The sequence below is a fragment of the Stegostoma tigrinum genome, chromosome 44, assembly GCF_030684315.1.
Source record: "Stegostoma tigrinum isolate sSteTig4 chromosome 44, sSteTig4.hap1, whole genome shotgun sequence".
NCBI classification, from domain to species: Eukaryota; Metazoa; Chordata; class Chondrichthyes; order Orectolobiformes; family Stegostomatidae; genus Stegostoma; species Stegostoma tigrinum.
Genome location: NC_081397.1, coordinates 4439332 through 4583510, shown reverse-complemented (window position 1 = coordinate 4583510; position 144179 = coordinate 4439332). Strand labels below are relative to the sequence as shown.

General features: G+C 44.5%; 5 protein-coding genes and 2 long non-coding RNA genes across 9 annotated transcripts; 3 read left to right on the top strand and 4 right to left on the bottom strand.

Annotated features, from left to right (window-relative positions):
- Positions 1-34974: 34974 nt before the first annotated feature.
- Positions 34975-53466, bottom strand: LOC132207099 (uncharacterized). Of its 2 annotated transcripts, none has more exons than XR_009443329.1 (3): positions 53384-53466; positions 46424-46552; positions 34975-35465 (listed from the first exon to the last, which is right to left on the bottom strand). It is a non-coding gene; the product is annotated as an uncharacterized LOC132207099 (long non-coding RNA). The 2 variants fall into 2 exon arrangements; XR_009443330.1 differs by lacking the exon at positions 34975-35465 and adding an exon at positions 39149-39892.
- A 4278-nt stretch (positions 53467-57744) lies between these two features.
- Positions 57745-58056, top strand: LOC132207096 (histone H4). Its single transcript, XM_059642266.1, has one exon. It carries the CDS (start codon positions 57745-57747, stop codon positions 58054-58056), a length of 312 nt encoding a protein of 103 aa, XP_059498249.1.
- Positions 58057-58931: 875 nt separating this feature from the next.
- Positions 58932-59348, top strand: LOC132207098 (histone H3). The gene has a single exon (XM_059642268.1). The coding sequence runs from the start codon at positions 58938-58940 to the stop codon at positions 59346-59348; it is 411 nt and encodes a 136-aa protein (XP_059498251.1). The 5' UTR covers positions 58932-58937.
- An 827-nt stretch (positions 59349-60175) lies between these two features.
- Positions 60176-60582, bottom strand: LOC132206941 (late histone H2A.2.2-like). Its single transcript, XM_059642052.1, has one exon. It carries the CDS (start codon positions 60566-60568, stop codon positions 60176-60178), a length of 393 nt encoding a protein of 130 aa, XP_059498035.1. The 5' UTR covers positions 60569-60582.
- Positions 60583-62400: 1818 nt separating this feature from the next.
- LOC132207116 (late histone H2B.L4-like) lies at positions 62401-63096 on the bottom strand. The gene has a single exon (XM_059642289.1). It carries the CDS (start codon positions 63060-63062, stop codon positions 62682-62684), a length of 381 nt encoding a protein of 126 aa, XP_059498272.1. The 5' UTR covers positions 63063-63096; the 3' UTR covers positions 62401-62681.
- A 9413-nt stretch (positions 63097-72509) lies between these two features.
- LOC132207294 (uncharacterized) lies at positions 72510-80352 on the bottom strand. Its single transcript, XR_009443423.1, has 3 exons — positions 80245-80352; positions 79380-79461; positions 72510-72976 (listed from the first exon to the last, which is right to left on the bottom strand). It is a non-coding gene; the product is annotated as an uncharacterized LOC132207294 (long non-coding RNA).
- Positions 80353-85529: 5177 nt separating this feature from the next.
- Positions 85530-106601, top strand: LOC132206934 (histone H1-like). Of its 2 annotated transcripts, none has more exons than XM_059642045.1 (3): positions 85530-86111; positions 88030-88237; positions 102270-106601. In XM_059642045.1, the coding sequence occupies exons 1-2, from the start codon at positions 85530-85532 to the stop codon at positions 88162-88164; spliced, it is 717 nt and encodes a 238-aa protein (XP_059498028.1). In that variant the 3' UTR covers positions 88165-88237; positions 102270-106601. The 2 variants fall into 2 exon arrangements, with proteins under 2 accessions (XP_059498028.1, XP_059498029.1); XM_059642046.1 differs by lacking the exon at positions 102270-106601 and adding an exon at positions 95470-95686.
- The last annotated feature ends 37578 nt before the right edge of the window (positions 106602-144179 follow it).

Sequence of the window (144179 nt, the reverse complement as noted above, 5' to 3'; positions counted from 1 at the left end):
CTAGCGAGAGACATAAACATGTCTTTTTAAAAGCTTTCCCCTGTATTCCATGATTAGAGCTTGTGGGACTGCTGTTAATGATTAGGACCTAAATTTGTAACAAATGATGAAAGAACTAAAATCTTTGATTTAAATGCAAGCTGTGCAGACACAGAGCACACAGACTGTCCCATTACCAGGAGCAGTGGTGAGGCAACACTTCACTGTCTGGTTGTTCACTTGCCAGATATCAGGTGGCTCTGAGTCAAGTGCACATTGCTGGTGATCTTATGAGGGAAGGATGTTGCAGCGAGTGGAGTGATCAACATAAGAGTGTTCCTTCAGATAACTTGCTTCTCACAATAGCTTCACACGTGAAATCATTTACCGAGTTTTTAAAAACAGCCAGGTTTTTTGAACAGCTGTTGAATTGTTGGATGCCGAGGTAATGTCTCACCTTGAGGAGAGTCTGGAACCAGCCACCAGTGTATTGTCTTCAAATTAGCCCAAAGCAAAGGAACATGCAAATGCAATCAATGTCTTTGTTTTGCACTTTGCATTCTATCCCTGCTGACATAAGAAACAGATGGATGTTCTGTGGTGAAGATCGTCGGCCAAGAGACTGTTTTGCAAGATGTACTAAATTGGAGGAATGCAAATTTTGACAGTGTTAGGCAAGAACTTTCAAAAGTTTGTTTAAATATTCACAGGGAAGGTGACACCTGGAAAATGGGAAGGCTTCAAAAGTGAGATGGTGAGAATCCAGAAACAGTGTTTTCCTGTTCCCGAGAAGGACAAAGCTGGAAGGGAATGTTGGATGATGGCAGAAATTGAGGCTTTTTCTGAAACAAAGAGGGTTGCAGAGGCCAGGAAATGATAGCAGGGATCAAGTGAATCCCGAGGAGAGTAGAGAGTCAGTGTATGTAAGTGTATGTAAGGAGGAAAGCAGGAAGGTGTAAAGGGGAAACAGGATAGCTTTGGCAAATGAGAGTAAGGAGAATCCAAAGGAATTCCACAAATACATGAGGATAAAAACAAGTAACTGGGGAGACAATACGGCTTGTTAAAGATCAACTTATGTGTGGAATAGGCGGAGATGCGGGGAGATACTAAATGAGCAGTTTGCATCAATTTTATTGTGGAGAAGGATATGGAAGTAATATGGTAATATGGTGAAGTAAATAGTGATGTCTTTTTAAAAATGTCCACATTACAGAGGAGGAGATGTTGCATTCCTTAAATTACATAACGGTGGATAAATCCCCGGGACCTGATCAGGTGTCCCCTGGAACTCTGTGGGAAGCTCGGGAAGTGTTTGTTGTGCCTCTAACTGAGGTATTTGTGCCACAGAGTTTGGCTAAAGTGGTCTCACTGTTTCAGAAACATGGTAAAGAAATTCCACGGAGATATAAATGAGTGAGCCTGACATCAGTGGTGGGCACACTGTTGCAGAAAACCCTGAGGGACAGAATTTGGATGTATTTGGAAAGGCCAGGATTGATTCGGGTTGGTCAGTATGGCTTTGTGCGTGGGAAATCAACCCTCACTAACTTGATTGAGTATTTTGAAGAAGTAACAAAGTGGATTGATGAAGGCAGAGCGGTTTGTGTGATCTATATGGAGTTCAGTAAGGCATTCAACAAGGTCCCGCATGGTACACTGGTTAGTGAGGTTAGATGATGTGGAATACTGAGGGAACTAGCCATTTCGATACAGAACTGGCTTGAAGGCAGAAGGCAGAGAGAGGTGGTGGAAGGTTTCATTTCAGATTAGAGGCCTGTGACCAGTGGTGTGCCACAGGGATTGGTGCTGGGTCCGCTCCTTTTCCTTGTTTGGATGTGAGAGTATGACATGAAAATGAGTCGCGCATTGGACATAGAAACATAGAAAATTGGAGCAGGAGGAGACCATTCAGCCCTTCAAGCTGTGGGATGTTTTATTTGTTGAAGAAACAACAGGAAACTGGAGAGGATTGCAGACAGGAGAGAGGGAGAGAAAGGCCTCTCAGATTCACAGTGAATTGAATTAAAGTGGCGAATGACGTGATTCTCAAATTGTATCATCCTGCCCCCACACGTCGCACATTACTCTGACATAATAACAAGTCTTTCAGGAGAGTTTCACATTAAGGGTTTTAATTTCTACCTTTGAGGGAGCCCTGTCTGTCAGGGGCTGACTGGGGGTTCACCTGTTTGTGTTAAATCCCAAGGCCCCAGTAACTTTAACCCCAGCCTTCAAACCTGTTTTAAAGCTACAAGGCCACAATCCAACAGGACCCTGTTAACTAGTGGCCCATTAAAAAAAACCAGGGGCTCACAAAAGAAATCAAACCTTGGGGTAATAACCAGAAACAGCTCACATGGACACCACGGAGTGTTGCCTGTTGTACAGGCCTCAGGCCTCAGAGCTATGGCCCCCTCTTGGAGGATGGTCTTGGACAAAGATCACGCTGTCCCAAAGTCTCTCTCTCTCCCTCTCTCTCTCTTTCGGTCTTCTCAGTGAACAACAATTCCCTGGGAGCAACAAGACAGGATTAGTTAAAGGAGACAGCATGAACAGCAGATGCTGGAGACAGAATCAATACAGGGTGGGGCTGGAGGAACACAGCGGGTCCGGCAGCATCAGAGAAGCAGGAAAGTTGACATTTCAGGTCGACAGCCCCCCCACCAGGACTGGGGAGGGTGAAAGGAGCTGGGAAATAAATAGAGGGAGAAGGGGTTGGGCTGGGGAAGGTATGTGGGATGGTGATTGGTGAATGCAGGTAGGGGGCAGTGGGGATTGTGTCAGTGCAATGGGAGGGCCAGAGAGGTGGGAATGAAGATCGACGGGTTGTGTCAGGACTCGGGGTTGGGGATGACAGGGAGTGTTGGACAGAGGACGAGGCCGGTGGTGGGGAGATTGTAAAACTGGTGAATTCTATGTTGAGGCCATTGGGCTGTCGGCCCCCGAGGTGGAATTTGATGTGTTGTTCCTCCAGTTAGTGTGCGGTGTCACTGTAGTACTGGAGGAGGCCTGAGATGGACATGTCACCAGGAGAGTGGGAGGGGGAGTTAAAATGGTTGGCAACCGGAAGGTGTTGTTGATGATAGCGTTCAGAGCACAGATGCTCTATGAATTAGTCACAGAGTCTGCGCTTGGTCTCGCTGGTGTCGAGGAGGCCACAATGGGAGCAACAGATACAGCAGATCAGTTTGAAGGATCTACGGGTGAACCCCTGTCAAATAAAAGAAAGTTTGCCTGGGGGCTTGGACAGAGGTGGAAGGGGAGGTGTAGGGGCAGGTGAAGCACCTCCCACGGTTACAGGGAAAGGTACTGGGAGTGGTGGGGCTGGTGGAGAGTGTGGAGTGGATGAGGGAATCGCGGAGTGAGTGGTCCCTGTGAAAGGAACGTATGGGTGGGGAGGGAAATATCTCTTTGGTGGTGGGGTCGGATTGCAGATGGTCGAAGTGACGGAGGATGATGTGCTGGTTGCGGAGGTTGGTGGGATGGTACGTGAGGACCAGGGGGTTTCTGTCCTCATGTTTGTTGTGGGGAGGGCATTTGAGGGCATAAGTGTGGAAATGCAAGAGTTGCTGTTGAGGGCATTGTGGGTCACAGGGAGAGATGGCACAGCAAGATCCCAGTGTTTCCAGTCTCAGCAGAACACTGACAATCTCTCAGCAGCATATCAGTTACAGATTGAGTTTATCTGCTGGGCTCCTTTCAAAAACTTCAAAAGCGAATAATTTGCTGTTTTGAACACTCACTGCCTGCCACAATGGTAGTGCAGACGTTGTTGCACAGCAAGATCTCTGTCAAACAATACAGCAACACCCAGCCTGAGCATCTGATTCCTTTATCCTCTGTGACACTGCTTAAATGTTCACTGTTTGCTGCCACTCCAGAAATTACCTCATCTCAAAAGCCTCTCTCTGTCTCTCCCTCCCACTCTCTGCCTTTCTCTCTGTCTCTCTCTGTCTCTCTCTCGCTATCTGTCTCTGTCTGTCTCTCTGTCCCAATCTCTCCCTCTATCTCTGTTCCCAGAAACACTAACACACACACACACATACACAGACACAGACACACAATATCTTGACGAGACAGCGAGAGCTGGTGACTCTCTCGATTGACAGAGGGAATAAAGCATTTAAGAAAGAATCTGATGCAGTCTTCTCCAGATTTCCTCTCAGTGAAGGGTTTATTGTCTCCACCCCTGGAATGTGTTCGTCCCCCCGACCCCCGAGAGCTCTCTGGCACATTGAGATGTTAATGTCAGAACAGGAACCGCGTTGAATCATCCTGAACATTGACGTGTTAGCTCGAGGGCAGCAGACATTGACTGTTCCCTGTTTTAATTTAATTTTTAAAAGAAAGCTTTGTTAATTATATCAGTTCAGCTTGAAATTACTCAACATTGATCCCACACGAGCCTCTCAGAGTCTCTGACGCTAAAACCCCCAACATACACAGCAGTGGCCAGACCATGGGGATATTTGCTGAGGTTCTCTCCCTGGGGATTTTTAAGCTGTCAATGTGATTCCTCAATATGAATCTCTCTCCCTCTCTCTCTCCGTTCCTGTTTCTGTCTTCGTCCATCTCTCTTTCTGTCCTGCACTCATTGCAGCCATTTCAAACTTGACTTTCAAACTTCCCTGGGTAAAGTCACAGGTAATCTGATTGCTCTGTCCTCTGTGATGCTGCACAAGTGTTCATTATCTGCTCGAGCTCCACAAACTAACATTCCTGCTATTTCACTGTCCAAAATATGTCTCCCTGTCTTCCCTTCTGTCTTTCTTTTTTCAGTGTATCTCTTTCTTTCGCTGTTGCCGTTGTATGATCCTGCCCCACACAAATCACATATTACTCTTCATTATGCCAAGTGTTTAAGGAGAATTTCACATTCAGGGTTTTAATGTCCTCTTTGGGGAGTCCTGTCTGTTAGACACTCACTGTGGGACGCGGGGGCTAATATGTTTGTATGAAACCCCAAGGCCCCTGTAACTTCAACCCAAGGATTGAAAATTGTTTGAAAATGGCGGAGCTGAAATCCGACGGGATTCAATGAAACAGAGGCTCCAAAAAAACCAGGGTCCCCCAGAGGACATCAAACCTCAGGGTAATAAACAGTCACAAATCACGTGGACCCTGTGGGGTGCGGCCTGTTGAACAGGCCTCAGGCCAATGTCCGCCCCTCCCCTCTGGGGGAAATTTCTGTCCAAGCGAAGGATTTCTTGTCCTGTTGCAGTTTTGAAATAAAAATTCCTGCGCAGGATGGGTGGTTAGAGTGTGACCGAGATAAGTATTGGAATTGAAATGGGGGGGACACTTTTAAACAAATTACACAGCGAGATGTCATTCCGTCACGCAAAATATCTGCCAGCAAACCCAACAATGATCAAATTGGAGAATAAAATTTGGGGATTGAATAGCGCTAACATCGGGCAGCGGTAAAACTACGAGCTAAACGAAACAGTTGTTGCCACGATCACATTGCTGCAGGCCATCGGAGAACAGCAAAACCTGACAGGCAGCAAAGTACCAGCAGGAAGGTGGGCTCGGTTTTGCTGATGGGTGCTGCTTAAATGTTAAATGCTTGTTGCAACCACAGGCACTGACATGACTGATACTCCATCATCTCAAATGCCCCTTTCTCTTTCTACTGCCCCTCTCACTTTTTCAACCCCCCCTCTGTCTCACTCCCAATGTCAATTTTAATTTTTCACATTCTTATTTGGACAGTATAGAAAATCTATATGAGACAGATTGACATTTAGGGATTTAATTCCCTCTTTGGGAAGTTCTGTCTTTCAGGCGCTCACTGGGGATGGCGGGGCTTCACAAGTTTGTGTCAATTCCCAAGGCCTCAGTGACTTTACCCCAAGGCTTCAAACCTGTTTTAAAATGACAGCGCCACAATCTGACAGAACCTCGTGATCCAGAGGCCCCTTTTAAAAAGCCAGTGTCCAACAGAGGAAATCAAGCTTTGGGGGAATAATGAGGCAGAACTCGTGGGCCCCAGGGAGAACAGCCTGTCGAATAGGCCTCAGGACTCTGTGCCATTCTTGGAGGATGCTCTTGTTCTAAGATGACCTTGCCTGAAACTCTCTCACTGTCTTTGGATCCTCTGAGTGAGTAACAACTTCCTGGGAGAAAAGAAACAGAATTGGAAAATCTTTCGAGAAATGGCACAAGATCCGAGTGGTTTCCTCTCTCAGTAACATTGAAATATTAAACGTGTCAGCAGGAAGTTGATATTTCAGGCCAGATCCTTTTGAAAACTTCACAAAACAGATGAGTTTGTTGATTAGAAGTCTCACTGCTTGCAAAGATGGCATGTTGGCAATTGATGCACAGCCCGATCCCACATGGAACAGGACGATAATCTGACTCCTTTCTCCTGTACAATTCTGGTCAAGTGTTAATTATTAGCCCGAATTTCAGAAACTAACATTGCTGCTGTTTTAAAATCTCAAATACCTCTCCCTCCCTCTCCTCCTGTGAACAGGGTATTCACTCTGTGGAAGGAGTATTCAGCAAACTAATGGAGCGGCAGTTTCTCAGGCTTTGGATCCGAGAACAATGAGAAGAAGAGAACAAAGAACAGTACAGCACAGGAACAGGCCCTTCAGCCCTCCAGGCCTGTGCCACCTCATTTTTCCCTTCCATACAAACACTATCTTCACATACAGGATCCATATCCCTCAATTCTTTCCCTGTTCATGTATTTGTCCAGGTACTTCTGGAATCCTGTGATTGTGTCGGCTTCCATCCTCTCCTCTGGCAGTGAGCTCCAGGCACTCAACACCCTTTGTGTGAAAAACTTGCTGTGCACATCTCTTTCAAACTTCCCCCCACCCCACAAATTGAAACTGTATCCCCCACGAATTGACACCTCCACCTTGGAAAACGCCTCTTACTTTCCAATGTTAGCAATGCCATTCAAAATCTTGTAAAATTCTATGAAGTCGCCCCTCAACCTCCTGCGTTCCAGTGAAGAGAAACCCAGTCTATCTATTCTTTCTACACAGCTAAAAATCCCCATGCCAGGGAACATCCTGGTGAACATATTCAGCACACTTTCCAAAGCATCCTTGTTCCTTCTGGTAGTGTGGTGACCAGAACTGTCCTCACTATTCCAAGTGTGGCCCAATGGAAGTTCTATAAAGCTGCCGCATACCTTCCTGTGCTGACACTCAATGCCCCTTTCCACGAAGGTAAACATGCTGTCAGCCCTTTTTCCACCTTATTTACCTGCGCTGCCACCGTCAGTGACCTGTGGACCGGCACAACCAGATCTGTCTGCATATCAACAACCCTAAGTGTTCTGCAATTCACTGTAGAATTTCCACCTGTAAGTGATCTTCCAAAATGCACCACCTCACATTTGTCCAGATTAACTTCCATCTGGAGTTTTTCTATCATTTCATGCCTCCAACTGATCTATATCCGCCAATTGTTGTATTTTCCTGAAATTTACTAATTAGACCGGCCACATTTTGCTCCAAAGCATTTATATCCCAGCGCTGATCCCTGTGGGGCACCACTATTCACAACCCTCTATTTTGAAAAGCATCCTTCCACTGCTACCTCCTGTCTCCTGTGACTGAGCCGCTACTCTGTCCATATTGCCAGGTCACTGTGTGAATTCACTTTTTGTCCCAGTCTGTCATGAGGGATAATATCATCAGCTTTACTGAAGTCCACGTGGACAACATCAACCGTTTTTCCCTAATCAAGCACCTTTGTCACCTCCTCAAAAAATTCAGTCAAGTTAGTGAGGTGGGACCTCCTTTGCACAAAGCCATGCTGTTTATCACCAAATCATACATTTGCTGTGAAAAATGTACAGGCCTTGTCCCTGAGAATCTTTTTTCACTCATTTCCCGATCACTGATGTAACGCTCACGGGCCTGCAATTTCCCGGATTATCCCTGCTACTCGACTACAATGGGAGAACATTGGCTAATCTCCAAACCTTTGGGCCCTCATGTGAGGCCAAAGATGATACAAAGATGCCTGTCAATGCTCCAGTAATTTGTTCTCTAATATGCTTCAATATTCTGGCACAGATTCCATCAGGACCCAAGGACTCATACTGTTTAATACACACAAAACATCTTCCTTTGTATCAGTAACTTGGCTTAGAAATTTGACCCTCTACTCCTCGAGATCATCCTTCAACAATTTTGTCTCTTTTTTGAATACCAACACAAAGTACATGTTTAGGGTTTCACTGAACCTTTCTGGCTACACTCATAGGTTTGCTCCCTTGTCCTTGCATCGGCCAACCAGTCCAAATTCAATTGGTAAACACGGCTGCAACTGTCTATTGGTAATGTAGAAAGTGAATATTCAACATCGGACCATAGGAACAGGAAGAGGCCATTCAGCCTCTCGAGCCTGCTCTTGCTTATTTGAGCTCATGGTTAATCATCTCTCTCAACACCATATTCCCAAGCTATCCCTGTATCACTGATTTGATTACTGAAAGGAAATCTTATCAGTCTCCATCTTGGAGTTAATCAATGATCAAGTTTCCATCACTGCCTGGGGTAGGGAATTCACTGGGGTCACCGTTGGAGTGAAGAGGCTCCTGTTCTTCCTGATCTGAATTGTTTGTCTTTAATTCTGAGGCTGTGCTCCCGAACATGAAGCCCAACAGCCAGGCAAAACACACTTTCTACATCAATTGTGTCTCTCCGTTGAAGAATGTTGTAACTTTCTGAGAATGTTGCCCATTCTGAAATCTTCTTGTTGAGTACAGATTAAAATCAGCTGATTATTGAAACATTTCTTGATCATTATCCACTTTCAAGTGTTTTCTGATCACAGATTGAATTGCAGGAGATAAATTAACTGAAGCTCTGAACAAAATCTTCAAAAATTTACTCAACAGTAAATACGAAATCATGAACAGTTACTGAGCAATTGTTATGAGAGTACAGCTGAAAAGCCACACTCTGGATACGAGCAGAAAAACTGAAATTGAAAACTATCCTAATAAAGGTAAAGATTTTCCAGCTGGGTGATCGATGCACTGAGTTACTGCTCATCTCGAATGTACGAGGCCAGTCAGTTATACAACATGAACTGCTGGTAAGAGGCTGAGACCATGAAGAGTGGGGAGAGAAACATCTCCAGGGAGTACTGGAAAATATACAATCTGCTCAATTGTTTTTGGTGGAGAAATTCCATACCTGGCAGTACAGTAGCAGTGATTGGTGCCCCAGGGAATGGAAAAACAACAATGGTCCGAAGATTGTTTATGACTGGGAAACTGGAAAAATACACCCACAGTCTGTTTTCAGTTTTAAATTCTGGGATTTGAGCGCTATGAACTATAAAATAAACCTGAGGAGTCTGATCGTGGGTCACGATCCTCATTTTGGGAATATTCTGGGAGGGCGCTGGAAGTATCCAGAGAGGTTGCTGTTTATATTTGACAGTATGATGAGTTGAAGGACTCTGCAGACTTTGCTGAGTCGGAGAAATACAGAACCTGAGTTTGTGTGCACAGATCCCGAATGCTGGGGTGAAGTGTGTGATATTGTTTACGGTTTAATCCAGCACAAGCTGTTCCCAGGATGTTCAGTGCCAGTGACTACTCACTCCACTGCATTACGTTTATTGGAAAAGGCTGACATCCTGGGTTTTTCAGGTGACACATGGAAGGAATGTTCCAACATGTTTTTGGAAGATCAGATGGTGGCAGCAGCTGTTCACAAACACATGGAAGAGAACGAGACCCTCCACGCCACGAGCGATATTCCTTCGTCCTGCTGGGCCCTTGGTCTGTCACTGCATCCCTTCTTCACACAATGTGACAGGGAGGTCCCAAGGCCATCACCCAACTCTATTCCCCATATATTTACAACATTCTGAGACACCATGGCCAAGAGATTTTAGACCCCCACAAAATGTCACTGAAACTTGGTGAGATGGCCTTCACAGCAGTCTTTGAGAAGAAGATTGTGTCTAGTGATGGAGATCGAGCACGATCTGCAACTTTCCCAGTTCCTGCCTGGATTTAAGATGAACCTTTTCAAGAGGGATGGTTCTTTCCACAGTGTGGTTTACACCTTCCCACATCTCACCATCCAAGAGTTTGTAGCTTCTATTGATGTATTCCTGTCACCACATCCTGTGAATACCCAGAGTCTCAGTGAGGAATACGGTTGATTTATGATATTTCTGCAATTTATTGCTTGTCTCTTCTCCTCACGGGCAGCCTGGAGATTTTTCTGGTTGCTACAACCTGTTGAGAGGTTCACTGCGTGAAGGAGAAGATTTGAAAGTCAGATTGGAAACACAGCAAGTCAAAACTGATAAAAGGAACCTTCTGATTATGTAGCACCTTTTGTTTGATGATCAGAAAATAAAAAATGGCTCAGATTGTACTTGGTTCTGCAGAAATCCTTACGTTTTGTGGGTTGGACCTGAAACCAGATGAGTATGCAGGTCCTGTCTCACCTCATATGCTAGGTGATAAAATAAGGGAACATGATTTAGAATCCTGCAGCTTTGAGTGTGAAAGTTTTCAGCAACTGATACCTGCAGTTCACAAATCTCTGGTGTTGAGGTAATTCTTTACTTTCTCTAACTGATAAACAAATTGTAGAACTAGCACAGAAGGAAACAAATTATTCACAAACTTTACTTCTCTCTGATCTCATGCGGCAGGATTTAAGAATTTCTACCAGGACAGAATATTGATACAAAAGTTCCTGAGAAATGGAGTTTACAGCTACGACAGTAAAACACAAGCGGTGGGAAATTAGCCTTTGAACTGAACAGCCTGCAGAAGGAATATGTTCAGCAAACATGACGAGGCTTGTCAGTGTCTGCACAGAGATTAACTCTGATTGCCAGAATGAGACCGGGTGGAGGGACATTTAAGGCTTTAAAGATGGTGATTTATTTCACAAACACATTTGCTCAGTGATCCAAGTGTACGTAGAGTGGGACCTGTCAAAAACCATTATCAATGAAAGAAACTTTAAATATTAATTTACTGTTTATTTTTCAGCATTTCTAGGAACATCCAAGAAGGAGAAAAGACAAGAGCCTGGTTTGATTCAATTTGATTCTCATCCTCTGAATGTTTCTGTTTCGACTTAGGGACAATAAACTGGGAGGTTCAGGAGTAATGCTCGTGTCTCTGGGTCTCAGGAAACCAGATTGTAAAATACAGAAAATACAGTCAGTACTACAATCTGAGTTTATGTCTATAAAGGTGCATATTGAATGGTATATGTCAGTCTCAGTATCAGTGATGTGGAATTAACCCAGACTCTTCTTATTTCTCTCTCTCTGACCCCAGTCAGTGGGCTACTGGTCTCACAGCTTCTTGAGGTGAGGATCTCACCTCTGCCATCAGTGTAAACCAGTCCCTCATTTTTCTCAATCTACGATCAAACTCTTTCACACATCAATCTGTCCCCACTCTCTACCAACCCAGAAAGAACTGCAGGAATCTGAAGCAAATCTGATGATTGTCTGTCTAAAAGACTGATGTAACCAGCAGCATTTTAATGTTTTTGGCAGAGTTATTGATTAAAGTTTTTTTTAATTGTTATTGAAGGAATAAGTTCACTGCCCCTATTCCCAAAATGCTGCTCAATCTGTTTTTTTTTCATCTTCAATGATTTTCGGCAGGTCACCTGGACAACTGAAATCACTGCAGGGTACAGGCCTGGACATGAGCGTGATAGTCTAAACATTTCAATTCATAACCACCAGTCCTCTCATTATAGGGACATTCCTATAGTCACTGTCCCTCCCTTTAAATGCTGCACTCCAGGATGAAATCTCACAGACTGTTTCCCAGTATCCACCTCAGGCTCAGTGAGAGTGTGAGCAAAGATTATGCTCAGTGCCTGTGAAGTAGCTTACCATTGTCCATTGGGTATCGGAAAGGTACAGCTACAATTCAATCAGACACACCAAGATAAACATCTCGGGGCAATTTGAGTTGAAAGTTACAATGATTTTACCAAGAATATCTACAGCCAAGAAATGAGCAGAAAAAATCTTATCATTTTGGCATAAAACTGATGTTTTAGATTATTAAATTAGAAATAGCAAATTTTCTGTGAGGCGACTGATTTATAATGGCCGTTCCTCAGTAGGCGATGTACATTCAGACATCCTTAACATCATGTGTTCTCGCAGGTAGCATCTGCTGTATCCACTTGAGCAAGCAGAACAGCACCATTGAGCAGCTACTCATCAGTGAAAGCAAATTGATAGCCTGAAGATAAAAGGCACGGCCCATTGATTGACTGATTGATCCATTTGTGTCAGCCTGGATGGTGAGTGACTTTAAAGACAGAGTTGTCTCGCAATTTTGGGAATGTGCACAATTAATGGGCGGGTAAATCAGAGAGAATTTACAGCAAATGGATGGCGTCACCTCTCATTCATTGTCTTATTTACCCGCCCATTAATTGTGTGCATTTCCAAAATTGCTGGACAGCTCTGCCTTTGAATATTTTTGCCATTGGTATAGTTGATGTTGAAGATACAATGTTTATGTTAATTAATAAGTTAAACATTGCCAGTGGATGAGTTGCTCACTATTTACAGCAGAAGTAACACAATGAATCTTATAGCAATTCGTAAGACCTAACTTCCTTTTGTATCTCCAGTGATTGGGGCAGTGGGCAATGTAAAACGAGCGCCAGAATTTGATAGGGATTGCAATGAATAAAATGGATAACAGAATCCGAGCAGCCCTTAGAGATAAACAAGTGTGGAAAAGAGTACAACTGTTGGCTTTGGAAAGTGAATTAATGGGATGCATTGTTAGATCCCAAGATCTGATGATTGCAATGCCTGGTGAATGCCATGAGGTCATGGGGAAACTCGGGATGTCCATCATTGATCAGGTGTTTCACAGGATTGGATGTAGATGAAGGGTGAAGGAACAATGACAATGTTGCTATAATTATTGTAACACAAGCTGTCTAAGAGCACTGCTTTCCACTGGGGAAATCTGAGCATCATTGGCCTCTCTGAGCTGTATGTTATGAGAGCGACTGGCTCCAACACAAAGGCCAGTTTCAGGGGGAGCGGTGCCTGTCCTATTCCAATTGTGCGGTAAAGAGTTCGAATAAAACTGAACACAGAACTCCAGGCTGCTCTTTGGCACCTCTCCTCAACTACTGGCACTGGAGCAGCGTACTGCACCTTTCTGCTACCGACTACGTGGGGTCTAATTAGTTGAGTATATTTAATTTTACCACCCTTTAGGGAGAGGGCAAACCCTGCAGCTAATCCTAGCTGTCAGTTGCAGGACAGAAGAACTAAGAGGGACAATGCAGTTGCGCTGTGTTCAGTTGACAATCGAAAGTCCTGGTCCTCACCAGGAAGATTTGAGCCTCACAGCAGGACAGCGATGACAACGAGAGTCCGAACCAGGGAGAATTGAGTCCCACTGCTCGATGTCTCGGATGAAGAATACTTCGTCCTCGCCGTGGAAAATAAGAGCTCCGCAAACAGGACAAGTGAGTCCTCACCGAGAAAAGTTGGATTTTTTTTTGCTGAGAGAAGGTAGGTTAATTACAACAGAAAGATGGAAAGATACATTGGTTGAATGAAAACGCATGCACAGAAGATGGTTCTGCGTGTATCACAGAATGTCATAAATGCTGACACATTGTCACAACTTCGCTGAAGGATGATGGATGTGTGGTGGATAAAACAGTCTGAGAGGGACTGCAGTATTAACTGTTTGCATTCACAGATTTGGTGTGGTATATATTCGAGTATTAATAGCCTGAGGTGAAAGTCTTTGAAAACGGAGCCGTCCTTGTTTGTCGACAGTGTCCTTTTTTTTAAGGGTTGAGGTACGCTGGCACTATGCTTTTTTGAGCATTTTCCTCCACCTTGATCCTCTTGCAGAGACGTGTTGCCAGTGGTGATATAATATCTTCATCCGAAGCTGTGGGCGAACAGCTTTGACTTCCCTGAGATTGTTTTTTATTCCACAAAAGAAGCATGAGAAGCACAGGCCCAGGGTTTCAGTTTGGCTTTCAGTTCATAGATCACAGAACAGAATCCCTACAGTGTGGAAACAGGCCCTTCAGCCCAAAAAGCCAACACTGACACTAAGACCATAAAACACAGACACATCTCCCTATAAAACCAAATAATCTACACATCCATGAACACTACTGGGGCACTTTAGCATTGCCAATCGACCCAGCATGAGCATCTTTTGGACTGTGGGAGGAAACCGGAGAACCTGGAGGAAACCTGCACAGAATCAGAGAGAATGTGTAAGCTGTACACCGACAGTCGCCTCAGGGTGGAATCAAACCCAGGTCCCGGTGCTGTGGGGCAGCTGAGCTAATCACTATGCCACTGTGCCACCATGCTGCCCCATGCCAAAGTGGAGAACAGGGGAATGTTGCGGTTGGGTGTTTTGGTTTGCAGTTGCTAAATACAGCTGTGACTACTTTTGAGTTCTTTCTCTGCCGCTAGACTGTTTCATTTGCTGATTATTTCTCCTCCATTGGAGAAAATCTGCTTTACTGAATTTGCCTTTGCCAAGGATTTTTTTTATGAGATGCTGCTATAATGGAACACTTGATAAGTAGTAGTTAAATACAATTATTTTGTTCAGTATTTCAACCCAGTTAAAGACATGCCAATTCCATTTTTTTTCCAAAAAATATTGTCACTGTGATGTACAAATAAAGTGTGTTTTGCTTAAAGCCGAGTAATTCAATCGTATCTGGAATGCACCACCTTAATTCAGATAAAAGTTAAGGATTGTACGATCTCGTTGGTATACTTTGAGGGGAGTTTTGATCTCGTCCACAAAATTAAACCTATGCCCCTGGCCATTGCTCACTTCATGAAGGGGAAATATTTCTTCCTATCTGCTCTATGTCCCTCTTAATTTAGAACATCTCAATCACATTACCTCAATCTCATCCGGTACAATTAAAAAGAAAAACAGTTTAGTCATTCATTTTTAATGAAGGGCCAGTGTCGTCTGGAGTTCAGAATGAACATCATTGAAATATATGAGATCCTGAGGGAGCCTGACCAGCTGGATGTTGAAAGGACAATCTAAAACTAGGATTAAAAATGAAGGTACATACCTCTCATCCCCACCTCCTTGTCCTGACACATCCTGTCCATCTGCTGTCCCAGCTATCCTACCTTCCCAACTCACTGACCAATCCTCACCAGCCCCGACCTGCACTCAGTGATCACCTTCCCAAAGACCATCCCCAGCACCACCTCTCCTCTCTCTATTATTTCTGAGCACACTTCTCCATCCCCCATTTCTGAAGAAGGGTCCTGACCCGAAATGTTAACTTTCCTGCCCCTCCTATGCTGCCTGGCCTACTGTGTTCCTCCAGATCCAAACTGTGTTATCTCTGACTCCAACATTGGCAGTTTCTACTATCACTGGGAAAACATTTGTTTTGCCCAGCCCTACTGAACCTCCTCTTCCTCAAAAGACATTAGATGTAGAATCTTCAAATGTTTCTAAAGTTGAGGAATATGGATTCTTGTTTCACACAGATTGGTGGGGATTACACAAGGGATGTAGAATTGCTGAAGCAACTCAGCCGGTCTGGCAGGGTGGGTGGAGAGAAGGCATAGGTTAGGTTTTGAGTCCAATGACCCTTCTTCAGATTGGACATGACATGCTTCAGTGTGTTCTCGACTTGTTGAAAACTGACCTTGAATTGTTTCACCCGATTCCTGATCTGCTTCAGACTATTGACAATTGTTTGCTTCAACACGCCGCCTTAGGCTGTCCATGACTTCCTTCAGCCTATTTTTCCCCCAACCAGCATTGTGATTTCACCTTCCCAATTCCTGAGTTCCACACATTGGCTGACTGCACATGTCCCATGATGTATCCTCCCTCAGTACAGGTACGAGATACTCCTTTGACACTAATGCATCTGTCTATCTTGGATCACAGCGTTCTTTCAAGCTGTTCTTTTCAGATTCCAGTAAATATAATTAAGAGAATAATCCACAGCAGCAATTTGCTGAAATGTGAATGCTTATTGCATAATAATATATGATTATAATAGCAATAGTAAATTATTACACAGGCAATAATGAATGAAAAAGAAAAGAGGGGTGAAAAAAATAAAGCAAGAAACCTCATGGCTTTCAAGAAAATATCTACAAGTCTCATGTTCTCAGAGATAGTAAGAACTGGAGCCAGAGAGAACACAGTGTGGAGCTGGAGGAACACTGCAGGCCAGGAAGCATCAGAGGAGCAGGTAAGTTGACATTTTGGGTCAGGTCTCTTCTTCAGAAATGGAAAGAGGGAAGGGACCTCAAAAATAGACAGAGGGGGATGGTTTTGGGAAGGTAGGTTACTTGTTCTGCCCTTCAAGGAGCCCTCGATCGATGGTTAGTCTGGAGGACTAGGTTCATTTATGGCACCGTTCACGATCTCGGTCTGAATTTGAAGTCCAGCAGCAGCTGTAGCAGCCTGGAGAGAAATTCTGTCTCTCACACAGCGTGCCAAACATGCAGCATAGAGAAAGCAGGCAGTAAGGCAAAATTGCTGCCTGGTACAGACAACACAGGATGGGAAAACAAGTGCGGGTGTCGTCTTCGGCTCAGAAAGGAATGTTCGCAGGACTCAGAGGTTCGCAACTGGTTGAGTATTATTCAAAACTCTCCCAGGCTATTTTCTGGTTCTGTGCAATCTATTTTCCCATGCAGCTGTTGAATGTCATCCTGAACTTGTAGCCCCCTTTGGCCATTCCTCTACACTCCCCTTTATATCTCCTTCTGTTGACCTTATACATCTAAATCCTATAATACTCAGCTGCCTGTCCCTCTTTCAAAAAATCTCTGTCATTGCAATAAAGTCATCATTCCAGGTACTAACAAAAATCGAAGGTCATTTCCTTGAATATTCCTCTTCTTGCACTGAAACATTTCTCACCCAACTCCCCTGCTCTTCTCAGTAGCGTTTCCCTGTCTGTTCTTGGTCTTCGTCATGTTTGCCTTGGTTTCTAACTCTCCCTCAACTTCTGCATCTATTGTTCTTCTCCTCTGGTTCCCATGCCCCTGCCACACTAGTTTAACCCCACTCCGCCAAAACCTCTCTGTGTGATGGGTGAGTTTCACTTCCCCTGTGTTGACTGGGACTAACTTTGTGCTGGGGGCTTGGATGGGGCAGAATTTATAAAGACTATTCAGGAGGATTTCTTGACACACTTTATAAACAGTTCAACCAGGGAAGGCGTTATATTGTACTTGATGTTGGGAAATGAGCCCTTCTGGGGGACTGAAGTTTCAGTCGGTGAGCATTTTGGGAATAGTGAGCATAATACCATGAGTTTTAGGATACTCCTGGATAGGAATAACAACAGCCCCTGAGTGAGCATGTTAAATTGAGGCAAGGTGAACTCCAAGAATATCAGGCAGGAACTGGAGAATCATGATAGGAGGCGACTGTTTGTGGGTAAATCCACATCGGACATGTGGGAGTATTTCAAATGCCAGCTGATTTGAAGAGCAGATAATCCCCACGCCCCCAACTGTCCCCAAGATACCAGTTCCAGGTGCAACCCATCCAGATGGCACATGCCCAGATCTAGCCTCAATCCAAATCTGAAACCCTCCCCACTAACCACATTTTTCAGCGATGCGTTCATCACATATATCCTGCAGTTTCTGATCTGACTAGCTCATGGCACTATTCCTGAGGCCCCACATTTCAACTTTCTTCCTAATTCTCCATATTCTGCTCTTAGGACCTCATTCCTTCTATTTATTTTGACCTATATTGTTAGAACCAACATGCACCATGACCAGTGGTTCTCCCATCTTTCCCTCCAGAATCTCCTGCAACCGCACGGAAACACCCAGGACCCGAGCACAAGAGAGGTGACACATCATCCTGGACTCTTGTTTGTGGCCCCAGAAATGTCTGTCTTTTCCCTTTAGCATTGAATCTCCTCAAACTTGAGCATATTGATGGTTGTTCCATCCTCCTTCTGCAGCAGATCTGGTTCCATGAATTTGGCTGCTGCTGTAGTCCCATGAGAGGGCAATCCCCTCAAGCATATCCAGGACAAGAGCATCAGTTTTGCAGGGTGACAGTCGCAGGAGATTTTTGCTCTGCCTGCTTAGCCCTCCTGTTCTGCCTGGTGGCCACCCATTCCCTTTCCTGCCTGTAGAGCGTGTGGTTTGACCACCTCCCACCACACTCTCTGCAATGTCCCCAGATGCTGCTCCAATTCTGAAACCCGAGCTCCCAGGAGCTGCAAGTGGAGACAACTCTTGCACACATGCAGGTCCCAGGCACTGGGAATGTGCTTCCCACATCAAGACAGAGGAGCAGCCTCCGACTTGGAGCTCACCTGCCACGTCTTACCTTTTTTATTTAAATGATCCAGACAGCGTCAAATACTTGTAATACTCGATTGAAGCTGTTGGTGTTTCTCCAAGTTACCAGTTACTCGCCAACAACAGATTCCAGAAGTTGTTGAGCCTCAGGCTCCTTCACCCACTGGAACTCTCACTGCTCACCTTCCTCTCACAATATTCCTCTCTCTTCACCTTTTCCGTCTCCCTCTTTCAGTAGAGGAGGAAAGGATAGGGAAATGAAAGCACTGCAGTGATGTGATCTTTGGGGCGGCTAATCCTTACCATCAAGTACTCCCACCAGACCCTTCACACTCACTCTGACTGCAAAGTGTACATCAAAATGCCATGCCTCAGCGCTCTCTGGTTGGACAATTCACCTTGACTGATTTAGTTTAGATTTTTTTCAAAAAATCCTACGTTGTCATGTTGACATTGCTGCTGTGGGCTGCTCACAATTTCATATTTATTTGAAGTTGCCTTTTACTGCAAATCACTATGGTGCATTGTGAACTTATGTCCTCCCTGTTAAAAGAAAAATAAATTTGCTGTGCAGCTGAATAGACATCACATCCGCAATATTTTTGCTGTTTCCAAATTCAAAAAAAATTCACGAGAAATCAAAAAGGTGAATTCTATCAACAATGGGATTTCCTCGTTGTAAAAAAGATTTCCTCGTAGTTCTGCTTCGAACACAGAAGGATCATCAACAATGTACAATTCGATGCTAGAAATCAGCCAAACTACATTCCAGACTCAGGGTAGATTGGATTTTGAACCCATTGCTGCCTTTATATTTCATTCTGTCCCCGACAAACTAACAATCGCACACATTTTATCTACCCATCGAGTCGATAATGCACTGTAGGCTCCATCGATAATCACACTCACCAGTTAAAGTGGTAAATTCACACTTCTTTCTGGTGCGTATATCCTAATTGTACTTCAAAGTGTTGCTCATGATATCTTCCAAAAAGGTACATTGGATGCTGTGGGAATTTAGGTTGCTGCAAAAAAAAATCTATACAGTGACTGAACATGGGAGCAATTCAAGCATGTGGTGAAATATCTAGATTTATTAATGATTTAATTTAGTAAGTATAATTTCTACATTATATAATTGGTAAAGCCCACAATTAAGAGGGGAAGTGCTAGCTGAGAGACCAGACAAATCAATTCTGGGAGAACAAAACTGTAAAAGGCGGACAAAAACAGAAGACGCGGGGAAAGCCAGCAGGTCTGGACCATCTGTGAAGAAATAGAGAAATCAGAATTAACATTTTGGGCGAACGTTTGGTGAAGGGTCACCGGATCCGAAACATGAACTCTGATTTTTTTTTCTTCACAGAGACTTTCCAGCAAATTCTGCTTTTGTCCCTGATTTATAGTATCCGCAGTTCTTTGGGTTTTTATTTACACAGATCATTATTCTATGCGTTAGTTTTCTGTTGGAAGTATAAGTGGAACGCAGAAGAACATGAGCTAATAGCCTTTTTGGTGCAGCATCACCAATTGACTGTGGATTGAGAAGTGTTAGCAAGGACATCAATCTCTGGGTTCTGTCTGTGTCTGCCTGCATTTGGAGCCTGATACAGATTGATCATCGAGTCCATTAAACCAATTAGAAATTCATCTCACCTGGGCAAGGTCAGTCATCGTTTAATGCTTCAATTGATTAGACTATAGGTGTGTGGCTTTGAAGAATTATTGAGCAGTTTTCAGTGATTCGAATGCCAATGTGAAAGTTTGAAGTTATGCAGCTTGCAAACAGGAGTGGCCTAACCTGGAGGCTTTGGAAAGAGACTGACAATTTGAGTGTTGGTCTGCATCCTGAACGGAAGCAGAAAGCAAAAGCTTAGTATGTCTGCGAGGTTGCGACATGACTTCAATAACAATAATAATGAATTAAAGTTTCTTCAGTTGTTGCAATAGGTTGTTTTCTGTCACCTTGTTGGTTTGTCTCAAATGAACAAACCAATTTCAGAATTTGTGTGTAAGATCCCCTGAAACTTCCACTTGCTGCATCTCTGCCCTTCTCCAGCTCTAATTCCTTCATCTTACTGTGACTCGCACTGGCCTCAGAAACCTCCCTATCTCTGCCTCTTTCTACAGCACTTTGCAGTTTCCACAATCATCTCCAAGCTCACGATCTTCCCTCGATCAGCACCCTTCCTCAATATTTTCTGCACGGTAAAATTAATGGTCTTTTCGTCAATCGAAAAATCAGAGTAGGCTCTTTGTTCGGTAAATTTCAGCTGCTGTAAAAAATCACTCGAAGGATACTTTGTAAGATCACTTTGGTGACTCGCTGCACATAACTTCAAGATCAATATCTACATGTAGACACTGCATCATTTTATCCAAGCGCCCCACTAGGTCTATCAGCTGTAATGATTGTTTGGTATGTTGTACTGTACAAGGTAGATTTAAATATTCTAGTCCAACCCTTTGCTATTTTCACAATTGAACCGTGACACTTCTTATGAATCCCTTTCAGACTGTGTAAATGTTCTGGTGCCACATTGAGCAGAGTAATACAGCTGTTTGCTCAGAGACTAAGCAATGTCAGTCCCCAAGGATTCCACTTGTGTCACTGGGACAGAGAGAGCGTGGTTGTTCTATTTATAGGGCAATCCTTGTCATGGCTTACACAGTATATTTGGACACCAACGAGGATAAGTGAATCCAGACTCAGAAAGAAGAGAAGCTAAGAATCAAGGCTTTGAAATCTTATGGAAATCTGTGGGACTCCACAAGCAGTGATTGAAACTTCACAGCAATGGATCAGAATCTGAGTCCAGCCCAATGGACTGGTACAGCAACACACCAGGTTCTGAGCACAGGAGCTTGGAACGTTTCATCAAGTGTTCAGGATCTCGGTACAAAAAAATGCAATGCGACACCAACCAATAGAGATTTATCCTGGACTATTCACTTTCTTTCTCTGTTTTACAATCGGATATCAGTAGCCTGGCGGATCCAATATATACTTTATATTGTTCAATGCTTCTATTATCCTACCCTTGCAATTGTTGGTGTTCCACGTAAGTAACAACAGCTGTTTATTTTATTTTCTATGAACTAAGTTTAACTGGATTATTATTCATGTCATTCAGTGCAGCATTATTGATGAAATTGGTGTTTCTGAGATGATTCCATAGAGAGTTGTAACTTTAGAATCCACTGCTGTTTTCTTGTTTCTGTTAACTAACTTCCTTTTTTTTGGTTTCGGGTGGTAGGTGTCAGCATTGAATTTGTATGTTTGTAAACCTTACTATTCTCCATTGTTGATCTTCTTATTTTCGTGCTGGGAACACCAAACCATTCTCTCCAGTATTCACCAAAGCCATGGTTTGCCGTCAGGTTCTATCAAATCAGTAAAGAATACTGTTTTACATCTGCATGTCTGTGGCAATGTTTTCGGGCCCACTTTAACAGTCTGTGCCATCCTAATTTCTGTTATTATGTGTTCAGCTTGTTTTTGGCAAATATGTGTTTTTCATCTAATTCCTGGATCTTTCAAGAATGGAAATGATTTCCCTGCAATATAAATGAAAAAAAAATCCAGAAACCTTCTTCGGAACACTTTTTTCAACATGTTACAATTATGCATTTTAATGCTTAATTGGTAAAATAGAATTTCTCCCAGCCACTTTGGCTTCTTTTATCAGTTGTGTTACTGCCCAATCACATTATTATTGATAACCAAAGTAGAGAAACAGTTCTGCATCAAATAAATCATCAAGTATATTAATTCTCCTCTTAATCTTCTCAACTCAAAACTGAACTATCCTATTTTGCGCATTCTCCTCTGTAAATGCATAATATATCCTCAGGGGAAAAAAAAACTTCCTTTGTATGATTTTTCACTCTCTCTGCATTCTTCACATCATCACTCCTGGCACCCCTTCTACAACAGCCAGCCAATGACACTCAGATAAGATCAAGGGTATTCTGTCGAACTTTCAGAGCATCTACCTTGTTGCCTACAGTTCTGTTCACCATACAACCAGCAGGATGTGTTTGATGCTTTGAGAGGATATAGATAAAGGTTTAGCAGGACATTGCTTGGTATGGGTGGATTTTACCTCTGATTAAGAGACTAATTGGAATAGATTAGCTTGTTTTCACTGAAGCAGGAGTTGAGATTCATAAGATTGGAAATCTCATGGATAGAGTGGAAAATGTTAGGCTTTTCCAAAGGTGGGGAGGGGGGCTCCAATACGAGAGGGCACACATTCAAGGCGAGAGGGGCAATTTTAAAAGAGACGTGTGTGGTATGTTTTTCGCACAAAGGGTGGAGAGTACCTGGAGCACACTGCCAGAGGAGGTGGAGGAAGCTGACACAATAGCAGCATTTGAAAATCACCTGGACAAATACATGAATGGGAAGAACATGGGGGAATACAAATCCTGTAAGTGAAGGCACCCTTCGCTGGGAAGGGCAAAATGTGAAGGTACAGGACTGGATGTTCTGCTCCTTTGCTGGATTGTTCTTTGTTCTTTAAGTTTTTCTCATTTCCTACACAAAATATGTGCATGTTTGTTACTCTTACTTCCAGTGAACTTTGTGACAATTCTGATTCTGTCCCGTGGGAAGTGTGATCTATCCAAATGTGTCACTCTCTACCTGGTGGCTATGGCAGTTGCGGACCTACTGGTTATTATCTTTGATCTCATCTTCAGACACATTCCAATTGTTTACCGTGATGAGTTCCATTTCTTGTTTTCTATCCCCATGTGCAATATCCACGCTGTCGTGCTTTATACAGCCACTGACTGTTCTGTTTGGTTCACCGTCAGTTTCACCTTCGATCGCCTTATTGCCATTTGCTGTCAGAAGCTGAAAAGCAAATACTGCACTGAACAAACAGCCGCTATGGCTCTGGGAACGGTGACTGCTTTGAGCTGCATGAAGAACATTTCCTGGTATTTCATGCTGTCGGGTAATTATTATCAGATCAACTTACCCTGGTTTTGTCTCTCAAGGGCAAATGTTTTAGAGTCTGTGTTCTGGGTGACGATTGAATTTTTACATCATATATTAACACCGTGCTGCCCTTTCATCTTGATTTTGTTGTTCAATGCAGTAACTGTGAGAAATATTTTATTGACGAGCAGAGCCCGTAGAAGACTGCATGCTTCTCGTAGTGGCAGAGATCCAGAGATGGAGAATCGGAGGAAATCCATCATTTTACTCTTCATTCTCTCAGCTAATTTCATTATCTTATGGTCAATGTTAATGGTGTTTTCTATTTGGTATCGGATGTTTTCTTTGGGGTATTATTCTATATCATTGCCTCCTTTTGTGCTTGAGTTGGGATTGATGCTTCAGCTCCTGAGTTGCTGTACGAACACTGGTATTTATGCGGTAACTCAGACAAAATTCAGAAAGAATTTGGTGAATGTCGTAAAATTCCCCTTTACTGCAATCATTAAATTAATTGTGAGATAAGGATGGAATGAATGAAAAATTGGTCTTTTTCCCAAATATTTTGCTGAGGTTTGTGGGAATTGAGACAACAACAAATGTGTGTTTCATTTTAAATCTGAATGAAATCAAATAGGGTTCTGTCCCTATCTAAATGATTAAGATAGACAAAAAGTGTAACAGTAAATGCGGCAGCAGGATTAAATCCTACTCTGATGGTGACCATGAGACAATTGGTGACAATGAGGGAAAAAAGATTACCGCCACATCACTCTTCCCTTGGTTATCAGTAAACTGAGGAAATCTGTCATCAACAGAGCAATGAAGGAGCACTTGCTCAGTAACAACCTGCTCACTGGGGCCCTGCTTTGGTTTCTAACCCCTTCTGCCCAGACCTCATCACAGCCTTGACAATGGAGAATACTTGTACAGCTGGTGAACATGACTCCCCATCGCATTGATGCTATTTTTGATGGTTATTGCAGAAATTATGTGGTTTAATTCCAGCGTCAGGTGACTGCGAGTGTGGAAATTGCATGTTCATCTGTCTCCACATGGACACGGAGGTTTCTTCTTGGAGTCCAAGGATGTGCGGGTTAGGGTGGATTGGCTGTGCTACATTGTCCTGTAGTGCCCAGGGATGTGCGGGTTAGGGTAGATTGTCCATGCTAAATTGCCCCGTAGTGCCCAGGATGTGCAGGTTAGGTTGGATTGGCCATGCTAAAAAAAAAGAACTGTGTATGGTACAAATCAGAAACAAAGCCAGAAGTTGCTGGAAAATCAGAGGTCTGGCAGCATCTGTGGCTGGTGATAGTGGTTGGGAAAACATCAGTTTTATATGCAGAAAATAGGGAGGGGTTGGTGTCGGGAGTAAATGATAGGATAGAGCCTAAAGAGAGAGAAAGACTGTTGTACAGACTAAGGAGTCGATAATGATCAGGCGGGGAGGGTGAGTAGCTGTTAATGGGGACTGTTAATGACTAACAACAGGTCGTGTAGCGGCAGGCTCTTTGTAGCAAGGTGTGTGGGGTTGGGGACTGGGACATGGGAGGGTTTAGACCCTAAAAGTATTGAACTCAATATTGAGCCCGGAGGGCTACAGGGTCCCGAAAAGCGGAAAATGAGGAATTGTTCTTCCAGCCTGCATTGAACTTTGCTGGAACACCGCAGCAAGCCAGAGACAAAGATGTTGGTCTGGGAACAGGGTGGTGTGTTAAGCTGGCAGGCAACAGGTACTTCAGGGACTTACTTACAAGCAGAACATAGATGTTCTGCGAAGCCGTCACCCATTAACACATAACCTGCTATTACACTGCATGTTATTGGTCACTAATAATGGCATTTCGCTCTCCCATCGATTTTCAATAGCCTTCTCCCTATTTTCTGCATACAAACTGATATTTTCACAGCCACCATAACTTCTGAGGAAGGGTCACCACACTAGAAATGTTAACGCTGTTTTTAATTCACCAATGTTGCCAGATCTGCTGAACTTTTCCAGCAACTTTGTTTTTGCTCCCACTTACAGAAACCCAATTAGGAAAGTAAATTAAAATTTAGTCCCTCAAAGCCTACATGCCTTTCTTCTGCTGTCCCCAATACATAAATGCCTACCTTCCGCTCACCTGGCTGTCATAGAACATAGAGTATAGAACAGTACAGCACAGTAAGGCCCTTCGGCCCCCGATGTTGTGCCGAACTTTTACCCTGATCCACAGGCTTATCTGTGGAACGCTTCACAAACTCATGGATGCTTTCTTTGTGATGTCTGTTGTGAGGTCTCTTGCTTGCAAGTGCTGTGGTACCTTTTATGGACAGATCGTGCTTTTTGAGAGAGATCAGTGATTTCTTGTGATAGCCTGATTCTTATTTCACAGATGGTGATTCAGTCTCACACCGATTTTCAAAACTCGTCTCCTTATGTATCTTGGCAGATTACATTAGATTCCCTCCAGTGTGGAATCAGGCCCTTCGGCCCAACAAGTCCACACAGCCCCGTGAAGCCACCCAGACCCACACACCCCTGAACACCTCGGTAAATTTAGCATGGCCGATCCACCTCGCCTGTACATCTTTGGACTGTGCGAGGAAACCGGGGCACCCGGAGGAAACCCATGCAGACACAGGGAGAACATACAAACTCTGCACAGACAGTCACCCGAGGCTGGAATCGAACCCAGGTCCCTGACGCTGTGAGACTGATAGCCACTGAGCCACCATGCCGCCCCCCACACCATCATCACCCCGCCCCACTCCGATAGCAATTATCTTACAACATTGAAAAACATCAAAACCATCAGATGTAAATTCAGTTCGTTTTCAATCAATAAGTGCTCAGTGTAAATTAATTGGCTGATTCTGGCGCGTTGCCAAAACATCAAAACAAGTCTAAGCTTCCAATCACACAGCCAATTGACACGTTTCAATTTTAGAACCATCTGTACGTCTTCAGCTGCTGAGATACTTTTTCTGCATAAATCTCGAAGCTGAGAAAAACATTTTACATCTCAATGGAGCCACGCACTCTTATCCCTTATGATTTTTAAACAAACAAATTCCAACATCCTGCCTTCTAATTCACAATTACTCCACACAACTTCGTAATTCCTCCTCCCTTAAGGGAGTAAAAATACACCATTATCAAATGATGCCTTCATTTTAAAAAAAACTTGACACCAATGTCACGAGACAAAGAGGTCAGTAATCTAAAGTTGCATCTTTCATCCTAATTCTCATTTATATGTTACATTGAACCAGAATGGCTCTGCCTGGTCTGCACATTTTCTTTTAAACCAGCGATAATGCAACTACAACGACATTTTAATGACCCATCATGTGATGTAAATTAAAAGCATGTAACTTAAGACTCGAGCAAAATAGTCTTGTATTCTAGTTCTGAAATCTTTCCAGAAAGGTGAGAGGGTTGTGTTCTATGTGCACAGCCATCTCTGAAATATTACTTGTGATATAAACATCAAAATGTTGTTTGGCAATAACCTGCCGTGGTCTTTATTTTCACCTTAAGGTAATTACATTCAGGAATACATTTTGATTCCTTTTCCAAGGAGGTCTTTTATTTTATCCCTGAGGTATTACAACTGTCGATGCTGAACCTCCTGTCACCCACGTTCCTGCAAGAATGCTACCCCCCATTCCCAATTCTTCACCTCCTCTCACCCACCTTCCTGTAAGAATGCTACCCACTGTTCCCAATTCTTCACCTCCTCTCACCCACCTTCCTGTGAGAATGTTATCCCCTTTTCCCAATTACTTCACCTCCTCTCACCTACCCTCATGCCAGAATGTTATCCGCTTTTTCCCAAATCCTTTGCCTCCACTGCCTCTGCTCCCAAGATGAGGCATTCCATCCCAGAAAACCCAGATGTCCTCATTTCCCAAGGGCCGCTCCTCCCCATCCCCACGGTTGTCAAAAATACCCTCAACCGCATCTCTAGCGTTTCCTGCACCTCATCCCTCACATCCCCTCCCTGCAATATCAGCAAAGTCAGAATTGCCTGTGTCCTGACGTATCACCCCATCAACCTCTGGATTCAATGCATCATTCCCTGCCACTTCTGCCACCTGCAATCCGACCCCACTACCAAGGATATATTTCCTCTCCACCCTTATCTGCCTTCCAGACCGAGTGCTCTCTACACGACTCCTTCATCCGCTCCACAGTCCCCACTAGCCCCACTCCCCCTGGCACCTTTCCCTGAAAACATAGGAGGTGTGGCACCTGCCCCTACACCTGCACCCTCACCTCCATCCCAGGCCCAAAGAAAACCTTCCGCATTAAGCAGATGTTCACCTTCACATCGGCTGCTGTGGCCGATTGTGTCCATTGCTCCCAATGTGGAATCCTCTACATCAGGGAAATCAAGCGAGGCTTGGAAACCGATTTGTGGAGCATCTAGCTCGGTTTGTGACAAATGACAATAGCTCCCAGTCGCGAACCACTTCAAACTTCCCTCACACTCCTTGGACGACATGTCCATCCTGGGCCTCCTCCAGTGTCATGATGATGCCACATGAAAACTGGAGGCACAACAAGTTGTGTTCCATCTGGGAACCCTACATCTCAATGGTCTCAATATGGACTTTACAAGGTTCAAAATCTCCCCAACCAACACCCCCGCCCAACTCACCCCAAGACTAGCACCACCTCTCGACCCCGCCTCCTTGACATGTCTGTCTTCCCTCCCACCTGCCCACTCCTTCCACCTCACTGACCAGTGCCCAACCCAACTCCCTAACTGCACGCACTTTTACTGGCTCCATCCCTGTCTCCTTGACCTGTCCGTCTTCCCGCCCACCTACCCGCTACTTCCACCTCACTGACCAATGCCCAACCCAATTCCCTAACTGCACACACTTTTACTGGCTCCATCCCTACCTCCTTGACCTGTTCATCTTCCCTCCACCTATCTGCTCCAGTATCCACCTTCTATCATCGGCTCCCCCCGCCCTTCTATTTATTTCAGAGCCCCCTTCCCCTCCCCCATTTCTGAAGAAAGGTCCAGACCCGAAGCATCAGCTTTCCTATGCTTCTGATGCTGCCTGGCCTGCTGTGTTCATCCATTTCCAGACCAATTTATTCCCTGATGTCCTTTAGGGAAGGAAGCTGCCATTTTCATCTGGTCTGGCGTAATTGTGACTCCTGACCCACAGAAATGTGATTCATCAATTCATAGATTCATGGATTGTACAGCGCAGAAACAGACCCTTTGGTCCAATGTGCCCATGCCGACCAGCTCTGCCAATTTAATCTAGTCCCATTGGACAGCATTTGGCCCACACCACTCTCAATGTTTTGTATTCATGGATAGGCAAGGGAGGATAGATCTTGCAACAGATCCTGTCATAACGGGCACATTGTTTGAAATACATTGAGACAGAAGGCAGGCATTTTGCCAGGACCAGATGGCTTGATGGCTAAAGGATTCCCCTGTCCAAAACAGGCAGAGTTTGAAAATGTGTTTCCTCTAATCAGTTAAATATTAACAAGGGGCATAAGGACAGTGTAAAGGGGCAATCGTTTAAAATGCAGGGTGCTATGAAATCTCTTCTCACATTGTGGTGAATGCCTATAATTACTTGTTTTAAATAGATCCGGAGGTGACAATGCTGAATGTATTTTGATACATGTTTAAACATTCCTAAACTATGAAAACTTGACACTGAACAGAATTCGAGTTCTGAGTCATGTCAGGGAAAGGTGCTGGGGGAGTGGGGCAAGTGGGGACTGTGGAGTGGATGAAGGAGCCTTGTAGAAATTGTAGAAAGTCAGGGCAGGGTGGAAGATAGAACATAGAACATAGAACATTACAGCACAGTACAGGCCCTTCAGCCCTCGATGTTGTGCCGACCTGTCATACCGATCTCACGCCCATCGAACCTACACTATTCCATGTACGTCCATATGCTTGTTCAATGACGACTTAAATGTACCTAAAGTTGGCTAATTTACTCCCGTTGCAGGCAAAGCGTTCCATTCCCTTACTACTCTCAGAGTAAAGAAGCTACCTCTGACATCTGTCCTGTATCTTTCACCCCTCAATTTAAAGCTATGTCGCCTCGTGCTCACCGTCACCATCCAAAGAAAAATGCTCTCCCTATGCAGCTTATCTAACCCTCTGATTATTTTATATGTTTCAATTAAGTCACCTCTCAACCTTCTTCTCTCGAATGAAAACAGCCTCAAGTCCCTCAGCCTTTCCTCATAAGACCTTCCCTCCATTCCAGGCATCCTTCTTCTGATGCAGTGACCAGAACTTTACACAACACTCCAAGTGCGGCCGCACCAGAGTTTTGTACAGCTTCACCATAACCTCTTGGTTCCAGAACTCGATCCTTCTATTCATAAAAGCTAACACATTGTATGCCTTCTTAACAGCCCTGTCAACCTGGGTGGCAACTTTCAAGGATCTGTGTACATGGACACCGAGATCTCTCTGCTCATCTACACTACTAAGAATCTTACCATTAGCCCTGTACTTTGCCTTCTGGTTACGCCTACCAAAGCACATCACCTCACACTTGTCTGCATTAAACTCCATTTGCAACCTCTCAGCCCAGCTCTGCAGCTTATCTCTGTCTCTCTGCAACCTATAGCATCCTTCGTCACTATCCAGAGCTCGACTGACCTTAGTGTTGTCTGCAAATTTACTAACCCATCCTTCTACGCCCTCATCCAGGTCATTTGTAAAAATGACAAACAGCAGTGGACCCAACACCGACCCTTGCGGTACACCACCAGTAACTGGTCTCCAGGATGAACATTTCCCATCAACTACCACCCTCTGTCTTCTTTCAGCAAGCCAATTTCCGATCCAAACTGCTATATCTCCCACAATTCCATTCCTCTGCATTTTGTACAATAGCCTATTGTGGGAACCTTATCGAATGCCTTGCTGAAATCCATATACGACACATCAACCGGTTTACTCTCATCTAGCTGTTTGGTCACCTTCTCAAAAAACTCAATAAGGTTTGTGAGGCACAACCTTCCCTTCACAAAACCGTGCTGGCTATCCCTGGTCAATTTATTCTTTTCTAGATAATTATAAATCCTATCCCTTTCACCTTTTCCAACACTTTGCCAACAACTGAGGTAAGGCTCACTGGTCTATAATTACCAGGGCTGTCTCTACTCCCCTTCGTCAACAGGGGAACCACATTTGCTATCCTTCAGTCATCTGGCACTATTCCTGTAGGCAAAGACGAGTCAAAGAGCAATGCCAAAGGCTCGGCAATCTCATCCCTGGCTTCCCAGAGGATCCGAGGATAAATCTCTTCTGGACCAGGGGACTTATGTATATTCACCCTCTGTAGGATTTCTAATACCTCTTCCTTGTGAACCTCAATCCCACCTTTTCTAGTAGCCTGTACCTCAGTATTCTCCTCGACAACATTGTCATTTTCTAGAGTGAATACTGTTGAAAAATATTCATTTAGCGCTTTCCCTATCTCATCTGACTCCACACACAACTTACCACTACTATCCTTGATTGGGCCTAATCTTAATTTCGTCATTCTTTTATTCCTTAAATACCTATAGAAAGCCTTGGGGTTTACCCTGATCCTATCCACGAACAACTTCTCATGTCTCCTCCTGGCTCTTCTGAGCTCTCTCTTTAGGTCTTTCCTGGCTACCTCGTAGCCCTCAAGTGCCCTAAATGAGCCTTCACATCTCATCCTAACATAAGCCTTCTTCTTCCTCTTGACCAGAGATTCCACCTCCTTCATAAACCACTGCACCTGCACACTACAGCTTCCTCCCTGCCTGACAGGTACATACTTATCAAGCACACACAGGAGGTTTTCCTTTAATTATCTCCATATTTCTAATGTGCCCATCCCCTGCAGTTTCCTTCCCCATCCCATGCTCCCTAAATCTTGCCTATTCTCATTGTAATTGCTTTTCCCCCAGCTATAACTCTTGCCCAGTCGTATGCACCTATCCCTTTCCATCACTAAAGTAAACATAACAGAATTGTGATCGCTATCACCAAAGTGCTCACCTACTTCCAAATCTCACACCTGGCCAGGCTCATTACCCAGTACCAAATCTAACGTGGCTTCGTCCCTTGTTGGCCTATCTACATACTGTGTCAGGAATCCCTCCTGCACACGTTGCACAAAAACTGACCCATCCATAGTACTCCAACTATAGTGTTCCAAGTCAAAATTTGGAAAGTTGAAGTCCCCCACGACAACTACCCTGTCTCTCTTACTCCTATCGAGAATCATCTTTGCTATCCTTTCCTCTACATCTCTGGAAATATTGGGAGGCCTGTAGAAAACTCCCAACAGGGTGACCTCTCCTTTCCTGTTTCTAACCTCAGCCCATACTATCTCAGTTGACGAGTCCCCAAACATCCTTTCTGCAACTGTGATACTGTCCTTGACCGACAGTGCCACACCTCCGCCCCTTTTACCATCTTCTCTGTTCTCACTGAAACATCTAAATCCCGGAGCCTGCAACAACCATTCCTGTCCCTGCTCTACCCGTGTCTCCGAAATGGCCACAACATCGAAGTCCCAGGTGCAAACTCATGCTGCAAGTTCACCCACCTTATTCTGGATGCTCTTGGCATTGAAGTAGACACACTTCAATCCAACTTCTTGCTTGCCGGTGCCATCTTTCATCCCTGAAACTTTATTTCGGACCTCCCTACTCTCAACCTTTTCTGTAGTCGAACTACAATTTTGGTGCCCATCCCCCTGCTGAATTAGTTTAAACCCACCCGAATAGCCTTAGCAAATTCTGCCCCCCTCCCCCGCAGGATATCGGTGCCCCTCTGGTTCAGCTGAAGACCATCTTACTTGTAGAGGTCCCACCTACCCCAGAAAGAGCCCTAATTATCCAAGAATCCAAAACCCTCCCTCCTGCACCATCCCTGTAGCCACGTGTTCAACTCCTCTCTCTCCCTATTCCTCGCCGCACTAGCATGTGGCATGGGCAACAAACCGGAGACAACTCTGTTCACCCTCGCTCTCAGCTTCCATCCTAGATTCCTGAATTTCTGCAGTAAAACCCCGTCTCTCTCCTCCCGATGTCGTTGGTGCCAATGTAGACCACAACTTGGGGCTGCTCCCCCTCCCGCTTAAGTATCCCAAAAACACGATCATAGACATCACGCACCCTGGCACCTGGAAGGCAACACACCAACCGTGAGTCTCTCTCATCCCCACAGAACCTCCTATCTGTCCCTCTAACTATGGAGTCCCCAGTGACTAATACTCTGCTCCTCTTCCCCCTTCCCTTCTGAGCAGCAGGGACAGACTCTGTGCCAGAGACCTGTGCCCCACTGCTTTCCCCTGGTAATTCGACCCCCAAAGAGTATCAAAAACGGTATACTTATTGTTGAGGGTAATGGCCACAGGGGATCCCTGCACTGCCTGCCGGTTCCCTTTCCGTCCCCTGGCCGTAACCCATCTGCCCTTTTCCTGTACTTGAGGAGTGACTACCTCCCTGTAACTCTTCTCAGTAACCCCCTCTGCCTCCCGAATGATCCGAAGTTCATCCAGCTCCAGCTCCAGTTCCCTAACGCAGTTTTCAAGGAGCTGGAGTTGGCTGAACTTCCCGCAGATGTAGTCAGCAGGGACACTAGTGGTGACCCTTATCTCCCACATTCTGCAGGAGGAACATTCAACTTCCCTGACCTCCGTTCCCATTATTCTAAGTTCCCAAGACTGTTAAAAAATAAAGAATAAAAAATAAACTTGTTACCTTACCAATCAGGCACACAGAACCTTTTTTTGGTTCAAGGAGGAGGATGGGTGGGAGACACTACACTGGTAGTGTTTCGGGTAACGCAACCACACAAATATAATACCTCCCTCACTCAACAGTCCCGTGTCGGCTCCTGCTCAGCGTACCTCCGCCTATTCACGAGGTAAGGTTTTTATAGATGCAAAAACAGTGACTCACCGGCTTCCTGACAGGCTCCTGCTCCTAGCTCCCGCTTGCGCTACTGCTGCAACCAGAAATGTGTTCACACAGAGGGTGGTACCTCAATGAAATGAACTGCCAGAGCAAGTGGTGGAGGTGAGTACAAATACAACATTTAAAAGACATTTAGACACAAACGATTTTGAGGATTATGAGCCAAATGCACGCAAATGGGACCAGGTGAGTTTGTGAAACCTGTTCAGCATAGATGAGAAGGGTCAAAGGGCCTGTTTCCATGCTATATGCCTCTATGTGTATAAGTATTGGGAAAATGGATGAAAGAACAGAGAGGTGGTTGCTTTTCACTGGTGCAGATTCAATGTGCCGAAGGGCCTTTCTTTGTGCTGCAGACCTCTCTGATGCTAGAATTCCATGTTAAGCACTCCATCAGAGGAAGTTAGAAGCATGGGCAACAGGAGGAGGAAATTTACGCTATCCCACTTGCTCCATCCATTCAATGGGATCAGGGCAGATCACCCACCTCAGTTGCCTCTTCCCCTCACTTTCTCCCTTTGATCCCTTTAGCCCTGAGAACGATATCAAAATTCTTCTAGAAACCATTTGATATTTTGTGCTGTACGTGCAGAAATCCCCACAGGATCAGCTTCCCAAGACCCTCTGCTCCCCCGCAGGGTGGGAAAGTAATGATCTGGAACAGCTAGATAAAGCACTGAGCTTGGCCTCTTTCCCATTCAATTGATTCAAGCTATCGGCTCAACCAAGGAAATGCACCGAGCCTCAAAGCTGTCCTTTTCTCATGGAGCTAATTTGTCGATAGGACCTGAATATCATTGGCTAGGCGTATCACAGATTGCTCATCATGAATTCCCCTTGATGGTGCCCTGTCTTCCACATGCAGCCCATGAGAATGTAATGTACCTGCAATGTTTGCAGTAAGAGAGATTTTGACCAGTGACGCTGAAGAAACGGCTGATATATTTCAAAGTGAGCACGGTGAGCGGCTCGGGGGGGACTTGCAGGGGCTTCGTCTTCCCACATGCCTGCAGCCCTTGTCCACCCAGATTGAAGTGGACATGTGTTTGGAAGGTGACATTATGCAGTGCATCTTGTAGACAGGGTTGCTGCAGTTGATCATTGTTGGTGGCGGACGAAGTGGATGTTTATGGATGTGGTGCCAACCAAGTGGGCTGCTTTGCCCCTGGATGGTGCTGAGCTTCTCAAGTGCTGTTGGAGCTGCATTCATCCAGACAAGTTGGGGGTACTCCATCACACTCTTGATTAGCACCTTGTTGATGACAAACAAGTTTTGGGGAATCCAGAGGTGAGTTATTTGTACCAGAATTCCCAGCCTCTGACCTGTCTTGTAGTAACTATTTTGATATGGTGAGCCCAGTGCAGTTTCTGGTAAATTGTAACCCCCAGGAGATTAATAATAGGAGATTCAGTGATGGTTATACCATCCAATGTCAAGGGGCAAAGGTTAGATTCTCTCTCAAAGGTAATCCCCAGTATGTTGATACTGGTGGAATTCAGTGATGTTAATGCCATTGAACATCAAGGTGGTGCTGGTGAGATTCTCTCACGATGCTAACCCCCTCAATGTCGATAGTGTGGGGATTGGGGAGGGAAATAGTGACAGTAACATCACTGACTGTTCAGGGGGTGCAGTTGCACGATATTGCATTTGGCTATCAATAGTTCAGACAAATCTTTCAAAGTGTAGATTTTACAACAGCCTGAGACTGTTGACCTTGGCAAAAATGTAAAATCTTGTTCGATTTATTTCTTCTTTCCATCCATTATTATACTGTCACTGAAGATGACATCTGTAAAACAAAATAGACAAATTCAGCACCTGACCTTTTATTTCCTATTTGGCTTTCCTTTGTTCCAGTTCCCGTGGCCGGGGTTTTCCTCATCCTCCGAACCAATACTTCGGAGTTTCAAATTGGGAGTCATCTTGTTCTAGAGTGTGTATTGACCCTACTTTCAGTGGTACTTCCAACAGAAAGCCTTAAACAATGCCAGTGAGAATTACAACTTAAGCTCGGAAAGGAGAGAGCTGGCAATTGATTCCTTCCAGGCCCATCTCCAAGGTCGATACCAGTGTGCCGTGCTCAACAGTGGTCCCGGTGGAATGATATTTAATGTGACCAGTAATTCCATCAACCTCATGGTTCCAGGTTACCCGTTCTTCATCATTGATCTGTGCTTATTCTTCACTGGGCTCTGGCTGAAGACTTGACTTGAACCCTTGCAAAACTGGCTGTAGAAACTCATCTGCTCTGGCAGCATCTGTGGAGACAGCGAGACGTAACAGAGTTAATGTTACTGGTTGTAAATACAGAAAATGCTGGAAAAGAACTCACTGGGTCTCACAGCATCTGTGGAGAGAGTGAGAAACATCCTTCATCGATAAGGGAGAGGTTAAAAGTTCAGGAACAGGGATGTCAGGGTCATCTTGCTGCAATTACACAGCACACCCTGCAGTATTGTATGTGCAGTTTGGGGTCTTGTTCTCTGAGGAAGAATGTTCTCACTACAGAAAGTGTGCAGCGAGGGTTTCCCAGCCTGACTCCTGGGATGGTAGGACTAATGGATGAAGGGAGGCTGGATCACTGAAGCGGGGAGATCTCATAGCAACCTATGAAATCCTAACAGGGCCGACGGGAATGCTGTTCCCAATAACTGGGAGTCTGCAAACAGGGAGTCATAGTCTAATTGAGATTGGGCAGGACTGAGATGAGGAGAAATGTCTTTATCAAGAGAGTGGGAAGCCTGTGAACAGGCTGCCACAGAAAGTGGTTGGGGCCAGAACATGAAATGTTGTGCAGGAGGGAGTTGGATAGACTTTTTAGGGGCGAAAGGGAGAGAATTCAGGGGGACAGGGGATTGAGTTGGATGATCAGCTAAGATCCTATGGAATCGGCACAGCAGGCTGGAAGGCTGACTGGCCGACTCCGAAGCTATTTTTGATGTTTCTCTCTGAATGACCCAGTTGCCACTGAGAGCTTGATATATAGTGGTAGGAAAAATGAGGGACAACAATGTCTAATCGACAATTTCGGGAGACTAGTGCAGAATGATCTTTTGAATTTTGCACCAAATAGTCTGAGTTGGATTGGAGGGATTTTGTGAATGAGACAGGATGCACAGAAACAATGATGTCACTGCGATGCTGAGGGTTTTGAGGGGAATTTTACAGACACGAGAGTTTCACTCCAAATGGATGTGTGCTGGGGGGTGGGGGGGGGGCGTTCAGGGCAACAGGGAACACTGGTGTTGGCATTTGGTGAATGAGTGATGTTATTGACAGAAAATCCCTCTCTGAATCCAGCACAGGCAGACAGCGCTGAGATGGCAGCACACATTGTGCAACTGTTTCTGATCCTTTCTCTCCTCGCATTGCTTCCCATCAAACTCCAGAACAGGAAACAAGGTGGGTGAGATACTCTGGCCGATAATCGGTGATCGTTCTCCAGTCACAGCTCAATGTGGGTTTCAAAGCAACATTGTTCATTTGTATTTGAGGGTGTGTGTGACAGTGAACGTGTGCAAGTGGGAGTATAATTGAAAGTCAGTGTGTATGTGTGTGAGAGAGGCACACTCTTATTGACACACACTTGCTCACAGACAAGATCTCTCTCTCTCTCTCACACTCACCCACACATACTCACAGGCACTACATCTACTGGCATCCAATCCCGCCATCACTGACATTCAGCAGCAGTGTGTACCATCAACAAGACGCACTGGAGAGCTTCACCAGAGATGCGGAGACAGCACTGTCAAAACTCATGGCCATTTTCATCTACACGGCCAAGTGCAGCAGATGCACAGGAACACTACCTGATACAAATCCTGCTCTGAGCCTCTCCCCATCCTGGCTTTAAAATATATCAGTTATTTCTTCAGTGTCTCTGGGTCAGTCAATCCTGGAATTCCCTCCCTCAGGGCATCGTGCATCTACACACAGCAGACAGACCGCAGCGGTTCAAGAAGTCAGCTCCCTCGACCTTCTCAAGGGGTCAGGTAGGGACAGGGGAAATAAATGCTGGGCCCAGCCGGTGATGTCCATGTGCCACAAGTGAATGTACTTTGTGAGGGAGTGAGCAGGCCGAATGAGCAGCAGATGGAATTACAAGGGAAGTCAGACAAAGTAATGTGTTGTGTTTGAAAGATTGGTCGGCACAGATGTAAACTAAATATTAAAATTGGAATTGTTGCTCCCTGCACACCAGTCGGGAAACCAAATTTATTTGCAAACAGGTGAAGCCAAATATTTGCAGTAAAACATTCCCATGTTTTCTCTCTCTCTCTCATTTTCCCCAGCTGATTCTTCCAGCAGATCCCGGCAGCAGAGGTAATTTAGTGAGGTGTTTAGTGACTTGTAACAGCTTTCAAAAACAGGCCAAATGGGGTGAAAATTGCTGTGGGGTGCATACCCAACAATTTTACATGGTGTCAAATATACTTCTGTATCCGACTCATTTGCAAATTGCAAGCAAAACAGATCAAATTGAGGACACCTTCCATCTGACACTGAAATGTGTCTGGATCAGTCACTTCAATAATGGGGTTATCCATTGTAGTTAGAAGAATTGAAAAAGGCAACTTTCCATCTGAGAGAAAATTAATGGGAGAGAAAATTAATAATGTATTAGTGCAGAAGGATCTGAATGTCCTTGTGCATGAATCTCAGAAATCTAGCATGCTGCTCCGGCAAGTAATAAGAAAGTCATTTATTGCTTAGGGCATGGAGTATAAACGTAGGGAAATGTTGCTTCAACCGCACAATGAAGTGAAGGTACTGGTGTTCGACTGGAGTGGACAATGTCAAAGGTCACATGACACCGGGTTAGCGTCCAACAGATTTATTTGGAATCACAAGGTTTAGGAGAAGCTCACAGACACAGGATTTGTAGCAGAGAGATAAATGGCAGAGAGATCAAAATATCATTTAAAGGTTTTGAGTGGAGTGTCGAATAATAAGTCTCTGCAGGTGATCAAAAGTGTTGACAGTATTACTTCTAATATTAATTCAACAACACACCCCGCCTCCCCCCGCCCCCGACCCCATCTTCAGGTAAGCATCCTCCAAGGTGTCCTTCGAGACACACAACAATGCAGAATCGCCGAGCAGAAACTGCCAGCCAAGATCCCTACCCATGAAGACGGCCTCAACCGTGATCTTGGGCTCATGGCAGGTTACGTGTGACCCCACCCGCTGGTCTGTATTTGTAAAACGTTGTTCGCTGTCCTGTTCTGACACCACCAGCATGATAAATTAGTATGATCTCTCTACCTCCATTAGTTTATACAGTTTTAGTTTACTTATTACTTTGGTTAAACCCTTGGTATATGACTCTTGCACCTGTCATGTTATTCCATTCATTTGTTTGCAGCACCACCATATTTTTAAGTTCTTGTAATTATCTCACTGCCTCATTTTATCGGATTTTAGCTCATCCTTTTGTTTGTTATTCAGCTGCTGATGTCCTATGAATACTCTGAAACTATTCATCACCTGAAGAGACTGATTATTTGAGACTCCTACAAATTCTGTGTCTGTGCCTCTCCATTGCTTCACCTGACAAAGGGGCAGTGTGGTAAAATCTTTTGATTTTAAATAAACTAATTCGACTATAACCTGGTGTTGTGTGACTTCTCAAATGTACAAGGCATTGGGATTTCTGCATCCGGAGTATTGTATAGTCCTTTGATACCCTGACATGAGGAGGAAAGCAATTGCATTGGAGAGAGTTCACAGCAGATTCACTGAATTGATGACAAAATGAAATGTGAGCTTTGTGAGGAGAGACTGGTACAATTTTGGTTTCTTTACATGAGGGCGGCTGTAGTTGTATTGGAGGAGATTCACTCGATTCTTTCCAAAAATGACTGGTTTGCCTTAGTAGAGAGATTGAGCAGTTTCTCTGGAGTTTAGAAGAATGAGAAGAGATCAAATTGAGGGATAGAAGATGCTCAAGGGGAGAATTGACAAAATAGATGGAGAGAAGAAGTCTCTTCATGTGGGACAATCGAGAACAAGAGAGTCATTGCTTCAGGAGAAAGTGGTGCAGCAGATCAAAAGCAGAAGTGAGAACAAACGGCTTCTCTCAAAGGGGGAGAAGATTGTGAATCGTTGTCGCAAGGAGAATTGAGACTTGCTTGGGTAACAGTCTGAAAATACTTCCTTCCAAGCGAGGTGATGGGAAATTGAGCTGAGGATGTGAGTGAAGACAGATGCACAAGAAACTTCGATGATGCAGAGATTGGGCGAAGTCGACTGAATAGTGAGAGTGTGAATCTGTGAGCTACCAATTCTACAATATCATGTATTAGTCATTGTTCGCACTGGTATTTATCCAATTGGGAAGACTGACAGAAACGAATCTTTTTTCTTTAAGTGATGGAGAGAGTTTAGGTTGTTTTCTTTACAACAGAGAAGGTTGTTGAGGAAGGCGGAAATGATAGATATGTGTAAAATGGGTAGTTTTGTGGAACAGAGACTGATGGGTTCAGACACATAATTCATTGCAGACAGAGTCACAGGTCGACAGGGTGGCAAGGAATGCATTGAGCACGCTTGCCATCATTGCTCAGACATTGTGTACAGGAGTTCTGACATCATGTTGTGCTTGTACACGATGTTGTTCAGGCCTCTTCTGGAGTACTGTGTCCAGTTCTGGTTGTCCTGCTCCACTAAGGATATCGTTAATCTGGAGAGGGTTCAGAAAAAGATGTATCAGGATGTTGGTGGGAATGGAAGGGGGTGAGTGAAAGAGAATGGTGGCATAGGCTGGGACGATTTTCACCGCAGCACAGGAGATTGAAGGGTGACCTGATCCAGGTTCATAAAATATCAAGGGTATGGATAAGGAGAATGGCAGGTGCATTTTCTCCAGCTTGGGGCAGTTTAAAACTCGGGTTCTTCTTGAAGTGAGAGGACAAAGATTAAAAAAAAAACATAAGAGGCAATTTTTGTTTTACACAGAGAGCATGTAGGGAATGGACTTCCAGAGGAAGTGGTGGATGTGGGTACAGAACAACAAATAAAAGACATTTGGAAAAGTATATGAATTGGAAAGGTTTGGAGGGATATGGGCCAAACACAGGCAGGTGTGACTAGTTTAGTTTGGGTTCATGATCAGCAGGGACAATTTGGACTGAAGGCTTGTTTCAGTGACTCTCTTATGAAGGGCATTGGCGGGGGCAGGGGGAATAGGAAGCAGCTGATCCCCTCAGATGAGGGGTCAATGACAAAGGAAGAGGGGGCAACATTTTAAGGTGAAAAGTAAGAGGCGTAGAAGGGAATTTGAGGACTGTTTGTCCCATAGGGCGGTGAGGATCTGGAGTGCATGAAAATAAAACATCTGGAAGTATTTCAAATCTGTAGTTGCACCAGTGCATGAAAATGACACTTTGTAACTACAGATTCTTCCTGATTTATGAATGTTGAACATTCGTACAAAAGAAGTCAGGAGTAGGCCATTGATTTCCTTGAGGCTGGTCTGCCATATATCTGCCTTTCGCGTTTATTCCCTAAATACATTCGCTGAACAAAAGAATTCTCTCTCTCTCTCTCTCAGATTGAAAATTAACAACCGATCCAGCATCTGCTGTTGATTGTGGGAGCGAGTTCCAAACCTCTCCCACTCTTTGTGTGTGGAAGTGCTTCCTGATATCTTTCCTGAACAGTCTGGCCCTTATTCTCAGGCTACGCTGTCCGTAGGTCCGGAAACCCCAGCCAGTGGAAATAGTTTCTATTTAACCATCCATATCTTTGATCAGCTCACCCTTTAACCTTCTAAATATGACATAACCCCTGAAGTCCAGGTGTCATTCTTGTAAACCTACAATGTTCTCCCTCCAAGGCAAATCTATCCTTCCTGAAGTGTGGTGCCCAGACCTGCTTCAAGTGGGGTCTAACCAGGGTGTTGTACAAGTGCAGCATAACTCTGTGTCCTTGTACTCCAATCCTCTGGATAGCAAGGCCAGCATTCCATTAGCTTTCTTCAGTCGATGAATATCAGATTTAAAAAGATTCACAGAAATGTTTGGGGAAACTCATCAAGGACAGATATTATTTGCCACTTGGGGACTGACTGTTTGCTGTTGATGACAACTCTCTGTCTCTTCTTTTGACCCTTTAGTGATGAGCTGTGCTGGAGCAGAGTACTGTTCAGAAAAGAACACAGGGACACAGGATGGTAAACATTCATTTTGTTCACAAACCTCAATATTCGAGAGCAATGGAGCAAAGCCAGAGAAATATTATTAAACAGTGGAACATCAAAGTCTGTCCATTTGTCTGCGGGAGGTTGCTTGAGATGGATATGGTTCAACTTGTAAATTGTAGGGGAGACGCTGGTGTCCACCGAAAGAAGGCAACACAGTATTGATATTTCATGAAATAGAAGGAACCGCAGATGCTGGCGTATCTGAGATAAAACGGTGTAGGAGCAGGATGAACACAGCAGGCCAAGCAGCATCAGAGGAGCAGGAAAGCTGATGTTTCGGGCCTCAACTCTTCTTCAGAAAAAAGGGTCTGAAGAGGTGTCTGGCCTTGAAATGTCAGCTTTCCTGCTCCTCTGATGCTGCTTGGCCTGCTGTGTTCATCCAGCTCTACACCTTGATATTTCACGATTTCATACCTTTGGAGGTGATATGGTTAGAAGCTGCCCTGATTGAGCCATTCCAAGTATCTCAGTCACAAGTGAGGAGTGTGAAGGAATACTCCCCAATTGCCTGATGGGTGCAGCTCCAGCAATACTTGAGAAGCTTGACACCATCCAAGGACAAAGGAGCCAGCCCCTGCTTATTGTTACCACATCCACAAGCCACCACTCCCTCCACCACTGACGCTCAGTAGCAGCAGTGTGTACCTCCAACAAGATGCACTGCAGAAATTCACCAAAGACCCTGCAGACAGCACTTTCCAGACCCATAACCATATCCATCTAGAGGGGCAGCAGATATATGGGGAACATCGCCCCCTGCAAGTTCCCCTCTGAGCCTCTCACCATCTCGATTTGGGAATATATCAGCCACTGCTTCAGTGTTACTCGGTCAAAATTCTGGAATTCCCTCCTAAAGGGCATTGAGAGGCTACCAACAGCAGGTGGGCTGCAGAGGTTCAATAAGGCAACTCACCACCACCTTCTCAAGGGGGCCATTGTGGACGGGCTGGGTGATAAATGCAGGAAATGCCCATGCCAGATGATTGAATAAAATACTTTAACTTCCCAGGCCTGTACCTTCCATTTCCCTATTGTTAGCTTGTTCTGGGATGGTAGGTGCACACTTTGTCCCAAATGTTGACGCAAAATATCCCTGGAATTCATTGAGCATCTCGTTATTTCTGTTGTAAATTTCTCAGATTCAGTGTTGTTGAGTCACCTGCTCTGTGACCTGCTGTGAGAAATGTCTGTACATTGCCAACAGCTTCAGTTTATATTCCTGCCAGTTGGCTCTCTGACCTTAATTATCTCTCTGTCTTTAATATGAAGGCAGCCTTTGCTGTCATATTGACATTATGTTCTCTAACCCTTCAATATCAATTGCTTATTCTTTGTAATTATAGATGATACCAAGCTGGATGGTGGTTTGGTGTACTTGCCCATCACGATCCCAAAGCCAAGAAACACTGGTAAAGGATACATTATATATATTTTTATGACATTTCTGGCTCATTGAAAGTGGAGATTTTCTCTGGTTCATCTCGACCCTCAGAAAACCCAGCCACTTTTAATATCACTGCTTTCCTCTTGCTTAAAGCGTAGAACAAGGACCTGCCCAAGCTACTCAGATCTTTTTACGTGATTTGAATTTACTAATCACGATAGGTTTGCAATTCACCAAAATCATTGTCAAATTCCATCAATTCCAACTAAATTGACAACAGGGTAACGGGAAATGGAGAGGGCAACGGACACTGATGGCTAACTGCGATATTGTTCATCTTGTTCTGAGGGGACACCTAAAGTTTGGACACTGTTTACTACCCCAATACAACAGCGTAATATCTGAGAGTGGTCCCTTCTGGCCTTAGTCACTGGGGCCATTCGCTCTGGGTCCAGCATCGTTCTCATGGGAAGCTTTGTCATTTCCTGTTTCTTTGATGACAGGAAGTACGGTGGAGGGACAGGTAATGGTGAGGAGGCAGAAAAGGCTGCAGAAGGGCTTGGGCAGGCTCAGAGAGTGGGCAAAGAAATTGCAATGGAATACAATGGGGTAAAGTGTGGGGTTATGCGCTTGGGTAGGAATGGAGGCACTGTCTGTTTTCCAAATGGGGAAGGTTTCGGAAATCTGAAGCATGAAGAACTTGGAGTCCTAGTTCAGGGTTCTATTAAAGTTCACATGCAAGTTCATTTGGCAGTTAATGTAACATTAGCATTCATTTTTAGACAGCTAGAATACAACAGGAGAGACATAGTGCTGAGGTTGTATAAGGCTCTGGTCAGACCGTACTTGGAATACTGTGAGCAGCCTTGGGCCCTGTATATCAGGAAGGATGTGCTGGCCTTGGAGGGGGATCCAGCAGAGATTTCCAAGATCCCAGGACTTGTCTGATGAGGAGTGGTTGAGAGCTGTGTGTCTGTACTCAATGAAAATTCAAAGGATGAGAATGATCTGATTGAAACTTAGGGAATATTGAGAGGGCAGGATAGAGACGAGGACATGAGGGGCACAGCCTCAGAGTGAAGGGATGACCCTTTCGAACTGAGATGAGCAGGAATTTCCTCAGACAGAGGGTGATGAATATGTGGAACTCATTGCCACAGAGGGTTGTGATAAAGGGATTCGTAAAGGGATCAAGTACCAGGGGAAGAAGGTAAGAGAAAATGGTTTAGATACATATCAGCAACAATTAGATGACGAAGCAGACTTGATGGGCCGAATGACCTAATGCTGCTCTGTTATACTATGGTTCTTAGATTCACTCTTACTGAGTGACCTGCAGCGGATCACACACTTTAGAATCTCAGAATAAGAGTGTTCTGTGAAGCACCCACGCTAAAATGCGCTCAGGGAACTGAATGACAAATACAACATAAGGGCTAGCAGGAGGAGACCATTCAGCCTCTAGGGTGCCGGTGGCCCCATTCAATATGGCACGGCTGACCCCATCTTGGCCTCAGATCCAGTTTCTTGCCCCTACTTCCATTCACCCATCATTGATTAAAAATATATCTGTCTCCTCCTTCAATTTATTCAGTTCCCAACATCCCCCACACACTAGGAACAGCAGTGTGTACCCACAGCACAGCAACTGCCCCAGATTCGCATCCCTCTCTCCCTTGGAGAGAAGCCATTCCTCCTTATCTCTGTTTTCAATCTGTCCCACCACCTTCTTCTGAAATGTTGACCTGTTGTTCCAGATTGTCCCACATGAGCAAACATTCTTTTTCCTTCTCCTATCCATCTTATATCCCTCAATTAGATCCCCTCTCATTCTTCTAAACTCCAGAGATTATAAACTGAAACTGCTCAATCTCTCTTCATAAGACCATCCCCTTACCTCAAAAATGAAATAGACAAAATCACCTTATATCTAGATAGTATCTGGATTGTAAAACAAATATCTCAAAGTGAGCTCGTCACAGTGTTGAAGACGTCTACAGCACAAAAAAAATCCCACTGAGTCTGTACCAGTCAAAAACAACCACTTCACTATTCTCTAATACCACTTGCCCAGCACCCAGCCCATTGCCTTGGCATCCCAAGTGCACATCAAAATCCTTCTTCAATGTGATGAGGGTTTCTGCCTCTCCCATCCTCACAGGTAGCGAGTTGCAGGTGCCCCACCAGCCTCTGGATGAAAGTGTTTTCCCTCATTGGTCCCTCCATCAAGGAGGAAAAGTTTCTTCCTGCTTACACAATCTATGGTCACTCATCATTTGATACATCCCTTTCATGTCCAGCCTCTCAATCTCCTCTGCTCTAAAGATAACAACCCTGATCTCTCCAATCTCTCTCCATCACTGACACTCTCCTGCGTCTAAGGCAACATCCTGGTAAGTCTGCCTCTACACCCTCTCCCAGTGCTTTTAGATACATTCTGTCATTAAAGTGTCCTTTATTTACACGTCACTGTGACATTGCATCAGGCGGGAAACACTCAAGTTATTTTGCAGAGAAAAAGCTGGCAGATAATTTTTAATCAGCAAAGTTATGTTTTAGCAGGTGGTTAATGTCGAGTCACTGTTGTCTCATTGCAGAGAAAGAGAGAGAGAGAGAGAGAGAGAGAGAGTGAGAGTGAGAGAGAGAGAGAGAGAGACAGCAACAACAACTGTTTTACTGTTTAACCTGTGGGTCACCACATCTAAGGCAAAGGGGAACAATCATTCACAGCAATCTCAACCAGTGCAGGAACTGAACCCCGCGCTTTCAGCACGACCAGACAATCAAGCCCTACATGGCAAAAACATTGGTGGCTCAGTGCTTAGCACTGCTGCCTCATATTGTCTGTGTGTTTCCGCCAGGTGCTCCAGGCTTCTCCCATTGGTCTAAACGTGTGCAGGTTCGGTGTATTGGTCATGCTAAATTGCTCATAGTGTCCAGGGGTGTGTAGATTAGGGAGATTAATCATGGGAAATGCATGGTTACAGGGACAGGGTAGCAGCGCAGGTCTGGGTGGGATGTTCCTTGTAGTTTAGTAGAGACTTGATGGGCCAATGGCCTACTTCTACACTGTGGGGAATCCACTACTGTCAATGTTTAGCTCAACGGTGTGGGTCAATTTATTCTGATCTGAGCACTGCACTTTGATAGATTCACTTTCAATTTCTAAACTAATGGGGAGGTAATTTTGTCAGATGTCCAAGGGGTACTCTGAGGACTTGAATTTGAACCTTGCTGTGGCAGGTGATGGATTTTGAATTCAACTTTAAACAAAGCAGATCTGGAGTTGAGATTTTAATGATGAACATTGTCAGGAACAAAGAACCATCTGGTTCACTTGTGAAGACTAACATGAGAAGGCATTTCTTCTCTAAGGGAGCTAGGAATCTTTGGAACTTCTTGCCACAGCGAACATGTGTATTTGTTGCGGCAGGGGTGAGGCAGATGTAAGGCTGGGATTGATAGATTCTTGATCAGCCAGGGAATCAAAGGAAAGGGCAGGAAAGTGGACACGAGGAATGGTGGATCAGCCACAGTCCAACAGAATGCAGGCTCGAGGGGCTGAATGGCCTCTTTCCATTCCTGTCTCTGATGGTCCTTTTGGGAGCGAAATCTGCCGTTCTTACCTGGTCCGCTCCGCACTTTACTCTTATCACTTTGCGGACATCTCATTCACTTGCTCAGCATGAAGGCAATCTGTCGGAGGACATTCTGAGATTGGCATCCATTGCCACCTTGGCAGAGCTGGCCACGCCCTGTTCAGAGTACAGAGAAATAACATTCATCATCGTCAGTTTTAGGCTTGTTCCAATGGTGTGCGTTTCTCAGAGGAATTGGTCTGTGTAATAACCCCAGATGTTCACAGCTCATCCTGTACACTCTCACTGTCTTCCAGATAAAGTGTTATTCTCACCACCCAGCCCCTCTGTCCCCCACGCTCACTGTCTGCCCCCTCTGTGCCTGTGCTCTCACCACCCACCTCCTCTGAATATCCAGCTTGTAGACTTGACACAGAAATGGTTCATCCAGTTTAATGTGGTTCAGCGAGAGGTTATCTGCTTTGGGAGCATAACCAGGAAAACAAATTGTTATCCGAAAGGTGACAGATAGGGATGCGGGGGCGCAATTAGACCTGGGAGTACCTCGTACACCAGTCACTGACAGTGAGCATTGCAGCAGCAGCAGACGGTGAAGAAGGCAACAGGACGGTGGCCTTCATAGCGACAGGGTTCGAGTCCAGGAGCAAGGGCTGTCTTGCTGCAATTGTACAGGGAGAGACCACGTCCTGCAGTATTGTGTGTGCAGTTTGGGGTCTCCATCTCTGAGGAAGGATGCCGTGGCTATGGAGGGAATGCAGCCGAGGTTTCCCAGACTGATTCCTGGGATGGCAGGACTGATGGATAAGGAGAGGCTGGATCGATTAGCATTATATTCACTGGGGTTTAGAAGAATGTGGGGTCATCTCACAGAAATCTATAAAATTTTAACAGGACTAAACAGTGGTAAACACAGATGTTGCTGATGGCCAGAGTATAAGGCGAGGGTGCGTGAGTCCAGAATCAGGCAGTCACAGGCTAAAGGAGACAGGGAAGGACTGAGATGGGGACAAATGTCTTCACCCAGCGGACCCTTGATGGCAGGGATTTGAGATTTTGTGCTGTCCATTCCCAGCTTGAGTATCCATTTGATCTCCTGGTCAGTGGGTCAGAACAGATTAGCCAATGAATTGAATCGACTCTGCATTTATTTTTTTAATTGTGGTGAGCTGGAAATAATTCTAGGCAGAATTGTTCTCCAGATCTATCTAAATTAGCGTCTAAGTTCATCATTTTCAAACATATATCCAGCTCTCTTTTCATACCTCATATGGAATCCACCTCCACCACTCTCCCAGGCAGCACATTCCAAATCCGAACAACGTTCCGAGTAAAGATTTTTCTCCTCATCTCACTCCTAGCTGTCTTGGTGACAATCTTGAAATTGTGACCCTTGGTTACTGACATAGTGGAAACAAAGTATTGAACTTCACTCTCTCAAAATTCTTCATAATTGTGAACACGTCCATAAAGTTTCCTTTTAATCTTCTCTGCTCCAAGGGGAATAAGCCTGATTTCATTAGTCTTTCCATGTAAGTAAAATCTTTCATTTCTGCTGTCATTCTAGTAATCTCCTTTGGACCCTCCCCAGAGACTTCTTCCTTAAGTAAGGTGCCCAGAACTGAGAACAAACACAGTCTGAGCAATGTGGTCTTAGCAATGACTTGTAGAGATGTAGCATTACTTCCTTGTTTTGAGACTCAATGTCTCTATTTTTAAACTCAAGGATCCTCTGAAACTGCTTCACAACTGTTTCAACTTGCCTGGCCACCTTCAGAGAATAATGCACATGAACCCCACGATCTCTCTGCTCAATACTCCCCTCAAAGCTGTACCCTTAAGCTTGTATTGTCTCTCTGTGTTTTTATTAGCAAAATGCTCAAGCTCATATTTTTTCTGCATTGAAATTTATCTGCCAGGTCTCTGCCCATTTGGCCAACTTGTCAATGTACCTGTGAAGTCATTCAGTGTCATCCTCACAATTCACTCTTCTCCCTGGCTTAGTATCAACTGCACATTCAGAGATTTTATCCTCAACACCCAACTCCAAATCATTTATATATAATCAATACAGTTATCAATATATACCTGCCAGTTTCACCAAAGTCAATGGGTGAGTATATTTACCAGTCTGTTCTTGTTAGTTTCTGCACTGTGAATTAACAGAGACAATATTACCCTGTATCTGTCAGTTTCTGCTGCGTTAGCATGAGTAAAGTTACCAATGTATGCCTCTCTGTTTCTGTCTTGCAATTTGTAAATGTTCTTATCAAAATATACCTCTCAGTTCCTGCTTAGTGAATGTGAGTGCTGTTACCAATATATGTCTGTGAGATTCTGCTCTGTGAATAGGAGAGTCTAGTTATCAGACTGTACTTATCACTTTATGCTCTGTGAAACTGGGAATGTAGTTATCATTATCACTGTCAGTTTTAGCTTTGTCAGTAAGAATGTAGTTTTTAATCTCTCCCTGATAGTTACTGCAGTGTGAATGCCTGACTGAAATTAGCAGAAACCAAAAGAGACTGATAACGATAGTCACATATTTACATTGTGGTAAATGTGTCATCATCATCGGTTTGTGTGCTTCTTCAATATGAACAAATGGGTTTAGTTATTGATCTGTACATGTCAGTTTCTCCTCGTTTATCAAAATGGCTTAGTTCTCTGAAAGCCAGTATTATTCTCTGTAACTGCATGATTCACTCTGTGATAGTTATTGTTAGGATGTTGAGGCTGCATCTTAATCTCTTCTGCATTGCGTGATTTATGAGTTAAGTGTCAGTCCATGTGGTAGGTGAGGGGATGGAGACGTTGAGGACATGGGGTGATAATAGGAGGGGAACTGCTTTATTCTGAGAACCATTCTGATGAATGGTCACACATTTCTGATATGGTTAGAGAATGTGAGATCTGTGGCATCACTAATATAGAACATAGAACAGTACAGCACAGAACAGGCCCTTCAGCCCACAATGTTGTGCCGACCATTGATCCCCATGTATGCACCCTCAAATTTCTGTGACCATATGCATGTCCAGCAGTCTCTTAAATGACCCCAATGACCTTGCTTCCACAACTGCTGCTGGCAACGTATTCCATGCTCTCACAACTCTCTGTGTAAAGAACCCGCCTCTGACATCCCCTCTATACTTTCCACCAACCAGCTTAAAACTATGACCCCTCATGCTAGCCATTTCTGCCCTGGGAAATAGTCTCTGGCTATCAACTCTATCTATGCCTCTCATTATCTTGTATACCTCAATTAGGTCCCCTCTCCTCCTCCTTTTCTCCAATGAAAAGAGACCGAGCTCAGTCAACCTCTCTTCATAAGATGAGCCCTCCAGTCCAGGCAGCATCCTGGTAAACCTCCTCTGAACCCTCTCCAAAGCATCCACATCTTTCCTATAATACGGCGACCAGAACTGGACGCAGTATTCCAAGTGCGGTCTAACCAAAGTTTTATAGAGCTGCAACAAGATCTCACGACTCTGAAACTCAATTCCCCTGTTAATGAAAGCCAAAACACCATATGCTTTCTTAACAACCCTGTCCACTTGGGTGGCCATTTTAAGGTATCTATGTATCTGCACACCAAGATCCCTCTGTTCCTCAATACTGCCAAGAATCCTATCCTTAATCCTGTACTCAGCTTTCAAATTCGACCTTCCAAAATGCATCACCTCGCATTTATCCAGGTTGAATTCCATCTGCCACCTCTCAGCCCATCTCTGCATCCTGTCAATGTCCCGCTGCAGCCTACAGCAGCCCTCTATACTGTCAACGACACCTCCAACCTTTGTCTCGTCTACAAACTTGCTGACCCATCCTTCAATCCCCTCAAACAAGTCATTAATAAAAATTACAAACAGTAGAGGCCCAAGGACAGAGCCCTGTGGAACCCCACTCACCACTGACTTCCAGGCAGAATATTTTCCTTCTACTACCACTCGCTGTCTTCTGTTGGCCAGCCAATTCTGTATCCAAGCAGCTAAGTTCCCCTGTATCCCATTCCTCCTGACCTTCTGAATGAGCCTACCAATACAACTGCTCGTTTCTCACCGAAATCAGAATTACAGATATGGTACAGCACAGAGGTGTACAAAATGAACAGAGGTAGAGATAGAGGAGTGGAGTTAGCTTTGACGAGGGGACATGGTTTTAAAGTGAAAGGAGGTAGATATCGGGGAGACATCAGAGGTAGGTTCTTTGCTCAATGTGTACCTGTCAGTTATTACTCTGTGAATTTGCATCTAATAATAATATTCTTCATGTCAGTATTTGCAACATAAATGTGTGAGCACATGTCTCCACCACTCCCTGTCAGTTATTAGTTATCAATTATCAACCTGTACCTGTCAGTTTCTGGGTTTTGAATGTGGAAATAAATTTATCATTCTCTCCTAGTCAGTTTATGCTGTGTAAATGGGCAAGAAAAATGATCAGTCCTTGCCTGTCATTTCCTGCTGTTTGAATACGAATGTCATGATAAATCTGTACCCATCAGTTCCTGCCATGTGAATGCGAGTTTCAACATCAGCTTTCTTTTGTCTGTTTCTGGAATGTCAACGAGTCTTCATAGATATCAATCTGTACCTGTCAGTTTTTACTGTTGTGTATCAATGTGTCTTGATTCTCTGGCAACCAGTAATATTCTCTTTGACTGAGAGATACATTCTGACATAGCTATTGAGGTGTCCAGACAGGCTATTAATCTCTTCTGCATTTTGTGACTTCTGCATTTACTGTCAGTTGGCAGGATCTAGGAGGGGTCATAGAAGTGGGGCTGCTTTCCTCTGAGAACCATTCTGAATCAGTAACACGTTTTCTAGTTTGCGTGCTGAGTGTCGGTTTTCTATACCGCACGTCCCGCATGCTGGTTCTGTGTGTCAGTACGGGATCTTTTTTCTGGGTTCTGTAGTATCAATGAGGTATTTAGATTCATTTTCTGTTGGACATTTTTAGTGCTCTTTCAATAAAGAGAGTTATGTTCTGCAACTATCTGTCTATTTCTACGTTATATATTTATACTAATACTCTAAACAACAGAATGTCATTTCCTTCATCACCAGGATCAGAATCAGGATGAGGTGCAGTGCAGAAGTAGACCATTCTGCCCATTGTGCTTGCACTGGGACATTCTATTCCGCATACTAGTTTCCAGTAGTTGGTGAGAATGTGAGCTTCTTCCACTCACTCCTAGTGTCTATCTGGTAGTGCCAACTTGACATTAATTCTGTAGTTATCAGCCTTTGAATAGCTGGAGTGCCAGCTTTGCGATGTCTGCAACAGTCTCAGGTGCTGTATATGGATTTCATTCTCCTTTCCTGTTCATTTGTGGTTTTGTATCTGAATGCAGCATAAACTCTGCAGATATTCACTGACCCTGTATGATTGAGGGATTAATTTTGCACTGACATTTGTCCTTACCAGTGAGGCTTAATTTCGTTGCATTCAATCTCAGTTTTTTTCTTTTAATTTGAGTGCACAGTGGACTTTGTCAATCATAACTAGGCAATGTAACAAATAAACATCGAACACCAAATCTCCTCTCTGTTGTGATTGGCGAGTTTGTGCATCAGTTTACATTTGTCCATATCTGGAAATCTGTGTAGGGATAAATTTCATTATTTTCCTTTCGTCATTCAATGACTGGCTGTGAGCGAGTTTTCTTGCATGCTCCTCGTCAATATATCTTTAAAGACTGTTACTGATTCAAGTCACACTGACTGTTTCTGTATGTCTCCTTGTGTTTCTAGCTCATGTCATGTCATGATCTGATACTCCTCATAAGGTGTGATTCATGTACTGTAAAACAGCTTTTTCATACATTGACTCTCGCAGAAACATGTCCACTCTTTCTCAGTCTCTTGACCAGAATGTCAGCATGGATGAAGTGAGTTTTCATCAGTACTTGATTCAGTCTCTGGTATTATGTGTCAATCTGCTTCTCATTATTTGTCATTGTATTTCACAGTGCATGAGTATCTTTTTAAAATGAACACATCACTTTCAGAAGTTGCAGGAGTGTGTTTGATTTTTCTAATCTCTACTGCTCAACATGAATGAGTCTTCATCTAATCCCCTCAGAGTCAGGGCCTAAAAGTGAAGGCATTTCTCCCTTTGTCAGTCTCTGATTCTGCGTTTATTCTAGATTGGTCAGTCCCTGGTCTGAACGTTTATTCCAAATTTTGCTCATGTGACTGGCATCCAACAGAGAAGAACATGGAAACTAACATGAGTGTACGAGGGAAGGTCGAGAGTAACTTCAAACCCTTTGTAGAAATTTGAAAACAAAATGAAAGGAGATGTACAATGTTTCTTGTTGGACTGAAGGAAAAATTAAAAGCAATGTTAAATCCTGTAAGGTGAAGAAATGGAGAATAATGTTGTGATAAGGGTGGGGACAGCAGTTCCTCTGCAGCCTCGATACATTCGTAGAAATAGAATGCTGACTGATTGGGTTTAGTGTTGTTAGCTGTTTTTCATTGGCGCAGACCCAAAGGGCCAAAGGGCCTTTTTCTGTGCTGCAGACTTCTATAACTTGAGGTTGTTTGGGGAGATCACTTTGAATGTACCATTTTCTATGATTCGCAGCGTATACAGAACGTTTGGTTGTTCCATATTGCAACATGCACCTTTGGACAGTGAGAGTGTGTGTGTGTGTGTGTGTGTGAGTCAGAGGGTTACAATTATTCCACAAAGAATTAATTCTGTCCTTCTCATTTACTGATAAGCTTCATATAAACGTGTTTCATCCATTTTAGTAACTCTTGTCCTCTCAGTGAGCAGTTTCTTCCCATTTCTGCACTGAACTGAGGTCTGGCTGTTGCCACTATGTTACAGCATGATCTATTTGTTTGTCTTGATTGTAAGTTTGAAAATGCCCTTAGTCAGTGCAGATTTAATGCTGTTCCCGAGTGTCTGTTCCAGATGACCGTTCAGTCTATCCATCTTCAAAACCGGTGTCAATGTCAATGGGCTACAGACCTGCTGATTGTTAGAAGCAGCTAGTCACACATGGCTTTCGACCGAGGAAATATGATAACATCCAGGTCCTTCCAGTATTTCCCTGGAGGAAGAGAGAATACACGCTTCCTGTAAAATCCTGAAAATGTGAGATAATAGGAACAGCGGATGCTGGAGAATCCGAGAAAACAAGGCGTAGAGCTGGACGAACATAGCAGGACAAGCAGCTTGGCCTGCTGTCTTCATCCAGTTCTACACCTTGTTATACAGAAAGTCTGGCAATATTTCCACTGTTCACGGCACAGTATCTAAAAACAGCGTGAAACAGAAGTTAATCGATGAATTTCCATCAGTGCTGAGAGGATAAAAAATACCACAAGACTGACCCCCAGCAGCTTCTTGCCGCTGTGTCTCCCTCAGCAGGCCCACACACAGACCGAGAAAGGCCTCTCTCTCCCCGCCCCCAGGCCGCTCTCTCTCTAAGTTCCGGGACCAGTTCCTGCTCCGCTCGGCCTCTTACGAACAGCCCCCGGTTCTCCCTGAACTGAGCCCGAATCAATGCCGGTCTCGGAGCCCCCCTCTGTGTCCCAGACTCACATCTCGATGCGCTGCCGGAAGGAGCCTGCTGCTCCCTCGCTTCCCTGGGCGCTGGTCTCTCCATTGCGGTCTGTTTCAAACAAACCTCTTCCACTCACTGAGTAAATGCCCCTCAATTGCAGCGCAGGGGGAGGGCCTCACGCATGCGCTCCTCTGGGTTGTGTGTGACAAAGGGACAGGGCAGTGCAATGTGTCTGGTGGGGATGCTGTTCAGAGGGTCGGTGTGGGCTTTTAGTTGGTCTGAATTGTCTGTTTCCACACTCTAGGGATTATATGATGATTCTATGAAGTTTGCTGCAAATTAGGTGCATAAATGTGAACTATATGCTGATGTTTTGAACTGCTCATATAAACTACTTTCCTGTTTTCATATAGAATAAACGTTAGACTATAATTTTGAATGCTCCGGTTTCCTCCCACAGTCCAAAGGTGTGCAAACTAGGCGGGTTGGCTGTGCTAAATTGCCCGTGGTGCCCAGGGATGTTTAGGTTAGGTGGGTTATGCACGAGATATAAAGGGTAGGGGAATAGGTCTGGGTCTGCTCTTCAGAGGGGCGATGGGGACTTGTTGGACCAAATGGCCTGGAGGGGTTTTGTGTGTGGCAGCATCTTCAAAGGAAAAAGAAACAAAATTAACATTCTGGATCCCGTGACCTTTACGCAAAACTGATGGTGGCCGGGGAAACGTCAGTTTATATACAGAAGCAAAAGGAGAGTGTGATGGGGTTTGGAATAAATGATAGGATAGAGCCTAACAGAGAGAAGAACATTTGGTCAGAGCTGTTGAGGATCAGGCTGGGAGGTTGAATAGTAGTTAATGGGGACTATTAGTGGCTGACAGTAGGTGGTGGATAATGGCAGGGTATGTGGTAACAAGGCCTTGTAAAGGGTAGAGTTTAGGCACAAAAAATATTCATCTCGATATTAAGTCTGGAGGGCTGCAGGGTCCCCAAGTGGAAGATGAGGTGTTGTTCTTCTAGCTTGTGTTGAGCTTCAATGGAACTCTACAGCAAGACAGAGACAGAGATGTTGGACTGGGAACGAGGTGGTGTATTAAAGTGTCAGGCAACAGGAATTTCAAGGTCTTTTTTGCAAGCAGTACATCGATGCCTTTCAAAATGATGAGCCAGTCTATGCTTTGTTTCACAACTGGATGTTTTAAGACAATTTGGACAGTCTTTGTTACTGGGCAAGAATGATGCAGACTTTTCAAAGAAAAAAAAATCCCGGGTGTGGGCATCACTGACGGGTCTGAGCATTGATTGGCCCTCCTGAAATGCGCGTCAGAAGGTGGTAGTGAACTGCCTTCCTGAACCATTGAATCTCTGAGCTGTAGGTCGACCCACATTGCCGGTCGTCAGGGAATTGCAGGATTTTCACGGATTGACACAGGCTGAATGGCCAATATATGTCCAAGTCAGGATGGTGAGTGGCTTGCAGAAGATCTTGCAGATCATGCTGTTCCCGTGAACCTGCTGCTGTTGTCTTTCAAGATGGAAGTAGTTGTGGGTTTGGAAGGTGCTGTCTAATTTTATGTTTGAGAGAGTGGATGTTTGTGAATGTGGTGCCAATTCAACAGGAGCAGCTTTTTCATGGATAGTATCTCGCTTGCCGTGTGCAGTTGGAGCAGCACTAACACATGACTTAAATGTTGGAGATTTTGGACAGGTTTGAGAAATCAGGAGGTAAGTTACTTGCTGCAGTATCCATAGCCTTAGACCTGCTCTTGTTGCCACTGCATTTATTGGGTGAGTCCAGTACAGTTTGTGGTTCATGGTAGCTTTCAGGATGTTGATAGTGGAGGATACAATGATGCTGAGGCCCAAGTCAAAGGATGCCTTACTGCATGTCTCTGTGATGCAGTTTTACACTCACACACTGATCAGACTTGATATAGCCTCCATCCACCCTAACAGCAAGTTCCATCACAACAATCCCCACTACAATCCCAAATCTCTATGGTATTGTATCGATTAATGTGAGTGATAGTGAACAGAATTGGACATGTTGCACTGACCCTGAGAACAATACTCCTGTATTACAGCAAAGCAGTCAATGTTCCTTCTCCTCTCGGAAAGTCTGCCCAGGCACACACTCACCTTGACTAGAGGTTAGCTACATCTCCCCATGCTGAGAAACTGCACGGTCTGTGTGTCTATGTTTCGTGGAGAACAGCTGATCTCCGCTGGGATTGATTTTGTAATGTTCACGGTCAGAGCAGGAGGAGCAAATACAATTGAAAACATTGGAAAGGTTCACTAAAGTGAAGGCCAAGCCGATAGTGAAAGTGACCAAGAAAGCAGAAAAGAAATGAACCCATAGGTGCAACATGTAACCATCTGAAACCAAAGGCTCCTGTCAGAGACACCGATATCTCTCAGGAAAGAGCTGAGCCCGGCTCAAAGGGTCCCTGTCCTGGTTCCGATTGGAGACATAGACATTAATTAATTTGAATCACTCAAAGCACGCTTTCTTGGCTCCATTTACAACCAGTTCCTCTCGCACATTCTACAATGAATCAGTGTGAGGACACCCCCTCTCATTTTTACTGACCATCAGTTCGGGTGCACTTGCAGTTCAGGAACAAAAACAAAGTTACTGGAAATGCTCAACAGATTTGGCAGCATCTATGGAGGGGAAAAAAGTGAACATTTCAGGTCCGATGACCCTTCCTCAGAACTGGATGCAGAGAGATGAAGCTGAGGCCTTTGCTGAGTACAGAGCGTTCAGCATCAGAGAGCAGAAGGTTAGGAGGGATGGCCAATACCCAACATGATGTGGGGTGTTTGTGGGAGGGGATAGAGTCAGAGGGAAGGGAAGGAGCGGTAGGTTCCAGACAGCCATTGGTATTTTTGAGTTGATGCATCTTGTGGGCCTGATTGCCTGATCAGAAGAGAAAAAAAAATTCCTTGTTAGTCTGACGAATGAGCCGGAGCATGAAGTGGAACTGAGGACTGGTACAGCTCTGAGCCAGTGTGTTACGATGCTGTTGGAGAGAGAGGTTGAGACTATGCATGTGCAGCCGCATCGCATTGAGGGTGGATCTCAGAATGTGGCCAGAGCTGCTGTCCGTGGAACGTTGAACATCATGGTGGTATCTATGATCCTGGGAGTATTCAAAACATGAGGGATGAAACTTGAGTTGGAATCCACGTGGTGTGAGTCTGAGCCGGAGGCAGTCACTGAGGAATGTGATATGGCTGTGGAAAGTGATATTGGCTGGATGAAGAGTCTCGGCCCGAAATATCAGCTTTTGTGCTCCTAAGATGCTGCTTGGCCAGCTGTGTTCATCCAGCCCCACACTTTCTTATCATGGCTGTGGAAAAGTCAGTTTCAGTTCCTGTCCGTTTCTATTTTACACATTTAGGGAGAGAGTAACACTGGCGCAGAAACCCCGCTTCATAACACAGCCCTCAAGAATTGATTTTGTGTGATTCAGCTGGAGCAATGGAAACTGACACTGTCGTATTCTACAGCATCTGCAGTTTCTGCTATCTTTGAAATGGAAGCTGACATGCTGTCTCCTGAAAGAAAGGCCGGCACATGGGCGTTTAATTGTATCACAACTGCTTTTAAAAGTTCCAGGTTTTATTATCTTCGAACATGAAGCTTGAGTCGTAGCTGGAGGCGGAGCTGGACATTTCTCTGTCTGTCACTCAGTTTCCTGCCCGGGCCGCCTCTCACTCTCTGTCAGCTCTTTCTCAGCCAGGTCGGGGCGGGCTGTATAAAGAAGGAAGGTGAGGCAGCTCGGCTCTCACTCGGCAGCGATTGCAGTGAAGAAGCGTGATGTCTGGGCGAGGCAAAGGAGGCAAAGGCCTGGGAAAAGGCGGGGCGAAGCGGCACCGCAAAGTGCTCCGTGATAACATCCAGGGCATCACGAAACCAGCCATCCGGCGCCTGGCTCGTCGTGGCGGGGTCAAGCGCATCTCGGGCTTGATCTACGAGGAGACCCGCGGGGTGCTGAAGGTTTTCCTGGAGAATGTGATCAGGGATGCGGTGACCTACACTGAGCACGCCAAGCGCAAGACGGTCACTGCCATGGACGTGGTGTACGCTCTGAAACGCCAGGGCCGCACTCTCTATGGATTCGGCGGCTGAGCAACTCGTCCCTTTTCCAGCGAACCCAAAGGCTCTTTTCAGAGCCACCCAAACCCTCCGATTGAGAGCGGAGACCTGAGGACGGGGAAAGGCAACACATAGGGCTGGTGCAGCGACTTTTAATTTTGAACCAATCCTTTCAGGAAATATATTAACTTCGTGCCCCGCGTTGCAGGAGAGGGAGCGCGGATTGTGAAATTACACTGTCTGCAGAAAAGTGTTTTATAACCAAGGTATCCCTGCACTACAGATAGAGGTTTCACGCCATTCGAGACGATACTGTTCTGCAGCTGGTTATGCCCTTTCTTGTGAATACCAGTCTATCAGTAATACTACCAGTTGTCCATACCATGAATAATAATTTGCTCTGTCCGTAATTTTGGGCCCAGGCGTTAATTGCATATTGCAGTGTTTGTACTTCATTCACGCTTCCAGGAATGATACTTTGTTCATTTTGATTCTGGTAGCCGTGCCGATGTTTTAGTGGCGAGTTCATTCTAACTGCCTGTCAGAGACACATCAGGAAATGATTCAGAGCCCACTCCGCGCTGACTGCAAGTTAGGTTCACAAGAAAATTTTGTAAAGCATAAGATATAACCTTAGTTGCAGACACATGGGAGTTCTCGTTTTAAAATTACTTCAGCTCTTTCTGAAATCGGCGGGCGATTTGAAATTGACCAACTGTCATTCCAACTTAACCAATCAGCCTCCAACAACTATTTTGCTCCCTTTCCTGTCCTTCAGCGGCTGTTTCTCAGGGGGTTGAGGGACGGGGCTGTATCCAATCCAGGCTCGAGGGCGGGCTCTCCATTCCCTTAAATAGGCAGCGCCGCAGCAGGCTCAGCATTGATAGTAGCGGCCTGTGTGTGTTACAGAGAGAATGGCCAGAACCAAGCAGACAGCGCGCAAATCCACCGGAGGGAAAGCTCCCCGCAAGCAGCTGGCGACCAAAGCGGCCCGCAAGAGCGCTCCGGCCACGGGCGGAGTGAAAAAGCCTCATCGCTACAGGCCCGGCACGGTGGCTCTGCGGGAGATCCGCCGCTACCAGAAATCCACCGAGCTGCTGATCCGCAAACTGCCGTTCCAGCGCCTGGTGCGGGAGATCGCTCAGGACTTCAAGACCGACCTGCGCTTCCAGAGCTCGGCCGTGATGGCCCTGCAGGAGGCCAGCGAGGCTTACCTGGTGGGGCTGTTTGAGGACACCAACCTGTGTGCCATCCACGCGAAGCGGGTCACCATCATGCCCAAAGACATCCAGCTGGCCCGCCGGATCCGCGGGGAGCGCGCCTAAAAGAACAGGGCCCGGCCCTGCACGTTCACCCCGCGAAACAACGGCTCTTTTCAGAGCCACTGCACTATCCAGAGCGCGCAGCAATCGTCAGGCACGATGGACTTCAGTTAATGCTATTGATGTCGTCTCAATGCAACAGCTCTTACAGAAACTTAATGTGTCTGAGATGCACGAATTCATCTTCAAGTCAAGACGCAACTCGGGGCAATCAGATTTATACACTTTCACTAATCGCAACAAATTCAAGTACTGCACTCCACGTTTTATAATTTATACATTTCTAATTGAAACGCCTCTGAGTGCGAATTGCTTCCCTTGGCGTTTCCCCAGCTGTAACTGAACTTGGCGGAGGAGGAGGATGGTGGAAAATAATCGCCAATTTCAAAACCCACCACAACATACAAACTATGTTTATATTTTTGTTCGTGCACTCGAAATTTTGCGCAGCGCAATCTCCCACTAGTGGATTCGTTCGACCAACTGAGGAGGGTCGCGTCAGTCTCGAATGGCCTCTTTGTGGCGCAGAGCTATTCCATGTCTCTATTTCCCTGTCAGCGTATGGGTGGGAATGCCCCTTTGAGTCACTGTTTAAAGTCGCTGTCCCTGTAGCAAAACCTCCAACTTTATTCGTCCCGTCCGGCAGCTGTTCTAGTGTTATCTCTCTTAAGGAGAAAACAAAAGGGATTATTTTTGCTCATTTAAAGGACCGTGTTTGAACATAACATGAAAGTTAATTAGCCAGCAGTGACGGTCCAGCTGCTTTTCAACTGATGTGGTGGGTGGCTCTTAAAAGAGCCTTTGTGTTTGCAAATTCAAGAACGGCCTCTTCACTTTTTAGCGGAGCCCCCTGCAGCGGTTTTCTTGGGCAGCAGCACAGCCTGGATATTAGGCAGCACCCCGCCCTGAGCGATGGTCACCCCTCCCAGCAGCTTGTTGAGCTCCTCGTCGTTGCGCACGGCCAGCTGGAGGTGCCTGGGGATGATGCGGGTCTTCTTGTTGTCCCGGGCCGCGTTACCGGCCAGCTCGAGGATTTCAGCCGTCAGGTACTCGAGCACCGCAGCCAGATAGACCGGCGCTCCGGCACCCACACGCTCAGCATAGTTACCCTTTCTCAGGAGCCTGTGAACACGGCCCACCGGGAACTGCAGGCCAGCCCGGGACGACCGGGACTTGGCCTTCGAGCGAGCTTTCCCTCCACTGCCCTTTCCTCTCCCAGACATTGCCACAACCTCTCAAACACTTTCACAGAGAATGCTGCAATGTGGCCCCATCCCGCCCTCTTCTACCTTCGGGAGGAATGTGGGTGCGGCCATTGCTGATTGGTCACATTGTTCGGTATCTCCTAATGTCGTTTCCATTCCCAATCAGATATCTGCTTCCCTCACCAATCCGGAGAGGGCCCGGGGAGGAGGCGGGAACATCCCGGCGCCAAATCATCAACCGCTTTCTTTCAAACTCGGAAAGCCCGCCAATATGTACAAAACTGGAAGAAGTTTTACAAAGAAGAATGCGTTCATATTTCAGATAATTTACTTTTAAAATACACCTGTATACTTCACACAATCTCTCTCTGATTCCCAGGCCTCAGTGAATCGATGTGTTTCTGATTTTTTTTATACTTAAGAATGAGCAGATGGCAGAAAAAGGAGCCCGCCCGAAGTAAGTCTCTGCACAGATTTATTTTATTTCAGATCAGCATATAATGCTGATAATGGAGATAATGATAACAGTATCACACAACAATTTCTTTCCCGTTGAGCGCATGACTGCTTTAAACAACATTTTACAATCGCGCTCCCTACTGCACGAGATCAACAATATTTCTACTTTTGCGATGCCAGTCCGGCAGCTGTTCTGCTTTCATCTCGGTTCACTTTGAAATGCTCCCAGCGACAGCAGAAAGCCTCATTTATAGCTTTCTGCAAAACTGGATAGAACCCGCGGGGAGATTTGAAAATAAAACAAAATTCCTCTGCGTGGAAACCGTAGGAAAATACCGGCGCCAAATCATCCACCGTTTTCTTTCCGATTTGAAAAGCCCGCCAACATGGGCAATACGAGGAAGACGCTTTACATGAATGTTTACGATTTAATTTTCTTTCAGATTACAAATTGATACTTGACATAACCTCTCGTTCTCACTCAGTGAGGAACTCCGGCCTCGGGAAATTTTGTAATTATTGTGCTAGATCAGACGTCCCTGTTAATCTCGGTTCATTTTGAAAGCCTCTTACCGAGAACGGCAAGCCCCACATCCTGCATTCTGAAAATAAATTCCGAGAACTTCACGTCGAGATTTGGGAATTGAAACAAAACAGAAATCGCACGATACTACCTTCGTGGGTCTCAAATTCGGGGTCATTTGCTTTCGTTCCCACGGGAGAAATTTAGGGCTCATTACCCACAGGGACAAAACCCTCCAACATGTCCGAAATAGGAAAAAGAAGTTTTACAAAGAGGAATGAATAATTTAATTTTTCATCGAATTTAATTCATTTTTCATATTGCAAGTGGACCCTGAAATATTTAGGAAAAACTCACATAATCTTCTTGCCGGAGAGAGCGGTGAAACTTTAGTTTAAAGTGCCGTCCCTATGGTCCTTGATCAGACTTCAACCAGTTTCACACTTGATATGGCAATCCAGCAGTTAATCTGGTTTTATCTCAGTTCAGTTTGAAAGCCCCTTATCGACAGCTGAGAGCCTCATTTGCAGTGCTCTGCAAACATCAGACGAAGTCTCAGTGGCGCTTTGAAAAGTTAATGAAAGAAAAGGACAAGTAAATTTCAAAATCTATTCGTGGGACTAGAACAGTTACTTTTCATTCCGGGTGAAACTCGTGTTTCATACCCCACGGGGCACTGTAGCTTTTGCGCTGATCAAGGGTTACAGAGTAACTGTGAAACATAGAAGGTGCAGAAAAAAATGACTCCGGGACGAAAAGTATGCTCTCTATACAGGCAGGGAAAACAGTCAGGGAACGTCGCAACCGAGAATAAAAGGCAGAGGGTGAGGGATCACACGAATTTTTTTTAACAAAGTTTATTGAAAACGAAACACAAAGCTTAGGGACATGAATTATACAGACCCAGAATAAACCACAAAGTTAAAACCTAATTTCTTAAGAAGGGTCTCGCCCCGAAATGACAACATTCCTGCTCCTCTGACGCTGCTCGGCTTGCTGTGTTCACCCAGGCCCACACCTTGTTGTCTCAGATTCTCTAGCATCGACTATCCAAGTTAAAACGGTTCAGCTGTCTCAGTGCAATTGTGGGTGGCTCTTAAAAGAGCCGTTGGGTTTTGGATTGGTGTCTGCTTTCAGCAGTGAGGTGTCTCACTTGGAGCTGGTGTACTTGGTCACCGCCTTTGTACCCTCCGACACGGCGTGCTTGGCCAGCTCCCCGGGCAGCAGCAGCCGCACGGCGGTCTGGATCTCCCGGGAGCTGATGGTGCTGCGCTTGTTGTAATGGGCCAGGCGGGAAGCCTCCCCTGCGATACGCTCGAAAATATCGTTGACGAACGAGTTCATGATGCTCATGGCCCTGGAGGAGATGCCGGTGTCGGGGTGAACCTGCTTCATCACTTTGTAGATATAGATGGAGTAACTTTCTTTCCTGCGTCGGCTCCTTTTCTTGCCGCTTTTCCCCGGCGCCTTCTTGATGATTTTCTTCGCGCCTTTCTTGGAAGTTGCCTGCGATTTCTTCTCATCTGCCATAGCGACGGTCACAGTCAGACACAGAATAAGGGAAAGTGGGCGCGGGGCTCGCTTTTTATAGGCTGCTGGCGTCAGCAATGCTAATGAGGGATGGGGGAGGTCTCGTTCATGATTGGACAGTTTACAAGAATCTCAGAGGATGTGATTAGCTTTTCTGTGATTGGTTAGTGTGGGATACATCGGGGATCTGTCAGGATATGCAACGAAAAGTGAAACACAAGCCGAAATTTTGTACCCGGATCACTCTACATTTAACTCGTTATTGTCATTTATTGATATTGTGAACACAGTACCTGAGAGTTTTTAATTGCGACAATGTATTTATCTGCTCAAAGCAACCTTTCATGTATAACATATTATTTTGTTTCATCACTCTCTGTAGTTTCTGCATTACACTATAAGCAGTATTGTGTTCAGAGCTTGATGTTTAATGAGGGATAGTTTGTCGAATATCTGTCAGTCTCTGCGATATGAAAATGGAAGTGCAGTTATCCATCTGACGCATTTCACGCAGTGTGGATGGTTATTACTCTCTCACAGTCTGTTCCTGTCATACTGTCATAAAGATATACAACACTCGTGGGTCCACCTCATCCATGGCAACCAGATATCCTCAATTAATCTAGTCCTATTTGCCAGCATTTGGCCCACATCACTCTAAGCCCTTCCTATTCATGCACCCGCCCAGATGTCATTTAAATGTTGTAGCTGTACTCAACTCCACCACTTCCTCTGACAGTTCACTGCAATTCCACACTACACTCTGTGAGCAAACACTGCCCACCTTAAGTTCCTTTCAAATCGTGATTTTCTCATCCAAAACCCATGCCCTCTAGTTTCGGACTCCTATCCCTTGTGCATAAGAACGTGACTATTCATGCTATCCATGCCCCTCTTACTTTTATATCTTCTATACAGTCACCACTCAGCCTCAGACACTTCATGGAAAACAAGCTGCAAAACAAGCCACAATAAGCCCTGTCTATTCAGTCTCTCCCTGAAACTCAAACTTTCAAACTGTGGCAACATCCTTTTAAACATGTTCCTGACTCATGCAAGTTTAACAACACCTTCCCTATTGCAAGGGGGCACCAGAACTGAATGCAGTATTTCAGAAGTAGTCTAACCAATCTTCTGTACAGTCACAACATCACCTCCCAATCCTCAATATACATTGAATGCCCTGACCAATAAAGGCAATTGTATCAAACACCTTCTTCACTGCCCTGTCTCCCTGGAATTCCACTTTCAAGACGCTATGAGCCTGCATTCTGTGGCCACTTAGTTTGGCAACACTTCCCGAGAATTGACCATGAAGTGTGCAAGTCTTGCCCCGATTTTCTGTGACAAAATGTAGCACCTCACATTTGTCAAGATTAAACCCCAGCTGCCACGACAGAGCCCATTGGTCCTCTCGATCAAGGTCTTGTTGTAGTCTGAGGTCAGGCAGTCATGCAGCATGGACAAAGGCCCTTCAGCCCAAACTGGTTCATGCTGATCATGGTGCCCTCTCAGCTAATTCCAACTGCCCACATTTGGTCCATATCCCTCTAAAACCTACCCTTTTTTTAATGCTGCAATTGCACCTGCCTCAACAACTTTCTCTGGCAGCTGATTCCACATGTGCACCACTCCGCAAGGTCCTTCTTAAATCCCTCTATTTTCTTGATAAACCTTCCGCACTTTCAAAACTACATCTTAATTTTGTATTATTGAAAAACATACGAATCATGCCTTGTACATTCACATCAAGGCCACTTATCACACAATCATCGAATCCCTACTGTGTGGAAATAGGCCCTTTGGCCCAACAAGTCCATGCTGACACTCCGAGCATCCCACCCAGATCCATCCTGCTATAACTCACCCAACACATGACTGAACACTACGGGAAAATTCCCATAGCCAACCAACCTAGCCTGCACATCTTTGAACTGTGGGAGGAAACCGGAGCACCCGGAGGAACATCATTCAGACACGGAGAGAATGTGCAAACTCCACATAGATAATCGCCTGAGGATGGGATTGAACCCAGATCCCCGGTGCGAGCCACTGAGACACCGAGGTGCCCAACAAAGGTCACAGCACAAACCCCTGTGGCACACCACGAGTCACAGGCCTCCAGTCCGAGAAACAAGCTTCAACCATCACACTCTGCTTTCTACCATCGAGCCATTTTTGAATCAAATTAGCTAGCTCTCCCTGGATCCCTTGCAACCTAACCTTCATTACTCGTCTGCGTGCAGGACCTTGTCAAAGGCCTTACTAAAGTCCACACAGACTGCATCTACTGCCCTCCCCTCATCTATTCACTTGGTTACTTCTTTGAAAAACTCAAAGATTTGTCACATGTGCCTTTCCGCACACAAATCCATGCCGACTATCCGTAATCATACCTTGAATATCCAAATGTTCATTGATCCTGTCACTCAGCATCCTTTCCAATAACTTGCTTACTGCTGGTGTTAGGCTCACTGGCTGGAAGTTCCCTGGCTTGTCTTTCCTCCCTTTCATAAACAATGTAATAACTTTAGCCACCCTCCAGTCTTCTGGAACCTCGCCAGTGGCTAAAAATGAAGCTAAAATCTCTGCAAAGGAAGGGCCTCTGCAATTTCTTTACTGGCTTCCCACAAAATCCGAGATGGACACTATCAGAACTCAGAAATTCATCCACCTTTGTATGATCTAAGGCTGCAAAGACACCCTTTCTGTTCATACATATGCAGTCCAAAATATCTCGACTTCCTTCCCTTATTTCTAATAGGGATTATAGGGTGGCACAGTGGCTAGCACTGCAGCCTCACAGCACCAGGGACCCAGATTCGATTCCAGCCTCGGGCGACTGTCTGTATGGAGTTTACACATTCTCCCTGTGTCTGCGTGGGTTTCCTCCGGGTGCTCCGGTTTCCTCCCACAGCCCAAAGACGTGCAGGTTAGGTGGATCGGACATGCTAAATTGCCTGTACTGTTCAGGGGTGTGTGGGTTACAGGGGTATGGGTCTGGGTGGGAAGCTTGAAGGGGTGGTGTGGACTTGTTGAGCCGAGGCGCCTGTTTCCACACTGTAGGTTATTAATCTCATTTCCTTAACATCCATGATTCTCTCCTCAGCAAACACTGAGTAGAAATATTCATTAAAAATCCTCCCCTTCTGCTGTGGCTCCACACATGGACCACCATCCTGATCTTAAAGAGGTCGTCCTCTCCGCAGCCAACCTTTTACTCTTATTATAACTAATGAGCCTCTGGGGATTATCTGTAACCTTTTCTGCCAGATCCATTTCATGACATCTTTTTGCTCTTCTGATTTCCCTCTTGTGTGCTTCTCCACTTTTTATAGTTATCTAGGGATTCACTTGAGCCTGATAGTTTAAACCCAATGTATGCCTTCTTCCCTTTCCCGACCAGATCTTCAACGTCGCTTGATATTTCAGGTCATCTACCTCTGTCATTTCTGTTGTCCAAAAGTGTGACATTATTAGTCTGTACCTTTCAATGTGTGCTCTGTGAATGTGTGGGTGTAGTTCTCAATCCATGCCTGACAGTTTCTCCAAGAAAATGCATGAGTGTTGTTACTCGTACCTACATGTCCATTCGGTGGTATCAATGTAAGAGTGCAGGCATTAGTCTGCACATGCCAATTTCTGCTCCGTCAATATGCGAGTTTAGTTTCTGTTAGGCAGATGTGAGAATGTAGTTATCACACTGGACCTGGGAGACTTTGTTCTGTGACTATTGAGTTCAGTTGTCACACTGTACCTCCCAGTTTTTAGTTTGTGACAAAGAGAGTGTGGTTTTAAATCTGAGACTGTCAGTTTCTCCTTAGTGAGTTTGTTTGTACAATTATCAGTACATTCCTGCAAGATTCTGTTGCATGAATGTGTAATTGTAGTTATCATTCCGTCCATATCAGTCTTTGCTGTGTGAAATTATGAGAGGATGTACTAATTTTTCCCCATCAGTCTTCTGCCTTGTGAAAACGGGTGTTTAGTTATCAATCTGTTTATTTTCATCCATGCTCTGCGAATGTTTGGCAGCAGTTATCAGTGTATCTCAGGAGCACAAAATCTGATGTTTCGGGCCTAGACCCTTCATCAGAGAGGGGGATGGGGAGAGGGAACTGGAATAAATAGGGAGAGAGGGGGAGACGGGCTGAAGATGGAGAGAAAAGAAGATAGGTAGAGAGGAGGGTATAGGTGGGGAGGTCGGGAGGGGATAGGTCAGTCCAGGGAAGATGGACAGGTCAAGGAGGTGGGATGACGTGATCGGTTGGAAATGGAGGTGCGGCTTGAGGTGGGAGGAAGGGATTGGTGAGAGGACGAACAGGTTAGGGAAGCAGACACAGGTTGGGCTGGTTTTGTGATGCAGTGGTGGGAGGGGAAGAACTGGGCTGGTTTTGGGATGCAGTAGGGGAAGGGGAGATTTTGAAGCTTGTGAAGTCCACGTTGATACCACTGGGCTGCAGGGTTCCCAAGCGGAATATGAGTTGCTGTTCCTGCAACCTTCGGGTGGCATCATTGTGGCAATGCAGGAGGCCCATGTCGTCTGAGGAATGGGAGGGGGAGCTGAAATGTTGCGCGACTGGGAGGTGCAGTTGTTTGTTGCAAACCGAGCGGAGGTGTTCTGCAAAGCAGTCCCCAAGCCTCCGCTTGGTTTCTCCAATGTAGAGCAAGCCACACTGGGTGCAATGGATACAATATACCCCATTGGCAGATGTGCAGGTGAACATCTGTTTGATATGGAAGGTCATCCTGGGGCCTGGGATGGGGGTGAGGGAGGTGTGTGGGACAAGTGTAGCACTTCCTGCGGTTGCAGGGGAAGGTGTCTGCTGTGGTGTGGTTGGAGGGGAGTGTGGAGTGGACAAGGGAGTCATGGAGAGAGTGATCTCTCCGGAAAGAGACAAGGGTGGGAATGGAAAAATGGCTTGGGTGGTGGGGACGGATTGTAGATGGCGGTAGAGTCGGAGGATGATATGTTGTATCCAGAGGTAGGTGGGCTGGTATGTGAGGATGAGGGGGATCCTCTGGGGTCACCCTACTGCATCCCAAAACCAGCCCAGTTCTTCCCCTCCCCCCACTGCATCCCAAAACCAGCCCAGCTTGTCTCTGCTTCCCTAACCTGTTCTTCCTCTCACCAATCCCTTCCTCCCACCTCAAGCCGCATCTCCATTTCCTACCTACCCCTCATCCCGCCTCCTTGAACTATCCATCTTCCCTGGACTGAACTACCCCTCCCCACCTCCCCACCTGTAGGCTCCTCTCTACCTATCTTGTTTTCTCTCCATCTTGGGTCTGCCTCCCCCTCTCTCCCCATTTATTCCAGTTCCCTCTCCCCATCCCCCCATCTGATGAAGGGTCTCGGCCCGAAACGTCAGCTTTTGTGCTCCTGAGATGCTGCTTGGCCTGCTGTGTTCATCCACCTCCACACTTTGTTGTCTTGGATTCTCCAGCATCTGCAGTTCCCATTATCACATCACTCTGTATCTGTCAGGTTCTGCTTGATGATTAAATTTCCAGTCTATCCATGGCAGTTTCTGTTATAAGAATGTGAGGGTTTAGTTATCACTCTGTTTCTGCCAGGCTCTGTGATGTCAACGTCTGAACGCTGTTATCAGTTCTTTCACTGTCAGTTTCTGCGACTGTGTGTATGTGAGTGTTGTTGTCAATTTATACCTGCCATTTTCTGGTATGTGAATATGAGAGTTTGGATATTAAACAGCGCCTGCCAGCTTCTGATGTGTCAATATTTGAGTGCAGTTATCAATCTGTTCCTGTGATAACGGGAACTGCAGATGCTGGAGAATCCAAGACAACAAAGTGTGGAGCTGGATGAACACAGCAGGCCAAGCAGCGTCTCAGGAGCTGCTTGGCCTGCTGTGATTGTCCAGCTCCACACTTTGTTATCAATCTGTTCTTGACAGTCTCTGCTATGCAATCGGTGGGATTGAAGCTGTTTGTCATTGTCAGTATTTACGGTGTGAATGTGTGAGTGTAGTTATCTATCCGTACCTGTTTGTTGCACCTGACAAGATAACATGAATGCAGTTACCAGTCAATGCGAGTCAGTTTCTGCTATGTTAATACAGAAGTTAGTTATCAGTCGAAGCCTGTGTGTTCCTGTTCTCTGAATGTGTGACTGTGATTATCAGTCTCTCGCTCAAAGATTCCTCAATGTGAATACGTGAGTTTAGTTATGGATCTGTACACCGGACCTGAAATGTTAACTCTGTTTTCTCCCTCACAGATGCTGCTGGACCTGCTGAGCTTTTCCAGCAACTTTGTTTTTGTTCCTGATTTACAGCTTCCGCAGATAACAAGGCATGGGGGTGGATGAACACAGCAGGACAAACAGCATCTTAGGAGCATAATAGCTGACATTTTCGGCCAAGACACTTCATCATAAAAAGGGGGAGGGGGAGAGGATTTTGAAATAAATAGGGAGAGAGAGGGAGGTGGACTGAAGATGGACAGAGGAGAAGATACGTGGAGAGGAGAGTATGGGTGGGGAGGTAGGGAGGGGATAGGTCAGTCTGGGGAGGATGGACCGGTCAAGGGGGCAGGCTGAGGTTAGGAGGTAGGAAATGGAGGTGCGGCTTGACGTGGGAAGACGGGATAGGTGAGGGGAAGAACAGGTTAGGCAGGTGGGGAAGAGCTGGGCTGGTTTGGGATGCAGCGGGGGGAAGGGAGATTTTGAAGCTGGTGAAATCCACATCGATACCTTGAGGCTGCAGGGTTCCCAAGCGGAATATGAGTTGCTGTTCCTGCAACCTACGGGTGGGATCATTATGACTCTGCAGGATGCCCAGGATGGACATGTTGTCTGAGGAATGGGAGGGAGAGTTGAAATGGTTCGCGACTGGGAGGTGCAGTTGTTTATGGCGAACCAAGCGGAGGTGTTCTGCAAAGCAGTCCCCAAGGCTCTGCTTGGTTTCGCCAATGTAGAGAAAACCACACCGCGTACAGCGGATGCAGTATACCACATTGGCGGATGTGCAGGGGAACATCTGCTTGATGTGGAAAGTCATCTTGGGGCCTAGGATTGGGGTTAGGGAGGAGGTGTGAGGGCAAGTGTAGCACTTCCTCCGGTTGCAGGGGAAGGTGCCGGGTGTGCTGGGGTTGGAGGGCAGTGTGGAGCGGACAAGGGAGTTGTGGAGAGAGTGGTCTCATCTGAAAGCAGACAAGGGTCGGGTAGTAAAAATGTCTTCGGTGGTCGGGTTGAATTGTAGATGGCACAAGTGTCGGAGGATGATGCATTGTATCCAGAGGTTGGTAGGGTGGGATGTGAGGACCAAGGGGGTTCTGTTTTGGCGGTTATTGCGGGGTCAGGGTGTGAGGGATGAGGCACGGGAAATGTGGAAGACACGGTTGAGGGCATTGCCGACCGCTGCGGGGGGAACATCCGCAGTTCTTTCGGTTTTTATATTGTCCGTTTATGCTGTGTGAAACACTGAGTGTGGGTATCTATGTGGGCCTTTCAGTTTCTGATTTGTGGATGTATGAGTGCAGATTTACTTTGTACCTGTCAGTTTCTGCTCTGTAAATGTGACAGCGTAGTTGACAACCTCGTCCTCACAGTTTGTGCCGTGTGAATGAATGCAGTTATATATCTGTCTCTGCCACTTTCTGTTGTGTGAATGTGAGAGTGCAGGAATCAATCTGTACCACTCAGTTAATGCAAGTGGAATGAGGGATGTAGGTATCATGTACATGTCCGTGTTATCATCAACCTGTTCCTGTCAGTTTCTGCTATCCGGGTACCTGAGTATAGATGTCATTCTCTGTCAGTCAGTTTCTACTCAGTGAATATGTGTCTGAAATTATCAGTCTGTCCATGACACTGTTTTGCTATGTGAATGTTTAGTTATCAATCGCTCTCCATCAATGTCAATTAGGAGAGCCTGAGAGTGTAGTTATTACATGTTTTAATACATTCTGATCAGATACTCAACTACAATAGCAATCATCCCAATATCTACTTAATGGAGCTGCACCAAAACACTGTTCAAGTGAGCCACAACACACTGCAGCATCCAGAGCTGCGTAAAGCTGAGGAAGAACACGATACAGTGACTATAGAAATGAAGGTTACCTGAAAAGCATTGTCCTTCAACACCTGCACAACAGACGACAAATGGATTACACAGCACGTCCAGAGACACTAGTCACCTGACCAAACATGAAAAACATATCAGAAATGAGCACCATATTGCCCCGAGCCAACAACCAGAACTGACAGAACCAACGTTATTTGCACGATATCGTGCACAGATGCCAAGAGCAGTACAAAGGCCAAACTGGTAGGAAACTAGCCATCATGATTCGTAAACACAAACTAGCTACCAAGAGACATGGCCAACTATCACTCATCTCAATACGCATGGACAAAGAGGGACACCAATTTGACAGGGACAACTTAGTCATCTGAGGAAAAGCCAACCAAAGACATGCACGAGAATTCCTGGAGGCCTGACATTCAAACTGGAATGCCATTAACAAATGCGTAGAGCAGGATCCCATACACCAACCACTGAGAAACAAATCCAGAAGTGATGTCAGCCACCCCAGCAAACTGCAGCACATGAACAGCCAGCAGGACACAACAGCAACACATCACCAGAGGTGCACTGAACGTATTATGTAGCTGGTGACAAAATGTCTCTAAACAAGCAACAAGCTTGTCGAGCAATTCAACAACAGCATAGTTATTAATCTGACCCCAACGGTTCATGCAATGCAAGTGTGACAGCAGTTATCATTGTGTAGCCGCCAGTTTCTGTAATTTGAATGTCACTGTTATCAATCTCTGAGTTTCTGCTTGGTGACCATGTGAGTGCAGTTATCAATAACGGCCTGTCAGCTTCCACTCTGTGAATATGAGAGTAGTTACCAAACTGTATCTGTCAGCTAATGCTTTGTGAAACTGGGAAGGCTGACTCCAGAATCTGCAGCTCTTGCTATCTCTAAAGTGATCGTCAATCAGTTCCTATCAATTTCTTCTGTATGGATATGTGCATGTAGAGCAACCTGTACCTATCAGTACCTCATAATTTGCAAGTAAAGTTATCAATATGTACCTGTGGGAATCTACTTTGTGAATATTTGAGTATAGTTATCAAACTGTACCCGTCGGTATTTTTTAAATCTGTGGGTATGCAGTTATAAAACTGTACCTGTCACTTTATGGTCTGTGAAATTGGGAGTTGTCATCAATATGTAGCTGCCAGTTTCTGCTGTGTGGATATGTGAAAGTAGTTATCGTTCAGTTGCTGTCAGTTTGCTATGTGAATGTGAGTGTTGTTTACTAACCTGTGTATACCAGTTTCCATGATGTGAATGTGTGAATATCTTTATTAATCTTTAGCTGTCAGTTTCTGCAATGTCAATATGTGAGTCTCGTCATCCTTTCTCTTTTGTATGCATTTGCAATACAAATGAGTGAGGTTAGGCATCAATCCATACTGGTCATTTTCTACTTGTAAAAGTGGCTTAATTGTCAGCAGCCAGTAATATTCTTAGTGGAGGTGTGATTCATTATGTGATAATTGCTAGTAGAGTAATTTTACATAGATTTCATTCAGATACTGAGTGTATAATTTCAGTTCATCCCTCTTCAAAAATAGTGTAAAAGTCAATGGGTGATGAATGCTGAAATTTGTTGGAACTGTGTATGTGGAATGGAGAGATAAGAAAAATAAAGTTTAATTTCTCCAACCTTGTTCTCCTGTTGGTAAAATTTGAACATATCTGTTGGAAATTAAGCTCACTGTGTGTCTGACTCAATCTGCTCTGTGACTGCGGAAAGGATGTTCTCTGCTCTGACAGTGGGAACATCCCTGCTGTTTATCAGAAGGATCTGCTCACACTTGCCTCTGCACTGAAGAAATCTTACTTTGTCTTGGTCCTTCAAGTGTTTTTTTCTGTGGGATGACAGAAGAGATAGTTCGTGTAAAGCAACATCAATTGGGTTTGACAATGTTTAACTGATCAACACAACATTTAGTTATTAATCATTTGGATATATTATTACTAGGAATTCTAACATAACTATGGGTCTTGATCCAATCTTGCCCTGAGCTGCTCCTTGTCTGATCATTTCTAAAAACTTCAACACCATTTGAATGAGCTCCTGAAAGTAAATGATACCTGTACAGCTCCATGACTGGAACCACCCAATGGAAGCTTGTCAGTGGATGCGAGTTTAGTTATTGATCTATTCATGTCAGTTGCTACTTGGTGAATGTGTGAGTGTAGTTATCAATGTGTCCCTCTAGGTCTTTGGTAATTATTCATGTATTGCACAGCAGAGGCTGACAGGGACAGAATGATCAGGAACTATTGATCAATTAAAATTATACAGCACAGAAGGTGGCCATTTGGCTCATTATATCCATGCTGACCCAAACACCCCAAAATGGCCATCATAAAATCCGATCTTCTTGCATACATCCCATAGCCCTGCAGCTTGCAGACTTAATGTGGAGGTCCAGATATGTTCTTACAAGAGTTGACAATCTCTGCTATCAGCAACTCACGAAACGTATTTGAGATAAGCACCCTCTCATAAAAATGGTTTTCCTCCCATCATCTCTCATCGTCCTGCCACTTCACTTCATCTACACCCAATGGTTTTTAAACCCAATGCCAAGGGAAACAGATTCCCCCTGTCGACTCTATCACTGCCCATCCCATTTGCCTCAATAATGGCACTCCCAGCTTTCACTGTTCAAAATAATATAGCTCCAACCTCTACAATCAATCCTCATAGCTATAACTCTCCAGCCCTAGCAACATTCCAGTAAATGTTCTCTGCAATATATCCAGAGCAATAACGTTGTCCTGTAATGTGGTGACCATCGTGGCGCACAATACATCAGTTCCAGCCTCACCAGTGTCTTACATAATTTCATCGTTACAGCCCTACTTTTGTGTAGTATACCTCTGCCAATAAACGACAGCATTCTACATACCAAGTTTCACAATCTTATCCACCTGTACTGCTATTTTCATACTCCATTTCACTTGCACACCAAACCACTCACTTTACGTACAATTTCCACACCACCTCATGTATTCCTATTTTGTGTCCTTGCACCTCCTGAAATGCATTACCTCACATTTATCAGAGTTGAACTCCATATGCCACTCATCTGCCCCTTCCACCAAAACTTCTATATCATTTTGGAGCTGACAGCTATCCTCTGCACTACCAGTACACTGTTAAATTTTTGTGCTGGCTGAAAATTTCCCAATTGTATCCCCGTGTTCAAGTCCAAGTTGTTATCATATAAAACAAACAGCATAAGTCCCAACACTGAGCTGTGAGAAACACCACTTGAAACAGCTTTCGGTTTACAAGGGCAGCCATTGACCATTTGATTCCTGTTGCTAAGCAAACTTTGCTTCCAATTTAGCAAATTGCTCCGTATCCCAAAAGCCTTTCCATTTCTGATTCATCTGCTGCATGGTACTTTATCAAATGTCTTACTAAAATCCATGTCGTTAACGTGCATTACACTATCCTCACACATTCACGTGGCATTCACTGACAGGTATTGATTGATAACTAAAATCACACATCCACATTGTGAAAACTGACAGGGACTGATTGAAAAATACAATTGCACCTTCACACAGCAATCAGTGTCTATTTGTGTTATACAGATGTGAGTTTTGTAATTAATCTGTTGATAATGATGTGTGAACATGCAACGTGAATATTTGAGTGCAAATTTCAATCTGTATCTGTCCACGTCTGCGCTGGGAACCTGAGAATGTAGTTATTCATCTGCAACTATCAGTTTTTGTGATGTGAATATATAAATGTAGTTATGAATTTGTAATGCTTTCCTCTCCGAGAATATGAGAACACAGTTATCTATTTCGACCTATCATTCCTGGCTATGTGCATATACGGACATTGTTATCAATCTGTCCCTGTCATTACCTGCAGTGTGAATGTTGAAGTGCAGTTGTAAAACTTTTCCAATCAGTTTCTGTGATTTAAATATGGAAATATAATTGTTATTTCCCCCTATCAGATTCTACTCTGTGAATATAAGTGCCTTGTTATGCCATTTTATGCCTCATGCGGCTTGGGAGTGTTACTGAGAGTTTCTTCTGATCGGTTTCTGCTTTGTGAATATGAGAGTGCAGCAATATTGTCAAAGTACATCTGGGAAACAGACCTTTGGTAATTGTAATGTTTATTTCATTTTAAACTTGGCCTACTATATATTTCCTTCAGTTTCAACAAAGGAAATTGATGCACTAGTTACATGTCCAAATCTAAGACATGGTGTGATATTTGGAGGCATATTTAATCTGGATTTCAATTTACTTCTTCAGCTATTTCATTATAATTCATCATTGATCATGCAATCGATTCAGTATTTTCTGATGTCGTGAACATTACGAATTTACTTTATGCCAAGCTGATACCTCATACTTAATCCTCAAGGAAAGTATTCACATACTGGCATTGAAGTACTTGGCTCTTACCCTGTCCTATTAATGCGTAATGAAAGGGGAGCTCTCCCACCCATGTGATATTTAAGAGAAATGGCATTTTCTTTTGTTTTTGCCTGGGTATCTACTAACCTGGCAGCATCTCCACGCTTTCTAAGTTATTCTGTACCTACTGTGCATTGGCACAAGAGCTGCTGTTATGAAACAAGACTGACAGATACACTCAATTGATCCTATTTCTATCTTCCTGTATTGCGTTACTGAGCAGATTAAGTATTTCTTGTAAACTGGAGAGCCAATTACCACCATGGCAGAGGACAGAGTTTTTGGTTCATCTCTTTTTTCGCAAATGTGAAACAGCCTGTGTTCTTCAGTTGTTTGTGCCTCCAGCATTTATAAGCAAGTGAAAATGCAAGGCATTGCAACTGAAATGAGTGTGTGCTTTTCTTCAGAGTTGAGGACAGAGAAGCAATGGACCTTTGCCAAGGATACACTGCAGAGTCTAACCGCTGTGGTGATATCAAAGGATATTTTCAGGATGAGATTAATATTATTCAACATTACATAGTGACACAAGTCTTGGAATGCTGCTAAAGTAAAGATGTTAATTTAGTATGTTATTGCCAAAGAGGAAGTGCAATGAACAAATCAACTGCATTGCGGCTGACTGACCACAATGTTGCTTGTGCAGGAAAGAAAATTAGTTTTCTTACTTCGAATTTGTTTTATGGCACGGACATTAACATGCTCGGTGTTGAACTTTTGTTTTCTGTCATTCAGTGGGCACAACTGGAACCGTCAAACTGAATTTACTGAAGAATAAACACTGTTGACCAATCTTTGCAAAATATAAGTGAGGACAGTTATATTGTGATATTGCTTGTTTGAAAAAAACGGCATGAAGCTTTCTTGTGTTTTAAGTAGAAATTCAGGTGGATTGTCAAGAGGAACACAGAGCTATTTGAACAAAATTTAAGCTATTTTGAAAACAAAAGGTCTCTGATTATAAAGTCCTCTTGCTTAATATAGAATAAAAAAAATCTGATCACGCTTGAAGAAATTGACAACTGATAAAAGTGAGGATGATACTTCCTCTGCCAACATGGCACATTCATGGAATTTGAATACTGGCTGAATTGATGTAGAATTGTCGGCTGGTTGTTTCTAAACAGTGCAGATTCAGTGAGAGAAAGGACTGTTTCCTGTGCTGCAGACGTCTATGAATATTTGTGTGTGAGTGGTAATCATCGATTCGTACTTGTTGATTGCTGTCATGTGAAGATATGAGCGTAATCATCAAACTGTCCCTCTCAGTTTCTGCTGCGAAATATGTGAGTTTAGATATCAACCTATATCCATCAATTGCTCTTTCGTGAATGTGAAAGTGTTACAAATATGTCCCTGTCAAATTTGTCTGTGAATATGCAAATGTAGTTATCAATCTACATATGCTTATGCTTTTGCTTTCCTGTCATGTGTGCATGTATTTATCAGCCTGTACCTGCCAGTTTTTGTAGTCTGAATGTGTGTGTAATTATCTTTCTGTCCCTGTCATTTTCTGATCTGTGAATATGAGTGCGCCGTTATCAATACGTGCCTGTCAGTTTCTTCTCTCTGGCTGTGCAAGTGTTTTTACCCATTTGGCCCCGTCAGATCCTGACGTGTAAATCTGAGAGATGAGTTATTAGGCTATGCCTGACGCTATCTGGTTTGTGAATGCATTTATCATTGTCTCCCTGTATAATTTCTAGGGTAGGTTTTCTGTCTTATATCGGCTTGCTCTGTCTCTGGTCTGGACACATATAGAGTTTAATGTTCATTTGTTGTTGCAAGCTCACTGTATGAGACATTCTTAATTGTACAGTCAACAATCTAGGTTATCTATTTGAATGTAGGTTTATTCTCTGTATCATTTCAGGTCACTACTTGATTTCCTACTGGTCTGTTTAATAGCAAAGTTTATATTCAGTAGAAGTGTATCAGATGGTTTTCACTATTCAGTTTGTAGTTTTATGCAAAGAAATGCAATGTCAATGTCAATTTCAATTCGAAACTTATCCTGACATGCAATTTCTCCAGTTTGTACAAAAGGAAATGATACTTTAATTATCTCTCTACGATGAGATGGTGACACACAGAGAGGTGAAATTAATCTCTTGTTCGATATATTTCCTGGACTACTTCTTGGGAATTCAGTGTCAAAGAACAAAAAAAAAAATTCGGCTGAGAGGAACAGGCTCTTTGGCCCTCCAAGCCTGTGCTGATCCATATCCTCTATCTAAACCTGTCACCTATTTTCCAAGGATGTGTATCCCTCTGCTCCCTGTCCAGTCACCTATCTGTCTACATAGATATTAAGGGACACTATAATGCACTCCTCTACAACCTCCGCTGGCAACACATTCCAGGCACCCAAAGCCTTCTGTGTAAAGAATTTTCCATGCATATCATCCTTAAACTTTTGCCCCCTCACCTTGAAATCATGACGCGTCGTCATAGAGTTCCACACTCTTGGAAAAAGCTTCTTGCTATCCAACCCGTCAATTCATCTCATGACTGTGTCGGCCTCAATCAAGTCTCCCCTCAACCTCCATCTTTCTAATGTAAATAATCGTAATCTACTCAAACTCTCTTCATCGCGAGCACCCTCCGTACCAGGCAACATCCTGGTGAACCTCCTCTGCGCCTTTTCCAAAGCATCAACATCCTTTTGGTAATGTGGTGACCTGAACTGAAAACAATATTCCAAATGTGTTCAAACCAAAGCCCTATAAAACTGTAACAGGACCTGCCAACTCTTGCACTAAATGACCCATCTGATGAAGGAAAGAATGCAGTATGTCTTCTTGACCACTCTATCGACCCGCGTTGCACCTTCAGGGTGCAATGCACCTGAACACCCAGATCTCTCTGAGCATCAATTTTTGCCAGGGCTTTTCCATTTACCACATAGTTCGCACTTGAAGTGGATCTTTCAAAATGCATCACCTCACATTTGCCGGAACTGAACTCCACAAAATTTGTCGTTTTTTCCCCAAATACAGTGAATGAGTGATATTCACATTATGAACACGGGAGTGCATGTCCACACGAGGATTGAAGTATTTAGCTCACATTCTTTTCTATTTGTCTCTTATCTTGAAAGGCTAGCTCTCTGACCTGAAATCCGTGAGTGGAAATCATCTTCAATGTTACACTGTGAAGTTTGCAATATACATGATCTTCATGGCTGTTAGATGGTGTGACACGTGTGATGGAGATAGTGTATATATTTACAACTCAGTGGAGTGCGTGTGCCAAAAAGTGTGCATACACTCTGCTGGCATTCTACGTCAGGCTTTGGGACAGGATGTGCATTTGGAAGGCACATTAATTAACTGTTCTGGCTGTGCCTGGGACATCCATTTGACAAAAGATGAATGCTGTCCTGCTCAGTTACTGATGATAACGTCAATGTTTTCTTCCATATCTGTTCTCATTATCTGCTATGTGTTTGGTTGGTGTAACTATGTAACAGCATGAACTATTTCTTCACCTTGACAGTAAATTTGAAAACATGCTTACCCTAAATGTAGATTTACTGCCGTTCTTTTGTGTCTATTTCAGATGAAAATTCAGTCTATTCACTTTCAAAAATGCCGTAAATGCCAATAGGCTACAAATGATCTTCTTTTGAAACAGGGTGGTGTGTTGAGAAAACAGAGGTGGGGGGGGGGAAAACTATTTTTATTTTGTTGGTTGTGTTTGACTGTTGGCTTGCATGCATGTCACCAGAAATTGAGTTGATTGTATTTCTGACTCAATTTGCTCTGTGCCTGTGGAAAGGGTGTCCTCTGCTTGGACATGGTAACATACCTGTTGGTTGTTCGAAGGAGCTGGTCATCCTTGGCTTCGTACCAAGCACACATAACATTGTCTTGTTCCTGCAAGTGTTTTCCTGGGGGAAGACAGAAGTGTTTACTCCTGTAAATCAACATCAATTAAGTTTTACAATATCAAAAAGATTACTGTAATACTCAGTTAATAGTTATTAGGATGTTTCTTTTACTTCTTCTGAAGAACAGTGCTCCAAAAGTCTGTCATTTCAAAAGAACCTGAGAGATGATGACAGTGTCATGAGACATCTGCCTTTTCTTTAAAGTCATGAATTCAAATGCAGGTCTGATTCCATTTTAACTTGCAGCTGCGCCTTGTCTCAGGACTTTTAAGAAAAACCTATCTCCTTCGATAGCAATTGAGTAAAATCTGGAAATGGAACGATAATTGTACAGCTCCACGTGAGGTGCTACCCACAGCCACTGCAATGTCTGCGCAGTTCATGTTACCAAATCCCAATGCACTAACTGTAGAATATAGTGACTCTAATCCATGTCCTTTACAGGGTTCTTATTATTTCTAGTCTTGTCCGTGTTTCGACTTTGACTGCACAATGTCAACAAACAGCATGAAACAGAAGCCAAACAATGAATTTCCATCAGTGGTTGGGGATGTGAAAACCACAAGACTGACCCCCAGCAGCTTCTCGCCGCTGTGTCTCCCTCAGCAGGCCCACACACAGCCCGAGAAAGGCCTCTCTCTCCCCGCCCCCAGGCCGCTCTCTCTCCAAGTTCCGGGACCAGCTCCTGCCCAGCTCGGCCTCTTACCAACAGCCCCCGGTTCTCCCTGAACTGAGCCCGAATCAATGCCGGTCTCGGAGCCTCCCTCTGTGTCCCAGACTCACATCTCGATGCGCTGCCGCAAGGAGTCTGCTGCTCCCTCGCTTCCCTGGGCGCTGGTCTCTCCATTGCGGTCTGTTTCAAACAAACCTCTTCCACTCACTGAGTGAATGCCCCTCAATGGCAGCGCAGGGGGAGGGCCTCACGCATGCGCTCCTCTAAACAGCCAAATGCACTTCTTTCGGGGGGGGTGACATCGCGCATGCGCTACTTTTCCAAATAATTCCCAGAGACAGAAATCAATTGATCATTTCCCCAATTCACTTTACACCCAGTTTCAGCAAAGCACCTGGGGGCTGTGGGGGAAAGAGCAGAGACCGTTTGTATATAATGACTTTTCTTTCCCACGATTCAATACCAATTCGCAAAAAAAGAGCGTGAAACAGAAGCTGAACGATGAGTTTCGATCGTTTCCCGGACCATGTTAATAACTCTCTCCCTCCGGCTCTCACATTCTGGTGGCAAGTGGAGTAGCTAACGGCCATTCGGCCCGTTAGATGTGCTCCCTAATTCAAAACATCACGCCTAATCTTATGATAACAAAGTGTGGGGCTGGATGAACACAGCAGGCCAAGCAGCATTTTAGGAACACAAAAAGCTGATGTTTCGGGCCGAGGCGCTTCAGTCGAAAATGGGGCGGGGGAGAGGATTCTGAAATAAATACGGAGAGAGGGGGAGGTGGACCGAAGGTGGACAGAGAAGAGAGGTGCAGAGGAGAGTATGGGTTGGGAGGTAGGAAAGAGATCGGTCAGTCCGGGGAGGACGGACAGGTCAAGGGGGCGGAACGAGGTTCGTAGGTCGGAAACGGAGGTGCAGCTTGAGGTGGGAGGAGGGGATAGGTGAGAGGAAGAACAGGTTAGGGAGGGTGGTACGAGCTGGGCTGGTTTTTTGATGCAGTGGGGGGAGCGGAGATTTTGAAGCTGGTAAAATCCACATTGATGCCATTGGGCTGCAGGGTTCCCAAGCGGAATATTAATTGATGTTCATGCAACCCATGGGTGGCATCATTATGGCACTGCAAGATGCCCAGGATGGACATGTCGTCTGAGGAATGGGCCCAAGCTATGCCTGCCTCTTTGTGGCTTATGTAGAACAGTCCCTCTTCCGCAGCTCCACTGGCCCCAAACCCCACCTCTTCTTTCGTCACATTGATGAATGTATCGGCGCTGCCTCATGCTCACAAGAGGAGCTCAAACAGTTCATCCATTTCACCAACACCTTCCACCCCAACCTCAAGTTCACCTGGACCATCTCCAAAACACATCCCTTACCTTCCTGGACCTTTCTGTCTCCATCTCAGGCGACCACCTATAAACCGATGTCCATTTCAAGCCCACCGACCCCCACAGCTAACAGGTATACTCCTCCTACCACCAACCTTCCTGCAAAAATTCCATCCCCTATTCCCAATTCCTTTGCCTCTAGCGCATCTGCTCCCAGGATGAAGCAATCCACTCCTGCACATCCCAGATGTCCTCGTTCTTCAAGGGCCGCAACATCACCCCCGCAGCGATCGAGAACACTGTTGACCGTGTCTCCCGCATTTTCCGTACCTCATCCCTCACACCACGCCTTCACAATAATTGCCCCCAGCGAATCCCAAAGTCCTCTGGCTTTCTGTAAGAAGGCAACGAGTTGTGGTTGATGGAAAATATTCAGCCTGGAGCCATGTCATTGGTGGTGTGCCTCAAAGATCTGTGTTGGGACCACTGCCGTTTGTCATTTTTGTTAATGACTTGGATGCAGTCATTGATGGATGGGTTAGTAAGTTTGCAGATGACTCTGAAGTCGGTGGAGTGGTGGAGAGTGTGGAAGGATGTTGCAGGTTGCAGGGAGACTTGGATAAACTGCAGAATTGGGCCGAAAGTTGGCAAATGGAGTTTAATATGGCTAAATGTGAGGTGATTGACTTTGGGAGGAATAATAGCAAGGTAGAATACTGGATCAATGGAAAGATTCTTGGTATTGTGGATGTGCAGAGGGATCTTGTTGTCCATGTATATAGATCCCTGAAAGTTGCCACCCAGGTTGATAGTGCGGTTAAGAAAGCTTACGGTGTGATAGGTTTTATTGGGAGAGGGATTGAGTTCTGGAGCCATGATGTCATGATGCAATTGTACAAAATGCTCGTGCGGCCTCATTTGGAATATTGTGTGCAGTTCTGGTCCCCCCATTAGAGGAAGGTTGTGGAAGCATTGGAAAAGGTACAAAGGAGATTGACCAGGAAGATGTCTGGTCTGGAGCGCAGGCCCTATGAAGAAAGGCTGAGGGACTAGGGTCTGTTCTCATTGGAGAGAAGAAGGCTAAGAGGTGATTTAATACAGACGTACAAGATGATCAGTGGATTAGATAGTGAAAGCCTTTTTCCGAGGATGATGACTTCAGTTTGTACAAGGGGGCATAGCTACAAATTGAAGAGTGATAGATTTAAGACAGATGTCAGAGGCAGGGTCTTTACTCAGAGAGTGGTAAGGGCATGGAACACCCTGCCTGCCAATGTAGTTAACTCAGTCACATTCGGGGCATTTAAACAGTCCTTGGATAAGCATATGAATAATGATGGGATAGTGTAGGGGGAGGGGTTTAGATTAGTTCGCAGGTCGGGCCAATATTGAGGACCGAAGGGCCTGTTCTGCACTGTATTGTTCTATGTTCATTCCCACCTCACCAACCTCCAGTACAACGCGTCATCCTCCGACACTTCTGCCATTGACAATATGACTCCACCACCAAAGACATTTTTCCCACCCCACCCTTGCATGCCTTCTGGAGAGACCACTCTCTCCGTGACTCGCTTGTCCAATCCCACCACACCCGGCACTTTGCCCTGCACCGCAGGAAATGCTACACTTGTCCCCACACCTCCTCCCTCACCCCTATCCCAGGCCCCAAGATGACTTTCCACATTAAGCAGAGGTTCACCTGCACATCTGCCAATGCGGTATACTGCATCCACCGGTACCCGGTGCGGCTTCCTCTACATTGGGCAAACCAAGCGGAGGCTTGGGGATCACTTTGCAGAACACCTCCGCTCAGTTCGCAACAAACAACTGCACCTCCCAGTCGCAAACCATTTCCACTCCCCCTCCCATTCTCTAGATGACATGTCCATCATGGGCCTCCTGCAGTGCCACAGTGATGCCACCCGAAGGTTGCAGGAACAACAACTCATATTCTGCCTGGGAACCCTGTAGCCATATGGTATCAATGTGGACTTCACCAGTTTCAAAATCTCCCCTTCCCCTACTGCATCCCTAAACCAGCCCAGTTCGTCCCCTCCCCCCACTGCACCACACAGCCAGCCCAGCTCTTCCCCCCCCGACCCACTGCATCCCAAAACCAGTCCAACCTGTCTCTGCCTCCCTAACCGGTTCTTCCTCTCACCCATCCCTTCCTCCCACCCCAAGCCGCACCCCCATCTACCTACTAACCTCATCCCATCTCCTTGACCTGTCCGTCTTCCCTGGACTTACCTATCCCCTCCCTACCTCCCCACCTATACTCTCTCCACCTATCTTCTTTACTCTCCATCTTCGGTCCGCCTCCCCCTCTCTCCCTATTTATTCCAGTTCCCTCTCCCCATCCCCCTCTCTGATGAAGGGTCTAGGTTTTGTGCTCCTGAGATGCTGCTTGGCCTGCTGTGTTCATCCAGCCTCACATTTTATTATCTTGGAATTCTCCAGCATCTGCAGTTCCCATTATCTCAGGATTGTGAAGAAGGTGTTTGGCACGCTTTCCTTCACTGCTCAGTCCTTTGAGTTTAGGAGGCGACAATCACATTGACGTTACACAGGGCATTGGGTGAGGCCAGTTGGCCAGTTGGAGGAAGGACAGTATTAAGGTGGGGATGGTTCAAAAGAGGCTCACCAGTAATTGCCGAGTATGTAGTTTTCGAGTTATAAAGGAAGGATGGAAAGGCTGGGAGTTTTTTTTTCACTAGAGTGTGGCATGTTGAAAGGCAGCTTATACAAGTTCATAAAATAATGAGGGGGTGAGACAGAGTTAATGAGAGTTGTCTTTTGCCTGGGATGGGGGGAATTGAGGAACGGCGTGAACATTTTTACAGTGACAGTAGAGAGATTAAAACAAAAGACACGAGGGTTTTATTGTCACAGAGCCGGCTGCAAGTGGAATGAACTTCTGAGGAAACGGCCCATGTGTCTACAAATACAGCCTTGAAACGGCGTTTGGATAAGTAGGTAAATATGACAGGTTTGAAAGGAAACAGGCCAGGGACAGGCAGGTGGAACTAGTTCAGTTTGCCATTATATTCGGCATGCTATGGTTGGACTGAAGGTTATGCATCCTTGCTGAACGACTCCATATGAGAGAAAAACGGACACAGGCTATTGAGTTAGATGACCTGCCATTTTCATGATGAGTTGGAGGAGAGGTTTGAAGGGCCGAAAGCTTCGGCCAAGTTGCCATTATTTGTGTTTCTATGTCTGATTACTCCCAGAACCGATGTTGAGTATTGTCACCGGAATGAAAATAAAAAAAAAACTGATCTGGGTGATCAATGGAACTTCAAACCAGATGATTGGCTTTTGCAGCTGAATGTGGAGAAGAGCGAATCTCCAGCACACCGGCCTCAGAGATTTTAACAGTTACTGAGGGGAAAATCTCCAACAACTCCCTGATATCCGAGCAAAAGCTGAAAGGAAAATAAATGATATCCTTCCACATTTACATTTGGCAATGTTTCTGGCCTGTGACTGTGTGGATGTGAATATTGAATCAGAGAGACTGTGGGAAAAGGGCGGGCGGGTTAGTCTAACGTCACTGTGTTTGTCTGTCCGCTCATATCATGATATTTCCGAATCTCTCTTGTGCAGATCGAAAATATTTTCAATTCCAATTATCCACCTGCTCCCCCACTAAACCCGAAAGCTAGAATTCAAGGCTGTGTATTTGTTGATTTCAAGATTTCAGCCCAAAAGTGAGGATAATGCCAGCGCTCAGCTCAGAGAGCGCGATCAGTGCAACAGCAAAATGCGTGTAACTCGACAACGGAGCCGTCAATTCGAGTGAAAACTTTTTGGCCGCAAACCTTCCCGTGTCATGGTCAGGAACGATCGAACCTGGCTCTCTGGAGATGCGGAATTGCAGAGGAATTGGAGAGTTTCTGCCGAGAGAGAAACACAGAGAGGCAGCAGGAGCAGGGAGCTGAGGGCAGGTTGTCTCCGCGCCGTCCGCTCGCTGCCTTTAAGTTGCTCAGTGCCGCCACCAGCAGCTTCATTGCTGACCCAGCTCAGTCTGACAGAGAGAGATTCAGCGCAGAGTTCCCGACATGAGCGACAGTGCAGCCGCCGAAACGGCTCCTCCAGCCTCCGCCAGCACCAAACCCAAGGCTCCCAAGAAGAAGAAGGCGGCGGCCCCCAGGAAAAAGCCAGCCGGTCCCGGGTTGGGCGAGCGGATTGTGAAGATTGTCGGGGAGAACAGCGATCGGAAGGGGACGTCTCTGGCCGCTATAAAGAAGGCGCTGCAGAGAAGCGGGATCAATGTGGAGAAGCAGAATGCACAGATCAGGATGGCTACCAAGAGGTGCCTGGCGAAAGGCTCCCTGGTTCTGGTGAAGGGCCAGGGCGTCTCCGGCTCCTTCAAACTCGCAAAGAATCAGGTCAAGGCAAAAGTGGGAAAGAAGGCGAGACCCGCAGCAGCCGCCAAGAAAGCAGCCGTGAAGAAAACAACGGCCAAGAAGGTAGCAGCGAAGAAATCCCCAGCCAAGAAAGCAACAGGAAAGAAAGCGGCCGCCAAGAAGGCAGCAACGCCAAAGAAAGCGGCGAAGAAAGCAGCGCCTCAGAAAAAGACTCCCGTGAAGAAGGTGAAAAAGACCAAGAGCCCCAAGGCCTCAAAACCGGCTCCGAAATCGGTGAGAACGAAGGCGAAGGCCAAAGCGAAAGTGACCAAGAAAGCAGCAAAGAAATGAAGCAGTCGGTGTATCGTGTCACCACCTGAACCCAAAGGCTCTTCTCAGAGCCACCCACATCTCTCCAGGAAAGAGCTGAGCCCGGATCACATGATCCCTGAGATAACAAGGTGTAGAGCTGGCTGGACATAACAGGCCAAGCAGCATCAGAGGAGCAGGAAAGCTGACGTTTCGGACCGAGATCCTTCTTCCTGCTCCTCTGATGCTGCTCGGCTCGCTCTGTCCATCCAACTCTACACCTTCTGTCAGATTGTCCAGCATCTGCAGCTCCGTCTATAAGTCAAATTATCCCTGTCCCGGTTCCGAGTGCAGACAGAGCATAAACTTGAATTGATTCTAGTAACTCAAATATCACATTTCCGAGAGCGGAGACTGAAAATGAGGATGGAATCATGTCGGGAGGGTCACTGGAACTGCATCTGGTTATTTCCTGCCACGGCTTGTAATTCTGCCCAGACACTAATGTCGCATATTGCAGTATAACCCTTCCAGGAATGATATTTTATCTAACTTTGATGCTACGATCTCTGGCGATGTTTTAACGGTTATTCCTTCCATTTGCCTGCGAAATGCATTTCAGGCAGCAATTGCAATTACAAATTAAACATGCCCCGAAAAAAAAAGGGATTCTGTAATTAATCGCTTTGAAGTTGTTTAAATCGGCGGGTTTGATCAGATTGATTAACCACGGTTACCCGGCAGGTTGATCAGTTTGCCTGGGTTGTATTAAACCCCGCGCTTCCCTCCTGACTGGTACATACAGATCAGGCAATGATCCCGTGTCCGGTCCGCGCTGCCTGCAAACTCTTGTTTTTAAAAAATGGGGTTAACAGCGCATGCGTGAGGCTGGCCCGGCCCCCAATGTTGCTTTTTGATGACCAGGCGAGCGCATGCGTGAGGCCCTCCCCCTTCGCTGTCATTGAGGGGCATTTACTCAGTGAGTGGAAGAGGTTTGTTTGAAACAGACCGCAATGGAGAGACCAGCGCCCAGGGAAGCGAGGGAGCAGCAGGCTCCTTCCGGCAGCGTATCGAGATGTGAGTCTGGGACACAGAGGGGGGCTCCGAGACCGGCATTGATTCGGGCTCAGTTCAGGGAGAACCGGGGTCTGTTGGTAAGAGGCCGAGCGGGGCAGGAACTGGTCCCGGAACTTGGAGAGAGAGCGGCCGCGGGGCGGGGAGAGAGAGGCCTTTCTCGGGCTGTGTGTGGGCCTGCTGAGGGAGACACAGCGGCAAGAAGCTGCTGGGGGTCAGTCTTGTAGCTTTTAGACTTCTAAACACTGACAATTCACTGTTTGGCAGCTGTTTCATGCTGTTAGTTGCGAGTTGCCGGGAGCCAGGTGTGGGGGTGGGGCGGCGAATACCCGTCAAGGACGCAGATTGGAGTTAACAGATCACACGTCTCGGGGAAAAAAAACATTTGAAATAGTGGCTGTTGTTCTCTTCAACAGTCAGTGTGTTGGGATCTGGTTACATGAGCTGTGTCACCAGTTCACCCTCTTCAGGTAGCACCTTAGATGGAGCTGTGCAATTACTGTTCAGTTTCTGAATGTCGCCCAGTTGGTATCGAATTTCATATTTTAAAAAAAAACTCAGACAAGGAGCAGTTCGATGTAAGAATTGAGTCAGACTTGTGTTTAAATTGATGCCTTTTAAAGAAAAGACACAACTCTCATGACACAATGTTGTGGTCCAACAGGCTTATATTAAAAATCATAAGCTTTTGGAGTTCTGCTGCTTTGGGAGGTGAAGTTCTAGAAAAGAAACATCCTAATAACTGGTACCTGAATATGTTAATCTGTTTGATATTGTCAAAGTTGGCTGATGTTGATTTACGAGAGATATCTCTTCTGTTTTCCTCCAGGCAAAATACTTGAAACCAGTTGATGCAATATTTCCTTGGTACAAAGCCGAGTGTGTGCAGTTGCTTCCAACTAACAGCAGGCACGTTCCTGTGATCAGAATGGAGAATATCTTTCCCATAGTCAGAGCGGATTGAATCAGACTTACATTGAGCTCAATTTCCGGAGACTTGACCAAGGAAACAACCACCCAATCCCAACTGAGAAAAGGCAAGTTTCTCTTTGTAATGTTTCCATTGCCAATTGACATCCCGCTAGTTCCAATTAACATCATTCATAGTCCATCAACATTCACATCTTTGAAATGTTAACGGGTGACTCTTTGTTGAAAGTACTCAAACAGGAACTGAATCCAATTTACATTTAGGAAATGTACTTTGCCTCAAACTGGACAGAGAGAGACTCCTCCTACCACCCCCTTGATCATGACCCTGTCCTGATCACCAAAACATCATCCCCCAGACCATCCACAACCTCAACCGCTCAGGTAACCTCCTGCCAACAGCCTCCAACCTCATCTTTCCCCAACGCCATGTTAACTGTTTTTGCTTCATTGCAAAATCCACAAACCCGACTGCCCCTGGTGACCCATTGCCTCTGCATGACCCCGCCCCAACAAACTGATCTCCAATTATCTCAACTCCCTTGCCTACACCATCATTCCCCCCGCCCACCCACCCAGATGCAGGAACTCCCACCTGTGTCTGTGACTCCACCCACATCTCCTTCAACTTCTCCCACTCCCTACAGTCAAAGGGGGTGGCCACGGGCACCCGCATGGACCCAAGCTATTCCTGTCTCTTTGTAGGATACGTGGACCAGCCCATCTTTTACAGCTACACTGGCCCCACCCCACCCCGCTTCCTCCATTATATCAATGACTGACTGTATCGATGCTGCCTTGTGCTCCCACAAGGAGCTCAAACAGTTCATTGACTTTACTAACACCTTCCACCCCAACTTTAAGTTCACCTGATACATCTCTCTCCTTCCTGGACCTCTGTTTCCATTTCTGGCAACCACCTGGAAACTGGTATCTAATTCAAGCCAACCAACTCCCACAGCTACCTAGAATACACCTACCCTCCTGCAAGAATGCCGTCCCCCTATTCCCAATTCCTCCACCTCTGCTGCATCTGCTCCCACTCCCGCACATCCCAGATGTCCAAGTTCTTTAAGGACCTCAACTTCTGTTCTCTCCACCCCCCCCCCCCCCCCCCCCCCAAAAAGCAGTGGTCGAGAACGCCCTTGACCACGTCTCCCACGTTTCCTGCAACACATCCCTCACACCCTGACCCCACCACAACCATCCCCAGAGGATCCCCCTCGTTCTCACACACCACCCCACCAACCTCCGGATACAACACATCATCCTCCGACACTTCTGCCATCTACAATCCGACCGCACCACCCAAGACATTTTTCCATCCCCACCCTTCTGCCTTCTGGAGAGATCACTCGCTCTGTGACTCCCTTGTTCATGCCACACTTCCCTCCAACCCCACCACACCTGGCACCTTCCCCTGCAACTGCTGGAAGTGCTACACTTGCCCCCACACCACCTCCCTCACCCCCATCCCAGGCCCCACAATAGCTTTCCATGTTGAGCAGATGGTCACCTGCACATCTGCCAATGTGGTATACTGTATCCATTGTACCTGGTCTGGCTCCCTGTACATTGGGGAAACCAAGCGGTGGCTTGGGGACCGCTTTGCAGAACGCCTCTGCTCGGTTTGCAATGAACAACTGCACCTCCCAGTCGTGAACCATTTTAACTCCCGCTCCCATTCTTTAGACGACATGTTCGTCCTGGCCTCCTGCAGTGGCACAATGATGCCACCCGAAGGTTGCAGGAACAGCAACTCATATTCCGTTTGGGAACTGTGCAGCCCAATGGTATCAATGTGGACTGTACCAGCTTCAAAGTCTCCCCTCCCCCCACTGCATCCCAAAACCAGCCCAGCTCATCCCCTCCCCCCGACTGCATCCCAAAACCAGCCCAGCCTGTCTCTGTCTCCCGAACCTGTTCTTCCCCTCACCCATCACTTCGTCCCACCTCAAGCCGCACCTCCATTTCCCACCCACCACCTCATCCCACCTCCTTGACCTGTCCATCTTTCCTGGATTGACTTATCCCCTCCCTACCTCCCCACCTATACTCTCCTCTCCACCTATCTTCTTTTCTCTCCATCTTCAGTCTGCCTCCACCTCTCTCCCTATTTATTCCAGAACCCTCTCCCCATCCCCCTCTCTGAAGGGTCTAGGCCCGAAACATCAGCTGTTGTGCTCCTGAGATGCTGCTTGGCCTGCTGTGTTCATCCAGCTCCACACTTTATTCTCTTGGATTCTCCAACATCTGCAGTTCCCATTGTCTCTCAAAGACTCAGATAATATCCTTTTGTCATCACATATCACTCCATCAAACTCTGCATTCAAGGCATAAACCTCCTCCACTTCTGCCACCTTCAATCTCACCCCACTCCGAAGGACACTTATTTTTTCCCCTCACCACCCTTTATCTGCCTTCCAGAGGGATTGTTCTCTCTGACTCCCTCGTCCACTCCACACTCCCCACTAGCCCCACCCCCACTTCTCACTGCAACAGCAGGAAGTGCAACACCTGCCGCAACATCTCTCCCCTTATCCCCATCCCAAGAAAACCTTCCACATCAAACAGATGTTCATCTACATGTCCGCTAATGTGGTGCATTGTATCCGCTGTTCCCGATGAGGCCGCCTCCACTTTGGGGAAACCAAACAGAGGCTTGGAGACTGCTCTGTCGAACACCTACGCTCGTATCTTGACAAATGACTGCAACTCCCAGTTGTGAACCACTTCAGTACCCCCTTCCACTCCTTGGACAACATATCCATCCCACGCTGCCTCCAGTGCCACAACATTGCCACCGGAAGACTGCACGAACAGCACCTCAGATTTCGCTTGAGAGCTCTGCAACCCAATGTGGGCTTCAAAATATCTCCACCCCAAACCCATCCAGCAGGTCCCTGCCTCTTTGACCTGTCCATCTTTTCTCTCACCAATCTGCTCCTCCCACTTCACTGACCAACACACACCCACACCTCTGGCCAACTAGTATCATCCCTACCTCCCTGACCACTCCACCTTCCCTCAACTGACCAATCCACATCCAAACTCCCTCTCTACACTTACCTTTACTGGCTCCAGCCCTGCCTCCTTGAACTGTCCATCTTCTCTCCACCTATCTGGTCCTTATCCACCTTTCATTATCATCTCCTCACTTCTCTCTCTTTATTGCAGAGTCCCTTTCTCTTCACCCATTTCTAACAGTCCCAAAATGTCAGCTTTCCTGTTCCTCTGCCTGACCTGCTTTGTTCATCGAGCTCTACACCTTGTTACCCCCTCTAAGAAATATATCATGTTGCCTAGTTTCAACAACCACGTGTGACAAGTGTTACTGGCAAGTAGCAAATCACTACTGAGCACATGCAGACACACACACAAAGCTGCTGACTGATTCAGATTGAGTCCCAAATATGCTCATTGTATCAATACATAACATACAAAGACTAACAACAATGTATACCCATATACACTACAGGTAACAAGTGGATACATACAAAATGTTTACGGCTTTTTTTATATAAGCAGAGGAGGTGTCTACAGGACAGAAAAAAGACCTTTGAGCCCATCAGGTTGATCGTAGACAAAAACAAGCACCTGACAATTCTGATCCCATTCAGCCAGCATTCCATTTCAATAAGTGTGCCATGGCAGTATAAGATTTGACAACCCCAACTTCATCATAACGTGATCCTCAACATGTTCACCTTCAGGAATAGAAACCATATTTCCCATCTGGCTTGCAAAATTTCTTTTTGGGTCGGGGGCGGGGTGGCGTCGGTGGGGAAGCATGGAAGTGAATTTGGCAACTAGGTTAAACAGTTTTGTGTCACTTGCCCCTCCAAAGGAAATTACATAAAAAAGCAGGAAAACAGAATGCTGTTTCTTCACATTAATGATGTAATCTCCATTTAAAGCAATGAAGAATGATCCACTTAACTAAATCTCTTGTAATTGTCAATTTTTTTGGCAAAGAGTTTGACCATGTTCAATAAGTTTAAATCTTCTCCACTGTAAGACAGAAAATACAAGTCCTTTTGCTTTCTTCATCCCCACAACAGCACATCATAAGAGTATTGCTGCTGCCGTGCACCGTCACACCACAGAGCAGGGTTATGTAATATTCATGAGAATAATGAAGTGAATTAGCCAATACCCTTCCCTGTAGAAGGGATATCGTGGTCATTCAGCTGAATACAGTTGATTTGTTCGTTGCCCTTTTCCTTTAGACTCGAAGAAAGGAATGCCACATCTGTCTATTCCACAGCATTACTCACAGAATTATGTTACGAATGCAGTCAGAAAAGCTGATGTTATCCTGATGAACAGCCCTTGATAACTTCTCCCAGTTAGACTCTGCACTGTTGGAGTTACAAAACCTTTTGCTTCGACACAATCCATTGCACAAAACAAATAGATGGAGCAATAACTGACAGGTACAGGTTGATAACTGCACTCATACATTCTTAAAGCAGAAACTGATCGGCATGGACTGACAACTAAATTCACAGATTCACAAAGCAGCAGCTGGCATGTACCGATTGATAACCATGCTTAGATATTCACGTAGCAGAAACATACAGAGAAAGAGTCACATCTGTACCTGTATTTGTGTGGTACAAACATGTGTACAGATTTCTAACTCCACTCATTAACACATAGAGCAGAAACTGACAAGGAGAAATTGTTATTTACATTTCTATACCGTAACTGGCAAGTCCAAATTGCTAAGCACATTCATAGCACACTCACTCCCTGATAGGGAAAGTTTGATGAATGCCCTGAAATAGTCATGTAGCAGAGACTACCAGTTGCAGACTAACAACTGCACACTCGGATACAGAGCTGAAACGGACAGGGACTGACCGGTAAATAGACTCAGATGCTCACATGGTAGTTACTGACAGAACTTTTGATAACACATCTATCATATCCACACAAAAACTGACAGGAACAGATTAATAATAAATCTCCCGATTTCACATTGTTTACACTGACGGGTACAGTTTGATAACTAATCATACATTTTCTCAGCAGAATCTGACAAGTACAGATCGATAACTAAACTCAGATTGACAAGCAAATCCAAACAGGTATATAAATGACAACGACACTCACACATTGATCATTAGAAAGCCAAGGTGTAGGTGCACAACTACCCTCATTCACATGGCAGTAATGGAGAGCTACAGCTTGGTAACTACAGTCACGCACCTTCAGTACAGTAACTGTCAGAGGCAGGCTGATGACACTGTCACATTCATATGACAGAAACTAACATGTACTGATAATAACTAAACCCATATGGATATAGCAGAAACTGACAGACTGATAATTACACTCTCATTATCACTGCAGAAACTGAGATTTATAACTGCACTGTCACATTCACATAACAGAAACTGAGTGTACACATTTGATGACCATAATCACACTTCGTATTGCAATATGTGACAGGGATGGGATGATCCTTCCCTCGAAATATTACAAGAAAGCAAGAAAACAATGTCATTTGTTCAAATTATCAACACAGCTTCCCACAAAATCCTGATATCCTGAAAATCTACAAAAACTTGTTTGGGTCCTGTCGATTTAGCCACTTTGTATTTTTACTCTTGCTGCCTCTAACAACTCCTGTTAATGTCATGCAGACTATTTTCAAGACATCCATATTTATTTCCCCAAGTTCCCTGGCCTCCCCAAGGACAGGATGATAACTAAACTGATATTCAAGAAAAAGAAACAGTTGGGGAGAGAACACTAATTACTCACATTCACAAACGTGAAACTGACAAGCGCAGATGAATAACTGCACTCAGATTTACAGAGCAAAGTTGATGGTGGCAGCATAACTGCTCTCACTTCTCTGAGCAGAATCTGATGGTGTATGTTCATAACAGAACCCCCTCATTCACCTTGCAGAAACTGACAGGTATAGATTAATAACTGCACTCTCAGATTGACAGAGCAGAAACTGACAGGAACAATTTGATAAATAAACTCTCAGCAGAAACTGACAGGTACAGATCAGCTCTCTAGTGACATTGTAAACCAAGAAAAATTGGTACAAATTAATAACTGCATAGTAATAATAATTATATTATTAATAATATAATTAATAAATAAATTAACCATTTAAATTAATAATACAAATTAATAACTAATTAAACACTGAAAAGCACACTCAATTACAGAACAGAAACTGACAATGTAGATATCAGTCTGATATTCATATTCACTTGTTTGAAAATGACAAGTACGATTGGATGAATATGGTTGCATTTTTACAAGCAGAAACATTCAGAATTATGTTAACAATTGTACCCACACGTTCAAAGCTCGGAACTTGCAGGTAAAGATGAAAAACCAAGCTCACCTGTTGACATAGCAGAAACTGAGAAGCAAAGATTGAAGCCTACTCTCCTACATTCAGATAGCAGAAAACAACTGACACAGATGGATAAGTATACTCACCTTGCAGAAACTGACACAAACATTCCCACATCACACACAATCAGGTAAGAACTGACAACAACATTCTCATATTCACAAAGGGGAAAGAAAACCACGGTCAAGTACAGTTTGACTTCTCAAATAAACACAGGGCAGAATCTCATCGGTCCCTGCCAGTCTCTGCTGTGTGAATACATAAGTAATTTAACAAAGGCTCAGATTGTGTGAGACATGAATAGATAAACAAAAACTCATATCCACAGACACACTCGCATTGTGTAATCCCATTCGTGGATCTGGACACTTAGTGTCTGCACTTCACTCAATTGGTATGGAATTAACAAAAAGAAAAATCACAAGACAAAGAAGCAGCTCAGAGCAAGAGTATCATCAAACACCTAATTCTGTTCAGATTCCTGACTTGAAATGAAATATTGTCATGATTATTAACTGAACATTGCATTGATCAATGAAATATTATCAAAGTTGGCTGATGGTGATTTACAGGAGGGCTCTCTTCTGTCTCCCTCCAGCCTAATACTTGAGTGACTAAGAGAAAGTAATATTCCCTTGGCACAAAGCCAAGTGTGACTAGCTGCATCTAACAAACAGAAGGTATGTTACAGCTGTCAGAGCAGAGAACATCCTTTCCGCAGTCACAAAGCAGATTGAGTCAGACACACGTTGAGGTCAATTTCCAGTGAGATTTGTTCAAACAACACTGAGGAAATACAAGTTTTGTTTGTTTTTTTCAACATTCACAATGCACACCTGCCCAGTTTGAACAAATTTCAGCATTTAAAGTTTTTGGCAAAGATCTGCAGCTCGGTTAGTGGATAATGTTGACTTGCTTGTTGAACTGGCTTGCTTTTTCTTTTCCATACAGTACAACACCGTGCTCAGTGGCATCATCAGTGGAGCCTCCAATGAGTCAATGTCATTCCACTCTTGAGTTGAATTTATACTGTTATGGTCCATTATGGTGAGTACTGTCATTTCTGGTTTTGATCTGAGTTTTCGTATATGGGGAACGATTCTATGTGCTTGTTGATTGAAGACTGGTTGGAAAACCATGCCTCTAGGAATTCCTGTGTGTGTCTGTGTTTGGCTTGGGCTACCATGGTTACTTTGTCCCCATATTGACCTGTTGGCCTTTATTGTCTGAGTATGTGATACATTCAGACAACGAAGGCCATCAGTTGAACTGGGACAAAGTAACCAAATAAAACCAAAGAACTGAGGATGCTGTAAATCAGGAGCAAAAAGCAAAGTCTGCAGCTCAGCCGTAACTGGTTCCGAGGACACATCACTGAACCCGAAAGGCGAACTGTTTTTCCCTTCACTGATGCTGCCAGACCTGCTGAGCTTATCCAGCACCTTTTTGTTTTTGTTGGATAAAGAAACCGTAGCAGCCTAAGCCTAACAAACATGTACAGGAATTCCTAGATGGTTCTCCACACAAACACAGAATTGGATCCCATGTATGACCCTATGTATAAACCCATACAAATGAAAACTGAAATAGCAGTACTCAGCATAACAGGCCTGACAGTGTAAATTCCAAGCAGACGAGAATAATGTTGCATCATCAGAGGCTCCACTGATGATGTCACCTAGCATGGTGGCAAAACGTGTGAACAAAAACAAGCCAGCTCGATGACCAAGTCAATAATGTCACATTTTGCCATTCATAGCCTGTTGGCGTTTACGTCATTTTTTTGACGATGGAGAGACTGAACACTCATCCAAAATATACACTCAGGAGCTGAATCTATTCTGCATTAAATCATTCGAATAACAGCTACCACATAACAAATTGCACCCTCACAGAGAATGTTACTGGCTGCCAAAGTTCAGCCACATTGACAAATAGAAACTGACAAGCGTGTGTTGCTACCTCTGCTCGATCATTCACCCTGTAGAAACAGGCAAAAACAGATTGACGCTCGCATATTGATGTACAGTTTGCTAAAAACATTCTCAAATTCGTATTATGAAAACTGATATGTACAAATTAATATCTATGCTCACATATCAAACTACCAGGACCTGAATGATAACTACACTTGCGTATCCACATCGTAGCAACAGAGAAGATCAGATTGTTAATAACACTCCAGTTTCACAGTGTAACTTCACAGGTCCAATTTTATAACTGCGTTCAAATGAACAGTTTTTCTTTTAAATTCTGAGGTGCAGTGTGATAACTTCACTCCAATTTTCACAAACAGATTCTCACAGGTTCACTTTGATTACTAACTTCACATATCCATACAGCAGAAACTGACAGGATCAGCTTGGTAATAACCCTCCCACTATCACACAGCATGAACTGACAGGTACAGTTTGATAACTACGTCCGTATCAACAGCGCAGAATCTGACACCTATGTATTGATGATGACTCGTACGGTAAAGGGCATTGTGCACTGCCTCAGAATTGACATGCTGATAATGGGGCACTTGCTCACCCTGATAGAGGTGCAGGCTTGATATTAGGGCAGTGCTGCACTGCGAGCAGGTCAGTATGAAGGGAGTGCCGCACTGTCAGTGGACCAATATTAGGGGAGTACCACGCTGTCGGAGGGTCACTATTAATGGAGTGCTGCACTTGTGGTGAGTGAGCACTGAGGCAGTGTAGCACTGTCAGGGTCTGTAATGAGAGAGTGCTCCATTTTCAGAGGTTTAGTTCAGAGGATGTGCTCTCTCCCTATTTATTCCAGAACCCCCACCCCATCCCCCCTGTCTGATGAAGGGTCTCGGCCCGAAACGTCAGCTTTTGTGCCCCTGAGATGCTGCTTGGCCTGCTGTGTTCATCCAGCCTCACATTTTGTTATGTCTATTTCTGAGGGAGTGCTGCATTGTCAAGTTTGACACTGAGGGAGTATCACACAATCAGAGGTCCAATATTAAGGAAATAATGCACTGTTGGAGGGTTGATATAAAGGGAGGGCTGCACTGTCAGAGGGTTAGTGATGTGGGAATGCTGAAATATCACAGAATCAGTCCTGAGAAGATGCTGCACCCACAGAGAGTTAGTACTGAAGGAGTGCTATAACGTCAGAAGATTGATATGACGGGGCACTGTCAAAGGATCAGTAGCGCAGTACTGTCAGAAGTCCAATATTGAAGGAGTGCTACACTGTTGGAGGGCCAATATTGAGTGTGTCCAACACTCAGAGGAGCATTTTTTTTTGGAGCTGTGCACTGTCAGAAGTTCAGTTGTAACGGAGTGCCACACTGGTAGCGGGTTAATATTAAGGGAGTGCTGCTTTGTCAGAAGGTTAAAGATGAGAGAGAGCTTCTCTTTGAGGGGGTGAGTATGAAGGGGAACCGCCCGTCAGGGGATCAATATTAATGTTGAGTCAGTACAGAGGGAGTGCTGCACTGCACTGTCGGGTGGAGGGGTGTGGCGGTGGGATCAATGAGAAGCATGTTGCTGCACTATCGAGGAGTCAGTGATGACAGAATGCTGCACTGCCAGAAGATCAGTAGTGTAGGAAAACTGCATTGTCAGAGTGTCTCCATCGAGGAATTGCCACTCTCTTGGATGACCAATATTCAGGGAATGTGCACTGTCACAGGGTCAATCTTAGGGGCGTGCAGAGCCAGTACTGAGGGAATCCTGCGTTGTCACAGTGTCATCATTGAGGGAGTGTTGCACTGTTGAAGGGCCAATATTAAGAGCGTGCTGTGCTTTCAGAAGGTCGATATTAAAGGAGCATTGCACTATCAGAGGGACCACACTGAGGGAGTGCAGCTGCTGCGAAGATCACTACAAAGGATATGGCAGACTTTGAGAGGCCCATTTTGTGGGGGTTGATGAACTGAGGTTCTGTCCCGTGAGATGGTTCATTCAATCCACATTGAGAGATTGGTGCACAAACAAACAAGCACCGTCAGACAACAAAAACCAAAAGAACTGTGGATGCTGTAAATTAGTAACAAAAACAAAGTTGCTGGTAAAGCTCAGCGGGCCCAGCAGCATCTGTGCAGAGAAAAACAGAGCTAACATTTTGGGCTGGGGAACTTCCTCAGAACAGTTCTGAGGAAGGAAACGTTAATTCTGTTTTCGCCTCCACAGATGCCAGACCTGCTGAGCTTTTCCAGCACTGCCAGACAACCGACCCTCTGATTATGAGGCACTCCCTCAGTACTGACCCTCCATCAGTGCGTACTCTCTGATGATTGATTCTCTGACAGTGTATCTCTGCCACACTATTAACCCTCCAACATCCTGGTATTCTCTCAGCAATAACACTGAGAATGCCACGGTCCCTTACCATCGACACTGACCATGGAACACCCCTTCAATTGTAACACTTCAGCAGTGCAGCATACACTCATCATTGCCTCTCTGATAACGCAGTCTGCCGTCATATTGACCCTTTCACAGTGCAGGACACACTAATATTGAACATCTAAAAGTACAGCTTTCTCTCAGTGCTGACCCCCCTCACTGCAGCACCTGCTCAGTGCAACCCTACTCCATGCAGCACTTTCTCATTGCTGTCTTCCCTCAGTGCAGACTCCCCCCGCCTCTCAGTGCAGGACTCCCTCAGTGCTGAGCCCACTCTCTGCAGCACACAATCAGTGCTCACCCACTTAGAGCTGACGCCCCCTCATTTCACCACTCGCTGAATATCTGATAGTGCGTCACTCCCTTTATACGAACGTTCGGACGGAGCAGCACTACGTTAGAACTGACCCTCCAATAAGACAGTGTCAGAGAGATATGCTCCCATCAAATTGACCCTCTGAGAGTGGAGCATTTACTTCATATTGCCCCTCTCACAGTGCAGCACTCTCTTAATGTTGAATTTGTGACACTGCACAACTCCATTAAAATTAACCCGAGCACTCCATTAATATTTGCCCTCTGACAGTGCAGGTCATCCTCAGTCCATACTCTCTGACAGTGCAGCACTCCCCTAAATACTGTCAGAGGGTCAATACTGAGAGAATGCTGCACTGTCAGACATTCATTATTAAAGGTATGCCACACTGGGAGTGGGTCAGTGTCAATGAATTCTGCACCACGATAGGGTCAACAATGAGGAAGATCAATGTAACAGGGTCAGACCTGAATAAGTGCCTCACCATGAGAGGGACAGGACTGAGGTCTTCGAGCACTGTCAGAGTGTCAGATCTGCGGGCCTACATAATTGTCAGAGGGTCAATCCTGAGCTGTTGCCTCCTTGTCACGGGGTCAGAATTGAGACAGTGCTACAGGATTGGAGTGTCAGTGCTGTGTTAGAGCAACACTCTGAGGGTCAGTACTGAGGAAAGCTTCATTATGAATGGGTCAGTTCTGAGGCTGTGCTACTTTGTCAGAGGGCCATACTAATGCAGTGCCTCATTGTAATGGGATAAGAATTGAGGGAGCAGTAGTACTGAGGAAGTGCTGAACGTCCTCATGTTTAAATTGTCAAAACAAAGAGAGGGTCAGTTCTGAGTTGGTACCTTGTTGCCAGATGGTTAGTTCTGAGGGAGTCGCTAAACCGTCGGAGAGTCAGGACTGAGGGAGTGCTGGCCGTCTCTCAGTGCTGTAATTCCTCAGCACTGACCCTCTGGCACACTCTAACTGTTGACCCTCTGAGATGGCAGTTTCCCTCAGTAATGACTCCCCTCAGTGTGGCACTCCCTCAGTGCTGACCCCACTCTGTCTAGCGTACCATTAACATTCACCCTCTGACAGTGCAGTCCTCTGTGATGACTGACAGTTCTGACAGTGCAGTAGTCCATCAGTAATGACCCTCTGACAGTGCAGCACTCCTTAAAAATTGGCCTCCTGACAGTGTGGATCTCACTCAGTGATGACACTGACAATGCAGCACTCCCTCAGCACTTACTCTGCAACACTTCTACACAGGCTCATCATTGACCCTCTGACACTATAGCAGCCACTTAATATTGAGCCTCAATGCTGGAGCACTGTGTAGATTGACCTCCTGACAGTGAAGCTATCCGTTCATACTGACCCTCTGAGAGGGTAGCTTTCTCTCAGTCCTGACCCTTCAGTAGTGCAGCTTGACTTACCACTTATCCATCGCCACTTTACGCTATGCTGCCCCCCCATCAACATTAACTTTCTGAAACTGTAGCACTCCCTTAATATTAACCCCCTGACAGTGCAGAATTCCTTTATTATTGACCCTTCTACAGCATAGCACACCCTTATTATTGATGCTCTGACAGTGCGGTACTCCCTGAAAATTGGCTTTCCTTCATTGCTGCACTCGCTCAGTGCAGCACTCCCGCTGTGCTGACCTCCCCAAAGCTGACCCACTACAGTACAGCACTCCCTCAGTGCTGACCCACCACTGAGTGCTACTCCAATCTGTGCAACATGCCCCCAGTTCTGACCCCATTGAGTGCAGCATTCCCTTAGTGCTCAGCCCTCCCATCTCAGTGCTGACCCTCCCTCAGTTCTGCCCTCCCTCAGTGTTGACCACCCCCACAGTGCTGACTCCACCACCCCCTCGAGAGCAGCATCCCCTCAGTGCAGCACCCTTTCTGTAGAATCCCCTCAATGTTGACCCGCACCTCAGAGCAGCGCTCGCTCACTGCAGCACTCCATCTGTGCTGACATCCCTCTGTGCTGATCCATTGTCAGTGCTGACCCCACACTGTGCAGCACTCCCTTCAGTGCTGAAACCCCTCAGTGCAGCATTCCCTGAGTGCTGAGTCCGTCAGTGCTGAACCTCACTAACTGCAGCACTCCCTCAGCGCAGCACCGCTACTGCAGCATTCCCTCAGTGCTGCACTCCCTCCGCGCAGCACCCCTACTGCAGCACTCCTGGCTGAAGGAATGCTTCACTGAGGGAGTATTGCAGTCAGTGGGGTTCAGCACTGAGGGACTCAGATCACCACGGCAGATGTGGGAATTTATATTCAATAAATATCTGGAGTTAACAATCTAATGATGACAGTGAATCCATTGCCGATTGTCAGAAAAACCCATCTGGTTCACTCATGCCCCTTAGGGAAGGAAATTGCCATCCTCACCTGGTCTTGCCAACTTGTGACTCCAAACCCACAGCAATGTGGTTGATTCTTAACTGCCCTCTGGGTAATTAAGTATGGGCCATAAATGGGCTAATGACACCCTCGTCCCGTGAATGAATCAAGAAAAAAAAATATTGATATGCACAGAGATCTGGGTGTGCAGGCCCACAGATCACTGAAGGTGTCAGTACAGGCAGGTAAGGTCGTAAAAAAGGTATATGACATGCTTACCTTCATTGGACAGGGCATTGAGTATAACAAAGGTCAAGTTATGCTGCAGCTTTAGAGAAATTTAACCAGGCCACACTTGGAATATTGTACACAGTTCTGGTCACCACACTACCAGAAGGGTTTGAATGCTTTTGAGAGGGTACAGAAAGGGTTTACCAGGATGTTGCTTCGTGTCGAGTATTTTAGCTATGAAGAAAAGTTGGATAGACTGGGTTTGATTTCACTGGAATGCAGGAGGTTGAGGGCTAAATAAACAGATTTTTATAAGACTGTGAATAGCATGACTACTGTGGTAAACTGAGGCTTTTTCCCAGGGTGGAGATGTCAATTACTGGGGGCCACAGGTTGAATGTGAAGGGGAAGCGGGTGGGGAAGTGTAAAAGCCAAAGGACCAGTTCCTGTGCTACATTACTATTTGGTCTTTGTTCTCTTCTTCTCTTTATTCTAGGATTGAAACACTGAAAAACTGCAGCTCCATGAGTTTGCTCAATATTTCTTCCATGGAGGGAGTGTGAATACCTTTTCCACAGGAGGAGAGAGACGGAGAGATATTTGAGATTGAGAAACAGCAGTAGTGATGGGTTCTGTCATTAGGGAAAATGATTAACACTGAAGCAGCATTGCAGGGGAGAAAGGAATCGGATGATCTGGTTGTTCCATGTGGGATCTTGCTCTGTGTCATTTGCTACCGTGCCATCTTAGTAAGCAGTGAGTCTTCTAATCAGAGAACTCATTTGTTTTGTAAATTTTTCAAAAGGATCTGGTCTGAAAACCCAACTTCCCGCTGACATGTTTAATATTTCAATGTTGCTGAGAGAGGAAATCCCTGGGACCTTGTTGTGCCATCTCTCTGCAGATTTTCTAGTCCTGTCTGTATTCTCCCAGGGAATTGTTCCTCACTCAGAAGATCTGAAGAGAGTCAGAGAGTTTGGGACAAAGTAATCTTTGAGCAAGTGCATCCTCTCAGAAGGGCACACAGTCCTGAGGCCTATTCGACAGGCTGTGCTCCCTGGGGCCCAAATGAGTTTCGTCTCTTTATTCCCCCAAAGTTTGATTTTTGTCTGTTGGACCCTGGTTTTTTTTTAAAGGGGCCTCTGGATCACTAGGTCCTGTCAGATTGTGGCGTCATTTTAAAACAGGATTGCAGCCTGGGGTTAAAAAAACCAAGGTCTTGGAATTTGGCACAAACTCGTTCACCCCAACCGTCCACAGTGAGTGTCTGACAGACAGGACTCCCCAAAGAGGGAATTAAAACCCGAAATGACAAACTGTCTCTTAAAGACTTGCCATAATTTCAGGGTAATAATGTCAGAAATTTAAAATTGACATTGGGAGTGTGAGAGAGAGAGAGAGAGACTTGAAAAAGGGAGAGGGGCAGTAGAAAGAGAGGGAGAGAAAATGAGAAAGAGAGAGAGGTGCATTTGAGATGATCAAATATCAGTCATGTCAGTGACAGTAGGAATTGCTGATGCTGAAGTGAGACAGATTACCTGGTCTTTTGCCTGGGGAAGTTGGAAATTCAGGCTTGAAATGGCTGCAATGAGTGCAGGACAGGAAGAGAGATGGACAATGACAGACAGAAGCCGAAAGAGAGAGCCATATCTAGGAATCACACTGACGGCATAAAAATCCTCAGAGCGAGGACCTCAGCAAATATCCCCATAGTCTGGTCACTTCTGTGTATGTTGGGGGTTTTCGGGTCAGAGAATTTTAGAGGCAACGGTGGGATCAATGTTCAACATTTCAAACTGCACTGATAACAATAACAAAGCTTAAAAAAAGTCAAAGAAAACAAGGAATGATCAAGCTTTCTGCACTAGAATTAACATGTCAATGTTGAGGGAGATTCAACAAGGAACCTGTCCTGACATTAACATCTCAAAGGGATAGAGAGCTCTCTGTTGGGGAGGAGACAATAAAGCCCTCACTGAGAATAAATCTGGAGACGAATGCATCAGATTCATTTATAAATCCTGTTTTCCCTTTCTGTATCGAGGGAGTGAGCAGCTGTCCCTCTGTGCGCGTGTGTGTGCGAGTGTGTGTGGTGAAGGCGGGGGAACAGAGAGAGAGATTGAGGGGCCGAGAGACAGAGAGAGACAGAGGCAGAAACAGAGAGAAAGAGGGCAAGAGAGTGGGAGGGAGAGACAGAGAGAGGCGTTTGAGTTGAGTTTGTTTCTGGAGCTACAGCAAGCAGTTAACATGTAAGCAGCATCGCAAAGGATAACGGAATCAGACTATTGGGCTGGCAGCTGTTATCTTGTTGGAGTGGGATCTTGCTTTGCCACAATTGCTGTAATGCCATTGCTGCAGGAAGGGAGTGTTCTACTGAGCAACTTTGTGGGGTTTGTGACGTTTTTGAAAGGACTGTATTCAAAATACAAATTGTTACTGATATGTTGCTGAGTGATTGTCGGTGTCCTGTTGAGACTGGAATTGTTGGGAACTTGCTGTGCCATCTCTCCCAAAGATTCACAATGCCCTTAAATGTCTCACTTGCATTTCCACAATTCTGCCCTCAAAGCCACTCCCCGCAACAAAAATAAGGACAGAATCCCCCTGGCCCCCTCATACCGTCCGACCAACATTCACAACCAGTGCACCACCCTCTGTCCGTGCCAGAATCTGCAATCTGACCCCACCACCAAAGAGATATTTCCCCATCTGCCTTTCATAGGGACCACTCACTGCACGACCCTCTCGTCCACTTCACACTCCCCACCAACCCCAACACACCCAACACCTTTCCCTCCAACCGCGGAAGGTGCTACACCTGCCCCTACACCTCCCCTCTCTCCTCTATCCAAGGCCCCAGACAAACTTTCCATTCTCTGACAGGGGTTTACCAGTACATCCTCCAAACTGGTCTACTGGATCCGTACCCCCGATGTGACCAGTGAGACCAAGCGCAGACTCTGTGGCCAATTCATGGAGCGTCTGTGCTCTGTACACTATCATCAACAACACCTTCCAGTTGCCAACCATTTTAACTCCCCCTCCCACTCTCCTGGTGTCATGTCCATCTCAGGCCTCCTCCAGTACCACAGTGACACCACACACAAACTGGAGGAACAACACCTCAAATTCCACGTCGGGACTCCACAGCCCAATGGCCTCAAAGTAGAATTCACTAGTTGTAAATCTCCCCACCCCTGTCCAACCCTCCCTCTCATCCCTACCCCCTTGACCTGACACAACCTGTCCATCTTCGTTCGCATCTATCTGTCCTTCCTTTCGCTCTGACACAATCCCCACTGCCCCCTACCTGCATTCACCTAACACGATCCCACATACCTTCCCCAGCCCAACCCCTTCTCCCTCTATTTCCCAGCTCCTTTCACCCTTCCCAGTCCTGGTGGGGGGCTGTCAACCTGAAATGTTGACATTCCTACTTCTCTGATGCTGCCGGACCCGCTGTGTTCCTCCTGCCCCACCCTGTATTGATTCTGTCTCCAGCATCTGCTGTTCATTCTGTCTCCTTTAACTAATCCTGTCTTGTTCCTCCCATGGGAATTGTTGTTCACTCAGAAGATCCAAAGAGAGAGAGAGAGTGACTTTGGGACAGGGTGATCTTTGCACAAGAGCATCCTCCAAGAGGGGGGCCATAGCTCTGAGGCCTGAGGCCTGTACAACAGGCAACACTCCATGGTGGCCATGTGAGCTGTTTATGGTTATTACCCCGAGGTTTGTTCTCTTTGTGAGTCCCTGCTTGTTTTTTTTTTATATGGGCCACTGGTTAACAGGGTCCTGTTGGATTGTGGCCTTGTCATTTTAAAACGGGTTTGAAGCCTGAAAGTAACTGGGACCTTGGGATTTGACATTAACACACAAACCTGCAGCTATGACAGACAGGAGTCCCCCAGAAGAGAAAATTAAAACCCTAAATATGAAACTCTCCTGAAAGACTTGTTCATGTCAGAGTAATGTGCGATGTTTGTGGGGTAGGACAATATAACTTGGGAATGACATAAGCAAGAGCACAGTTTGGCCATTTTAATCCAGTTCACTGAGTATCTAGGAGGAGGGTCTTTCTCTCCCTCTCTCCTGTCTAGAATCCTCACCAGCTTTCTTTTGGCTTTTAAACAATTAAAACATCCCACAGGTTGAAGGGCTGAACGGTCTTCCCCTGCTCCTATTTTCTATGTTTCTATGTCCAATGCATGACTCATTTTCATGTCATACGCTCACAACCAAACAAGGAAAAGGAGCGGACCCAGCACCAATCTCTGTAGCACACCACTGGTCACAGGTCTCCAATCTGAAATGAAACATTCCACCACCTCCCTCTGTCTTTGACCTTCAAGCCAGATCTGTATCCAAATGGCTAGTTCCTGCTATATTCCACATCATCTCACCTCACTAACCAGTCTACCATGCAGGACCTTGTCGAATGCCTTACTGAACTCCATGTAGATCACACCAACTGCTCTGCCTTCATCAATCCTCTTTGTTACTTCTTCAAAACACTCAATCAAGTTAGTGAGATGCGATTTCCATGGACAAAGCCATACTGACCAACCCGAATCAGTCCTGGCCTTTCCAAATACATCCAAATCATGTCCCTCAGGGTTTCCTCCAACATCGTGCCCACCACTGATATCAGGCTCGCTCCTTCTATAGATCCCTGGCTTTCCTTTACCATGTTTCTTCAATAGTGAGACAATTTCAGCCAAACTCTGTGGCATCGATGATTTAAACATATCACTCTTTATTTCTCCAAGATTTCTAGATTCCATATCCTTCTCCACAATAAAAAACTGAAGCAAACTACTCATTTCGTACTTACCCCCCCCCCCCAGCGATTCCACACGTAAGTTGATCTTTAATGAGCTGTATTCTCTCCCTCGTTACTTTATTATCCTTATGTACTTGTAGAATCCCTTTGGATTCTCCTTACTCTCATTTGGCAAAGCTATCCCACGTCACCTCTGTGCCCTCCTGCTTTCCTCCTTACGTATAGTTCTGGTGGCTTTATACTCTCCTCGGGATTCACTTGATCCCTGCTGTCTGTGTTTGACGTATGTATCCTTCTTTGTTTCAGAAAAAGCCTCAATTTCTGCAGTCATCCAACATTCCCTATCCCTGCCATCCTTGCCCTTCACCCTCACAGCAACATATTGTTTCTGGATTCTCACTGTCTCACTTTTGAAGCCTTCCCATTTTCCAGCTGTCCCGTTACCAGCAAATATACACTGCCAGCTTTTGGAAGTTCTTGCCTCACACTGTCAAAATTTGCCATCCTCCAAGCAAGTTCATCTTGCAGAACAGCCTTTTGGCCAAACGATTTTCACCACAGCATGTCCATCCATCTCATACACCAACAGGGATAGAATGCAAAGTGCAAAACAAAACATTTGATTGCGTTTGCATGTTCCTTTGCTTCAGATTAATTTGATGATGATTTGCTGGCGGCTGGATCCAGACTGTCCTCAAGGTGAGACAGTACTTCAGCATCCAGAAATTCAACACGTTTTCAAAAACCTCAACTTTTTGTGGCAAGGTGAATAATTTCACGTGCAATGCAACTGTTAGAAGCATGTCATCTGAATAAATGCTGTTATGCTGATCTCTCTACTTGAAGCAATGTCCTTGCCTCATAAGATCACCAGTCATGTGATTTGACTCATTCCACCTGAAATCTGTGAAGTGGACAACCAGACAGTGAAGCATTGCCTCACCACTGCCCCTGGTAATGGGACAGTCTGTGTCTGCACAGCTTGCTTTTAAATGGAAGGTTTTAATTGTTTGATCATTTGTGACAAATTTATGTTCTAATCATGATCAAAAGTCCGAGAACATCCAATCATGGAATACAGGGGAAAGCTTTTATGTCTATTCCTAGTTTAATTTCGTGCTGTTTTCTCTCTTCACACATTATATTGTTCATTCCACTTTACTGAATTCAAAAGTGTTCCGAATCTCCAGGCCTGAAGTGTAATGTCAGCTTTCTACAAATTGTTTTCATGTAACCTGTTTTTCAAATCGCCTGCTTATTCCCACTGCAGGGCAAGGTGTCCCCCCTCACCCCCAAATTCAGCTTTACACATCTTTTCCTTTGAATGACAACAATCTTTACCTTCCCCTGTGTTCCATGATTAGGTTTTGTTGGATTTCTGCTCATGACTGGAATTTAATTTGTTACAAATGATGAAATTGTTAAAATCTTCTATTAAACGCAAGATATCCAAAGCACAGAGTGCACAGACTGTCGCAGAACCAGGAGCAGTGGTGAGGCAATGCTTCACTGTCAGGTTGTCCACTTGCCAGATTTCAAATGGTTTGTGCCTTTCAGTAAAGTGCATGGTATTGCTGATCTTATGAGGGAAGGATACGCTTCCAGTGGAGAGTTCAACTTAACAGTATTTTGTCAGATGGCAGTAGCATTGCACATGAAACTATTTACCTCATTTAAAAAAAAGTAGATTTTAAGTAATTAAACACATGTTTGAAATGTTGAATACTGAACAAATGTCTCAAGTTGAGGACAGTCTGGAACCAGCCACCAGAGTTTAGTCATCAAATGGGCACGAAGCAAAGGTACATGCAAATACAATTGAATATTGCTTTACACTTTGCATTCTCTGCCTGTTGACCTCAGAGACGGATGGACATGTTGTATTTCATTTGGCCACGAAGATTGTTTTGCCAAGATGTAAACGTCAGGACAACATGGGGAGTGACATAAATTGAGGACTCAAGGGCAGAGTCATTAATTAGCTCAGAGAAAAGGTGTTTCAGGTCAGTGAATTTTTCTTGTGCCTCTGTCTGGCTGTTTTTCTCCATTCGGTTTGCTCACTTCCTCTCTCCATCTCTCTCTCTCCCACTCTCCCTCCCTCTTTCTTGCTCTCTTGTCTCTCTCTCATTCTTTCTGTCTCAGTGCCTCCCCCTCTGTGTATCTTTCATTTACTGACTACCTCACACACATTTTCCGTCTGTCTCACTCTTTGTCCTACTCCTTGCTCATTTCCTCTCTGTGTCTCTCACTCACTGTCATTCTCCCTCTTTCTGTGTCTCTCATTGTCTGTGTTGAGCTCTCTTTCTCTCTGTCACCGTTCCTCTTGCACTTTCTCCCTCTCTGTCATGTTTCTCTGTCAATCTCTCTCTCCTTGTCTCCGCCTCTTTGTGTCTCTCTGTGTCTACTGTCTGACTCGCTGCCTCTCTTTCTGTCTCTCACAGTATCGCTCTCCTCTCTCTCTCTCTCACCGTCTTTCTCACTATTGCTCTCTCCTTGTCACTCTGTCTCTCGTTCTTTCCCTCTCTATGTCTGTCTCACTGTCTCTCTGACTCTTTCTTTCTGTCTCGCCCTGCCTCAAACTCTCTTTCTCTCACAATCTTTCTTCCTCATGGTGTGTCTCTCACACTACCTATTTCTCACTCACTGACTCCCTCTCTCTCTCACACATATCTCTCTGTCTCTCTGTTTGTCTCTCACAGACACATCATTCTCTCTGTCTCAATCGCTGTCTCCCTCTCTTCCTCTCACACTGTTTCTACCTGTCTGCCTCTGCCCCTCCCTGTCTGTCTCTGTCTCTCCCTCTGTCTCTCACACACACACTGTTTCTTTCACCATTTGTCTCCCTACTCTGTCTGTCTCACTGCCTCTCTGTGTGTCTTTGTCTTGCATTTTTTTTTATTTTTCCTCTCTCTCTATCTCTCTGACTCACTCTGTGTATCAGCCTGTCTCCTCCTTACTGTCTCCCTCTCTTTCTGAAGCAGCTTGCTGAATTCATGGCATTATATTTCTAAATACCTGGTTTGACAAGGTCATGTCAAATGCCTGCAGGTCAAGAAACAGCAGCTCAGTGACGATGTAATAAAGTCTGACCTCTGCAGGCCAGTGTCTCAATCAGGGGGCGATTATCTGGCAATTGTGTTCCAGGAGGCAGAAGCGTAAGCTTGGTCCTGCACTTTGGATTCTGTCTGCACTCAGAGATAGTACAATGTCTGGATGAGAGTGCAGGGAGTCAGACAGAACCCCCGCAGTAGCAGTGGAGAAAGCTCAGCTTTTTTGTTTTGGTGTATTTGCTGGCTAAATCAACCGTGAATTATCCAGCACAAATTGTCTTCAAAATTATTAAAGTAAACCCTCGAAACTGAGCAGGTCTGGCACCATCTGTAGGAAGAAAACAGATTTCCTGTTTCGAGTCTGGTGACTCTTCATCACAACTGACAGCAGTCAGGAATAAATGGTATTTATCCTGGAGACTGGATTTGGGGTGGTATGGTGGGGAAGGGGAGGGGTGAGAAGTGGTGCTGATAGAGTCCAAAGAGAGCGCGATAGAGAGAGATGTATGAAAATATTTGCCTTTAAGAGTGATTTCTTCTGCTTGGTTTCTCTTCACGAGGGGGTTGTGAAAGAGGTGCTGAGGTGTCTGCTCCATGACGTGCAGAGGAAGTATTTTTTTTGTGTGTACAGTAAATGAAAGAAGCATCCTCAATGCAGCCTCTGATGAAGTGTCGGTTTGCCTGCCTGGCTTTTGAACTCTGGGGTCCGTTGCAATGGATCGCCTCACATCCAGGTTTCTTCTGCAGCGGAATGCATGTGGGATTGAGTTCAGTGTGTTTATTCACAGCCTGCTTTGTGGAGTGCCATGCTTCCAGGAATTCTGGCGCTTGCCTCTGCCTGGCCTGTCCCAGGATCTTGGTGTTGTCCCAGTCGAAGTTGTGGTTCTCCTTGTCCATGTGGATTGAGATGAGTGAGTACTGGTCGTGCCTTTTGTAGCCAGTTGGTGTTCATGCACTCTTGTTATTAGTTTCCTTCCTGTTTGTCTGATGTGGTGTTTCACGCTGTCTCTGCAGGGGATCTTGTAGATGACACTGGTCCTGTCCATGGCAGGGAGTGGGCCTTTAGTTTGGGTGAACACATGCATGATGTGGGGAGCTGCTGTAGTTTGCAGCGGGGCATTGACAGCAGGTCAGCAATTCATACTGGGAACTCGAAAATAAACACAAAGATCCGCACTTGACGTAATGTGTCACACATCAGCAAATGTCTCTCCGTGGCTTGGTGGGGGTTCACAATATTAATACGGACGTGACGCTCTCAGTCTTGTGAGGGACACAGGAGCCAAAGTATTCAGCCAGTCCTTCAGCAGAGCCAGTTGTAGCCTGTGTACTTGTGTATATCATGAGGTGTCTAATTCCAGAACTCATCAAACGTTGATGCGTTCAGATCTGTGGAGTTGGGAGAATCTTCCCTGCCCCGTTCCCTGCCATCACATTCTCATGGTTTAATTTTACTTGCAAAATGGAAATCAAGTCCAAATTCGCTGACAATTGCACAGAGTTTTAAATCACGCTCATTATTACACGGGAAGAGCCTGAAAACCCTGTGGAGTGCCCTGTCAGAAAAAGAAGGACCCGAAGGAGGGATGGCTATTTGAAGTGCGGGTTTTATTGTTTTTATTTTTATATGTTTTATTGTTTTTTATTGTTCGGAAAGTTCAGCACGAATCGGTGCCGGTGGTTTTGAATCTCTCAGGTATTCAGTTACCAACGTGGTGTCCAGAACATTTCCCTAACATTTATAACGAATTGATCAAGATATTGTTCAATGAAGCGGTTTACACAATCAGAGAGAAAGAATGTAACAGAGAATGTAGAAGATTGATCGGAGATGCTGCAGACACATGCGGTTCACCGTTCCTGCATGAATAGGATAGACAATGATGCGACAAGTGATCAATTAACTCAAATAACTTCACACTTTAAAGGGATATTAGACAGACTAAATGATCATATTGAAGTTTATGGTCAGGTCAGAACATTAAATAAAATGGATGTGATTTCAGGCGATTAACAAAAGCGAAGACTGAAAATCCGTGTTTTGGCAGGAATGGAATGGGTTCGGGATACATTTGATGTGTACAGGTGACAAACCATTAAATGTTACCACAGTTGGAATTTTTTGGGTGATCCAAAGTCCAACCTGTATGAGAGTTAGGGAGGTTTCCTTATGCAGGAGAACAAGGGGACACTTTGTAGGGACACCCATGAGAGAATCCCAAGAGATTGATAAAATTATTATTTGTCCCAAACCAATGTGCACAACTGGACAAACCAGATGTAGTTTCAATTCCAGCGGTAATTAGACTTTTGACTGTACCCTTGAAGGTTCACATATCACTGGAGAGAGGAAAAAAAAATGTGGAGTTGAATATACAGGTGAGGGAATTAAATGTATGTCAAAAGGCTTAATAATTTTTTTTCATAACATGTCTTGTCCCATCACTGAGTCGACATTTTGAATTGACTCTCAAATGCCCATGTGCCAAGGAATAATGGAATTGGTGAACAAGAAAAAATAATTTATTATTTTTGTCGACACTGACTTCTGTAGAGAAATGATTATATCTTCTCACAATTCGCAAAACGATGCGGTCCAGAAGCCCCACATGAAAGGAATATTTGAAATAAATAAAAGAGACTTTCACACAGGCATACAGATTACAAGTTAAATTTCAGTCTGATGCTCACTGAATCAAGAAAGATCTGTCAAAAAATGCAGTAATGTTCTTGTTGCAATGGCATCTGAAATTGGGGAGGTAATATATGCACGGTCAGAAGGTTTTGTGTTTTCTCTCATTTGTTTTGTGGACTTGATGTATATTTCTGTCACGTTTCAACGTTGACGTCAGCAACATGTGCAGCACTTGAAATGGGAATTAGTTCTGTTCAGAAGTTTTAATTTTATAACTAGGAATTTGTCTTATTTCACAGTAATAGTTTTTATTATCTTTATTGACATGATTATTCATCTGTTTACCTTCTGACCATGTTTATTTATTACTGCATTTGTGTTTTATTTATCATTCACTTTTCTCTAATTAATTGATTCATTACAGTTCATGTATATCAGTAACAGATAATGAAAAGGTGCACTTTCAAAATGTACATAGTGTAGTAAATCAACTCAGAAATAAACCAAGATACCGTGAAATGTCCAGTTATACTCAAATTTATTTATCCTATTTAAACCGTGAGTAAATAGTAGCGCCTGTAATACTACAAAATTCAGAGACGTACTAAGAGTTTATGGATTGAACTACTTGTCTGGAATAACCAGTAAAGGATCAAAGACAGGAAATTGCACTGGCGATTAAGAATAATTATCATACCTTGCAAATAATGAGTACAAGATATGTAAGCAAAATTACCTCGACACTTGCTTGATAACTGGTAGCCTTATGCAACAAGAACAAATGATTGCCCTGAAGCAAAAAAATAAGGAGTTACTCGCAAGAAGCTGTGATTCAGCATACAGTCTTATTCCGAAAGTGACCTGAAGTGAGAATGACAGCCCTTGACGTCAGGCTGCGTTCCACTGAGAGTGGCATCAAGAAGCTCTGGCAAAACTGGAATCAATGGGTTAACAGGGTGTAAACTCTCCCCTAGTCGGAATATTTGCTGGTAAATTGGAAGTTGACTGAGGCTGGTATAAATCAGTCATTTCAGCTCCAGGGAATTTCTGGTGGAGTTCCTCAGGGTAGTGCCCTGTATCTTCAGCGGCTTTATCAATGGCCTTCCCTCCATTACAAGTGGGGATGCTCACCAACGACTGCACAATGTTCAGCCCCATTCATGACACCTGAGATACTAAAGCAGTCCATGTTCAAATGCAACAAGTTTTGGGCAACATCCAGGCTTGGGCTGACAAGTGGCAATTTATCTTCACACAACACAAAGGATAAGCAATGACTATCATCAATAAGAGAATATTTCAGTATCACTGGTTGATATTCAACGAAGTTACTGTCACTGAATCACCTATTATCGACACCTTGGTGTTCACCATTGAACAGAAACTGAACTGAAATTGCCATATGAATAGGACGGCCACACAATCCCCATGAGTGGTTTGGAATACTGTGACCATGAAATCACCTCCTGACTCCTCAATCCCTCTCCAGCAACTGCAATGCACAAGTCACGAGTCAGATGGGGAACCCTTCTCTTTTCCGGGTACAGCTCCAACGGCACTCAGGAAGTGAGACAGCATTCAGGACAAAGCTTCTGTTTAACTGGCACTACATCCACATGCAGCCCCGGCCTCCCCCACCAACACTGAGTCACAGTACTGAATACCATCTTCAAGATGCACTTCAGAAATTCACCAAAGATCCTCAGCGAGCATATTCCAAACCCATGACCATTTTCACATTTGTGGGACAAGGGCAGCAAATGCAATCGAACACCACCATCTTCAAGTTCCTCCCCAAGCCACTCAGCATCCTGACATGGAAATATTTCACCGATCTTTCGCGTTCACTGCATCAGAATCCTGGAATGCCCTTCCCAATGCCATTGTGGGGAGAGCAGCTGCTCAAGAAGGTAGCACACCATCACTTTACCAAGGGCAGCTTGGGATGGGTCAGAAATAAATAATGCACACATACTACAAATAAATAAAAGTGTAAAGGAGATGGGGCATTTCATCTGATGAGGTAGTAAATTGCAGATTTATGAAGACTGAAATAGTAATTAATAGTTTGAACGAAATACTCAACATGTCCATCAATAACATACCTCCACAAACCTGAAGGACAGAAATCTGTGTCATAGTTCAATCCAGAGCTTTTTGACAGGAGAACCCTGGAGAACAACACTTCACAAGCATCTATCTATGGGCACTAAGAGACAGACACTGTTGGTTGGAATCATAGCGAATATTCACTATGAATTAGTTCAAAGCCACATTGGGTTGTGAGGCCTAACTTGGTGACTTGAGTAGCCTCAACTTTGTTGCGATATGCAATAGAATTTAAGTTAATTGTCTCAGTAATTGTGTGTGAAATTTCTTAATATACAGCCAAACTAAGGACAGATTGTGGTAAATTTCTAAAGCAACTCTTTTCAAGGTAAACCTGTCATAATTGGGACCAGGTCGAGCACTTGAACTACGAAGGCCGTGAGGGGTTATTGACCTTGCCCAATCAGGACAGCATTGTCTGGCCAAAATAACCAGACGATTAGAATCTCGAGAATTGTCTCCGGGCTGGCCGAAAGTGTGCTCTGGTAAATGAAGGGTGCCTGATGATGGAACCCAGCCTCTGTGCTGTTTTTTTTTCAAAAGAGTTAAGGGAAAAGGACAAAGTGTTGTACAAGCGTTGAAAACAATTGGCTATTTCTGTGATTAGCACAGGCATGCTGTTTGCTGGGAGAGAGGGGATAATACTTAATAACGGAACAAAAACAAAGTTGGTGGAAAACCTCAACAGATCTGGCAACATCTGGAAAGGAAAAAAAGATAACATTTTTGGGTCCGGTGACCCTTCCTCATTTTGATACCATGCTGCCTCGTGGCAGAAAGTTTTAAAAAAAATCTGTAGAAGGAAAGTCCTGAGGTAAAGGGGTTAATTTCAGCAAAAGCTGTGCTTCAAACACACACTTCATGCCGAATGTAAAATAAAACAGGGGAGCTACTTCTGACGTGAACGCAGGTGCCAGACTTGCTGTCCCATCTGGAGACATCAGAAAAGTGGACGGAATTTTGAAGGGATCATTATCATAAACCATAAAGTTTCACACCATAAACTCTGAGGCCAGAATCTTGTTGTAGAATTCAACTTCGCCAGAGCCAAATTGCGTGGTCAGGCTTAACTTGCTGACTTGAGAGGCCTCATTTCGTTTGCTCTGTGCAGTAAGAGTTGCATTAAACATTTCAGTTTTTGAGTATCTGTGAGATTTCTTTTAAAGTAAAGGTAGATTATGTTAATTTGCAGACCAGCAAATGATTCAGGCCTTACCAGGAGAAGGTAGACTAATGGAATAGAGAAACATATCAGCCATGATCGATTAATGGAGGAAACTGGATGAGCCAAACAATCCCACTTCCATTCCTGTATCTTGTGTGCTAATTGTTTTGTGAGATAACTCTTCCCTGGGTCTTCCTTCACTTATAATGTTCTGACTTCCATTTGTCTGATTAGCACAACTCGATGAAGACTGCGTTCTGGAGATATTTGCGAAGAGCTGATGGTACAAGATCCTCACGATGTTAAATTTCCCCGCCCCCTCCTCCCCATCCACAAAATGCTTATTGACGTGAGCACATAATGTAGCCCCATAATTCTCGGTGTGATATTATTTCTTTGTGTCAAATAATTGTCTGAACGTTTTAGTCGTGGCAGTAGGGCCACCACGCATAAAATCGGATCACCATTTCTCCTTTGCTACCTCCGCTTTTTGGAGCAAAAGTTTTTTTTTCTTGAAAGCGATACATTGATAAGAGGAAACATTTATCACTGCAGAAATTCTTGTCTGCACTTCAATGTGCATTCTGAACACTGTGCTTCTCTTGGTTCTTCTATTCTTTCTCCCATGTTAGCATTTTTTTACAAATTTAAACCCCCACAGTAATCAGTGATCGATGAGATGACATGCTGCAACACAATTAGGTCCTTTCATTTTTTATAGGACACCAAAACCCAACATCCTTTGGGCCTTTCACTCTGGGCATCTCCCACTTCTTTCAAAGTAACCTCATAATTGAAAGAAACAGTATGGTAGAGTGTACCCAAACCCTCATTGGAATCATATATTTTCTGGAAGAAAGATTAGCTTGAGAGATGATAATACATGTAACTTGCCATTTTTAATAGGAGCATTATGAACTATCCCAAAGTATGATGTGTTCAGAATTTTACTCAGTGAGTGATAACGTATTGAGAATTGTGGACAGTTTCATTTTTGGACTGCGGACCGATGTCCAGCAGTGTAGCAAACAGATCGGTGACGGACCACTTTTGTTTGTCGTTTCTTTGAATGATTTTAGTAAGTGTATAAGAGGAACGGTTTGTGAGTTTGGGGATGACACCCTGATTGCAGTTTATGTGGACATTGAAGAAGATTTGTTAAGATTCCAAAGATTGATTAATTATGTCAAATTTCTGAAGAGTCGCAGAATGAGTTTCATTGGTGTCCACACAAGGTTTGTAAAAAAAACGGCAAGGAAAATGTCATTAAAAGTTGGGCTTTGGGTAGTGTAGAACAAAGACTCTTAAGCAGTCAGGGACTTAATTCCTTGCAGTTTGCATCACATAAGAAGTTGCTTGGGAATGCATTTAGCAGTCTTGCCTTCGTTGCTGAGACCATTGAGTAAAGGAGTTGGGACGTTACCATGGGGTTGGATCGGGTTTGAAGAGGCCTTTCCTGGAGAACAGTTTACCGTGCCCAGTTAAAGGAAGGACATTATCAAGCTGGAGAGGTTTGAAATTAATGAGAATGCTGCGGGGAATGGAATATTTGAGCTGTTATGAGAGACCGGATCGGCTGGAAATCTTTTTCACTGCAGTGTGGAAGGCTGAAAGGTGACCTTACAGAGGCTTATAAAATGATGAGGAGCACAGATAATGTGAATGGCAGCTGTAAAAGAAGGCAGCACTATCACTTTCTGTCTGCAACAAGGGGTGAGGACATAACAAGCTGATCATGTTTCTGTGAATTGGAACTATGGTTCACTGTCTAATACATCAGCTGGGACGTTTAGGGCTGAGATGATGAGGAAGGTTTAAAACAGCTCATGTTGAGTTCACTGGGACAGAAAGAAATTGAGGTCAAAACATTCAATGCGTTCAAGAAGTAGTTGTGTGTATTTCTGAGGGCGAATGGGATGAATGGGCGTGGGGCGAATGCGGAAAAAGAGTACTGCGCTGATCTGATCAGTCCTACATTAGATGTTTCCCTGAAACTGCAGTTCATAAGCGCTCTCATCACTGGATGTTTTTGGCATCATATTCTATGTGTTCTTTAGGATAATTTACAGATATTGTCGGCTACATCTGTTCAATGAAGGTTTAAAAGGCATTTAGATAATTACATGAAAAATAATTTTTTGGAGGAAAACAGGCAACTAACAGATAGGTGGGACTAGTTTAGACAACAAAATGTGAGGCTGGATGAACACAGCAGGACAAGCAGCATCTCAGATGCTGCTTGGCCTGCTGTGATCATCCAGCCTCACATTTTGTTGTCTTGGATTCTCCAGCATCTGCAGTTCCCATTATCTCTGGGACTAGTTTAGGTTTGGATTATGTTCGACATGGACTGGTTGGACAGAAGATGCTGTTTCTGTGTGGTATGATTCCATGACTCCATGGTGTAGACACGTGATCCTGCTCTAATCAACTGAGAGAAGGCGTGCACTGACAATGTATCTGCATGAAAACGTGTGTAAGCAACCCCAACTGCCTTTCTCCAACACGAGTCCCTGCATTAGCACATTTGGTGTTTCTACAAGAACACCAACCGTTAAATAAGATGGCACACGATAATTTCAGTGGAGCAACAATGTGTGGGCATTAAATATTTTGGTTAGGACCTGACTCAAAAGTCCTCCTGCTGAATCAAATCGAAATGTTAGGATGGAGAGATGAATGTTTGGTTTTCTGGGTGAGAACAGAACAAGCTGGTGAGTTTTTCAGCCATGTGACTGCGAACTGGAATGATGGATCACAGGCTTACAACTTTGGGTAGGATGTATGGGACTTAGATGATGACAGTGTTTTCAAACAGCGACTGTGGAGTTTCCAGTGCAGAAAGCAGTTGAATTCAAAACGTTGAATACATTCATGAAGTAGATGTAAACATTTCTGAGGGCTGCAGTGATGAAAGGGTTTTGGGAGAAAGCAAGAAAAAAACGTATTGCCGTGATCCGATCACTCCTATTTGAGATATTTCCTTGAATCTACGGTTCGTAAGTGCAGCCAGAAATGAATGTTCTAGCCACCACAGCAGTGTGCACTTCAGCAGAATGTACAAATGTTGTTGGCTGTGACTGTTCAATGAACTAACTTTTATTCAGCATCATACAGCAACCAGGATTCCAAGAAAGTTCTGAAGAACTGTCCCAACCCGAAGCATTAACTTCCTGGGCCTCTGCTGCTGCCTGCCCTGCTGTGTTCCTCCAGCTCCACACTGTTGTCTCTAACTCCAGCACCTGCAATTCTTGCTGCCTCTTAGCAAGAAAAGGACATGTTCTTTGCAGTTTGTTTTACCTTTCTTGAAGGTTCGTGTATGACGTTTCAATGTGTAATTTTGTCGGCGACTCAGATCCCTTTCGTGCAATATTGACACACAACTTGCAGTTTCCAAGTTTGAACCAGCCCTAGTTTTTGATTGGTTTCTAGACAGTAATAAACGTGACCACGGTTATAAACTGGCACATTTGATCTCAGTATCTCTAATAGGTTCATTTATTTTCATATTAAACGCCATTGCTAAAGCCTCTTCTTTTAAAATTAGTCCCTGATTTTGAACATGTTACCTTAAAATGGAAATGCTCTCTGCAAAATTTAAACAAAAGGTCATAAATAACAGAAAGTAACACACGCATAAAATGTCCAATGGAAAATATCAGATATGTTTGTATAAAGCATTTTTTTGCAGCTCGGGGGATGAAGGAAATTCCTTTGTGGAAAACGATGTGAAATTAAGTCTCAGTCATAAAGAATTTCACCTAAATTAGATTTATTTCATGACCATGTTTTTCAACTAATCTGAGAATTTGTTTCCATGGAGAGTTCACCACAGTCTTAAGCTCTTCTCTGAATTTGTTCTGGGTGATTGCATAAATGCATGGGTTCAGGAAACAACTCAACAACTTGAGTATATTTCCTATTTCAATTGCGATATATTCAGGGTTGTTGAAATCACCTCGGTAATAATTAAGGTTTGACAGTCTGGTAATGACCAAACTCGTGGAATATGTCAACCAAAGCATTATGAAACTGACTGATACCGAGAACAATAAAATGATAGACTTTCTCCGATTCTCCAACTCTGAATTTCTTTGATTCTCATTTCTGTGACCCTGGAGTCCAACGCGAGTTCTATTTGCCAATACTATACGGTGGATGGTGAAAGAATTAAACAAAAAAATGAGGAGAAATGGAAGCCAAGCAATCCAGACACTGTAAAACCAGACAAACGCGATCCCTGGAGTTGAAGTAAAGAAAGTTACACTGGATTTGCAGCCCCACTGAATTTTGTCAATGATTTGCTCTGGCACATATGCAAACAAAAGTGGGATATTCTTTAACAAGATCAAGACTGAGATGGTTATTAGCACTGTGGTCGCCGTCCTTTTGGTACAATATATTGTTTTAAACTTCTGGCAGCAGATCACAACAAATCTGTCAAACGTGAATGAAACGGTGAACCAAACAGTTAAATCGAAACTCGTGGCAATCATATATGTAATGAGCTTGCACACAGGAGTGTGGGACAGGAAGGAAAATGGTAAATAATAAATCAAAATACGATATACTATACTATAGTTGATAACAACCAATAAATCCGAAGTTGCCATCGCCAACATGTAAGCAGAGATGCATCTGGAAAGGCCACAGTTTCCTCGTAAGATAATTAAAACAGTCACCAGGTTCGCTGAAAACGAGACAGAGAAGGTCAGTTAAATTGCAATGCAGAATTGAAATAGAGGTGAAGATACTTATTAAAACATTTGAATACATCCTGAATAATTTACAAAGCTTGAAATGTACCAAACATTTAATATGCTACTGCAGTCATCATTCCAAATGGTACTGTCAGACTGTCAGACAATCAATAAAAATGTTTGCAGAGGATACTTACGGAATATTATAGAACATAGAACATTACAGCACTGTACAGGCCCTTTGGCCCTCGATGTTGTGCCGACCTGTCATACCGATCTCAAGCCCATCTAACCTACACTATTCCATGTATGTCCATATGCTTATCCAATGATGACTTAAATGTACCTAAGGTTGGAGAATCTACTACCGTTGCAGGCACAGCGTTCCATTCCCTTACTACTCTCTGAGTAAAGAAACTACCTCTGACATCTGTCCTATATCTTTCACCCCTCAATTTAAAGCTATGCGGCCTCATGCTGGCCGTCACCATCCTAGGAAAAAGGCTCTCCCTATCCACCTTATCTAACCCTCTGATTATTTTATATGTTTCAATTAAGTCAGCTCTCAACTTTCTTCCCTCTAATGAAAACAGCCTCAAGTCCCTCAGCCTTTCCTCATAAGACCTTCCCTCCATTCCAGGTAACATGCTAGTAAATCTCCTCTGCACCCTTTCCAAAGCTTCCACATCCTTCTTATAATGCGGTGACCAGAACTGTACACAATACTCCAAGTGCGGCCGCACCAGAGTTTTGTACAGCTTCACCATAACCTCTTGGTTCCGGAACTCGATACCTCTATTAATAAAAGCTAAAACACTGTATGCCTTCTTAACAGCCCTGTCAACCTGGGTGGAAACTTTCAAGGATCTGTGTATATGGACACCAAGATCTCTCTGCTCATCTACACTACTAAGAATCTTACCGTTACCCCTGTACTTTGCCTTCCGGTTACTCCTACCAAAGTGCATCACCTCACACTTGTCTGCATTAAACTCCATTTGCCACCTCTCAGCCCAGCTCTGTAGCTTATCTGTGTCTCTCTGCAACCTACAGCATCCTTCGTCATGATTCACAACTCCACCGACCTTAGTGTCGTCTGCAAATTTACTAACCCATCCTTCTACGCCCTCATCCAGGTCATTTATAAAAATGACAAACAGCAGTGGACCCAACACCAAACCTTGTGGCACACCACAAGTAACTGATCTCCAGGATGAACGTTTCCCATTAACTATGACCCTCTGCCTTCTTTCAGCAAGTCAATTTCTGATCAAAACTGCTATATCACCCACATTTCCGCTCCTCCGCATTTTGTATAATGGCCTATTGTGGGGAACCTTATTGAAGGCCTTGCTGAAATCCATATACACCACATCAACCGGTTTACTCTCATCTACCTGTCTGGTCACCTTCTCAAAGAACTCAGTAAGTTTTGTGAGGCACGACCTTCCCTTCACAAAACCGTGCTGACTATCTCTAATAAATTTATTCTTTTCTAGATGATTATAAATCCTATCCCTTAAATCGTTTTCCAACACTTTACCAACAACTGAGGTAAGGCTCATTATGTTTCTTACAACAGCAGTATTTCTCGGTAAAAGGGAAAAAAAAACACAAACTGACCAGACAATATTCTTCATGTTGTTCTGGTAACACTGAGATTGGGAAACATACAATGCGTAGCGTTCACAAAGAGAAATTATTAAAAAACTACAAGTAGGTTGGATGGCTCACCAGGAAGACAAAAAGCTGCAAGGAGTGGATAATAAATCTCTTTCAACAGCAAAATCAGTGGTTTCACCATTTCTGAGGAAACATGATTTCTGTCGGTTCTGAAGGTTTGTGACTGATGTATGAATAGGTTAAGGAAAGGTAATCTGTATTAATACGTGCACCAGACCTCCAGAGAGGTAATTATGTCAAATGATTACTTCTGATAATTAGGCAGGATAATTTAATTTTTGTTTTGCACAATGCACTAACTAAAATAAAGTCTGACCCGGCATCATAGACTTTCATTGTCTTCTCTATTCACTGGATCCTGATGCCATGCATCTTACCTTATTTCTGAATTTAGACAGGTGTGCTTTGTACTGAACAATCCTGCCTGGTGAATCAGTTTTGTTTTTTATCGTTTGTCACAAATCTCATGAACTACTCTACTCTACTCCACCTAATTGCCAACAGCTACACCCGTCTTGTGTATGGGAGCTCCTCACGTTCTAACAGTTGTCCACTTTCTGAAATTATATCCTTATTCAGGAATGATGGATGAGGGAACTCTAACGGATTGATTGCCATCTTGGAGGTGTTTTCCGCATCCAACCTAATTTTACTTAACTTCACCAAGTTGCCTTGGTGAATGCCATCCTTCCAGACATTGGCACTTTCTAGACACGCTGGAAATCTGTTCCTCTGAGGGCCTGGGTATGAACACAGAGTACTGAATTAGCTTATGTGTTTCTTCCAGACAACACAAAGCAGCTTGTACTATCTTCAAGAAAACCTTTAATGCTGCTGAATATGAGAGGAATTAAGTATCAACACTCAAGAAGTAGTATTGAAAAAATACCTAATTTGGCTAATGGAAGCTGTGTCTTGAAGATCCTGATCATCGGTTTCTCATACCTGTAGTACTTACTGTCTCCAACACACTGGCCTTGGTCTCTTCCGATTTAATTCCTGAATGCGTCCCACTGTCTATCTGATGCAGGCTTTTCTAAAAAAATAACTGTTTTGTCGCTGTCTGTTCTCATCATATCATACCTGGCTTTGCTCCTGATTCAGACTTTGACTTCAGACCATCCCATTCCTCCTCCATAAATGTCTTGCATTTAACTGAGTTAACTTGCTCTCTGCAAAATTCTTCCGCACTGATACTTTGACCAAATGCATGACATCATCACCTAAATTTAAGTCCAGAATCGTCACCTCCCTTGTAAGGCCTATCACACGCAAGGTTAGAAACTAAACTGTCCTGGATGTGTTTCAGAATTCCCTCCCTCTAAATTACTTATAATTTGATTACTTCAATGAATGTTGGGAAGTTGAAATCACCACTATCGTGCAGATGATTTTTACACTCTGAAATTTGCCTCTGCATCTGCTACTCTATTTCACCTAGATGAGTCAGGAGCCGATATTAAACTCCAACCATTTAAACTCCGTGCAAAAACAAAATGGAAAATGAACAAGACCAGGATTTTCCGTTGAAGAATTGTTCTTTTATTCTGACATTTTTCTTAGCTCTTCCCATGTGGTTTTATTTGAGGAAATCTCCAGGATGTCATCCTTTCTAATTGCCCAAAGTGATAAACTGCTCAAAAATGTGGTGCCATCTGTTCTTTGCTTTGCCTGGGACCCTTATATTCTACAATATTGATCTGTAAATCCTTCTCCTACCTTGACCGCATCTGAGTGATAGAATATATTCCCATGTGCTCTCTTGTGTCATCAACTCATCTGCCTTGTTTTTCAAAATAACAAAGCGTGAAGCTGGATGAACACAGCAGGCCAAGCAACATCTCAGCAGCAAAAAAGCTGATGTTTCAGGCTCAGACTGGGTGCAATAAAATAGACTCAGAGTCACAGAGCGCCATGGAGTCAAACAGCCCAGAAACAAACCCTTCGGTCCAACTCACCCTGCTCCTATGATGTTGCTTGGCCTGCTGTGTTCTTCCAGCTCCACACCTTGTTATCCCCCATGGTGACCAAGTTTTCTAGACTAAACTAGTCTCACTTGCCTGCAGATGGCCAATATCCCTCTAAACCCTTGGTTTTCATGTATCTATGCAAATGCCTTATAAATATTGTAACTGTTCCTGCATCTAGCATTTCCTCTGGCAGTTCATTCCACATAAGAACCATTCTCTGTGTGAAAAAAAGATGTTGCTGAGCTGGTCCTTTTCAAATCTTTTGACTATCAACTGAAAAAAAAAGACAAAATCCCTTTCGTTTTGAACCCCAGCCCTCCCCCTACAGTAGGGAAATGATCTTTGTTATTTTACCGATGGATGTCCCTCATTGTTCTATAAATGCTGTAAGGCCTTTACTCAACATCTTATACTCCAGAGAAAAATGCCCCAGACTATCCACCTTTTACTTTTAACTCAAACTCTCCAGTTCCAGTAACATCCTTGTAAATTTTCTCTGGATCCTCTACAGATTAATAATGTCCTTTCTTTAGTCAGTGAACAGAACTGCACACAATATTCAAGAACTTGTTCCAGCAACGTCTTGTGCAAGCACAACATCACGTCCCAACTCCAACACCGAGCACTGAATGTATCATTTAGCCTTGACAATCTCAATCGCTATTTTACTTTTATTGGCTATACTTTATCTGTCTTCCTGACTCACTTATCGTTACTTCTCGTACTTCAAGTGCAGCTCTGCTGCAGACATTTCTCTCTGGATCCCTCCTCCTTCCCATGTTAGCTTCATCCCTCTTCAACAGCATGAGTAAAGATTGCCCTGAATTCCCCAGCAATCCTACCAACAGTCGCAATGACCCAGTAGTGAGAAATTGCAAACCATTAGAATTGTGAGCTTCATATCAATTGACTCAGAAACGAAGATTTTTTTAAAATTCAAGAATAGAAAACAGTGCAAGTTGGTTACGTATGGGTGCAATAATTGTATTGGAGTTATATTTTCTCTGTGAATGAGTACATGGTTGAGGGGTGGCACGGTGGTTCAGAGGTTAGACTGCTGCCTCACAGTGCAGGGGGATAAACTGCCCAGCATTATACAGAGATGCACTAGTTAGGTGAATTGAGGGGACGTTGGGAGCCTGAGACTCCGGGCAATAGTCTTCAGAGGGTCAGTGAAATGTGATGGGCCAAATGGCTGTTTTCAGCACTGTGGGGATTCAATGGGTTAGAAAAAAATGAAAAATAGATTAAAATTTTATTTCCACCCTTGTGATGAGATTTTTGTGTTTCTGATCCATAGTTTTATATTTCTTCATTTCGTCTTCTCCTGGCTCAAATGAATCCTTGCGTATTATGAATACTACCCATACCGGCTACTGAATGTAAAAAAAAAATGTTGTATCGAAACAATCTTTCACTCTGATTTATAAAGATTCATTGCACGCCTCCGATGGTAATGGAACAAATTTCAGACAGGAGGACATAAGCAAATTACAAAGGCAGGTGGTAGCTTCAATAAATGAGGAGGCACTCCGTAAATACATACAACTTGTCTTAATACAAGAAAATGTTTCATCCTGGCAAGACGATATAAATAGAAATGTGCTTTGCGAATGTCATGATATCACTCAGCTCTGATTTGCACAGCAACCTGGGTTTCCTTGTGCATAATTGCAGCAATTTAATGACAGTAGGAACTGCAGATGCTGGAGAATCTGAGGTAACACGGTGTAGAGCTGGATGAACACAACAGGCCAAGCAGGATCAGAGGAGCAGGATGGCTGATGTTTCGGGCCTAGAACCATCTTCAGAAAGTCTGAAGAATAATTTTCTGAATAAGGGTCTAGGCCCAAAACATCAGCCTTCCTGCTCCTCTGATGCTGTTTGGTCTGCTGTGTTCATCTACACCTTGTTATCTGCAGCACCCTCGTGTCTCGGTGAAACAACTCATTTAAAAAGCTTATATATTGTTATTGTATATTAAGATCCGAGGTGTCATTAATATCGGACAATATTTGAATGCCCTCAGGTGAAATGGACAAATGAGAGCATTCCAAGTTTACAACGAATGTGATCCATCAGTTGAGTATGATTAGACCAAACACATGCGGCTGAGGAATACTTGAACTGAGAAGACGTGACTAACAATTTTAACTTCCATCAACTGCAATCATCTTTTCTTCCAGCCCTGACAGTTCTAAGATTTTCTGGCTGGCTCTGACGAATTTCAGATGTATTTGAAACCTTAGATATCATAGTTATACAGTTCTGCTCACTCAGGTTCACGTGTATTCAGTCATCTCAGACTCATCCCCTGATCTGGCTCATCAATTATCGGGCTAAGTAGGGCAGGATTTGGTCATTCTAGCATATTTGCCTCTTTTGATTCTGCAGGAATAGAGCGTCGCTGCCAGGATGGTAGAAGTTGAAAAGTCACATTATTTTTGAGGACACTTCCCGTGATGTTCCCGACAGGAGACTGGCGGCGAACAATCCGACGGATTGATGTTGCTGCATTCTTTGTCAAGTAATTGTCAGTGTTGTCAGTGTTGTACAGGTCACGCAATGAGGCAGATTTGTTTGGAAGCAAGTTGGAGGCAATTGAGGTGCTTACACTCTAGTTAGTATACAACCTAAGAAAGAAGAATAGCATCACTGTATTGTAAAAGATAACAGAAGGATACATACAGTGATTACTATGTTCAATTGTCCCAATGTAGTAACAATTCATAAATGTATACCGTGGCAAAAAAAAGGAAATCATATATCAGGTTTTTCCACATGCAATGCCCACAGTACCAAGAGAAACCCCAGCTTCCAGCTGTAATCAAGTGAGGGGGGAATAGATTATACCTCGATGAAATTCAAGCATCTTCCACTGAGCCTAAAAAAGATCTCAAAAACAGCCTAGAATTCCTGTTCTGTGAGAACTATACACACCCATGTTGGTTGCTTGTATAGCTCTGATAAAGAAAGAAACAAGGCCACTCAAACTGCCTCCTGTTTCCTCATATGCTTTGCCACTTGTAAATGTTGTCGAGACAATTCACTCATTCTACTTAATCATACCCTGAAATTTGACACATGGTCCAAATATTGTCAGTTAACCTCTCAACTCTTGCTTAAAAACTAATTCAAACGGACCAAATTTGGAGCAGCCCCAATTGCAGAATGTACAAATGGAATCCATTTATCCCAGTTCTCTGGGTTGCCTTGAACATCACTGTGATCTTTAGTGTTCAATATGACCTTCTAATGCTCCTTGTAATTCTGGATGTCAGTCAGTGGATTTGAACTGCTTCATTCCAAAGCTATCCATAACTTCCTTGAACACCTTTGACATTTTTTTCCCCTCGATCTGATTGCATGTGTCTGTATCTAGTTAAAAAAATCTACAATCCCATAACCACAATACAGCATTCAGAAATCTAGTTCCCATACATTGTGATCAACAAATGGTGAAATCCACCTTTTTTAATTTTCAGTATGGATCCTGTCAATCAATTGAAAACCTTGGAAAAGGTGCGTCATGTTCAGGAATGGTATTAAGGGTGGTGGGTTTATTGCTGCCTGGTATTTCCCACATATTTGACGCATATCTCATGCTCAGCAAAATTCAACCACATTCTTAAGTAGCCCAGGCCTGTAAAAATACCTTTGTATTTTGGCTTGAGTTTTCCTGATTCACAAATGAATGCTTCCTGTTAATTCATGTGTTATCTGCAACACCTCATTCCTGGAACCACCACACAGGGGCACGCGCACACACACACACACACGCACACACACACACACACACACACACGCACACACGCGTGCACACACACACACACACACACACACACATGCACGCACGCACGCACGCACACACACACACGCACACACACACACACCAGAAATACAAATCAATGAGATTCTGTCCAGTTCTCATCTGCCTGAATATTTGATGGTCTCCATTTCCTCATGCAGACGTCGCTTTTTTAAAAAAAAGACAGTAATATTCTGCGATATGCTTAAATTCCTCTCTTGTGTCTGCTTTTCAATACATTTGCTTTATTTCTCCTCTCACTGTTGCAATTAATTTCTCTGAGCTCGAAATAAGGACTTTGTCCTTCATCTATTCCATTTTTGTTGTTTTTTTTATTTTTTTCTGAACTACTTGATCAAACATCATCTCTGATAATTTAACTTCTTTACCTGTATTATTTGTTTTCTCCTCCTGAAACTTTGTGACCGTCTTACTACATCGTGAGAAGCAAACCAGAATACACTTCCTGTAATACCTCGGTTATTTGGTTTTCTGCCAGCTTTTCAACCACCCGAGGTATTACTCCCAACCATGATCCAGCTATATCATTACAAAACATAAATTGTAGTCCTGGAACCGAGAATTTCTCTATTACTCTGACCACCACTTCACCACCTTCGACAGAACATTCTAACCTCAATTTATTTCGTGGAGCATTGCCCTTCTTACTGCAAATATCACATATTGCCTTTTCTTTTCTCGAAGTATTCCTCATCAATTACATATATCTTCTTTTTTCACTGTCAAAGATTGGCTTGTTCCTCCTTCTCTTAAAATTTTGGTGTCATTACCTGCTCTGCCTACATACATGAGTCAGCATCATTGTATTTTTTTAAAAGAAATTGAACACTTTATTCTCAACCAGTCTTTGACCAGGTGATGCATTCTGTTGCAGATATTTAGGTTCCACTGTTCTTTCAATGAACAAAGAACAATCCAGTCAATGAACAGGCCTTTCGGCACTCCAAGCCGGAGCTGACACATGTTGCCCCTCCAGGATAAAACTATCTTTGCTTACAGGAAGCGTATCCCACTATTCCCTTCAAATACTCATATTCTCCCATCAGCATGTGTCCCCTCGTAATTAAGTCCTCCAACCTGGGAAAAAGCCTTAAGCAAAGATTATTAGTCTGTATCCTTATCTTTTATCCATCTTACCAGTGTTTTTTTCTGAATCATCAATACTACAACTTCACAATTTATTGCAGTGAAAACAGCTGAGATTTTCTTTTCTCCTCGTTCCCACTTATCAGTTTCCTTCACCCACGGTGTAAAACTATCTTTACTATCTTCAGTCAGGTCTTATTTCCTTTACCACCTGCGGGTTTCACTTTTGCCCCATTTCTTTCACTCACAGAGTGATTAGATTAGATGAGATGAGATTAGATTAGATTAGATTAGATTCCCTACAGTGTGGAAACAGGCCCTTCGGCCTAACAAGTCCACACTGTCCCTTGCAGCATCCCACCCAGACCTATCCCCCTCTCACCCACACACCCCTGAACACTACAGGCAATTTAGCATGGCCGATCCACCTAGCCTGCACGTCTTTGAATAGTGGGTGGAAACTGGAGCACACAGAGGAAACCGACGCAGACATGGGGAGAAGGTGCAAACTCCACACAGACAGTAACGTGAGGCTGGAATTGAACCTGGGTCTCTGGTGCTGCGAGTCTGCAGCGCTAACCACTGAGCCACCATGCTGCCCCAAACAGAATTGGTTTCGGAAACCAAACTTTGATTTGCGAAACAACTCATGATCGTCGCACATTTCCACTACTAAATAACCAGACTTGCTCAAAATTGTTTGAAGAAAGTAGCCAAGAACCATTTCCACTCCCCCTCCCATTCTCTTGATGACATGTCCATCATGGGCCTCCTGCACTGCCACAATGATGCCACCCGAAGGTTGCAGGAACAGCAACTCATATTCCGCCTGGGAACCCTGCAGCCATATGGTATCAATGTGGACTTCACCAGTTTCAAAATCTCCCCTTCCCCCACTGCATCCCTAAACCAGCCCAGTTCATCCCCTCCCCCCACTGCACCACACAACCAGCCCAGCTCTTCCCCCCCACCCACTGCATCCCAAACCAGTCCAACCTGTCTCTGCCTCCCTAACCGGTTCTTCCTCTCACCCATCCCTTCCTCCCACCCCAAGCCGCACCCCCAGCTACCTACTAACCTCATCCCACCTCCTTGACCTGTCCGTCTTCCCTGGACTGACCTATCCCCTCCCTACCTCCCCACCCACACCTTCTCCACCTATCTTCTTTACTCTCCATCTTCGGTCCGCCTCCCCCTCTCTCCCTATTTATTCCAGTTCCCTCCCCCCATCCCCCTCTCTGATGAAGGGTCTAGGCCCGAAACGTCAGCTTTTGTGCTCCTGAGATGCTGCTTGGCCTGCTGTGTTCATCCAGCCTCACATTTTATTATCTTGGAATCTCCAGCATCTGCAGTTCCCATTATCTCTAGCCAAGAACCTTGTTTTTTTCTTATTTTAAAGGCAAAAGTAAAGTGTCTCGGTGGCTCGGTGGCTGGCACTGCTGCCTCACAGCACTCGGGACCCATGTTTGATTCCGCCTTCGGGCAACAGTCCCTCTCAAGTTTGTACATTCTCCCTGTGTCTGCGTGGGTTTCCTGTGGGTGCTTCGGCTCCCTCTCATAGTCCAAAGATGTGCAGGCTAGGTGGATTGGCGACATTAAATGCCCACAGTGTTCAGGGATGTGTAGGTTAGGTGAGCTGTGAGTGCAGGTGCTTGGGTGGGATACTGTGAGGGTTGGTGTGGACTTGTTGGACCAAAGGGCCTGGTTACACTGAGTAATGATCGATGAAGATTGCAGCAGAGTAGGTGTCCCATACCATGTCCTTTTCTTTCTGCCCCTTTATTTTCAACTGAATTACCTTGTCCTGTGTATAGGTGGCGTCAGCAGTGGCGAGATCCCAGCGAGCGGACATCGTGCAGCCTTGATATGAATCTGAGATGCAGATCTCAAGCAGGCCCAGAGCATGAAACTTGAGCAGCCCAGAGCACGGGCACTGAGTGGACACAGCACAGAATACAGTGAGCCCTGACTGACTTTTCCTGAACGAGGACAGGAACAGTAGTCAGCAGCTGTGACACTGCAGAGATGAGGTTGGCACATCAGCAAAAGAACCGCCTGAGTGTCACCATCACTGTTGTTGTCTGGATCCTGCACAGTTTGTGACAAAGCGGCGGTGGAAGAGCATTACAGCTGCATCGATGAGGTGCGCCCATTGGCCAGAGATGCAGCTCTGGCATTGGTTGGCCCCATGATGTCGGTGACAAGGCAGTGTAGGAGGGGTATTGGCCCAGTAGCAAAGGTGGGACCTGAGGTACGGTGGCTTCGATGTTGGTTGCATCTGGTGTAGAATTCAGCAAAGTGTTAGCAGTGGAATAGCAGTATAGGTGTAGTTCAGGTGATGGCCTGGTTAAAGTCTGCTGGGGACTCATCAAGCTATATATTTCCTTTCATTCCCTCATGTTAAAATTCTTCAAAACAACACTATTTCTAAGTGACAATTGAAATCTTTCCACTTTATTTAATTGTATTCTTTCTGGAAAATATACAGTGCACAATAAATCAAAATTAAAATTAAATGAAATCATGATTGTCTTAAGACAAAAAAGGTTAATTAGCTCCAGATTCTAATCAATGGGTTTGAAAAGAATGAGAGATGATCTAATTTAAATTTGATTTTACTGCTAACCCCACCGGGTGGCACAGTGGCTCAGCGGTTAGCACTGCTGCCTCACAGCACCAGGGACCAGGTTTGATTCCAGCCTCGTGTGACTGTCTGTGTGGAGTTTGTGCATTCTCCTCATGTCTGCGTGGGTTTGCTCCAGTTTCCACCCACAGTCCAAAGATGTGTAGGCTCGGTCGATTGGCCATGTTAAATTGTTCATCCTGTTCAGGGATGTGTACATTAGGAGGGATCAGTCTGGGTTGGATGCTTTGAGTGTCAGTGTGGACTGGTTGGGCTGAAGGGCCTATTTTCCACACTCTAGGGATTCTATGATTCCAAAAATAATTCAGGTAAACCTTTTGCTCACTGCGATTTCTTTTTTTTAAAAAAAGAAACTATACAATGCACTCTGCAGCTTACGAAATCGAAGTTAATTCTCATCAAATTGAAATACTTCTTTCAGAAGTTTCTCCTCTATCATAATGATGTCCAAGAGGTACCTCATATTTCAGCTTAATGAACTGCCATGCTTAATTAATTTACTTGTTTCAATATTGTCATCTATTTACTTACTTTACCTTTTGCGTATTGAGACCAAAATGAAAAGAATTTTCTGACAGTGTTAAAATTGTAAGAATAGGAAGTAATTTATTCATATACCCAATGACTTGTAAAATGGCTGTATTTCTTCACTGTGCTCGATCATGGAATAATGCCATTCACCTCCAAACAACCACAAAATTAGCATTGTGTGAAAGTATTAACTGTTGATTTAAAAAAAATCAACCCACAAGGCTTTCATGAAAAATATCCTTTGTAAGCCCACATGGAATCTGATCAATAGAAATCAGATGTTACTTTCTTTCATTTCTTCCAGTTAATGTCATGGCAATTGTAATCCTAACTCGGCGAAAATGTGGTCTTTCTATCTGAACAACTCGCTACCTGATTGCCATGGCAACAGCTGATCGATTGACAATTGTCACTTATGTCATAGTGTGGCAAATCAGTTCCGATTACTTTCCGGGTGCTGTCCTGATCTTCCACGCTTCCTGTAGTGTCAATCTTATTCTGAGCCTCGTATCAATAGAAGGTTCTGTCTGGTTCACTGTCACGTTCACCTTTGACCGATTTCTGGCCATCTGCTGCCAGAATCTGAAGACAAAGTACTGCACCGAGAGTACAGCCACAAAAGTCATATCAACAACATCCATTCTTGTCCGTTTAAAAAACATTCCACACTATTTGTCAGTTGAACCTGGAGTTATCATCAACAATGTGCCAACCTTCTGTGTTGAGAAGCAGAGCTACTATACAGAGATAGGATGGGTCATCTTTGATTGGTTTGTTACAGCCTTAACTCCATTACTTCCATTTGCTCTAATTCTCATTCTCAACATTCTGACAGTCAGGCACATTTTTGTAGCCAGTCGAGTGCGTAAGCAGTTGAGGGGTCAGAGCAAGGGAAAGAATCACAGTGACACAGAGATGGAGAGCAGAAGGAAGTCAGCAATTTTACTCTTCACCATATCAGGTATCTTGTTACTTCTGTGGTTGACGTATCTTATTGAATTTGTTCATTAGAACATAACAGGAATAGACCACAGAGATTACAATGATTCTGAATATATTCTTCAACAAGCTGGATACATACTGATGAATTTAATTTGCTGCACAAACACATTTATTTACGTTGTTACACAATCGAAGTTCAGAGATCAACTTCAAAACATGATGAAGTACCCAGTTAACTTAACCCGTCAACTAATTAACAAAGAAAACAAGAGTCCTTGAGCAACAGCAATAACAATCTGTTATGACATTTTTATAGAACAACAGTGAGAGATCATTTGTCTTAATGTTATCTTATTTGTTTTTTTGCGCTTGCTGCTCAACAAGTGATACGTTTGATTAACTTAAGTCAGATAGAAGTTCACCAGGCTGTCCTGTTCATATCAGAGGCGCTGCCATATGAGGAGACATTGATAGAGCTGCGCCTGAAATCTGAAAACTTCGAAAGAATGACTGGTGATCTCAAAGGGAACTGTACAATGCTTCGACTGCGTGCAATGCTTGTTTCATGTTTAATTTGCTCTTTGTGGAGACAGCTCATTCTTTCACCGTATAACCTTAAGTTGTACTTTACATATCTCTCTCTCTCTCTTTCACTTTTTTCCCACTGGATCTGTCCAGCAGCTCTCTGTACACCTCCACCGCACCTGTCAATGTCATGTATATTTATGTATATAAAACACATACATAGTTTTTCAGCTGTAATATTCAATCGATCAGCACTAAAACTGTTCAGTCTGTCAGTCTGTCCACAGATTTTGGCAGACACACTGGATTTCTTCGAAGTTCTATGTTACATTTTATCGCACTTCCAAGGCTGGACAGGGCAGATGGCAATTGGATGTTAACTTGCCTGCAGTTTGGGAACAAAGGGAACATTCCCGATGGTCACAGAGGACAGCTTCATCTTTTTCAGGGTCAAGCTGGATTTTTGAGAATGCATGGCTGGTAGGTTCAGCTTTGGAGCAACTTAAGGGCATTACTTATCGAATCCCATCGAAGGACACCAACTGTTTTGGACAATAGAGGACAGGCTGTGCCTTTAATTCAGCTACATATTAAGAGATCTCACAATCAATTTAAAACAATTACTTAAACTTTATTGCTTATTTCAACAAAAAACAACAGCCCTCAAGAGTTCATTTGATTATTTGCGTGAAGAAAAGCTAACATCCCAAATCAATCCTGGAGATGCATCACTGCAATTTGGAAATATCCAAGTCATCCACTTATCCGTTCAATGCAATTTTCTCCTCCTTTGTAAAGCATATCCTAACATATAGGAATGCATTCTCCACATGCATAATGGAAAATAGATTCCAGATGTCTACTTTTCAATTACCTTCTCAGCAATTACATATGAATCAATGCCCTCTGTATCACTGCTGCTCTGTCGAAGCAATGTGTATTATCTGTGAGACAGACCACAGAAATTCATCGCTGATCCTCAAGCAGAGCGTCCAAGCCCACGACCACTTCCAGATTTAATAACAAGTGCGGCAGATGCATGGGAACATGCTCCCCTTCAAGAAGCTCACCATCCTTACTTGGAAATGGATTGCCTCTTCACCACTGCTGTTAATAGCCTAGTATTCCCTCCTGAACATTATTGTCTGTCTACCTGCAAGATACAGACTGCAGAGTTTCAAGGAAGTAACTCAGCACCTCCTTCTTCAGGACAAGGGAGGAAAGATGTTTTACACATTGTAGGATGAATGTGGGAGCACTGAGGAGGGCGCAAACGAAAAATACCAAACTGTTGCCTGGGCAGTCAAGTTTCAGATTGGAGGAGAGACTGAGGAGCCGGAGGATTGTTTTCATTAAAGCACAGGACATTAAGAGGGGACATATAAAAATTCAGGAGTCGTAAATAGCGAAGACAGCAGAAGAAGAGTTTGGTGTCATGTTGCGGCAATTCGGGAAAGTGTAGATGGAGGTGCACTCAATTTGTTCATTGAGAACTGTCGATGTGATATTCGTCACCTGAATTTCTCTGCGCTCCTCACCAAATCCAACATATCCCCCTCAGATCTGGAAATGTTCAGATGACCTCAAATTCAACAAGGGAGCTTCTGAAATGTTCACCTTCTTCCTCAACTGAGGATTCCTCAGATCCATTGTTGACAGGGCCCTCAACCAATTCCGACCAATCTCCCACACTCCATGCACGAAGATCTAATCCTGACATTGTCAGTAAGCCTGCCAAAAAGAGTGGTGCTGTTGATTTCTGTTGCAGAGGCTGAGCACCAGCTCTCAATACCTCCTCCGAACTTCCTGTGGACTATGGCCCCACCAGGGCACATAAAGCAATTGTATTTGCTCCTGCAACTGATCTTGTTTCATCCGGAGATCTCCCTGCTCTGCTTCCAAGCTGATAAGCTCCAGCCCCGCACAGTGAGCTGGTTCCAGCCACCTTCTCTTTCCCACGAACTTGCAATCCCTTTACATGCCCATTCCCTACCAGGGCAGTCTAAGGGCTTCTCCCTGGAGCAAAGACTTGAAAAATCCTCACTCACCACCACCCTCCTCTGCTTGGTCGATCTCATCCCCACCCCCCACACTTCTCTTCCACCGCACCTTTTTTTATTCAGGTAAGATGGGTGGCCATAGGTCTCTTGGCATGGGGCTTAGTTATGCCTGTCTCTTCATGAGGTACGTGGAACATTCCTTGTCCCAGTCCTACTCGAGCCGGCACCCACATCTCTTGCTCCAACACACTGATGATATCACCGGTGCTGCTTCCCTCCTTCCATTTTGCCTTCAATTTCCACCCTGCCGTCACTTTCACCTGGTCTATCGCTGACTCCTCCCTTACCTTCCTTGACATTTCTGCTTCCATCCTGGAGGATAGACTGGCCACTAATATCAACTTCAAACCCACTGACTCCCACAGCTTCCTGGGCTATACATCCTCACACCCCACTTCCTGTAAAGGCTCCATCCAATTCTCTCAACTCATCTGTCTCCATTGGCAATGTTTAAATGACACTAAATTCAACAAGTGAGCTTCTGAAATATTCCGCTGCTTCTTCAACTGAGGATTCCCCAGTTCCATTCCTGACAGAGCCCTCGACAAGTTCCGACTGATCTCCCATACTTCCGCCCTCACCCCTTCTCTTCCATGCCACAACAGCAATAGCGTTCCCCTTGTCCTTATCGACCACACCACCAGCATCCACATCCAGAAGTTCATCAGACACAATTTTCACCATCTCCACCGATATGCTGTAACCAGACATATATTCCTCTCCCTTCCATATGGATAATGATAGGATATGGTAGGGGGAGGGGCTTAGATTAGTTCACAGGTCGGTGCAACATCGAGGGCCAAAGGGCCTGTTCTACGCTGTATTGTTCTATGTTCTATGTTCCCTTGTCTGCCTTCTGCTCGATCTGTTGTCTCTGGGATACCCTCGTCCACACTTCCTTCAGCCCTAACACCTTGTGCAGCCCTACAGCACCTTCCCCTGCAGCCAGCGAAGGTGCAATACATGCCCATTTACCTCCTCGTTCCCCAGTATCCAAGAGCTTCAACATACCTTCTCGTTGAAGAATCAATTCACCTGCTCTTCCCAAAATCTAATCTACTGCATTCGCTGCTCACAATGTAGTCTCCTCTACTTCAGGGAAACAAATCTTAGATTGGGTGAGCAATTTGTGGAATCTCTGTGTTCTACTTGCAAAAATGATGCTGAGCTACCTGTTGCCTGCCACTTTAACACACCACCCTGTTCCCTGGTCAACATCTATATCTCTCGCTTTCTGCAGTGTTCCAGGGAAGATCAATGCAAGCTGGAAGACCAACACCTCGTTTTCCATTTGGGCACCCAGAAGCTCGCCGGACTCAATATTGAGTTCAATCATTTAAGGCCTAAACTCTACCATGTCTGAGCCCTCTATCCCACGCACTGGGCATGGTTTTCACGAAGCCTGCCATTATTCACCACCTGTTGTTAGCCACTAATATTCCCTGTAACCAACTCTTCTCCTCCACAGCCTGATCATTATCAATTCTTTGTCTATCCAAGTGCTCTTCTCTCTCTTTAGGGTCTATTCTAACATTTACTCCCTCCCCCTTCCCTTTTATCTGCAACTAAACTGACATTTCCGAGGCACCATCAGTTCTGAGGGAAGTTCACAGAACCCAAAATGTTAACTCTGTGTTTTTCCTTCACAGATTCTGCTAGACTTGCTGAGCTTTTCCAGCAACTTTGTTCTTGTTGTTGTTGAGGGAGTTTACAGTTTCTGTGGCACATGATGAGGTTGTGCAAGCAGGCCAAACTGCCAACATTTTATACTGAATAAACACCACAGTGTTTGAATTAACAGCACCTATGGAGGGAGTTTTGTCGCGCTTTTGATCGGAATTTAGTCTCAGGAGCAGAGAACGATATTGTCGGAAATGTCTCGAAAACAGCTCTTTATTTTTGGCAGCTTTTCATTGATCATCACATGGTGCAATGTGTAAAATTCTTAACTCAGAGTAACAAGACTTGAATTCCAGTCAGCCTTCAGGAACTTTTCCTCTGATGTATGCTAAGTGCTGATTTCTGAAGAAGGTTCCTGACCCGAAACGTCAAAAGCACAGGACAGGGCACTCTGGTCCATCGAGTCTCCAACAGTCAAAGGCAAACCACTGAAGTATTTGAACTCCATTTTCTAGTATTTGGTCCCATGCTTTGTATGCATTGTCATCGTAAGCACTCGTCTAAATTCTTCTAAAATTATATGACTTCATGATTCCCGTATTCAACTGGGTGACCCTTTTTACTCACATGTCCCATAGACCTCCTGCCCCTCACCTTAACTACATCATCACCCTAATCCCTACCTCAGTTACTGATCTCTTCACCAATTGGAAAAGTTCCATCCAGTATGCCGCACAGGATCTTGTACTTCTCAATCATTTACCCTGAGTAAACTCGGGTCCATGGAAAAAAAAACCTTGAACATTGATCCCTCCACATGAATAAAGCCCAGACACGGCTGTGATGCATGGTCTCCCAAGGCGCCCACTGCTATCACACCATACAATGATGTACTTTCCAGAAATGCGCACAAGTCTTTGGACTAAGAATTGCTTTACACAGTTCCAGGATGCCACCTTATTTCACATGGAAACTGCTCAAATCCCATAATGACATAGCTGATAATGCACTTCAATCATATTCAGTTTGTCCACGAACAGCACCAAGAGATAAGGGGAAAGGGTATAAATGCTGAAGTGAAGAAGATCAGATCAGCTGCGATCCAATCGACTGACACAGCAGACTCAAGTGACCAAATGGTATATTCCTGCTCTAATTTCTTGTGATTTTATGGAACAGAGTCATCCTCCTGGCAGCGTAAAATTGTGGAAATCGGATTAAATAGTACATGAAGGCACAGAATGGGATGCCAGATTTCCTCGTTCTCTGATTTTCTGTATCCCATACAATTAATCAGATCACCCCATATATTTCAGAGAGGGCTGATGAAGATCAGATGAATGCCATCTCAATAAAGTTTCAAAAGGTTTTATTTTGATAAAATGTGACACAGTTTGACTCTTGAGTAAAGGTTAAGCTGTTGGATGTGAAAGTACAGCAGCAACCTGAAGAGAAAACTGTTGAAGAGTCAGAAATCAAGCTGTGCTGATGATGTTTGTTGTTCAGGCTGGAGAAGAGTCGATGGCAATGCTCCTCAGGGGCTGGGATAATTATGTGATATATGTTGGTGGTGAGTGCAAAAAAAATCTTTAACTGTGTGCATGTCAATCAGGAGTGATAATTCTTCATATCAGTTCAGACATGACTGAAACCAAATGGAGCATTGTCTGAATCAAACCCCACTCAATAACGATTCAGCGTCGAGTTTCTGGTGAATAAATATTGCTCCAATATTGGGTTCAGTCTCCACTCTCTCCCAAGCTCTCAGATCATGCCAGCCAAATTCACACGGCCAGCAATAGGGAATATTTTAATAGGTTCCACACAATGCAAACGTTGTAAATCTTCAGGAGGACAGTTAATTTCATTCAAGGAAGTGGAAATGGAAAGAAAAAAATTGCCGACCGTTGGGTAGACGCAGTTTAATGCGTCGAAGTACGAAGTGATGCATTTTGGCAGCAGGGATTAAAACAAACTGTCAGGACTGAATGGCACGATGTTACAGGAGGATCTGATGATTCGCAAATGCAATTCTTGGAAGTAGTAGGAAAGGAAAGCCAATCTCTGGATTGAGAAATAGAAACAGAACACCATTTTCTTTGGTTTTCAATAACTAGGACAGAAGATGTGCAAATCTTTTCTTTTGGAAAGCCGCATCTGTCTTCTCAGATGACATTATTTTTGATACTAATTGATATGGCAGGCCAAGGTCGGGTTGTAGAAACCCTGATTTAATATGTTTCCAATCTTTAAGTATGGGACAAGCTGCGAAAAAAGTTAATTATTTTGCGTGAAATAGACACTTGAAATTGATTCAATCTTTCGAAAAATATCGAAGTAAAGACCCCCTAAAGAGAAAACAAATATTTACGGCAAAAGTGTTCACTGAAATAGATGTTTATTGGAGGTGGAGAGTCAACACTGATGGGTAAGAGAAGTGTGGTAAAAGGTGGAGTTCTCGAGGAAATCCATAGAATTAGTTACATTCACTAATGTGTTCTTTGAAATCATAATGACTGCAGAATGCTCCATAAAATATGCGTCAAACAGTGCATGCTGCAAAAAAAAACAAAAATAATTCTCTGTCCAGCAATGGACAGATTGACCAAACATTTACTACAAAGGTTATGATCTGTACATACTAAAGACATAAGATCATAAGAAATATGAATAATAGACCATACTGCCTCTCGAGCCTGTTCTGACATCCAATAGGAACACAGTCACTCGAATATTCATCACATCCACAGGCCTGCCTTTTTCATGTAACACATGATACCTCGACTGATCAAGAATCTACCCATCTCAGACTTTAATATACACATAGACTCTGTCGCCACAGCTCTCTGTGGCAAGGAGTTCCAAAGACAACAATCCCCATGCGAGAAGAAATTCTACAATATATCTGTCTCAGATTAACTATCCTTTATTCTGATACCATATCCTTTAATCATAGGCTCTCCAATGAGAGTAGGCATTCTCTCAGCATTTACCTGGTCAAGTCCATTCAGAATTCTTCATGTTTCAATTAGATCACCTCTCATAATTCTAAACTCCAAACAGTAGATTCCCAGCCTGTTTAGCCTTTGTTCATATTACAATCCACTCACACTCGGGATTGTGTAGCTGAACATTCTCTGAATTCCTCCAAAGGAATCCGAGATAATTGGAACGGCAGATGCTGGAGAATCCAAGATAACAAAGCGTGAAGCTGGATGAACACAGCAGGCCAAGCAGCATCTCAGGACCACAAGAACTGACGTTTCGGGACTAGACCCTTCGTCAGAGAGGGGGATGGGGAGAGGGTTCTGAAATATATAGGGAGAGAGGGCGAGGCGGACCGAAGAAGGACAGAGGAGAAGATAGTTGGAGAGGACAGTATGGATGGGGAGGAAGGGAGGGGATAGGTCAGTCCGGGGAGGATGGACAAGTCAAGGAGGAGGGATGAGTTTGGTAGATCGGAAATGGAGGTGCATCTTGTGGTGGAAGGAGTGGATAGGTGAGAAGAAGAGCAGGTTAGGGAGGCATGGATGAGCTGGGCTGGTTTTGGGATGCAGTGGGGGGATGGGGGAGATTTTGAAGCTGGTGAAGTCCACATTGATACCATTGGGCTGCAGGGTTCCCAAGCGGAATATGAGTTGTTGTTCCTGCAATCTTTAGCAGGCATCATTGGGGCACTGCAGGAGGCCCAGGATGGACATGTCGTCTAAGGAATGGGAGGGGAGATAAAATGGTTCGTGACTGGGAGGTGCAGTTGTCCCTCACCCCCATCCCAGGCCCCAAGATGACTTTCCATATTAAGCAGATGCTCAGCTGCACATCTGCCAATGTAGTATACTGTATCCACTGTACCCGGCGATGCTTCTTCTACATTGGGAAAATGAAGCGGAGGCTTGAGGACGACTTTGCGGAACACCTCCGCTCGGTTCGCAACAATCAACTGCACCTCCCAGTCGTGAACAATTTTAACTCCCCGTCCCATTCCTGAGATGACATGTCCATCATGGGCCTCCTGCACTGCCACAATGACGCCACCCGAAGGATGCAGGAACAGCAACTCATATTCCGCTTAGGAACGCTGAAGCCCAATGTTATCAATGTGGACTTCACAAAATGCAAAATCTTCCCTTCCCCCACTGCATCACAAAACCAGCCCAACTCGTCCCTGTCTCCCTAACCTGTTCTTCCTCTCACCTATCCCCTCCTCCCACCTCAAGGCGCACCTCCATTTCCCACCTATTAACCTCATCCCGCCTCTTTGACCTGTCCGTCCTCCCCGGACTGACCTATCCTGTCCCCACCTCTCCACCTGTACTCTCCTCTCCACCTATCTTCTCCTCTGTCCATCTTCGGTCCGCCTCTCCCTCTCTCCCTATTTATTTCGGAACCCTCTCTCCACCCCACTCTGTCATGAAGGGTCTGGGCCCGAAACGTCAGCTGTTGTGTTACTGAGATGCTGCTTGGCCTGCTGTGTTCATCCAGCTCCACACTTTGTTAACCTCCTAAGGTCTGATAGATTTATTTAAATAAGGAGACAGAAACTGCGCACAGTATCCCAGCACTTGTACTTGTTCCACACTCTTCTGCAACAACCACTTTGAAATATGGGCCACAATTCAACTCAATTTCCTGATTACCTTTTGCAACTCCTCACTGACGTCTGTGTTTTCTGCATAAATATGTTTAAGTATTTCTGTGTTACAGCTTCCTGTGGGTTTTCCTCATTCAAATAATGAACTACAATGAGTACAAAGTGGAGTATAACGTGGGAAAGTGTGAAGTATAGAGTACAACATGGGAAAGTGAGAGGTCACGCACTTTAGTGAGAAGGATAGAAGCATGGACCATTTTGGAAATGGGGAGAACATTCAGAAGTCTGAAGTGCAGAGACTTGAATGTTCTTGCCTGGGATATTCTCAAAGTAAGCTTGAAGGTTGAGTCAGTAGTTAGGAAGGCAAAAATGTAATGTTGCCATTTATTTTGAGCAAAGTTGAATGCAAAAGCATAGATTTACTTCTGCGGCTCCAGAAGATTCTGGCCAGGCCACATTTGTAATATTTTAAGTAGCTTTGGGCCCCATATCTCAGAAAGGACACACTGGATTTTGAGGCTCATGAGAACGGTCCCGGAAATGTAAAGTTTAGCAAGCTAAATTGCCTTTCTTGCTCAGGGATGTGGAGATGAGGTGGGTTATACGAGGACGGGTCAGTGTGCGCTTGATGGGCCAAAGGATTCTATGATCTTTTATCTATATGAGGAAACTTTCAGGACTCTGGATCTCTTCTCGATGGAGTTTAGCAGGATGAGGGGGCATCTGGTTGAAATTTGCAGAGTAATGAATGGCCTGGACAGAGTGAATGTTGGGAAAATGTTTCCAATGTTAGGAGAGTCGAGGACACGAGGGCATAGCCTTAGAGCAAAGGGTAGGCATTTTAGGTCAGAGATAAGGGGAAACTTCTTCACCTCGACAGTGGCAAATCTTTGGAATTTACACCACAGAAGGCTGTGTTCAAGAGATTAAGGGTTACAGGGAGAAAGCAGTCCAATGGGTTGACAAAGCAGACTCGATGGGCTGAATGGCCTAATTTCTGTACCTTTGTCATGTGGTCTTCAGGTAAATATTGATTTCCATTTGAAAATTAACAACTTCTCATCTTCCCACTTTTTAAAAAAAGTTTTCATTGTGGAAAATTTTGCTCACTTACTTAATCCATCAATACCTCTGTAATTTGATTGTATCCCATTTAGAACTTGCCTTTTCACCTTTGAGAGTGTCATCTGAATATTTGGCCAAAGCACATTTGCTCCCTTCCTCTAAATCATTGACATAGATTTTGTACAGGTTTGTGGTCCCAGCACTGATTCATTTAAACCCTACTAGAGAGACCACCAAACAAAAAACAACTCCGTAAAACTGTTCGCTATTCCCTGCCAAATGTCAAATTCTCAAGCTACGCCACATAAAATTTTCAACACCGTGGTGTCTAATGTCTTAATCTTTTGTTAGCTCCCTTATGAAATGCTGACTCAAAATCTAAATGCAATGCATCCATTGTTTCCCTTTTTTTTCCATTATGGTTCAGACATTCTCAAAATGTCGAAGGAGTTTTGACCATAATGACACAGGAGATGAAACTAGGTCATCTGGCCCATCGAGTCTCCTCTCCCATTCAATCATTGCTGTTGAGGTGTTTCGATGATCAGTTTATATTTAACAACTTTTTTGCCTCGTTCCCTTTATTTTATATAGGATGACACATTGGTAGTTTTAGGATCCTCTGGTGTGTCTCCGGAATTCAAGAATTTATTTTTGATAAAATTAAAACCAATGTAGCTACCCTCTCTGTAGCTACTTATTTTATAATCTCAGGATGCAAATCATCAGTACCAGAAAGCAAATCTTCCTAAGAAAAATTAGTTTTTCTGTTACAACGTTCATAATGTTGGTGTTGATACTGAATATTCCTCGATATTCTTTTGCATTAATAGTTTGTTTGAAGATGTTACATGCCGTTCTGTTTTCTAGGAGAAAAATAAAATTCATTCAGAGCTCTGTGTTCATACCTTGGCCTGTAGATAAACTCCAGAGGATTTCACAGTTGTCTAGAATTGGTTTGTGGCAGAGGGCATGTGAAATTAAGAGGGCTGCAGAAAAAAAAACTAAAGTGAATCTCACAGATGGCATTCAAGCTGTTAGAATTCCCTTACCCAGTAATCGTGACCGAGTATGCAATTTAAGAAACTGTATCATTGATAGAATGTGGTGAGCACCCATATATGTTACAGTTGTAGCTACTAGCAGCTCGGTGGAGCAGAGCACTGTAGATACAGGAATTAATGCAAACAAAAAATTGAAACCCATTCATGCGTCAGGCTTATTTTAGACAAAAGACAACTGTCTAATTTCAGAAATTAAGTCATATGCGTGACATCAAGGTCCAAACAACAGGGGAGCCAATCAATTAAATGTATGGCGTCAGGGTCAGATCCTATTTCATTTAGTGTATTATGCAAAAAAATTTACAAAATCGAATTGATTGTAATTAATGTGAGTGATGATTTGACACATTTACCCCT

Coding starts and splice junctions, on each gene's coding strand:
- LOC132207096 (XM_059642266.1), top strand. CDS start 57,745: ATGTCTGGGCGAGGCAAAGGAGGCAAAGGCCTGGGAAAAGGCGGGGCG.
- LOC132207098 (XM_059642268.1), top strand. CDS start 58,938: ATGGCCAGAACCAAGCAGACAGCGCGCAAATCCACCGGAGGGAAAGCT.
- LOC132206941 (XM_059642052.1), bottom strand. CDS start 60,568: ATGTCTGGGAGAGGAAAGGGCAGTGGAGGGAAAGCTCGCTCGAAGGCC.
- LOC132207116 (XM_059642289.1), bottom strand. CDS start 63,062: ATGGCAGATGAGAAGAAATCGCAGGCAACTTCCAAGAAAGGCGCGAAG.
- LOC132206934 (XM_059642045.1), top strand. CDS start 85,530: ATGAGCGACAGTGCAGCCGCCGAAACGGCTCCTCCAGCCTCCGCCAGC. Junction 86,112..88,029: donor CAAAACCGGCTCCGAAATCG/GTGAGAACGAAG, acceptor GTTTTCCTCCAG/GCAAAATACTTGAAACCAGT.